The following is a 144179-nucleotide window of genomic DNA, read 5'->3' as shown; positions in this document are numbered from 1 at the left end:
AGGTCTATAGGAAGCATCACTACTCTTCTGGTCCGGAGAAAGCAATTAACAGAGACACATTTTAGACTGTTTGAAATGAATTTTTAAGATGATGTTCATACACACTCTAGACCTAAACAAAAAACCAAACCCATTGCCATTGAGTCAATTCTGACTCAGCTCTTTGGCCAGTAGTACCTGGAGAATTTATAGGCTGCTGAAGTGTTTTGATAGGTGCCAAGATAATGACTGTGATGATAGTATAATAATAAAATAATAGCTAATGTTTTTGAGCACTTACTGTTTTATCGGGCACTGTTCTAAACTTTTTCCGTGGATTATCATTTAATCCTCTCAAAAACACTGTTATGGATTACTAATCGTACAAAACATTCACTCACCGGGCAATGAGGGAGATACTGTTCATCTCTCCTATCTGCATTACCTTTCCGTAGAACAACAACAACGATTAGAGATTGGGTCTTTTGTCTTTGCAGAATTACCAACTTTCTGATGTTCTCACTGCAATTACTCTCTTCCATGGTGTCTTAGTTATCTAGTGCTGCTGTAAGAGAAATACCACAAGTGGAAATTTATTTTCTCACAAATTAGGAGGCTAGAATTCCGAATTCAGGGCACCAGTGTTAGGGGAAGGCTTTCTGTCTCTGTCAGCTCTGGAGGAAGGTCCTTGTCTCCTTTCAGCTTCTGCTCGGTTCCTTGGCAGACTTTCCGTCCATTTGTGTTTGCTTTCTTTGTGCCTCATCTGCTCTTTTTATAGCTCACAGGTGATTGGTTTAAGGCATACCTTACAGTGACATGGTCTCATTAACTTAACAAAGAAAGTCCTTTTCCCAAATGAGATTACATCCACGGGTATAGGATTTGGGATTTATAACACAAGTATTTGGGGATACGATTGATTCAGTCTTTAAAACATGCTCACTGTCCCATCTTCCACCACTTCTTGCTTCGCCTGGCCAGCTAGTACCCTGCCCTCTACTTCACATTCTCATAGCTAACTGGTTTTGTCAATTTGAGATGAGAAATTTAGTACAGAATTGAAAGACATTAGATTGCTTTGACCCCAAGGTCAGTCCAAGTACTTAGTGCGTTTGGAAGAGGGCTTGGGGATTGAAATAGAGGTCCTGTGAATATGTATTCATCTCAAGAATAGCCTGAGACATTAAAATTTCCCATTGGGTTAACCATGGAAGTACTGATCCGCTCTACCTTGGAGAAGATTGTGTCTGTTTTTACTGAGGACCTTTAAACTCGACTGATCTGCCCATGCTTCACACCCTGGCCAGTTTATATAAGTAAAACTATAAATCACCGACCAACCCAGACCTCTCCTTGTGATCCATGGATCAGTTATCTTCTGTTTCCCCAGTTTTTGCATTCCTCCTGGTTCATTACACTGGTTGTAACATATGTTTCTAGACCATTTAATTTGGGGTTCACTTTGGCTTCTCGAAGCTTAGTTCTCTGTTCTTTTGATTTTTTGGCATTTCTTGTGGTCTGTGAGCAATCCATTACTGCATCTTTGTGGGGAGAGAAGGATTCAGGAAACTGGAAAGTTAACTGGCTTTGAGGAGGGAGATGAGTTGACTTTTGGCTTTATTAAGTTGAAGATGAATTTTTGAATGCCTCGACTCCTTTGAGGCCTACCCTATACACTAGTCTCACCAAAGAAGATTTCTGCGGCAAACATTCAGCATTTAAAAATTTATATTCCTGAACTGCTTTGCTTTATCCAGTTGCAGCTTTCCCTTCTTGATTGTATTTGTTGATAATTTTCAGCTATTTTCTACTTTGTTCTGTAGCTATACCTTCTATGACTTTATCCAAGTTATTGAAAAAATATTGAATGAGATAGCACCAGGTACAAAGCCCTGTGGCACAATACTGAACACCTTTCATCAGGTGAACAGATCTGTGGGTATATGTGACTGTACTCTCTTACGGCCCATGTTTATCTATTTTGCCTACAAGAACATTATGAGATGCTTTTCCAGTTTATTTTCTGAAAATAAGAAACCAAGTCGAAAGTAATTCCCTCCTTTTTTTTTACTTTAGTAGTTTTCAGGCTATCTTCTTTGGAAAGTTGAGTTTTTTTGGAAGTGCCTCTGAGGAATGGAGGAAAGACAGACTGGCTTTTCCTTTCCTATTCCAAGAGCAGCTCTACTCTTACCAGTTTTATAAGTTGAAGTGTTGGTGACATTCCACTTGCAAACAGAACTCGTTGGCTTTAAAATTTTTGAAAACCTTTTTCAAGGTAATGACCACTACTAAAAATAGAGATTAAACACCCCTTATGCTACCAATTCCTTCTGTGTCTGAATCAGCCCAGCAGTCATTACAGTCCCATTATCTGTCTATAGTTCACAGTCTAGACATGTGCCCAGGCTTTTGTGAGCAACTCGTGACACTATCGTAGTTAAAATATGGTTCCAAAGGAAAATTCGTTCTGAATTGCATAATAGTTAAGAGTGTGGGTTCTTTTTTCTTTTTTAATAATTTATTTTATTTTTGCTGTTATTGTTGAGAATATATACAGCAGAATATACATCAATTCAACAATTTCTACATGTAAAATTAGTGACATTGATTACATTCTTTGAGTTGTGTGTGCAACCTTTTCCATCGTCCTTTCCTGAGATGTTCCTCTCCCATTAACATAAACTCACTGCCCTCTAAGGTTCCTATCTAATCTTTTGAGCTGCTGTTGTGCATCTGATCCCATAAAGATAGTTCTTAAAAAAGTACAATGCTCAAAGCAGACATTCTTTACTAGATAAGCTAAACTATTATTTGGTTTTAAGAAGACTTCGGGGAATATTTGTGGTTTAAGGTTTAAAGATTATGTCAGGGCAATAGTTTCAGGGGTTAAGAGTGTGAGTTATTGGGTCATATTGGCTGGTTTATAATTCTAGCTTGTCTAAACTTCTAGCTGTATAGCTTTGGGCAAGTTTCTTAACCTTCCTGTGCTTTAATGTTCTGTAAAATAGAGAAACCAGTTCTACCTACATTTTAGGATTTTGAGAGCATGAAATGAGATGATCATGTACTGTGTCTAGTAGAGTATATGGTAATTGCTCAGTCAATCATGGTTATTGTTATCACTGTGACTTGTTTAAAAGCGGCCCATGACTGCACACTAGCAGGTCATAACCTAGTGTTTACTTCTGAAAAATTATCTAACCCGTTGCTGCTGAGTAGACTGCGACCGACTCATGATGACTCCCTGTGTGTCAGTATAGAACTGAGCTCCGTACGGTTTCCAATGGCTAATATTTCAGAAATAGATTACCAGGCCTTTCTTCTGAGGCACCTTCTGGGTGGACTGGAACCTCCAACCTTTCTTTTTCTTTTTTTATTTATTATGCTTTAGGTGAAAATTTATAGCTCAGCCAACCTTTCAGTTAGCAACTGGGAGCACTAACCATTGGCACCATGCAGAGACTCTGAAAAATTATTTAGAGTGTCTTAATTTATGAGGGCTTTATAAAGTGGGTATTTCAATAAAACCTGAAGATTTAGCGGGAGCTTTTTTTGCCTTTCCTTTTATGAGGCACTTAGCTCTATTGTTGGGCCGTATATGTTAAATCAACTGTTAAATGATTTTTTATTTGTCTGCTTTAATCAAATAAAAGGGATATCAAAATATTTCATTAATAGAATTTTTTAAATTTTACCTTAAAATTAAATGTATTCTGGAAATTGTGGGACATAAAAATGATTATTCTTTTTGAAAGTGAGAAATTCTCAAAATAGTATACCTGAACAGAAACATTTAAAATTATTTAGCAAGAGTATGGACATAGTATGTAGGTTGTAATATTGCTGTGAAGGAGCCCTGATATTGCAACAGTTAAATGCTTGCCGCTAACTGAAAGGTTGATGGTTCAAACCCACCAGCTGCCTCTCTAGAGAAAGACCTAGAGATCTGCTCCTGTATAGATTGCAGCCTAGAAAATCCTATGGGGCAGTTCTACTGCCACATGGGGTTGCTATGAATAAAAATTGACTCAATGGCACCTAAAAACAGTATTGTTATAGAGCTTATATTTCTGACTCATAACAATAAAAAATAGGAGACAGATCAGCTTTGAAGGTTTACCTACAATTCTGCCTTCAAATGCCTGAAACACAGTGCTTGAATGTCCTACTGCTTAAAATAATGCTTTTTTGTTGTTGTTTTTAGTTTTTATTTTCTTTAAAATGTCTAAAGTGCTTGTGTTTTATTTGGTGTTTATTTGGGTACCTAGCAAAGAGGATTTAAAGCACTTACTGATGAAAATCAAAGATCAAAGACTACAGCCTTCAGTATGGATTATACCTTAACATAAAGAAAACAAAAATCCTCACAAGACCAATAAGCAAAATCATGATAAACGGAGAAAAGAGTGAAGTTGTCAAGTATTTCATTTTATTTGGATCCACACTCAGTGCCTTTGGAAGCAGCAGTCAAGAAGTCAAACGAAGTATTGCATTAGGCAAATCTGCAAAAGATCTCTTTAAAGTGTTGAAAAGCAAAGACTGGGCAGTGTTTTGTTCTATTGTAGGAATGAAACACTGCTATGAGTAGGAATCAACCGAATGGCACCTAAAAACAACAACGTGCTGAAAGAAGGAGCCCTGGTGATGCAGTGGTTAAAGTGCTCGGCTGCTCTGTGGGAGAAAGATATAGCGGTCTGCTTCCATAAAGATTCGTAGCCTTGGAAACTCTAGGGTGGCTCTACTCTATCCTATAGGGTCACTCTGAGTCATAAGTGACTCGATGGCAGTGGGTTAGACTGAAAGATGAAGTTATAAAAGCTATTTAAAAGTTTCATGAACTATTTAAGAATGTCTGACAGACTGTGTCAACAAAAGGCCTGAATCCTGTAGGATAAATACTCTGGTGGATGTTTCCTGGAGGAAACTATCTTTTGTTTTCATCTGATTTATAAAATTGACTCAAAAAATGATTAAAATGCTCATCTTATCAATGAAATCCCATGTCACCGCTAGCTTGTTTGTCATGGAAATAAACTGGAAAGTGATACGATGGCTTGTGGAAGAGGCTGATTTCATTCTTCCCAGTTTAAATGGATACTTTCTGGCTCATGATTCATCTGGATCTCCGATCCTCTTGGCTTCCTTGTCATGAACACCTTCCAAGTCTTGTAATGTTCTAATAGCATCTCTGGGTCTTTGATATTCTTGTCTTCCCAAATGCTTTGACAAAAAGCCATTAGAAAACTTACTTTAGGCAGTGCATACATTTGGAAAACAGTCTAAATAAACACAATGGAATATTTTGCATTAGGGTAGATCAACTAGAAAATCCTGGAAATAGATACCTGCTTGCTAAACCTGTGGCTTTAATAGCTCTTAAAAAAAAAAAAAAAAAAAATCCCATTTATTCTTCGTTTTTTCTCAAGTCAAGAAGCCAGCCCTACTTCTTTATGTTGATAAAATAGATTTTGTGATAGCTTTTATTCTAATCCTTAGCTTTTAAAAATGTTTTTTAAAAAACAATCTTGAGCTATTTGAGCATTATTGCTGGTAATTTGTATGCAAAATAAAGTATTACATATACAGAGATGGCACATCAATAGGAATGTGACCCTTATGCTTACCATATCAGAATTTGAGACATGAACTTCACTGTGTGATCCCCTGAATGGAGAACGCTATAACTTTATCCCTCATTTATTTAACCATGAAGTCCATTTGCTTGAATTGTAGTTTCTTCCTTTTCTTCTGTTCCTTTCTCTCTTAATCTTACTATTTTCATCCGTTGTATACTTGTTACTGCCTTTTAAAAAATTTTTGAATTTTTTTGGCTTTATTTTAATATTAGCGTTATTAAGACATGCCGTATTTTTAATGCAAATAACCTGCGCCTTCTGCGTTTGTTTGCTGGCCGCGCTGACCCTCTGAGAGGTATTTCTGTAAGAGTGCTATGCTAATTTTTTTTACACCAACATGTGGAAAGGATTGGTATGGCGGTGTTTGTGAGGGTGGCGCAGGCGGAGGGCGTGGCCAGCCAACAAACGGGGAGGATGCACGCAATTCACATACAATAAAATTCACTCTTAAAAGTGTGCAATGCAGTGGTTTCAGAATATCCACAGAGTTATGCAACCATCACCAATATCCAGTTTGAGAATATTTTCATCATCCTCCCAAATAAATTCCATACCTATTAGCAATAACTACCTCTTAGCTAGCCTCTGACAAGTGCTAATATATTTTTGGTTTCTAAGGATTTGCCTATTCTGGGCGTTTCATAGGAATGGAATCACACATTATGTGGCTTTTTATATCTGGTTTCTTTCACTCAGCATAATATCGTTGAGATTTATCCATGTCATAACATGTATCAGAACTTCATTTCTTTTTATTGCTGAATAATATTCCATCATATGGTGTGGTGCCATGGATCGATTTTAAATGGTCTTTCTTGCCATGGTCTTGTAATTCCCACTGAATGATTGGGTGTAACTATGCAAATGAGGTGCTTGTGGCTCACCAAGGGGTTTGGATAGCTTGTTAATCACATAAATAAGGTGAATGACACCCTTGTGGAGGTGGGACCATGCAAGTAAGGTGTAAGGAGCCCTAGTGAGGTGATTGGTCAGTTCTGCCATCCTGCTAGGGTTAAAATGAGCCATCTCAGAGGTGGAAAGGGGGACCAGACTACCATCGAGAAGAAGAGATGAAGTGGAACATGTCCTCTGGACCTGGGATCCCTGCACAGAGACCCTACTTGACCCAGGAGAGAGAGAGCTATAACACTGGAGATAGCAAGATGACAAGAAGCAGTGGCAGAGAAACAGTGGCAGCAAAGGGAGCAGAACCAAGAGACCAGTAGGAAAAAGCGTGATTGAGCGTCCCGGCCCGTGAAGTGAGAAAGCTGAGTGCCTTCAGGCAGAAGGTTTGTAGTGGAGTAGGGTGCCTCTGGACGTGGGGTGGAGCTAGGCTTGCTGAGCTATGGACAGAGAGAACTAAGCGCCTTTGGGACCAGGCTTACTGGTGGAGTGGGGTGCCCCTGGGCATTTATTGGTGAAGCTAAAGAGCATTGTAACACTTGCCTGAGTAGGGCAGAGGCCAAGCTGAGGGCCAGAGAGAGGCCCGCCTGTGGGCACGGCTAAGAAAAGGCTGTTCTGATCAAAGAAATGTATCCTGAGTTTTTCCTGATCTTGAATTGTTACCTGTTACTTCCCTAATAAACTCCATAACTGTGAGTATTGTCTGTGAGTCCTGTGTGGCCATTGCAGTGAATTCTCGAACCCAGCAGAGAAGTAGAGAGTGCCAGGGAGGGACAGATGGTGTCAGAATTGGTGAAAAGTCTGGAGGGTAGAGGCACGTCTAACCTCTGCCTTATTGGAATCAGACTTGGGCTGATGCTGATGGTGATTTCCCTTCTCCCCTGTGAAATTAGAGGAGGTCAGACACCTCCCCTATGCTACTATTACAGCTGGTGTCAGAAGTGAGACTCATTGCAATGGCTCCAGACTCACAGGAACATGGCAGTTTGTAAGAGAAAGAATAAAGGGGTGTAGGAAGTGAAAGTTTTGATTCTTAGATGGTTAGTTTGGTTGTCATTATCTGTAATGGCTGAAAGGAAAGTAAGAGATGTTATGCTGCAGCTGTGGCACAAAGCAGAAATTGGAACGACTTGGGGCAAAAGCCAGGCAATTAAACTAGATGATTGATAGGGGCCAGGGTCTTCTGATTCCATGCAGCCAGAGGCCCAAGGGCATATGCATTTGAATGGGAAGATTGTCAAGGTGTGGAGAAGAGAAGATGAAACTGGAATGTTTTAAAGAGTTATGTGTTTGTATGTACAATGGATATTGAGTGTTTTCCTGCCTAGTGTTGTAAAACAGACCTAAATGTATGAGAGAAATGAATATTGGGTATTATGGATAATGGAGAGCGTGTAACTCCACCTTTAGCCAATACTTGATTGGATATGCTAAAAGGGGAACTAAGATTTGTCAGAAAGAAACACAGGCTGTTGGTTTGGAAGCAGTAGCCCTATGTATAGAGTATTGGAGGCTTAGGTCAAAAACCTGAGCCCTTCCAAGGAAATGTGCATTTTAAAAGACATGCAGATTTACCCAGAACTGCTGGGAGAGGAGGAAATTTGCATTTGAATGAAGGATCTGCTAGGGGAGTGGGGGAATGACTGTTTTGCTTTTTGAATTTTGCGCAAGTAGTTTGCTATTGGATACATTGAGGCAGGAAAAGTCAGTGCCTATCAGAAGAACCCCCTTCTAGGACTGCAAGTTAAAGGGAGCCCAAGAGTAAACAGCCTGATACGCTCGCTTCTGGTGACCACCTGGGTCCACTTGATAAGTGGAAGTGTGGAAGCTACGGCAATGAAGAGATGGGCTTAGTTTGGACGTGTTCCATTGACACCAGCCCACAGAGGCAATGATGACAGAAAAAGAGAAAGGGCTGGTTGGTCTGAAGTGCAGGGAGTTGTGTGGATCCCTCAGCCTTTGGTGGTACCCATTGACCTAGCCCACAGGGCCTAGGAATGAAAGGGGAGGGGCTGGCTGATTTCAAGTTGAGGGAGGTATGAGGACTCCTGAGCCTATGGCTGGTACTCATTGACCTAGCTCAGATGGCTAGGGATGAGCTGACCAGAGCCTGACCAAATGAAAATAAAGATGTTTGACATTGTGAGGTGGTGCAGTTTGCTGAAATTCGGTGGCTTGCTCTGGAACGGACTTTCCTTATGGATGCAGATGTTCAAAGTTCCAACTTGAATAGAAGATTCTTCAAACCAAGGAACATGCCTGTCTCATCAGAGCATTGGGGTCTTAGTCATGTAGTGCTGCTATAACGGAAATATCACAAGTGGGTGGCTTTAACAAAGAGAAATTTATTCTCTCACAGTCTAGTAGGCTACAAGTCCAAATTCAGGGCGCCAGCTCCAGGACAAGTCTTTCTGTCTCTGTCTACTCTGAATGAAGGTCCTTGTCCTCAATCTTCCACTGGTGAAGGAGCTCCTCCATGCAGGGGTCCTGGGTCCAAAGGACACGCTCTGCTTCTGGCACAGTTTTCTTGGTGGCATGAGGTCCCCCAACTCTCTGCTTGCTTCCCTTTCCTTCTATCTCTTGTGAAATAAAAGGTGGTGCAGGACACACCCCAGGGAAACTCCCTTTACGTTGGATCAGGGATGTGACCTTAGTAAGGGTGTTACAATCCCACCTTAATCCTCTTTAACATAAAATTACAATCACAAAATGGAGGACAACCATACCATACTGGAAATCATGGCTCAGCCACATTGATACACGCATTTTTTGAGGGGACATGATTCAATCCATGACAACTGGTTTGATGAAAAACCAAACCAAACTTGTTGCCATCGAGTCGATTCTGATTCATGGTGACCCTATAGAACAGAGTAGAACTGCCCCACAGTTTCCAAGGAGAGGCTGGCGGATTGTAACTGCCAACCTTTTGTTTAGCAGCCATAGCTCTTGATCACTGTGCCACCACTTGTTTGATAGGGATGGGCAATTTAAACATTGGCTATCTAAAACGGGGAGAGATACCCCTGGACACCCTTTTAACTCAGTAGAGAAGTCACTTCTGAGGTTTACCCTTTATCCAAAGATTAGATGGGCCTATAAGACTAAATGGGCACACTAGCTGAGGGGCAAGGATGAAAAGGCAGGAGGGAACAGGAAAGCTGGTAATGGGGAACCCAAAGTCAAGAAGGGGAGAGTGTTGACAAGGTATGGGATTGGCAACCAGTGTGATAAAACAATGTGTATATTAATTGTTTAATGAGAAACTAATTTGCTCTGTAAACCTTCATCTAAAGTAGAATAAAAAAAATTAAAGAAAATAGGGGCTGGGGGTGGGGAGACAAAGACATGAAGTGGCTGGCTTACATGCTTTCATGGGTGCGTGCTTAGATTCAAAATGAAAGGACAAGGGAGGATCCCCACTGAATAATTTCCTCTCTTCCTGATGATTCTGGGGAATAGAGGGTGGGGGAAGATGCTGATAGGATTATATGATTCAGCTGTGAGTGTTGATTTTAAACAGGGTTTAATTGTGATTTAAACAGGGTTAATTGTGATTGTAAAAGCTGTAATTGTAGAAGCTGTAAATGTGAAAGGGTGGACTAAGGGAGAGGCGCTTCTGGATTGGAAAACATTGGCTCAGCCTAAGTCACTTAAAGGTTTTTTATGGTGATATTTCATGAAACTCAGAGCAAGGGAATAATCTTTCAGTTAAATTTTTTCATAAGCCAGAGAGGGTGAAGCTGAGATGACTTTTGGAGAACCTGACCAGATCAGATGGGTACATGCAACAGACTTGAATGGCTAGTACCTGAGTAACCTCACCCCAGGGTCTTCTTGCCCTACTGAAGGACTAATTGTTAGTGACTGCTTTGAACTGGCAAAATGATTGGGAAGGGGAAGTTACCCTTCAAATATGAAAGAAGCATGGCTGTAAAAGCCAGGGGGTGTCTGTGGTGTGATGGATAGCTTTTATATGGCTTTTCTCAGCATGGTCTTGTAACTCCCACCAAATGATTGGGTGGAATTTTGAAAATGAGGTGCTTGTGACCCACAAAGGGATTGGATAGATTGCTAATAAAGTAAATAAGATGCATGGCACCCTTGTGAGGATGGGACAATGTGAATAAGGTGTATGGAACCCTAGCAAGGGGATTGGTCAGTTTTGCCATCCTGCTAGGCTCAAAATGAGCCATATCAGAGGTGCAAAAGGGGACCCGACTACCACCAAGAAGAAGAGATGGGAGCGGAGTATGTCCTTTGGTCCTGGGATCCCTGCGCTGAGACCCTCCTAGACCCGGGAGATGGAGAGAGAACTGTAACACCAGAGATGGCAAAATGGCAAGAAACAGCAGTAGAGAAATGGTTGCAGCAGAGGCAGCATTACCAGGAGACTGGCAGGAGATGGCAAGATGAGCTTCCTGGCCCATGGAGCAAGAAAACGGAGCATTTCAGGCAGGAGGCTTACTGGTGGAGTAGGGTGCCTCTGGGCACGTGATGGAACTAGGCTTGCAGACCCACAGAGCGAGAGAGCTGAGTGCCTTTAGGCCAAGGCTTACTGGCAGAGTGGGGCGCCTCTGGGCACTTATTGGTGGAGCTGAGGAGTTTGTAACGCTTGCTCAATCAGGGTTGAGGTCAGGCCGAGGAGCCGAGGGACTGAGGGCCAGAGAGAGGCCTGCCTGTGGGCATGGTGAGAAGAGGCTGTCCTGATCAAAGAACTGTACCCTGAGTCGTTTCTGAATTGTAACCTGCTTTTTTTTTTTTTTTACTTCCCTAATAAACCCCATAATCTTGAGTATTGTCTGAGTTCTGTGTGACCACTGCAGTGAATTCTCGAACCCAGGAGAGAAGTAGAGAGTGCCGTGGAAGGGACAGCTGGTGTCAGAATTGCTAAAAAGGTTGGAGAGAGGAGGTATGTCTGACCTCCACCTCATAGGAATCAGCCTTGGGCTGACGCTTATAATAATTCTCCTCCTGCCTTATGAAGTAGACAAGAAGGTCAGATGCTGCCCCCATGTCATTTTTACATATGGGTATACCACGTTTTATTTATCCACTCATCAAGTTTTGAACATTTGGGTTGTTTCTTCTTTTTGATTATTATAAATAATGCTGCTATGAACATTTGTATACAGATTTTTGCATGGACATATATATATATATTTTTTCTCTGTTGGGATTTTATTACCAATGCATTGACCCAGAAGAGACCAATTTGGGGAAAGCCAGCATCTCTGCAATATTCTTTCTATCCAGGAACATAATATATTTCTTCATTTATTTAGGTCTTAAGGAAACTTTTCTTTTTCTTTAATGTCCTTCAAATAGGTTTTAAAATTGTCTCCGTAAGGAGCTTCTGTAACATTTTTTTTTATAATAATTTTTATTGAGCTTTAAGTGAACGTTTACAAATCAAGTCCGTCTGTCTCATATAAGCCTATATACACCTTACTCCATACTCCCACTTACTCTCCCTCTAATGAGTCAGCCCTTTCAGGCTCCCCTTTCGTGACAATTTTGCCAGTTTCTAACCCTCTCTACTCTCCTAACTCCCCTCCAGACAGGAGATGCCAACACAGTCTCAAGTGGACATATGTTTTTATTTCTCTTGGTTCTATACCTAGAAGTGTTCTCATTGGTTTTTTAAAATTTTCTTTAAAAAATTTATTGTGATAAAATATATAGAATAAAATATATGCCATTTTTACCATTTTAAGTGTATAACTCTGTAACATTAATTACATTCATATGTTTTGCAGCTGTCATCTCATTCCTTTTTAACTATTTTTAATTTAAATTTTACCAAATTTAGACATAGCTAGCTTAAAAATCAAATATTTCTATGAGTCTTTTCATGGAGTGGGGGAAGCACTGTTTCTTCTCCTGAGAGATTCACTTTCAGTTACTTCCATATTTCTAAACAACATGCCTACACTGTCATGTCTTAATATTTCAGTTTCATATCATATATAACCTATTAACCTTTGTTCTAGGGTTAAAACATCACAGAGTTTAGTAAAGCAAAAAGAAGTTTTATTCAGCATGTATTCAAAGAGGCAAAAGTTGGAAACACACAACCGTGCTGCCAGAGTTATGTCTGCCAGAATCCAAGTAAATATTATAGAATGTGCGAAAGTGGGAAAATGGACAAGAACGCTGCTAGAGCCATGTCTGCCTGAATTTGAGAATATTACAGAGTCATCAGTATATAGTAACATTACAAAACAGATAAAATCATGGAAAGCGTCACCTTTTCACAGATTGGCTAGAAACTGTGATCCTACATTTTGAATCGTCTTTCTTAACAATCATTGGTACAGGTTTCAGTAACCACAGTCAGGAGGGTCTTCATTGGCCCAACAAATTTTCTATTCACTAAATGCTAATAAAAAAAGATAAGAGTGGAAATTCTTTTGTGTTCTGTTTGTTTGGCTTATGTGAAAGGTTTCCTAAAAGATATTTTCCAAGATTATCCTAGCTATTGTCTTTATACCTCAGGGTCCAGTTGATGTGTCCTTGTGAGTCCAGCTCCAGCTGGGTCACATTTTTTATGCTCAAGGAGAGGGAATAATGATGCCAATATTATTTCCTAAGTCACCTTCTACTATAAAATATTTCTTATACCAATCTCCATGCTCATCCTCCACACTTCCGTTGCTCCCAGCCTATTAAAATACATTATAATTTTTATTAGATAATATTTTCATTATAAGGACTATGTAAATATGATTCTTAGCTGTTGTCATCTAGTATGTGCTGTAGAGCAACTTTACTGAGTCTGTTTAAAGTTAAAAGCAAAAGAGATTTATTGAGGAATAGAGCTATTCGAGAATCAGGGTAGCACAGAGTAACCAGGCAGTTACAAAGTACTCCCTTTCCCTGGAACTGAGAAGAGATATTTATAGTTGAAAAGCAGGAACTTTTCAGCATGACAGTCTAAAGTCCAGGTGGCCTAAGGCAGGAGACTTCCTGAATGACCAAAAGCAGAAGAAAAACATTCAGTTAAGTGTTGCAAAAGATACGTGATTAGCAAGATAATACAGGATGGACTCCTCTTGCTGGGGTTCTTCAGTTAATCTTTTTAAAATATCCTAAATTTTCAAGATCTATCCTGAAGTATAACACTGTCAGTGATAAGATAATATTCATAGGAAGACCAGTTAATAGGACTGTTATTCAAACTTACACACCAATCACTAATGCCGAAGATGAAGAAATTGAATATTTTTTTTACCAACTTCTGCATTCTCAAATTGATCAAACATGCAATCAAGATACATTGATAAGTGCTGGTGATTGGAATGTGAAAGTTGGACACAAAGAAGAAGGATGGGTAGCTGGAAAATATGGCCTTGGTGATAGATGCTGGAGAGCACATGATAGAATTTTGCAAGACCAAGGACTTCTTCATTGCAAATACTGTAAAAACAACATAAACAGCGAGGACCTTACCAGATGGAATACACAGGAATCAAATCAACTACATCTTTGGAAGGAGACCATGGAGCAGATCAATAGAACAAGGCCAGAGGCCAGCTGTGGAACAGACCATCAATTGCTCATATGCTAGTTCAAGTTGAAGCTGAAGAAATTTAAAACAAGTCCATGAGAGCCACAAGTACGATCTTGAGTATATCCCACCCGAATTTAGAGACCATCTCAAGAACAGATCTGAAGCATTGAATACTAATGACAGAAGACCAGACGAGTTGTGGGATGACTTCAAGCACATCATACATGAAGAAAGCGAGAGGTCATTAAAAAGACAGGAAAGGAAGAAAAAACCAAAATGGGTGTCAGAATAGACTCTAAAAATTGCTCTTGAACGTAGAGTAGCTAAAGCAAATGGAAGAAATGATGAAGTAAAAGAGGTGAACAGAAGATTTCAAAGGGTGGCTTAAAAAGACAAGGTAAAGTATTATAATGAAATGTGCAAACACCTGGAGTTAGAAATCCAAAAGGGAAGAACACACCCAGCATTTCTCAAGCTGAAAGAACTGAAGAAAAAATTCAGGGCCTTGAGTTGCAGTATTGAGGGATTCTATGGGCAAAATATTTAAAGATGCAGGAAATATTGAAAGAAGGTGGAGGGAATACACAGAGTCACTGTACAAAAAAATAATTGGTCAACGCTCAACCATTGCAGAAGGTAGCACATGATCAAGAGCTGATGGTAGTGAAAGAAGTCCAAGCTGCACTTGCAAAGGCGTTGGCAAAAAGCAAGTCTCCAGGAACTGATAGAATACCAATTGAGATGTTTTGACAAACAGATGCAACGTTGGACGTGCTCACTTGTCTATGCCAAGAAATTTGGAAGACAGCTACCTGGCTAACCAACTGGAAGAGATCCATATTGGTGCCCATTCCAAAGAAAGGGATCCAACGGAATGTGGAAATTATGGAATAATATCATTAATATCATGCACAAAATTTGGCTGAAGATAATTAAAAAACGATTGCAGCAGTACATTGACGTGAAACTGCCAGAAATTCAAGCCGGATTCAGAAGAGAACATGGAACCAGGGATATCATTGGTGATGTCAGGTGGATCTTGGCTGAAAGCAGAGAATATCAGAAAGATATTTACCTGTATTTTCTTGTCTATGCAAAGGCATTCAACTTTGTGGATCATAACAAATTATGGATAACATTATGAAGAGTAGGAATTCCAGAACACTTAAGTGTGCTCATGCGGAATCTGTACATAGACATAGAGACAGTTGTTTGAACAGAATAAGGGGATACTGTATGGTTTAAAATCAGGAAAGGTGTGCATCAGTGTTGTATCCTTTTGCCACACTCATTCAATCTGTATGCTGAGCAAATAATCCAAGAAGCTGGATTATATGAAGAAGACTGCAGCATCAGGATTGGAGGAAGACTTAATAACAGTCTGCAATATGCAGATGACACAACCTTGCTTGCTGAAAGTAAAGAGGACTTGAAGCACTTATTGATGACGATCAATACTACAGCCTTCAATATGGATTATACCTCAACATGAAGAAAAAAAAAAATCCTCAAAACTGGACCAATAAGCAACATCATGATAAACAGAGAAAAGATTGAAGTTCTCAAGGATTTCATTTTACTCGAATTCATTATCAATGCTGATGGAAGCAACATCAAGAGATCAAATGACGGATTGCATTGGGCAAATCTGCCACATAAAACCTCTTTAAAGTGATAAAAAATAAAGATGTCACTTTGAGAACTAAGATGCGCCTGACCCAAGCCATGGTATTTTCAGTTGCCTCATGTGTGTGCGAAAGCTGGACAAGGAATAAAGAATACTGAAGAATTACTGCATTTGAAGTGTGGTGTAGGTGAAAAATATTGAAGATACCATGGACTGCCAGGAGAGTGAACACATCTGTCTTGGAAGAAGTACAGCCAGAGTGCTCCTTGAAAGAGAGCATGGTGAGACTTTGTCTCATGTACTTTGGACATGTTATCAGGAGTGACCAGTACCTGGAGAAGAACATCATGTCTGGTAAAGTAGAGTGGCATCGAAAAAGAGGAAGACCTTCAACGAGATGGATTGCCACAGTGGATGCAACAGTGGGCTCAAGCATAACCATGATTTTGAGTATGGTGCAGGACCAAGCAGTGCTTCATTTTGTTGTACATAACGTCACTATAAGTGGGAACGACTCGACAACACCTAACAACAAGTGTTCTTCCTGAGGGTAAGCTGCCCCACCAACAGTCATGGGTCACTTTCTCAGAAATGGAAGTGGAAACTAAGACAAAATGGAGTTCAAGCCAGACCTTGTGTCAGCCATTTTAGTTAGGCCAAGTGCCTCAGTTTTAGCGTGCCCTCACACAAGATATGAATCTATTTTCTTTCTAGTTCAACCGTTTGTTTTGGCTATCATTAAAAATTATTATTTTTTTTTTTCTTAAGTTTTCTATGTAATTTGGTAACTGTGGTGGTGTAGTGGTTAAGAGTTAGAGCTGCTAACCAGAAGGTCGGCAGTTCAAATCCACCAGGTGCTCCTTGGAAACTCTGTTCTATAGGGTCGCTATGAGTTGGAATTGACTTGATCAGCAGTGGGTTTGGTTTTGGTTATAAAATTTATTCTTGCTCTGCCAGAGTACAAATATCAAATATCCCCTTAATAACATCCAAACATAGTAGATTTTCTGTCAGTTTTATATTCCTGTAGCCATCCTGTCTGCAGTTCAGTTTTGACTGGTTGTTTTGTAGTCTTGCTGCCTAAAATCTACCATCCTCCTGGGATGTATTTCCACCCCCGCCACCCCAAGTATTGGCTCCTGTGTTAGTCTGGGTTCTCCAAGAGCCAGATGCCAAGATGAGGTTGAACATACAAAGATTTTATTAAAATCCCTGTGAACAAAAAGGGGAGAGAGCTAGGAGAAGCTGATGCTTCTCCTAGGCCAGTTTGACCCTGAGTGAAGGAGAGAGGGAAGAATGCTGGATAGAAGCGTCCTAGACCTTTAAGAAGCCTAAGGAAAGTTAAGCATGTGAGGTAAGTCCCATGCCTCCCTGGAATGGGCTTGCCTTAGTGACTCTGGGATACTCAGATCTTCACTGGGAAGAGTGTGTGGGAAGTGTGGGCTGGGGTGGATTTCATAGGACAGCAGCTGGAGCCCGTGGTCAATTATGCGCCTGTAGTTGGAGGCTGGGAGGTGCATTCTAATGGCCACCACAGCCTCCTTGTATACATTTTAAAATACCTTCTAGTAATATTTTTCCAGGAAGAGCTTTCCCATCTTTTTAAGGATTCATCACTAGTACTTTTAATTTTGCCATTATTGTGAATGGTATTTTTTCTTTTAAAAATTACATTTTTGATTTCTTGCTGGTGTAGAGTCATGCCTTTCAGAATTGCTGTATCTTGAGGCTTTGCCTCTATATCCCACCTGAACCAGGCTTTGGATAAAAGGGTGCCCTCAGGTAAAGTTGTGTGAGGATTGTCTTTGGCTGAGGGCAATGCCTGGAGAGTGACTCAATTGAGGATTGTCAGCCACCAACATTCCCTCAGTCTTGAAGAGAAAATCTGGACAGCACACCACAGCAACCACTAAAATGCCCTTTAACAGGTTAAGGAAGTTCTCTTTTATTCTTAAAAAAAAACACAAAAACCCAGTGCCATCTTTTATTCTTAGATTTCTTGAATGTTTCTACTTTGGTAAAAGAAGTTGCCCACTGTATGGTTCAGAGGATTGGATCTGAGGTCTAAGTGCTTCTTAAATAGACTTTCAACTAATCCTGTTTCAGCCTTATCTTTATCTTCAGTTTCCAAAACTACCTGTTGTCTCTCAAGCCTGAGCCTTTCTGTGGTTCTATAGGAGAGACGGTCTTGCTTTTAGGTTTCCTACTGCTGGCATGGGTTTCGGCTTTCTCTGGTCATCTAAGTCAGTTACCATTGACCATCTGCTTTCTAACCTCCAAAGTTTTGGTATTGTCTTTTTTCCTATTTTCTTTGTCCTTATATTCCCTGTTTTTTTTATCCTTTAATTGTTGTTGTCTGGAAGTTCTCTCAATGCTCTTTTTTTTTTTTTGAACATTTTATTGTAGTTAGGTGATAGTTTACAGAGCAAATTAGTTTCCCATTCAACAATTTATACACAGCTTGTTCTGTGACATTGGTTGCTATCCCCTGAATGTGTCAGCACTCTCTCCGCTTCCTTCCTGAGGTTCCTCTTTCCGTTCACCCAGCTTTCCTGCTCCTTCCTGTATTCTGGACTTTGCTTTTGGGCAAATGCAGCCCTTTTGGTCTCATATGGTTGGTTGTTCTGGGGAGCACGTTCCTTACAGGTGTTATTGTTCACTTTATAGGTCTGTATATTGTTTGGCTGAAAGGTGATCTCTGGGAGTGGTTTCAATTTTAAGTTTGAAGGGTGTCCCAGGGCCATAGTCTAGAGGGTTCCACCAGTCTTTGTCAGGCCAGTTAGTCTGGTCTTTTTTTATGAATTTAATTTTGCTCTACATTTTTCTCCCACTTTGTCCAGGACCTTCTAGCATGATCCCAGTCTGAGCTGTTGGTAGTGGTAGCCGCACACCATCTAATTTTTCTGGCCTTAGGCTAGTGGAAGCTGTGGTTCATGTGGCCTGTTAGTCTTTTGGACTGATTATTTCATTGAGTTTTTGATTCTCTTCACTCCTTTTTGCTCTGGATGGAAAGAGACCAATAGTTGTACCTTAGGTGGCTGCTCGCAAGCTTTTAAGATCCCAGTCGCTACTTACCAAAGTAGGATGTAGAAAGAACAGTGTCTTTATGGACTATTATATGTCAGTTGAACTAGATGTCCCATGAGACTGTGGTCCTAAGATCTGAAGCTCAGTGACCAAGTCCGTCAAGGTGTTTGGCTATAGCTAAGAAGTTTTCATAACTTTGCCCCCTGTGTACTGTATTATATATATATGAATATATTTGTAGCACATACAAATACATATATAGAAATATACTCTGACAAACCTATATATGCTTGTGGGTGTATTCCCATATGCCCTCCCACACCTGTTCAGCTTACATATCTACCTATGTATCCACTCGTAAATTCCTGTTTGTTACTACTGTCATTGCAGTCATGTGTATGTAATAGTATTTACTGTTGTAGCCTCTTACTCTTGTGTACCTCTCAGCATCTTCCTTTGCTTGGTCATGTTGTGCTGACTTCTCCAATATTGTGTATTGTCTTTCCCTTCACCAAAAGTAATACACGTCTACTGTCTAGTTAGTGATTTCTTCTTCTTTCCCTCTCATTCCTGGTAACCATCAAAAAATGTTTCTTTCTGTGAGTAAACCTTTTCTTGAATTTTTATAATAGTGGTCTTATATAGTATTTGTCCTTTTGTGGTTAACTTATTTTCACTCAGCATGATGTCCTTCAGATTCAATCTTGCTGTGAGATGTTCCGCATATTCATTGTTATTCTTTATCATTGCATAGTATTCCATTGTGTGTATGTACCACAGCTTGTTTATCCATTCCTCCGTTGATGTGCACTTAGAGTGTTTCCATCTTTTTGCTATTGTGAATAATGCTGCAATGAACATGGGTATGCATATGTCTATTCTTGTCATGGCTCTTATTTCTCTAGGATATACACCTAGGAGTGGGATTGCTGGATCATATGGTGTTCCTATTTCTAGCTTTATAAGGAAGTGCCATAACATTTTCCACAGTGGTTGTACCATTTTACATTCCCACCAGTAGTGTGTGAGAGTCCCAACCTCTTCGCAACCTCACCAGCATTTCTTCTTCTTCTTTTTTTTTAATCTATGCCATTATCGTTGGGGTGACTTTGAGATATGCTGTTTCTGTTGCCTGAAGTTGCCCTTTTTCTTCCATCTTTGCTGTCTAACCCAATCTTGGTGTCTCAATTTAGTAGTTACAGTTTACAGTTTGCCCTTACAGCCAAGTCTGCATTAGATGCCCCTTCTATGTGACCCTTTTATAACCTGTGTTTACTCCTATCGTAACATTTATCATGCTTTCTGTAATTGCCTATTTACGACTCCTTTAAGAGCTCGTTGACTATATGTTTCTTGAGAGCAGAACTGAATTTTGCCTGTATTGCAGTCCCAGTCCCAAGCACAGAGCTGACTTAAGAGGCACTAAATAAAGTTGTATTGAATTAATACATGAATAAATGCTATAGCTTTGAATTTCCAATAAGTGCAGTACATTACAAGGCTCTCACATTTTTGTCTAGGTTGATGTATCTTTTTTTTTCTTTCTTTGCCTGACTGTTGAAATCCAGAAGACAAAATACTAGTTTTACTTTCATGAATGTTAGTTTCATAATGTTAACCAAACAAAGTTTTTGTTAGCTTTAACCAAAGCCATTTAAGAAGTATTTGGATTTTATCTCTAATATGAGGAATTTGGAGTAGTTGATGAGTAGTGTTCTTTCTTACTTTACAGTTCTTTGAAAGTTTACTACTTAAACTTTTTTTCCCTAATATTCAGGTACTATAAAAATCCCTGAAAGAAGGGTATTGGGAAAGCCAATTTTATATAAGCAATAAAATATGAGGATGAAATACTAAAAAATATAAAAAATTTAGGTGTTTCATAAATACTGTTTGGGTCATAACATAAATTTTAGGAAATAAAAATAATAATGATGATTAAGACAACCCTTTTATATTGATTTATGCTTAGATAGCTTACCATTTTAGTGTGATAGTGCTTCATTCTCAAAAGTGCCAACCAATTGGAACAAAAGTTAGACTGATGTAACCTTTCCAAGGGAAGTTCTTAGAGATTTTATTTTCACTGTTATTTATATCTAGGAGGAAATAAAGCAAGCTTGTGCTTAGTTGCTCATCTTCTGATTCTGAAGATGAGGGAGCCCCTTTCAGGAATATTTGTGTGTAAGGAATGCTCTGGAAGATGCTTGTATGACAAGCAAGGCATCATGAAAGACTACTACAATATGAAAAATCTGTTGTAGAGCCTGTAATTCAGTTCCATAGGAACCCTGGAAATGGGGACTTTGAGGAATATTCTTTCTCCTTTCATGTGTACACTTCATATCAAAGCAGACAATATTATTTACGCCTTAGAACTCTTTTTTTTTTTGCCTTCTCTAATTAAAAAAGTGTTATTTTATTTTATTTTATTTTTTTAATTAGAGAGGGCAAAAAGAAAAAGTGCTGCAACAATGAGCTCAAGCATGACAATGATTGTAAGGATGGCTCAGGACCAGGCAGTGTTCCGTTCTGCTGTGCGTAGGGTCACTATGAGTCGGAACCGACTTGATGGCACCTAACAACAACAACAACAATTAAAAAAGTAATACATGCTGAATGTAGACAGCATGAAAAGTATAGAAAATTTTATTATAAAAAAATTAAAATCACCTGAAATCCTAGTACCAAGAATCTACCACTGCTAATATTCTCTTGCATTAATTTCCTGGCTTTTCTTTTTTGATTTTTGTTTTCTCCCATAGTTGAGACACTGTTCCGTCTCTCTCTCTTTTTTTTTCAATTTTTATTGTGCTTTAAGTGAAAGTTTACAAATCAAGTCAGTCTCTCATACAAAAATTTATATACACCCAGCACTGGGTACTGAGTATATACTCCTAGTTGCTCTCTCCCAATGAGATAGCACACTCCTTCTCTCCACCCTGTATTCCCATGTCCATTTAGCCAGCTTCTGTCACCTCTGCCTTCTTATGTCCCCTCCAGACAGGAACTGCCCACATAGTCTCATGTGTCTACTTGAGCCAAGAAGCTCACTTCTCACCAGTCCGTCTAATCCCTGTCTGAAGAGTTGGCTTTGGGAATGGTTCCAGTCTTGGGCGAACAGAAGGTCTGGGGACCATGACCTCCAGGGTCATTGTGACCATTATGTCTGGACTTTTTACAAGAATTTGAGATCTGCATCCCACTGTTCTCATGCTCCATCAGGGATTCTCTGTTATGTTCCCTGTCAGGGCAGTCATCGGTTGTAACCGGGCATCTTCTAGTTCTTCGTCTCAGGCTGATGTGGTCTCTGATTTATGTGGCCCTTTCTGTCCCTTGGGCTCGTAATTACCTTGTGTCTTTTGTGTTCTTCATTCTCCTTTGCTCCAGGTAGGTTGAGACCAATTGATGCATCTTAGACGGCCGCTTGCTAGCGCTTAAGACCCCAGATGCTGCTCACCAAAGTGGGATGCAGCATGTTTTCTTAATAGATTTTATTATGCCACTTGACCTAGACCTCCCCTGAAACCATGGTCCTCAAACCCCCGCCCCTGCTACTATGGCCTTCGAAGCGTTTGCTTTATTCAGGAAACTGCTTTGCTTTTGTTTTAGTCCAGTGGTGCTGACCTCTCCTGTATTGCGTGTTGTTTTTCCCTTCACCTAAAATAGTTCTTATCTACTATCTAATTAGTGAATATCCCTCTCCCTCCCTCCCTCCCCCCTCTTGTAACCATCAAAGAATATTTTCTTCTCTGTTTAAACTGTTTCTCGAGTTCTTATAATAGTGGTCTCATACAATATTTGTCCTTTTGCAGCTAACTGATTTCACTCAGCATAATGCCTTCCAGATTCCTCCATGTTACAAAATGTTTCACGGATTCATCATTGTTCTTTATTGATGCGTAGTATTCCATTGTGTGGCTATACCATAATTTATTTATCCATTCATCCATTGATGGGCACCTTGGTTGCTTCCATCTTTTTGCTATTGTAAACAGTGCGGCATGGATGTGAACATGGGTGTGCATATATCTGTTCGTGTAAAGGCTCTTATTTCTGTAGGATAAATTCCAAGGAATGGGATTGCTGGATCGTATGGTAGTTCTATTTCTAACTTTTTAAGGAAGTGCCAAATCGATTTCCAAAGTGGTTGTACCATTTTACATTCCCACCAGCAGTGTCTAAGTGTTCCAGTCTCTCTACAACCTCTCCAACATTTATTATTTTGTGTTTTTTGTATTAATGCCAGCCTTGTCGGAGTGAGATGGAATCTCACTGTAGTTTTAATTTGCATTTCTCTAATGGCTAATGACTGTGAGCATTTCCTCATGTATCTGTTAGCTGCCTGAATGTCTTCTTTAGTGAAATGTCTGTTCATATCCTTTGTCCATTTTAAAACTGGATTATTTGTCTTTTTATTGTTGAGTTTTTGCAGTACCATGTAGATTTTAGAGATCAGGCGCTTATCGGAAATGTCATAGCTAAAAACTTTTTCCCAGTCTGTAGGTAGTCTTTTTACTCTTTTGGTGAAGTGTTTGGATGAGCATAGGTGTCAGCTCTCTCTTTTTTCACTTAGCACTGAATTGCTGCTACTTATTTCTAATTTAATGTTTTTCAAAAACATGATTTTAATGGGTGCATAATAGTCATCATATAAATGTACCACAATTTAAGTTTTCCTATTGTTTTTCATTTAGAACATCTTATTAAATTCTTTTTTTCTCTTATAGACAGTAAGCTTTATTATATCTTTAAGCCTTTGTTATCCTTGAGGAGATTTGGCCTTTAATTCTAAAGAACAGAAGTAAACAGAAATCTTTATTAGAAGCTTTTTTGAGATAAACCAAAAACCAAACCAAACCAAACCCAGTGCCGTCGAGTCAATTCCGACTCATAGCAACTTATAGGACAGAGTAGAACTGCCCCATAGAGTTTCCAAGGAGCACTTGGTGGATTCGAACTGCTGACCTTTTGGTTAACAGCTGTAGCACTTAACCACTATGCCACCAGGGTTTCCATTTTTTGAGATAATACATGTGAAATATGTAAAACCTAGAAAATGTAATATATTTGTTAGGAATAATTACTAATTTCTAGTGTATGGGGGAATTTCATTTATTATTATTAGTTTTGTTACGCTTTAAGCAACTTAGCATTTAAGAAAAAAGTTCTACTTTCAGAATAAGTTATGAACTGTAGTCTATGTAGCATGGTTATGAAACAGAATCTCTTATAACAGTGTATTAAAACGAGTTTTGTCAGAGACCACTGATTTACTAGTTGTGAAGATATCTCATTGAGTTGTAACCAGCACTGCTTTTAAAGTGAAATACAATAAAATAGAGAAGTATCAGGATGTATCCTTAGTTAAGCATTATTGTTAAAAAGTGTAAAAGCTACTGGCTTTTTTTTTTTTTTTGACAGTGATAAAAAGTTCATTGTTTTATGACCACCAGAGGGCGGTATACAATTAGTTATTTAAAATCTCAGACAAATTGCGGATTAATACAAATTGACCTAGTTTTACAACTAATTACGACAGATATAAAATTACACATAAAAACATCGCTGGAACGTTAATTTAATAACTGTAATTTGAGGATCTACTACGTGATATACACTGAGTGAGGGATACACTGATGAATGAGACACGGTATATAATTTAGTAAGAAAGGATAACTGATAATATAAGGTGGGCATTATCCCTGTCGTTTGGCTTCCGTCCGCCTTTCCATCTTCATATCCTGCCACGCTCGAACTCACAACCCGAGCTGCAGTCACACTGAGCTACTCCTAGTTGCCTTGCACATGTTGCTCTCTCTTCTTGGAATGTTGTCCGTGCCTGTCTCTGCCTGGTGAGCTCCGGTTTACACCTCCGTCCCCAATATCCTGACGTTTCCAGGCAACCTTAAGTGCAAGCCTGTGCTTCCTCCACCTTACTCCTTTGGGGCCAAGTTTCGCCCTATTACAGTTGATTATTTACACCTCTTTTCCCCAGGAAACTGTGATGCTGCTGGAGGCCAGGAGCTGTGTTATTCGTTTCTCTAGTTGTGGTAAGGTGCCTGGCACATACCTACCTACCGGTTGCTGTTGAATTGATTCCAACGCATGGTGACCCCATGTGTATCAGAGTAGAACTGTGCTCCATAGGGTTTTCAATGGCTGATTTTTGGAAGATCACCAGACCTTTCTTCTGAGGTGCCTCTGGGTGGACTCGAACCTTTCAGTTAGCAGCCAAGCGTGTTAACAGTTTGCACCACCCAGGGACTCCTGCCTGGCATGTCGGCAATGGTAAAAGTGCCTATTTAATAAATGGGCACATAAAAGAGCATGAACAGATGCTGTAACGAGGTAATTTCCTACCTAATCTCTCCACTGACCCACTTCCTCCTTCTGTACCTACAGTGTGACCGGTGAGAGCTGGAACAAGATGGGACTGCCTCATTTATCTGGGTCTCGAAAATTTTCCGCCTTTGACTGAGTGCAGCCTTACCACTTTTCTATTGCTCTTTTTAGTTGAAAATATTTCAGTTTTCTTTCTCTGACAGGTTTCTGCCTTACACAGGTTGGAATTTTGCAGGTTTTACTGTACCACTAAAAAGCAGCTATCTAACTTCCAAACCAAACCAAAGACAGGCTGTTTTGACTTACTGAGGGTGAGAGAGTTAAGCTCTGCAAAATATGAAAGGGAAAGGGAATTTTTAAAGATAACTTACGTTTCTTTAATATTCCCCCAAAACACCTTGGGACATGATATTTGCTTTAGAGTAGTCTTTAGAAATGTAATGGTTGAGACTACAAAACTCTGTTCTTCCATCCTTCGCTTAAAAACCAAACCAAACCAAACCTGTTGCTGTTGAGTCAATTCGGGTTCATAGCGACCCTAGAGGACAGAGTACAACTGCCCCATAGGGTTTCCAATAGGCGGCTGGTGGATTTGAACTGACCTTTTGGTTAGCACCCAAGCTCTTAACCACCGCACCACCAGGGCTCCATCCTACCTTTGCAGTAGCAGTGTTTACTTGGCCAAGTGGGTAAAGCGGTTTTGTTTGCCGTTTGACTAGCAGGTAACGACCCCTGATACCTTTTTTGTTAAGAAGACAGAGTGCCTAGTACATTCCACTTGTGGTCAACAAAAGATTAAAGAATTAGAGTCAAGTTTCAACATGTCTTAAGCACTGATGCAGCATATTAAATAATTCTGCATTGAAATGGTCTATGTATTTGTTTATAAAGGTTTTTGTTATATATTCACTTCAGTCATGTTTCCAAAATATTGTTTTATTTTCGTAGCTTGTTCTAAATCTTGTAAATATGTTCATTCTCATAATTATCTAGAAAACTCTGCTCTGAAAAGAGATCTGCTGGCATATTATAGGGGCTAAGTGAGCTCGAGAGTCGAACAGGCTTTGGTTTGATTCCTGGGTAGGCATCTTCCTAGTTTTGTGGCCTTGGGCATATTATTCAACCTCAGTACCTCTCAGTTCCCTCTTCTGAAATATGGTCACAACAATCTTACCTACCTCTTTGGGTTGCAAAGAGGATTAAATGAGATCTTGTATATAAAGAACTTTGTACAAGACTTGGCATACAAGAAGATTTCAATAAACGCTAGCTCTCATTACAGGATAAAGATCTTTATTAGAGGATAAAAATAATATATATATTTTTTGTGCATACCCTTTTTTTTTTCTCCTCTCAAATAACCACTACTATGGCTGTAAGGAGGAGGATTTTTGTCATTTTGATAAGACATATGCCATAAACAAAGGCTTGTGACCCTGAAAATCTTGAGCGTGAAGGCTCCCTGTCAGATGCTGTGGCCCAGTGAGGACTCTGTGGGCCTAAGAAAAGTCTCTCACGATCTTTCCTCATCCACAGAGTTCTTACCTTTGCTGTCACTACAGATACGGTGGGAGATGCTGCCTCTTTATCAAGCCCCTTGAGGCTCTTCCAACACTTTGGCAAGGGTGAGTGTTCTATTCTTCAGTATCACTGCTATTGAATTTGGGATATGGGTTTGAAACATATCATCTGACTTAATTATCAGTTCCTTGTGAGCAGCAATGTTATTCTGTATAATCCGTATTAAAATGGCGTGTATACATTAAGTGCTTAATATATTTTAAAATAAATTGTTAAATGTCTATTTTAATGTGTTCTATTTTTATAATTATAGTGACATTTGTTCTGAAAACTCTGCCCTCCCCCAAAATGGGGGATATGGTGCAACAAGCAGGGTTTTAAATATTTTGAGACTTTAAAAAATTTTAATTTTGGAATAATTTTATGCTTAAAGAAGAGTTGCCATAATACCACAGAGAGTTCCCATATACCCATTACCCTGCTTCCCTTAATGTCGACTTACATACCCATGGTTTGAATCTTGATTCTGTCACTGACGAACTTGGATATGTTCAACTTTTCTAAACCTCCAATTTCTCGTGTGTAAAATGAAGGTAAAAATACCATTGCTTTGGCTGGGTGGTTGGGTTAAATGAAAGTATGGGCACAGTATTTGGCCCATGGGTATTCAACACACATTTATTCACTTCCCACTACATCAAGCATTGCAAGTCTGATTATGGGAAAGAGCCAGCATTTAGCAGTGTCATTAACAAAAGGCCACAATAATTTGCTTTCTTAAAACTTTTAATTTCTAATTTTGACCCATCAACTTTTAATGAAAAATTTCACGTTTTTTCCTGTATGCCAAAGTGCCTCAAAGGAAATTTGGAAGAGCCAGTGCAGTCCTCGAATCAGAGAGGCCTCTGCTCACTGTACAGAAGTGTAGCCTCTGCTCTGTTGCTGGCACCATTTTGTGCCTCTGGTAACTTCAGGGATATTTGTTACACTGAAGCGACATTAAAAAAAAAAAATCCAAAATGCAATTCTTTGTAAAAATTTTATCACCAATTAGTGTAGGAGGTTTAATAAACAGAAATTTCTAAGTAGCATATATTTCAACCATTAAATGTGTAAACTGCAAAGGAGCACTGTGAATTTTGGGAACAGAATGCATATTTCCTACACTCATAAGCATCAACACTAGATTCTTATCCTGGTTAGTATTCAGAGCTATGTTGTGTCCTGCGTTTTCTTCAAGCAGTCACAGTGTCTTTCTCAGTAGTCTCAGAACTCTGCTAAACATCACCACTTTTCAAATCTGACTTAGGGCATGTATTCAGGGGGAGTGTTGATCATTTAGGAGTCCTAGTTCTGCAGGGGTCAGCAGTTCGAACCCACCTGCTGCACCATGGGCGAAAGATGTGGCATTCTATTTCCGTAAAGATCACAGCCTTGGAAACTGTATAGGGCAGTTCTACTCTGTCCTACAGGATCACTAGGAGTCAGGATCAACTCGATGGCAATGGATAATGGGTTGCTCACTTGCTTTTCTATGGTTGATTCCAGTAAACAGTATGTAACTAATCCTAGCAAAGCACAAGAAAAGTTGTCTAAGATTGATCCTGCTGGCACTATCTCTTGTCTCTGCAGTTGCTAGTCCTATATTCTTTCCCTTTCTACTCCTAGAAATGGAAAGGAAGAAACAAACATGTAAACCCATGCCAAAATCCTGCAGCTAGAAACCAGACTGGCATGTCAAACAATGACATATCCAGTGAATCCTGCCATAACTCTCCCAGGTAATGATTTTAAGGTTGGAGAGGGCTTTACAGATCATTTGCCTCAATCCTGGGTCATTTTCATCAGCATCTTTCTAATCTAAAAGAAAAAAATTTCCACTTTGGAAAAGCCCGGTTTATAATTTCATTTAAAATTCAGGTTTGAAAGTCATGTTATAACTTATTTCTTTGCATCTGCATTTAAAGCTCTTTATTTTAAAAAAATTCTTTTTATACATATATTATTATTATTTTTTTAATTACTGTCCATTAGGTGAAAGTTTACGGGGAAAATTGGTTTCTCATTCGATTGTCGTTAGGTGCCATCGAGTTGGTTCCGACTCATAACGACCCTATGCACAATAGAATGAAACACTGCCCGGTCCTGGGCCATCCTCATAATCGTTGTTATGCTTGAGCTCATTGTTGCAGCCACTGTGTCAATCCACCTCGTTGAGGGTCTTCCTCTTTCCCTCTGACCCTGTACTTTGCCAAGCATGATGTCCTTCTCCAGTGACTGATCCCTTCTGACAACATGTCCAAAGTATGTAAGACGCAGTCTCTGCATCCTTGCTTCTAAGGAGCATTCTGGTTGCACTTCTTCGAAGACAGATTTGCTTGTTCTTTGGGCAGTCCATGGTACATTCAATATTCTTCGCCAACACCACAACTCAAAGTTGTCAATTCTTCTCCGGTCTTCTTTATTCATTGTCCAGCTTTCACATGCGTATGATGCGATTGAACATACTATGGCTTGGGTCAGATGCACCTTAGTCTTCAAGGTGACATCTTGGCTTCTCAACACTTTCAAGAGGTCCTTTGCAGCAGATTTACCCAATGCAATGCGTTGTTTGATTTCTTGACTGTTGCTTCCATGGCTGTTGGTTGTGGATCCAAGTAAAATGAAATCCTTGACAACTTCAATCTTTTCTCCGTTTATCATGATGTTGCCTATTGGTTCAGTTGTGAGGATTTTTGTTTTCTTTATGTTGAGGTGCAATCCATACTGAAGGCTGTGGTCTTTGATCTTCATTAGTAAGTACTTCAAGTCTTCTTCACTTTCAGCAATCAAGGTTGTGTCATCTGCATAATGCAGGTTGTTAATGAGTCTTCCTCTAATCCTGATGCCCCGTTCTTCTGCATATAGTCCAGTTTCTAGGATTATTTGCTCAGCATACAGATTAAATAGGTATGGTGAAAGGATACAACCCTGACACACCTTTCCTGACTTTAAACCAATCAGTATCCCCTTGTTCTGTCCAGACAACTGCCTCTTGATCTATATACAGGTTCCTCATGGGCACAATTAAGTGTTCTGGGAGTCCCATTCTTCTCAATGTTATCCAAAATTTGTTATGATCCACACAGTCGAATGCCTTTGTATAGTCAATAAAACACAGGTAAACATCCTTCTGGTATTCTCTGCTTCCAGCCAGGATGCATCTGACATCAGCACTTATATCCCTGGTTCCACGTCCTCTTCTGAAACCAGCCTGAATTTCTAGCAGTTCCCTGTCAAAATACAGCTGTTTTTGAATGATCTTCAGCAAAATTTTGCTTGTGTGTGATATTAATGATATTGTTCTATAATTTCCACATTTGGTTGGATCACCTTTCTTGGGAATAGGCATAAATATAGATCTCTTCCAGTCAGTTGGCCAGGAAGCTGTCTTCCATATTTCTTGGCATAGATGAGTGAGCACCTGCAGCACTGCATCCGTTTGTTGAAACATCTCAGTTGATATTCTGTCAATTCCTGGAGCTTTGTTTTTCCCCAATGCCTTCAGAGCAGCTTGGACTTCTTCCTTTAGTACCATTGGTTCCTGATCATATGCTACCTCTTGAAATGGTTGAACATTGACTAATTCTTTTTGGTATAATGACTCTGTGTATTCCTTCCATCTTCTTTTGATGCTTCCTGCATCGTTTAATATTTTCCCCGTAGAACCCTTCACTATTGCAACTCGAGGCTTGAATTTTTTCCTCAATTCTTTCAGCTTGAGAAACGCCGAGCATGTTCTTTCCTTTTGGTCTTCTATCTCCAGCTCTTTGTGCATGTCATTACAATACTTTACTTTGTCTTCTCGAGAGGCCCTTTGAAATCTTCTGTTCAGCTCTTTTACTTCATCATTTCTTCCTTTTGCTTTAGCTGCTCAACATTTGTGAGCAAGTTTCAGAGTCTGACATCCATCTTGGTCTTTTCTTTCTTTCCTGTCTTTTCAATGACCTCTTGCCTTCTTCATGTGTGATGTCCTTGATGTCATTCCACAACTTGTCTGGTCTTCGGTCACTAGTGTTCAATGCATCAAATCTATTCTTGAGATGGTCTCTAAATTCAGGTGGGATATACTCAAGGTCGTATTTTGGCTCTCGTGGACTTGCTCTGATTTTCTTCAGTTTCAGCTTGAACTTGCATATGAGCAATTGATGGTCTGTTCCACAGTCAGCCCCTGGCCTTTTTGTGACTGATGATATTGAGCATTTCTATCATCTCTTTCCACGGATGTAGTCAGTTTGATTCCTGTGTGTTCCATCTGGCAAGGTCCACGTGTATACTTGCTGTTTATGTTGGTGAAAGAAGGTATTTGCAATGAAGAAGTCGTCGGTCTTCAAAATTCTATCGTTCAATCTCTGGCATTGTTTTTACCACCAAGGCCATATTTTCCAACTACTGATCCTTCTTTATTTCCAACTTTCGCGTTCCAATCACCAGTAATTATCAGTTCATCCTGATTGCACGTTCGATCGATTTCAGACTGTAGCAGCTGATAAAAGTCTTCTATTTCTTCATCTTTGGCCTTAGCGGTTGATGCGTAAATTTGAATAGTCATATTAACTGGTCTTCCTTGTAGGCGTATGGATATTATTAGCCTATAACTGACAGTGTTGTTCTTCAGGATAGATCTTGAAATGTTCTTTTTGATGATGAATGCAACACCATTTCTCTTCAAGTTGTGATTCCCAGCATAGTAGACTATATGATTGTCTGATTCAAAATGGCCAATACCAGTCCATTTCAGCTCACTAATGCCTAGGATATTGATGTTTATGCATTCCATTTCATTTTTGACGATTTCCAATTTTCCTAGATTCATACTTTGTACATTCCAGGTTCCAATTATTAATAGATATTTGCAGCTGTTTCTTCTCATTTTGAATCGTGCCATATCAGCAAATGAAGGTCCCGAAAGCTTGACTCCACCCATGTAATTAAGGTCGACTCTACTTTGAGGAGGCAGCTCTTCCCCAGTCATCTTTTGAGTGCCTTCCAACCTGGGGGGCTCATCTTTCAGCACTGTGTCAGACAATGTTCCGCTGCTATTCATAAGGTTTTTACTGGCTACTGCTTTTCAGAAGGAGACTGCTGGGTCCTTCTTCTTAGTCTGTCTTAGTCTGGAAGCTCAGCTGAAACCTGTCCTCCATGGGTGACCCTGCTGGTATCTGAATACCCGGTGGCATAGCTTCCAGCATCACAGCAACACACAAGCCCCCACATTACGACAAACTGTGGCAGCTCATCGATAGTTTGTACATAAAGCATTCCATGACATGGGTTTCACTCTCCGCGATGTGTCAGCACTCTCCGTATTTCCATCCTACGTTCTAAGTTTCTTTTCCTCCTGCCTTCTCATCTTTGCTTTTGAGCAAATGTTACTGTTTTGATCTCTAAGAAGCAGATTTGTCTCAAGTGTTATAGTTTATTTTATGGGCTTGTCTATGGTTTAGGGAGCTCTGCTGGCACAGTGGCCAAAGCTCTTGGCTGCTAACTGAAAAGTCGGTAGCTTGAGCCCACCAGCTGCTCTATGGGAGAAAGATGTGGCAATCTGCCTCTGCAAAGATTTACAGTCTTGAAAACCCTATGGGGCAGTTATATGCCATCCCACAGGGTGGCTATGAGTTGGAATAGACTTGACGGCAGTTGGCCTGGTCTTCTTAGTTGGTCTATGATTTGGCTGAGAAGTGGTGTTGTTGTTAGGTGCCCATTGAGTCTGTTCTGACTTATAGCGACCCTGTGTACGATAGAACCAAACAGTGCCCAATCTTGAGCCATCCTCACAATCGTTGCTATATTTGAGCCCATTGTTGCAGCCACTGTGTCAATCCATCTTGTTCATGGGCTTCTTCTTTTTCACTGACCCTCTACTTTACCAAGCATGATGTCCTTCACCAGGGAGTGGGGTCCCTCCTGATAACATGTCCAAAGTACGTGAGACAAAGTGTCATCATCCTTCCTTTTAGGGAGCATTCTGGCTGTACAGTTGGCCTGCAGTATCTGCAGGTTCCACACCTGAGGATTCAACCAACCACAGATTGAAAATATTTGGAGGCAAAAACAGTTCCGAAAAGGAAAACTTGAATTCACCTTGTGCTGAGAAAGATGTTGAATCCACACTAATGAAGCAATGTGTAGGTATCTTGTGCTGTAGCCTTCTGCCATTTCACAGATCCTCAGTCTCTCTCCAGCACTCGTTGTTTGAGTATTGTTCGCTTCATGTCTTGTTCGTTCCTACAAAGCGATTAAATGGTCAAAGCAGTTTTTCAAAGGCTAAGAGTGAGGGGATTGAGGAGAGTGGGAGGAAGGAGTTTAAGGCTATTAAGGGATGGCTGGCTAGTTATGTAAAGTACTACAGCCTCAAGAACTTCAACATCATGGGAGAATCTTGTGTCCTGCCACTTTGCTGAATCCTATTAGTTTCATTAGCTTTTTTTTGGTGAAATCTTTGGAGTTTTCTCTGTTTAGGATCTATCTTAGTGATCTACTGCTGCTACAACAGAAAAACCACAAGTGAGTGGCTTTAACAAAGATAAATTTGTTCTCTCACAGTCTAGGAGGCTAGAAGTCCGATTCATGGCGCCTGTTCCAGGGGAAGTCTTTCTCTCTCTGTTGGCTCTGGGGGAAGATCCTTGTCATCAATCTTCCCCGGTCTAGGAGCTTCTCAGCACAGGCACCCAGGGTCCAAGGACCCACTCTGCTCCTTGTGCTTTTTTGGTGGCATGAGGTCCACCTCCTCTCTGTTCACTTTCTGTCTTTTATATCTCAAAAGAGATTGATTCAAGAGACAACCTAATTCCGTAAATTGAGTTTTGCCTCTTTAACATAACTGCCTCTAATTCTCCCTCTTTAATGTCATAGAAATGGGGATTTATGACACATAAAATACTCACATCAGATCACAAAATGGTGAACAACCACTCAATACTGGGAATCATGGCCTAGCCAAGTTGGCACACATTTTGGGGGATACAGTTCATAATAGTCCATGCTTTGGTCCCCCCAAAATTCATGTTCTTGCCACATACAAAACACATTCACCCTATCATATCCCAAAATTCTTAAATCTACTCCAAGTCCCAAATCCAGAAATTTCTCTTCATCTGTGAAATCTAGAATATAAGTTATCTGCTTCCAAAGTACGATGGTGGAACAGGTACAAGTTAGGCATTTCCATTACAAATGGGATAAATTGGAGGGAAAGAAGAGATAACAGGCACCAAGCAAGTCAACAGAACACATTACCTAAGCTTTCAAGACCTGAAAATAATCCTCTGTTCTCTGAGACCATTTAGGCAATGGCCCTGCCCTCCAGATTCTGGGTGTTGGCCACACTCTCTGGATTCTGGGTGGAAGCCTCTCAGTCCTGGGGTTCAGCTCCACCTTCTAGGCCCACTGGAACAGCAACTCTGCTCCCTCGGCTTTGGGCAGCCCCATTCTCCTAGTCCATCTGAGTGGTGACCCTACCCCCTTGGCACTAGTAGGCCTTGTTTTTCTGCTCCATAGCATGGCATCCCTGCCCCCTCAGCTTTAGGCAGTGGGTCTGGCCCCATCCTACTGGCACTCATGAAAGGCAGCCCTGCACTCCGGAACTGCGTCAGTGAAAATCTGACTCTTTGAAACCTAGGAGGCTATGGCCCCATCCTTTGATACCCCAGAGGCCATGGCTCCACCCTTTGAGACTCCAAAGGTTGTGGCCCTACCTTTGAGACTGAGGGAGCTCTGCTTCCTATGTTCCTTGTCTCTTCAGCTTCTGCTTCCTGGTTCCTTGGCCTCTTGTCCACTTCAGCTTCTTGGGCTAGCCAGGTGTCTGCCCTGCTCAGGCAAGTGTTCCAGAGCTCTTTAGCTCTACCAGTAAGTGCCTGGAGGCACCCTACTTCACTAGTAAACCTCAGTCAGAAGGCACTCAGCTTTCTTGCTCTATGGATAAGCAAGCCTAGCTCTACCAATAAGTGCCCAGAGACAGCCCCCTCCACCAGGAAGCTCTCTCGCTCTGTAGGTTGGCTCCCACACCACTTTGTGCCAGTCTCCTGGTTATGCTGCTGCCATTTCTTTGTTGCTGCTTCTTGCTGTCTACACTGTTACAGTTCTACTCACTTCCTTCTGAGCCTTTACCAGAATTGTCTTTGATGTCTATAATTCTACCAACAGTCTCTTCAAGACAATCTAGAGGTTTACTATTAGGCACTTTAAAACTCTTCCAGCTTCTACTATTCACAATTTAAAAACCGCTTCCACATTTTAGGTATTTGTTAGAGGGGCACCCCACTCCTGATACCAAGTTTCCATCTTTCTTAGTGATCTAGTGCTGCTATAACAGAAATACTACAAGTGGATGGCTTTAACAAAAATAAATTTATTCTCTCACGGTCTAGAAGGGTAGGAGCCTGAATTCAGGGCACTAGATCCAGGAAAAGGCTTTCTCTCTCTGTTGGTTTAGGGGAAGGTCCTTGTCATCAATCTTCCCCTGGACTAGGAGCTTCTCAGCACAGGGACCCGGGGTCCAAGGACCCACTCCACTCCCAGCACTGCTTTCTTGGTGGCGTGAGGTCCCCTCCTCTCTGCTCGTTTCTCTCTTTTATATCTCAAAGAGATTGACTCAAGATACAACCTAATCCTATAATTTGTGTCCTGCCTCACTGACATAACTGCCTCTCATCCTGCCTCATTAACATCATAGAGGTTAAGATTTACAACACATAGGATAACCACATCAGATCACAAAATGGTGGGCAAACACACAATGCTGGGAATCATGGCCTAGCCAAGTTGACATGTATTTTTGGGGGACACAATACAATCCATAACAGGATCATATCATCTGCAAATAGGGATAGTTTTTACTTCTTCCTTACCATCTCGCATGCCCTTTATTTCTTTTTCTTACCTTACTGCTTTATTTAGGACTTCCAGTACAATATTAAATAAGAGTGGTGATAAAGGGCACCCTTGTTCTTTTTCTCAAGGGGAATGCTTTCAGTCTCTATCCTTTCAGAATAATGTTGGCTGTTGGTTTTGTATACCGAAAACCAAACCCATTGCCTTTGAGTGAATTCTCACTCACAGTGACCCTGTAGGACAGAGTAGAGCTACATCATAGGGTCTCCAAGGAGTGGCTGGTGGATTTGAACTCTTGACCTTTTGTTTACCACATTGAGGAATTTCCCTTCTATTCCTACTTTGTTGAGAGTTTTTATCAGGAATAGGTGTTGATGTTATCAAGCGCCTTTTCAGTGTTGAGTGAGATGATCATGTGATTCTTTTGTTTTGCTCTATTTATATGGTATATTACTTTGATTGATTTTCTAATGTTGAACCATCCTTGCGATATGTGGTATAAATCCCACTTGGTTGCGATGTATTATTTTTTTGTTATGGTGTTGCATTCTATTGACTAGAATTTTGTTGAGAATTTTTGCATTTGTATTCATGATGGAAACTGGTCTGTAATTTTCTTTTTTTGTAGTGTCTTTGCCTGGCTTTGGTGTCAGGATTATGCTGGCTTCATAGAATGATTCGGGATTATTTCTTCCTTTTCTATACTATTAAATAGTTTGAGTAATATTGGTGTGAGCTCTTCCCTGAATGTTTAGTAGAATTCTCCAGTGAAGCTGTCTAGGCCAGGGCTTTTTTTTGTTATTGTTGGACGTTTTTATTTTATTTTATTACTTCTTCAATCTCTTGTTTTATTATGGGTCTGTTCAGTTTTTCTACCTCAGTTTGTGTTAGTCTAGATAGGTAGTGTATTTCCAGAAATTTGTCCATATCCTCTAGGTTTTCCAGTTTGTTGGAGTAAGTTTTTCATAGTTTTCTGTTATGATCTTTTTTATTTCTGTTTGTTCTTTTGTAATGTAACCCATGTCATTTCTTTTTTTTTTTAATTTTTATTGTCCTTCAAGTGCAAGTTTACAATTCAAGTCAGTCTTTCATACAAAAACTTATATACACCTTGCTATATACTCCTAGTTGCTCTCCCCCTAATGAGACAGCACTCTCCTTCTCTCCACCCTGTGTTACCATGTCCATTCAGCCAGCTTCTGCCCCTCTCAGCCTTCACATCTCCCCTCCAGATAGGAGCTGCCCACATAGTCTCATGTGTCTACTTGACCGAAGAAGCTCACTCCTCACCAGTGTCATTTTCTATCTTATAGTTCTATCCAATCCCTGTCTGAAGAGTTGGCTTTGGAAATGGTTCCTATCTTGGGCTAACAGAAGGTCTGGGGACCATGACCTCCGGGGTCCTTCTAGTCTCGGGCATACCATTAAGTCTGGTCTTTTTACAAGAATTTGAGGTCTGCATCCCACTGCTTTCCTGCTGCTTCAGGGATTCTCTGCTGTGTTCCCTGTCATGGCAGCCATTTGTTGTAGCTGGGCACCATCTATTTCTTCTGGTCTCAGGCTGATGTAGTCTCTGATTTATATGGCCCTTTCTGTCTCTCAGGCTCGTAATTACCTTGTGTCTTTGGTGTTCTTCATTCTCCTTTGCTCCATGTGTGTTGAGGCCAATTGATGCATCTTAGATGGCCACTTGCTAGTGTTTAAGACCTCAGACGCCACTTTCCAAAATGGGATGCAGAATGTTTTCAAAATAGATTTTATTATGCCAATTGACCTAGATGTCCCTAGAAACCATGGTCCCCAAACTCCCACCCCTGCTATGCCGGGCTTCGAAGTGTTCGGTTTATTCAGGAAACTTCTTTGCTTTTGTTTTAGTCCAGTGGTGCTGACCTCTCCTGTATTGTGTGTTGTCTTTCCCTTCACCTAAATTAGTTCTATCTAATTAGTGAATCCCTCTCTCCCTCCCTCCCTACCACCCTCCCTTCCCTCTCTCGTAACAGTCAAAGAGTATTTTCTTCTCTGTTTAAACTATTTCTCAAGTTCTTATAATAGTGGTCTCATACAATATTTGCCCTTTTGCAACTAATTTCACTCAGCATAATGCCTTCCAGGTTCCTCCATGTTATGAAATGTTTCACAGATTCCTCACTGTTCTTTATCTGTGCGTAGTATTCCACTGTGTGAATATACCGTAATTTATCTATCCATTCATGCGTTGATGGGCACCTTGGTTGCTTCCATCTTTTTGCTATTGTAAACAGTGCGGCATGGATGTGAACATGGATGTGCCTATATCTGTTCGTGTAAAGGCTCTTATTTCTCTAAAATATATTCCAAGGAGTGGGATTGCTGGGCTGTGTGGTAGTTCTATTTCTAGCTTTTTAAGGAAGTGCCAAATTGGTTTCCAAAGTGATTGTACCATTTTACATTCCCACCAGCAGTGTCTAAGTGTTTCAGTCTCTCCATAACCTCTCCAACATTTATTATTTTGTGTTTTTTAGATTAATGCCCGCCTTGTTGGAGTGAGATGGAATCTCATTGTAGTTTGGATTTAAATATCTGTAATGGGTAATGATTGTGAGCATTTCTTCATATATCTGTTAGCTACCTGAATTGTCTTCTTTAGTGAAATGCCTGTTTATTTCCTTTGTGCATTTTTTAATTGGGGTATTTGTCTTTTTTTGTTGTTGAGTTTCTGCAGTAACGTATATTTTAGAGATCAGATGCTGATCAGAAATGTGATAGCTAAAAATTTTTCCCAGTCTGTAGGTAATCTTTTTACTCTTTTGGTGAAGTCATGAGCATAGGTGTTTGACTTTTAGGAACTCCCAGTTATCTAATTTCTCTTCTGGTGTTTATACATTGTTAGTAATGTTTTGTATACTGTTTATTCCATGTATTAGGGCTCCTAGTGTTGTCCCTGTTTTTTCTTCCATGACCTTTATTGTTTTAGATTTTATATTTAGGTCTTTGATCCATTTTGAGTTGGTTTTTGTGCATGGAGTGAGGTATGGGTCTTGTTTCATTTTTTTTGCAGATGGATACCCAGTTATGCCAGCACCATTTGTTAAAGAGGCTGACTTTTCCCCATCTAATGGACTTTGGGGCTTTGTCAAATATCAGCTTCTTGTATGTGGATGGATTTATGTCTGGATTCTCAATTCTGGTCCATTGGTCTATGTGTCTGTTTTACCAGTACCATGCTGTTTTGACTATGGTATAATATGTTCTAAAATCAGGTAGTGTGAGGCCTCCCACTTTATTCTTCTTTTTCAGTAATGCTTTACTTCTCCGAGGCCTCTTTCCCTTGCATATGATTTATTGGTGATTTGTTTCTCCATCTCATTAAAAAATGTCTGTGGTATTTGGATCAGGCTTGCATTGTATCTATAGATCACTTGGGAGAGAATACACATTTTTACAATGTTGAGTCTTCCTATCCATGAGCAGGGTATGTTTTTCCACTTATGTAGGTCTCTTCTGGTTTCTTGCAGTAGTGTTTTATAGTTTTATTTGTATAGGTCTTTTATGTCTCCGGTTAGATTTATTCCTGAGTATTTTATCTTCTTAGGGGCTATTGTAAATGGTATTGATTTGGTGATTTCCTCTTTGACACTGTTTTTGTTGGTGTAGAGGAATCCAACTGATTTATTATGTTTATCTTGTACCCTGATACTCTGCTAAACCCTTCTATTAGTATCAGTAGTTTTCTTGAGGATTCTTTAGGTTTTTCTGTGTCTAAGACCATGATATCTGCAAACAGATATGCTTTTACTTCTTTGCCAATTTGGTTGCCCTTTATTTCTTTATCTAGCCTAATAACTCTGGCTAGAACCTCCAGCAGACTGTTGAATAAGAGTGGTGATGAAGGGCATACTTGTCTGGTTCCTGTTCTGAAGGGGAATGTTTTCAGTCTCTCTTCATGTAGGGTGATGTTTGCTGTTGGCTTTGTATAAATGCCCTGTATAATGTTGAGGAATTTTCCTTCTATTCCTATTTTGATGAGAATTTTTATCATGAATGGGTGTTGGACTTTGTCAAATGCCTTTTCTGCATCAATTGATAAGATCATGTGGTTCTTGTCTTTTGTTTTATTTATACGGTGGATTCCACTGATTGCTTTTCTAATGTTGAACCATCCCTGCATACCTTGTATGAATCCCACTTGGTCATGGCGAATTACTTTTTTGGTATATTGTTGACTTCTATTGGTGAGAATTTTGTTGAGGACTTTTCCACCTAAGTCATGACAGATATTTGTCTGTAATTTTCTTTTTTTGTGGCGTCTTTATCTGGTTTTGGTATCAGCATTATGTTGGCTTCATAGAATGAGTTTGGGAGTATTACATCCTTTTCTATGCTCTGAAATACCTTTAGTAGTAGTGTTGTTAACTCTTCTCTGAAAGTTTGGTAGAAGTCTCCAGTGAAGCCTTCAGGGTTAGGGCTTTTCTTTGTTTGGAGTTTTTAAATTGCTTTTTCAATCTCTTCGTTTTTTATGGGTTTATTCAATTGTCCTGCCTCTGTTTGTGTTAGTTTAGGTAGGTTGTGTGTTTCTAGAAATTTGTCCATTTCCTCTAGGTTTTCAAATTTGTTAGAGTACAACTTTTCATAGTACTCTGTTATGATTCTTTTAATTTCAGTTGGGTCTGTTGTGATATCTCCCATCTCATTTCTTATTCGGGTTATTTGCTTCGTTTCCTGTTTTTCTTTTGTCAGTCTGACCAGTGGTTTATTGATTTTGTTAATCTTTTCAAAGAGTCAGCTTTTGGTCTTGTTAACTTAATTTGGCTCTAATTTTTATTATTTGTTTTCTTCTGGTGCTCGAAGGTTTCTTTTGTTGCTCTCTTTCTGTTTGTTAAAGTTGTAGGAATAATTCTTTGATTTGGACCCTTTCTTCTTTTTGTATGTGTGCATTTATTGATATAAATTGACCTCTGAGCACTGCTTTCACTGTGTCCCAAAGGTTCTGATAGGAAGTGTTTTCGTTCTCATTGAATTCTGTGAATTTCTGTATTCCGTCCTTAATTTGCTGTATAATCCAATTGTCTTTGAGCAAAGTGTTGTTCAGTTTCCATGTGTTTGATTTCTTTTCCCTGATTTTTCTGTTATTGACTTCTACTTTTATGGCTTTATGGTCAGAGAAGATGCTTTGTAATATTTTGATGTTTAGGATTGTGTTAAGGCTTGCTTTATGGCCTAATATGTGGTCTATGCTAGAGAATGTTCCATGTGCATCGGACAAGTAAGTGTACTTGGATGCTGTTGTGTATATGTCTGTGAGGTCAAATTGATTAATTGTGGCATTTAGCTCTTCTGTGTCTTTATTGGGCTTCTTTCTGGATGTTCTGCCCTTCACCGAAAGTGGTGTGTTGAAGTCTCCTACTACTATTGTGGAGCTATCTATCTCACTTTTCAATGCTGTTAGAGTTTGTTTTATGTAGCTTGAAGCCCTGTTGTTGGGTGCATGAATATTTAATATTTAATATTTAATATGAATATTTAGTATGGTAATATCCTCCTGTTATAATGTCCCTTTAATCATTATATAGTGTCCTTCCTTATCCTTTGTGGTAGATTTAAGTTTGAAGTCTGTTTTGTCTGAAATTAGGATAGCCACTCCTGCTCTTTTTTGATTGTTGTTTGCTTGATATATTTTTTTCCATCCTTTGAGTTTTAGTTTGTTTGTGTCTTTAAGTCTAAGGTGTGTCTCTTGTAGGCAGCATGTAGACGGATCATATTTTTATTATCCATTCTGCAACTCTGTCTTCATTGGTGCATTTAGTCCATTTACATTCAGCGTGATTATAGATAGTTATGAGTTTAGTGCTGTCATTTTGATGCCTTTTTTTGTGTGTTGTTGACAGTTTCATTTTTTCACTTGTTTTTTTTGTGCTGAGTAGTTTTTCTTTGTAAATTGTGTGTTCCTCTTTTTCATTGTAGTTGATTTTGTTTTTGCTGAGTCTGTATGTTTTTCTTGTTTTTTATTTTGCTGTGTAGGATTGTTAGTCTTCGTTGTATTTACCTTAATATTTACCCCTATTTTTCTAAGTTTAAACCTAACTTGTGTCTCCTTATATCACCTTGATTTCCTCTCTGTATGGAAGATTTATGCCTACTTTATTTAGTCCCTGTTTTTGGATTTAATGTTGTTATCTTTTACATAATGACATCACTCATTCCCTGTTTTGAGCATTTTTCTATCCTGATTTATTTTTGTGATTTCCCTGTCTGGATTTATATCTGGTTGCTCTGTCCTGTGTTCTAGTGTTTGGTTGATATCTGATATTATTGATTTTCTAACCAGAGAATTACCTTTAGTATTTCTTGTAGTTTTGGTTTGGTTTTTGGAAATTTTCTGAGCTTCTGTTTATCTGAAAACCCTGGTGGCATAGCGGTTAAGTGCTATGGCTGCTAACCAAAGGGTCAGCAGTTCGAATCTGCCAGGCACTCCTTGGAAACTCTATGGGGCAGTTCTATTCTGTCCTATAGGCTCGCTATGAGTCAGAATTGCCTTGGTGGCACTGGATTTTTGGTTTTCTGTTTATCTGGACATGTCTTAATTTCACCTTCATATTTGAGAGACAGTTTTGCTGGATATATAATTCTCAGCTGGCAGTTTTTCTTCTTAAATGCTTTATATATGTCATCCCATTGCCTTCTTGCCTGTAAGGTTTCTGCTGAGTAGTCCGAACTTATTCTTATTGATTCTTCTTTATGGGTGACTTTTTGTTTACCCCTAGCTGCTCTTAAAATTTTCTCTTTATCTATGGTTTTGGGAAATTTGATTATAATATGTCTTGGTGACTTTTTTTTGGGATCTGCCTGGTATGGGGTTTGATGAGCATCTTGGATCGCTATCCTTCCATCTTTCACGACATTGGGGAAGTTTTCTGCCAAAAAATCTTCAACAATTCTCTCTGTATTTTCTGTTATCCCTCCCTGTTCTGGTATTCCAATCACTCACAAGTTATTCTTCTTGATAGAGTCCCATGTGATTTTTAGGGTTTCTTCATTTTTTAAAAATTCTTTTATCTGATTTTTCTTCTAATACATTGTTGCCAAGTGTTTTATTTCAATCTCACTAATTCTTCCTTCCACTTCCTCAATTCTGTTCTACTGAGTTGTCTAATTCTGTAATTTTATTGTTGATCTTCTGAATTTCTGATTGCTGTCTCTCTATGGATTCTTGCAGCTTATTAAATATTTCATTATGTTCTTGCATAACCTTTTTTTATTTCTTCAACTGCTGTATCTGTGTGTTCTGTGGCTCATTCTGCATTTTGCCTGATCTTGTTCCTGATGTTGTTCCTGATGTCTTGAAGAGTACTGTATATTAATCTTTTGTATTCTACATCTGGTAATTCCAGGAATACATCTTCATCTGGGAGAGTTCTTGAGTCTTTGTTCTGAGAGTTTGTTGAAGCAGTCATGGTATGCTTCTTTATGTGATTTGATATTAACTGTTGTCTCCGAGCCATCTATAAGTTATTGTATTAATTTATTCTATGTTTGCTCACTGTGTCCTATTTTCTTGCTTTGTTTCATTTTGATATACCCACATAGGCTACTAGAGTGAGCTAACTTGATTATTGGAGCCTTGGAAGCACTAGTGTCCTGTTACCAGATGGCTAGAGCTGTTACCAGATATTTGAGCTTAGGAGTCCAGTCACTATTCTTGTATAGATTCAGGTCAGGTGTCCTGATAGTCGGTCACGTAGTTTGTGGTGTAGGCTCTCACGTACTATCCTAGAGGAGCAGTGGTGATTGGTGTATGTACAGGTTTCTGTTAGCACCAGGGGGTCACACTCTGAGGAAGGCAAGGGGCTGACAACCTCCCCCTGAGTGTCTGTGAGGAAGGCATGTCTCTCTTCTCTAGAGTGCTCTGGTGGGTGGGCTTTGCAGCCATACCACAGGCACCCAGTGCTTTTACCTGTAAGGAGTGGTAGGTACCACTTATCCTTGAACCTCTTTCGTGGGTGGCTAGGTGGAGTGGTTGGAACCTCTAGTCGTCAGGCCCTTGCTGTGGGTAGGTGAAGGCCCTGTTTAATAGGCAGAGCAGTATCAATCTTCCAAAAGTTGCCTCTCCGCCGCACAGCGAAATAGTTACAGTCAGGCCTCAAACAGATTCGCCCTTGCAATGTAGCAGCCTGATCCCATCTGGTGTAGTGGAGCCACATGCACCCATGCAGGGGTGAAAGACAAAGTCTGTGGATTGCTCATGTCTGGACTGGAGCCACTTCTGCTCTGATTTTCCAGATTAGGGGAGTCAGCAGAGTGTTTTTCCCTCATTTGTTAATTTGTTTCTTTTCCAAGGCCAGGGGAATGGCTCAGGGAGCAGAGCAGGACCTATCTGGGGCCCAGAGAAATCAACTGGTAATGACACCGGCTGGGGCATAGGGAGGAGGGTTCAGCTAGACAGGAGAGAATTCTTTCAAAAGAAGGAGCTATTACACCTGCATGGTAAATTAGACAAAATCACTTATCTTGTGTTGAGAGCACTGTTTTATTTCAGATTCCAGAGGCGTGTGTAGCCTGTATGCACTGGGTCCCCACCAAGATTGCCACAGGGGGTTAGGGCTTCGTCCTGCGCTTGCCTTGTTTTGCCAAAGCAGCCGTGTCCTAAACTCCACCACCAGTCCTGCCGCCATCACACCAGGGAGTTAGGGGTGCTGGTACTTCAGTTGCCTTCTTTCACTGGAGCATCCACATCCTGAACCCCACAGCCAACCCCACTGCAGTCATGCCACAGAGTCAGAGGTGCGCCACTTTGCTTGCCTTCTTTCACTGAAGCGGCCATGTCCTGAAAAACTACCATTGGCACTGCCGTAGTTGTGCCAAGGAATCAGGGCTAAGGCGCTGCTGAGGGCTTGGCAACTCCTTGCTGCTTCTGCACCATCTCTCCCTCCCCTGTCACTCGGTCCAATTTCTTAACTTTGCCTTCGATGCTCAGGGTTCCTAGCTTGTCATATATATAATTGATTCGCTTGTTTTTTCGGGTCTTTGTTGTAAGAGGGACCACAGGAAGCGTCTGACTACTCTGCCATCTTGGCCCCACCTCCCATTCCATCTCATTTCTTATTCGGGTTATTTGCTCCCTCTCCTGTTTTTTTCTTTTGTCAGTTTGGCCAATGGTTTGTCAATTTTGTTGAGGTTTTCAAAGAACCAACTTTTGGTCTTGTTGATTATTTCTATTGTTTTTGTGTTCTCTATTTCATTTATTTCTGTTCTAATCTTTATTATTTCCTTTCTGCTGGTGACTGTGGGCTTTTTTGCTGCTCTCTATTAGTTCAAGTTGTAGGGTTAATGTTTTGACTTCTGCCCATTCCTCTGTTTTGATGTGTCCATTTACTGCTATAAATTAACTCCTGAGAACTGCTTTTGCTGTGTCCTGATAATTTTGGTAAGATGTGTTTTCACTCTCATTTGATTCTAGACATTTTTGATTCCATCTTTGATTTCTTCTATGACCCAGTGATTTTTAAGCAAGGTGGTATTCAGTTTCCATGTCTTTGATTGTTTTTCCTTTCTGTTCTTGTTATTGATATCTACCTTTATGGTATTGTGATCAGAGAAAATGCTTTGTATTATTTTGATGTTTTGGATTTTGTTAAGGCTTGCTTTGTGGCCTAAAATGTGGCCTTTTCTGGAGGATGTTCCATGTGCATTGGAAAAGAATGTATACTTTGCTGCTGTTGGGTAGAGTGTTCTGTATGTGTCTACGAGGTGCAGTTGGTTGATTGTGGCATTTAGATCTTCTGTATCTTTGTTCGTTTTCTTTCTAGATATTCTGTCCTTTACCAAGAATGTGTTGAAGTCTCCTATTATTGTGAAATTGTCTATTTCTCTTTTCAGTGCCATTAGAGTTTGTTTTATGTATTTTGGAGCCCTGTTATTGGGTGTGTACATATTTATTATGGTTATGTTCTCCCGGTGGATTCACCCTTTAATCAGTATATAATATCCTTCCTTATCTTTTGTGGTAGATTTTGCCTTAAAGTCTATTTTATCAGAGACTAATACTGCCACTCGTGCTCTTTTTTGGTTATTGTTTGCTTGATATATTTTTTTCATCCTTTTGAGTTTAAGTTTGTTTATATCTTTGTGTCTCTTGTAGACAACATATTGATGGGTAATATTTTTTATCCATTTGCCACTCTTTGTCTCTTTACTGGTACATTTAAACCATTTACATTCAGTGTGATTATTGATAGGTATGAGTTTAATGCTGTCATTTTGCTGTACTTTTTTTTGGTGTTGATGGTTTCTTTTCTGCTTAATTTTCTGTGCTGAGTTCTTTTTGTTTGTTGATTTTCTTTTCATTTCTGTCACTGTTGCTGATTTTGTGTTTACTGAGTCTTCATGTTTTTCTTTTTTTATTTTGAGTAGTAGGTTTGTTAACTTTCTTTGTGGTTACTTTAAAATTTCCCTTTAACTTCCTAAGTTTTAAAAAAAACAGTCTTTTATTTCTTGATATCACCTTGACTTCCTCTCCATATGAGGGTTCTGTAACTACACTGTTTATTCCACTTAATTTTTGTTTTGTTGTTGTCGTCATTTACAGATTGATGTCTCTGGTTCCCTGTTTTCAGTTTTTTAGCTTTGTTTTATTTTCGAGAATTCTTTATCTGGATTGGTATCTGGCCGAATCTGTCCTGTCTCTCTCTCCCAGTCTCCTGCTTCTAGGAGCTTCTCAGCACAGGGATCCCGGGTCCAAATGACTCACTCTCCACTCTTGGCTGTTCTTCCTTGGTGGTGGTATGATCCTCCTCTCTGCTCTGGAATTGACTCTCTTTTAAGGCAAAACTGGCCAACCCCCTTGATGGGTCACAATTACCCTGTTGCCCAATCACCTGGATGGGAGTTACAAGACTATGGCTGGAAAGGCCACACAAAAGTAATTAATTGCACCACAAGGTGACTTTTTGTTTTTCTGGAGTTGCTTTCAGGATTTTTTCTTTGTCTTTGGTTTTCGCAATTTTGATTATGATATGTCTTGGTGAATTTCTTTTGGGGTCTATCCTCTATGGAGTTTGTTGACCTTGTTGGATAGATGTCTTCTCATCTTTCATGATTTTAGGGCAGTTTTCTGCCAGCAAATCTTCAACAATTCTCTCTGTGTTTTTCATTGTTTCCTCCTGTTCAGGAACTCTGATCATGTGCAAATTATTCCTCTTGATAGTATCGCACATAATTCTTAAGTTTTCTTCATTCTTTTTTCTGATTTTTCCTCAAATTGGTGTCAAGGGATTTGTCTGCAAATTCACTGATTCTCCCTTCCATTGTTTCAGCTATGCTCATATAGCCTTCTGTTGTCTATTCCTGAAATTTTATTGTTAATCTTTTGGATTTGTAGTTGCTGTTTTTTTATGGTTTCAAATTGTCTATTTTGTTCCTGTATCGTTTTCCTGAATTCGTCTATTGCTTTGTCTGTGTTTTCCTTGATTTTGTCTATGTTTCACTTGATCTCTTGGAGAACCCTGCATATTAGTCTTTTGAATTCCTTATTAGGAAGTTTAATTGCCATTTCTTCCTCCAGGAGGTTTTCTGGTTCTTTATCTTATTTGCTTGCTGGGTCCATACTTGTCCTGCTTCTTTATGTGATTTGATATTATCTGTTGTCTTCGAGGAATCAAGCAGTTGTTATATAATTTATTTATTTGTTGTATATTTGTTTGCTGCATCTTGAATTTTTGTTTCATTTTGATATATCTGTGTAGGCTGTCCATGTGTGCTACTCTGGTCATTAATCTGGCCACATTGAAGCTCTCACTTCCTGTCTCCGAGTGGGTGGGGCAGTGACTGGGTGTGTGAGCATGGGTCTCTGTTTGCTGGTCTTGGGGGGCTGCTGAGGATATACCCGGCATTTCTGGTGAGGTGTATCTGTCTGGCTGGTCACCTGGCTATGGGTGCAGGGGGCTTTCTCCCTGGTCACTGGGTTGGGTGTTGTGTGTGTGCTCTGCTGATTGCTGGATGGTTGGGGCAAGGGTGCCTGGGTTGTCATTCACTGGATGGATGGTGCAGAAACTCTCAGTGATGGTCCTGGGCCATCAGGGCTGCATGGGGGCATTTGGAGTGGGCACCATACTCTGGTTGAGGGGTGGGTGACATGAGGTGCAAGGCAGGGAGCCTGTCTTCTGTCCATGGTTGCCCAGTTGGAGGTCATGCCTCTGTCTGCTAAAGTGTGTCATGAGGGAGGTTGTGTAGCCAGTCCTTGGGCCCCTGGTGCAGGTGGCTGTAGGGAGTAGGAGGCACCATTGATCCTTAGGCCCCTGGTGCAGGTGGCTAGAGGAGGTACCCGTGGTCCTCAGGATGCCAGCACAGGTGGGTGGAGTGAGTGGGAGGCACCTCTGGCCTGTGGGAACATAGTGCAGGGGGATGGATGGAGAGGGAGGTACCTCCAGCTCTCAGGTCCCTGGTGTGGGTGGCTGGAGTGGGAGGCACTGCAGGTCTGTGGGCCCCTGGTGTGAGTGGCTGAGTGAAGGGCCGGGCGCCTCCAGTCCATGAACTCCTGGCTCAGACAGCAGGACAGTGGTGGGTAATGCCGGACTGTGATCATGTGCAGGGAGGGAGGATGGGTGAGGAAGATGCAGCAGCCCTACAGGCCCCTGGGCCTCTGGCATAGGGGGGCTGGGGTGGTTGTGGAGGGTGGGGTGTGTGTATTTAACTTTCACAGGGCAGGAAGCACTCCAGCGTGGCTCTGGATGTGAGTGCAAAGTCGCTGCTGCTTGGCTGTACCAGGTGATGGGGGTTCCGGCTGGGAACACTGCTTTCTTTGTCTTAATATGCCCACACTGTGCAGGTTTGGCTAGCAGGGCACCAGCAATCTGTAATTCTTCATGTCTGCTGTTTTTTGTACTATCTCTCCATCTGTTTAGCACTCGGTTGATTCTTCAGCCTTGCCTTTGATGCTCAAGGTTCCAAATTTGTCATCTGTATCTGATTCACTTGTTTTCTCTGGTCTTTGTTGTAAGAGGGATGTTATGAAGCATCTGACTACTCCACCATCTTAGACTGCCTCCTCTTTTTAGTTATATTCTGAATACCAAGAAATCTCTACTGTTTTGTATAGCTGAAAGGGAAGTTCTGAGGGTGAACTTGTGAAAACCATGGAAATGGACCTAGTGATGAAAGGGCCTGGATCCTAAGTAGTTAGCACACTTCAGAAGGAAGCCTACGGAATACCCTAGCCCCTGCTTCCTTCTCTAGCTTTCTGTCATTCTTTCCTGATGTCTCATCTAGGTCTTGGAGACTCTTTTTTTCATTTCATTCTCAAAACAATATTCATTCGGCTAACTCTGAAACTTTTCTTCAGTATTCAGAATTTCATTTATCTCTCATGTGTTCATATAGCTTGTGAATTTAGCACTTTTTACACTTCTTTATAATTGCCTGCTCATTTGTGTGTCTCCTCCATCAGAGAGGAAAACAAAGTCATTACAAGAATTATGAGGTTAAGGGATTTATTATAGGAATTAAATTTTACCAAATATAGAAGGAGCTGGGAAAATAAAGACCTGGAAAAGGGAATTGGAGTATTAGAGAAATAGTCACTAACCCGGCTGTTTGAAGCACTGGTGTGGGTAGACAAGTTGAAGCTTGCAGAGAAATCTTGAGAATCTAAGCACTCTCAGCTGCTAAAGTGGAACTATGTAGATGGAGCTTGATGGAGAAATCTAAGCAAACTGCTGCATGTGGGAAAACTGCGCTTCTGTGAAGTTGCTGACTCTGTGGATCTGCAGCCACCTGGAGGTGGGCCTGGGCCTCTGCTGGTCAGCAGGGCCCACAGTTGGGGAGATGTAGAGTAGAGAAGAGGGAGGACAAGTTGGGACCTGCTGGGTACATCTGTGTCTGTTCATCACTGAGACTGACCATGATGATCTTCCAGGACTAATAGCTTCTGTTTCACTTCTGCTTTCCTCTTTTGGCCATTCTAACCTGGAACCAGATAGGGAAGGAGTTCTGGGAAACATGGATCCCCATGATCCATGTGGTGAAGTTGTCAAAACAAGGGCTATTTCATGCTCATAATGTATCCTGAGAATGTAGCAAAATTTTTGGTACATAGACAGTACTTAATACATGCTTAATAAATGAAAGGAGGAATTGCAAGACCATTCATTTACTGTAAATGAGTAGAAGCAAAACAAAATTTGTTCCTGAGATACTAGAATATTTCATAAATCTTACAGTAATTTGACTATAAACCAAAAACCACTGCTGTCGAGTCAATTCAACTCATAGCGACCCTATAGGACAGAGTAGAACTGCCCCATAGAGTTTCCAAGGGGTGCCTGGCAGATTTGAACTGCTGACCTCTTGGTTAGCAGCCGTAGCACTTAACCACTACGCCACCAGGGTTTCCAACTTGACTGTAACTAATAGTTAATTAAACATTTATGTAGTACTGCTATTTTATTGACAGAATGGTGATTAAGGGAAGTCCAAACCATTAATTTCTCTTTGTTGTTGTTAGTTGCTGTCGAGTTGATTTAAAATATTGTAAAAGCACTTTAGTTTGTCACTCTACTTAAATACATGCCACCTCCCTCCATCCCCTAGGTGTATTGTCAGACACCAGACAGAGTGATCCTTTTTAAAAGAATCATGTCCCTCCCTTATTGTAAGCCCTGCAAAAGGGTTCTAGATCGAAATCCAAAGTCCCTCCTATGGCTTACAAGACCTACATGGTCTTACTCATGGATGCTTCTTCAACTTAATTTCCCATAATTTTGCTTTACTCACTGCTCCTTAGCCATGCCAGTCTTGCTATCCCTAAAACATGCCAAGCACGTTTCTGTATCAGGTCCTTTGCACTCACTGTTCCCTCTATGTAGGGTGGTTTTCTCCCATGTTATCACCAAGGTCAGCATCCTGACTTCACTCAGATCTCTCTGTTCAAGTGAGACCTTCTCTGACCATTCCACCTCTATCTAAAGTAGTATTCCTGTCACTCTCTATTCTCTTACCATGTGATAGTCTACTTATAACTGCTGTAGTACACTTATAACTGATGGACTATTAAAATTAAAAAAAAAAAACAACTTGTATTTCCCATTAAAATATACGTTCCATAAGGCCAAATACTTTGGTTTGTCTTCTATTGTATCCCAAACAATTAGAGCAGTATCTGGCACACAGTAAGGGCTTGATAAGTTGAATAATTGAATATTTTGTTCCTTTATTCATTATTTTGATACTCCATTATGTGCCCTATTTTAATGCCTAAGGGCGCAAAGATGACTGACAATCTCTATCTCTGTCTCCCAGGAGCTCTTGATTTAAAAGCCATATATATATATATATATTTTTATGAATACACAAATAATTACAATTCAGGGTACAAAGGCCTAAAATTTGTACAGATGAGGATTATTAGGAAAAACTGGAGAAATTTCAACTTGAGCAGGATTTAAAAGAATGAATACAGGTTTATCAGGCAGATGGTAAGCACAATGTGTAGGCATCCCATGTGTAAAGGCAGAGGCGTGAAATAGTTGTATTTGGGGAACTATAAATAGTTTGGTATATTGGAATAAGTGGTATGGTGGGAAAGATGACAAAGATTATGCTAGGTAAACTGGGAGGAACCAAAATATGAAGTATCTTATATGCTATACTATGGAGTGAAAATTTTCTCCAGTAGCTGAAGTGAAGATGATGAGACTTTGTCTCATGTACTTTGGACATGTTACCAGGAGGGACCAGTCCCTGGAGAAGGACATCATGCTTGGTAGAGAGTCAGCGAAAAAGGGGAAGACCCTCAATGAGATGGATTGACACAGTGGCTGCAACAATGGGCTCAAATGTAGCAACCATCGTGAGGATGATGCAGGACTGGGCAGTGTTTCGTTCTGTTGTGCACAGGGTCAGTATAAGCTGGAACTGACTCAACGGCACCTAACAATCACAAGCCAGAGGGAGAGCTCTGGAAACTTTTAAGAGGGGATTGCTATAGTAGATTTTCACTCTGGCCTTTTCACTCACATTTAAAATATGCCATTCTAATAGCCTTTTCCTTGCAGAGTCAAGTTCAGTTTGAAATAGTGCAGACGAGGGGTTATGAAAGCTTGGTGCAAGACTAGCTGGGGGAAACGAAAAGGCCATTGTAATTCTATAATTTTTTTTTTTTTTTAAGATCATACAACTTTTGGCTTTGCTTCCATATTTTAAGCAGCAAACTTGTAAATCTGGTTTACCAGTAGATATTCCTATTGGGAAAAGAACATACTCATCAGGCAATTTAAGTAATCCAGTTGGGATTGCAGTTTATTTTTCACATTTACCATTCAGTCCCTTGTGACTTTTACTAACGTAGCCAGAGTTTGAGAGATAATCACCCTTGGATAAACTGATAATAGTTTTTAAACATGCAGAGTTGATAACAAGATCCCTTGGTAACATTTCCAAAGTATACAGATCCTGCACGGTCGTAAACAAATAGATTTACTTTATATGAAATTTATTATTAATCTTAAACTTTGTAACCATTGTACAAAATTTACTAGAATTTATTAGGAATTTCAGAAAAACAAAGCTTCACAACTACAGCTAATACATAATTTGAATAACAAAATATGTTGTCCTTTATTTTCAAATATAATGAGTTTATATCCAGGAGCATGCTCATTAAAAACAATGAAGTATTCCCATTCGTTAAAAATGTATTTATCAATAAAATACATAATAAAGTATAATTTGTAGCATAAATGTAAATGAGGTGATTATATCTACTACCTATGTTATGATTTACCTTTATTTTATGGTTAAGTACAGTGCTTTAAATAATTAACAAATTTAGGAATATGTATTTACAGGAGATTCTCAAAAATAATGATTCCATTTAACAGTTAATATTATACTTCACAAGTATTTTCTCTGCGATCTGGATCCAGAAAGGCCGGCCTGTGGCTCACTGTTCTGTAACATAATTTAAAAATATTCTTTACTGCAGTGTTCATAGACTTAAACAGGTAGATCTCCTTATAGATTACAGATTTTAGTAAGACTGAACTTAACTCAAATTCTCAAGTGCTTCAACACAACTTAGTATCACTATGTGTAAGTCATCATACTAACTATAATAATGCATAACCTTCACTTTTAACAACTAGTAAGATGTGCTTAAAAGGTGCTTTCTATCACCTGCTGTATAAAAGGTCAAAATTAAAAAAAGATTATTTTCTACACTAGATGTTTGCAGCCTATGTAACAACCTATGGGTAATTTAAGAACATACATTGGTTTACCACGCAGTATCCCCTTGTTCTGTTCGAATGACTGCTTCTTGATCTATGTACACGTTCTGTAAGAGCACAGTTAAGCGCTTCCATTTGTCCCAATATTATCCATAATTTGTTATGATTCACACAGTAAAATGCCTTTGTATAGTCAAGAAAACACAGGTAAACATCTTTCTGATATTCTGTACTTTCAGCAAAGATCCATCTGACATCAGCAGTGAATTCCCTTGTTCCATGTCTTCTTCTGAATTCAGCTTGAATTTCCAGCAGTTCCCTGTCTAGGTACTGCTATAACCATTTCTGAATGATCTTCAGGAAAATTTTACTTGAGTGTGATATTAACGATATCAGGAAAAGTGTGCATCAGGGTTGTATCCTTTCACCATATTTATTCAATCTGTATGCTGAGCAAATAATCTGAGGAGCTGGACTATAGGAAGAAGAATGTGGCAGCAGGATTGAAGGAAGACTCATTAACAACCTGTAATACGCAAATGACACAACCTTGGTTGCTGAAAGTGAAGAGAACTTGAAGCACTTACTGATAAAGATCAATGATTACAGCCTTCAGTATGGATTACACCTCAACATAAAGAAAACAAAAATCCTCACGACTGGATCAATAAGCAACATCATGATAAACGGACAAAATATCGAAGCTGTCAAGGACTTCATTTTACTTGGATCCATGATCAACACTGATGGGCAAATCTGCTGCAAAAGACCTCTTTAAAATGTTAAAAAGCAAAGATGTCATTTTGAGGACTGGGGTGCACCTGACCCAAGCCATGATATTTTCAGTCACCTCATACGCATGAGAAAGCTGGACAATGAATAGGGAAGACCGAAGAACCTTTCAATTGTGGTGTTGGGAAGAGTACTGAATATACCATGGACTACCAGAAGAATGAATAAATCTGTCTTGGAAAAAGTACAGCCAGAATACTCCTTAGAAGCAAGGATGATGAGACGTCATCTCACTTTGGACACGCTATCAGGGGGCACCCTTCCCTGGTAAACTACATCACGCTTGGTAAAGTAGAAGGTCAGCAAAAAAGAGAAAGACCCTCAACAAGCTGGATTGACACAGTGGCTGCAACAATGGACTTAGACATAGCAACAATTGTGAGGATGGTACAGGACCCGGCAGTGTTTTGTTTTGTTGTACACGGGGTTACTAGGAGTGGGAATCGACTTGACAACACCTAACCACACAACAACAACATATTGGCCTAAAGAAGTAAGTTGCTTGGGAGGATGATTGTTAAAAATTCATTTTTTTTTTAATTTTAAAAACTAAATAAAATCCTCTAAAATGAAAACTTTGCTTCTGAGATTCATAGTTTTTATACTGAAAAGTCATAATCCTAGAAAATGGTAGGTGTTTTTTGTTTTTTAAAATTTTATTGTTGTTGAGAATATACACAGCAAAATGTACACCAATTCAACAGTTTCTATTTGTACAATTTAGTGACACTGATTACATTCTTTGAGTTATGCAACCATCATCACCCTTCTTTTGAGTTGTTCCTCCCCCATTATCATCAAGTCACTTCCCTCTAAAGGTTTCTGTCTAAGCTTTCAAGTTGTTATTGTCAATTTGATCCCATATAAACAGTTCTTAGAACATAATGCTCAAGGCAGATCTTTTTTTTTTTTTTTTTTTACTAGTTAAGCTAAACTACTGTTCAATTTTAGGATGACTTCAGGGGATATTTTTGGTTTAAGGTTTAAAGATTATCTCCAGGCAATAGTTTCAGAGGTTCACCCACCCTCCGTGGCTCCAGAAGGCTGGAGTCCATGAGAATTTGAAATTCTGTTCTACATTTTCCCCCTTTTGATCAGAATTCTATGGAATCTTTGATCGAAATGTTCAGTAATAGTAGCTGGGCACCGTCCAGTTCTTCTAGTCTGTTGTTCATGGAGGCATTTTAGCCACACATTCCATATCCTCCTCTTAGTACTAACTCTTCTTCTTCTTCTGTTGCTCCAGGTGAATAGAGTCCAATTGTTGAGCCTTGGATGGCCACTTGCAAGCTTTTAAGACCCCAGGCATTATGAAACAAACTAGGAAGTGGAACAGATGCACTAAACACAGTATCAGGCCAATTAACTGGGATGTCCGATGAAACCATGACCCTTGTATCTCTAGGGTATATTCTGAGGAGTGGGATTTCTGGGTTGTATGGTAGTTCAATATCTAACTGTTTAAGATAACGCCAGATAGATTTCCAAAGTGGTTGTACTATTTTACAATCCCACCAGCAGTGTATGAGAGTTCCAATCTCTCCGCAGCCTCTCCAACATTTATTATTTTGTGTTTTTTGGATTAATGCCAGCCTTGTTGGAGTGAGATGGAATCTCATCGTAGTTTTAATTTGCATTTCTCTAATGGCTAATGATCGAGAGCATTTTCTCATGTATCTGTTAGCTGCCTGAATATCTTCTTTAGTGAAATGTGTGTTCATATCCTTTGCCCACTTCTTGATTGGGTTGTTTGTCTTTTTGTGGTTGAGTTTTGACAGGATCATGCAGATTTTAGAGATCAGGCGCTGGTCTGAGATGTCATAGCTGAAAATTCTTTACCAGTCTGTAGGTGGTCTTTTTACTCTTTTGGTGAAGTCTTTAGATGAGCATAGGTGTTGGATTTTTAGGAGCTCCCAGTTATCTGGTTTCTCTTCATCATTTTTGTAATGTTTTGTATTCTGTTTATGCCTTGTATTAGGGCTCCTAAGGTTGTCCCTATTTTTTCTTCCATGATCTTTATCGTTTTAGTCTTTATGTTTAGGTCTTTGATCCACTTGGAGTTAGTTTTTGTGCATGGTGTGAGGTATGGGTCCTGTTTCATTCTTTTGCAAATGGATATCCAGTTATGCCAGCACCATTTGTTAAAAAGAGTATCTTTTCCCCAATTAACTGACACTGGGCCTTTGTCAAATATCAGCTGCTCATACGTGGATGGATTTATATCTGGGTTCTCAATTCTATTCCATTGGTCTATGTGCCTGTTGTTGTACCAATACCAGGCTGTTTTGACTACTGTGGCTGTATAATAGGTTCTGAAATCAGGTAGGGTGAGGCCTCCCACTTTCTTCTTCTTTTTCAGTAATGCTTTGCTTATCCGGGGCTTCTTTCCCTTCCATATGAAATTGGTGATTTGTTTCTCTATCCCCTTAAAATATGACATTGGAATTTGGATCGGAAGTGCGTTATATGTATAGATGGCTTTTGGTAGAATAGACATTTTTACTATGTTAAGTCTTCCTATCCATGAGCAAGGTATGTTTTTCCACTTAAGCAAATCGTTTTGAATTTCTTGTAGTAGAGCTTTGTAGTTTTCTTTGTATAGGTCTTTTACATCCTTGGTAAGATTTATTCCTAAGTATCTTATCTTCTTGGGGGCTACTGTGAATGGTATTGATTTGGTTATTTCCTCTTTGGTGTTCTTTTTGTTGATGTAGAGGAATCCAAGTGATTTTTGTATGTTTATTTTATAACCTGAGACTCTGCCAAACTCTTCTATTAGTTTCAGTAGTTTTCTGGAGGATTCCTTAGGGTTTTCTGTGTATAAGATCATGTCATCTGCAAATAGTGATAACTTTACTTCCTCCTTGCCAATCCGGATACCCTTTATTTCTTTGTCTAGCCTAATTGCCCTGGCTAGGACTTCAAGTACGATGTTGAATAAGAGCGGTGATAAAGGGCATCCTTGTCTGGTTCCCGTTCTCAAGGGAAATGCTTTCAGGTTCTCTCCATTTAGAGTGATATTGGCTGTTGGCTTTGCATAGATGCTCTTTATTATGTTGAGGAATTTTCCTTCAACTCCTATTTTGGTAAGAGTTTTTATCATAAATGGGTGTTGGACTTTGTCAAATGCCTTTTCTGCATCAATTGATAAGATCATGTGGTTTTTATCTTTTGTTTTATTTATGTGATGGATTACATTAATGGTTTTTCTGATATTAAACCAGCCTTGCATACCTGGTATAAATCCCACTTGATCATGGTGAATTATTTTTTTGATGTGTTGTTGGATTCTATTGGCTAGAATTTTGTTGAGGATTTTTGCATCTATGTTCATGAGGGATATAGGTCTATAATTTTCTTTTTTTGTAATGTCTTTACCTGGTTTTGGTATCAGGGAGATGGTGGCTTCATAGAATGAGTTGGGTAGTATTCCGTCATTTTTTATAAAGCTTTGAAATACCTTCAGTAGTAGTGGTGTTAAGTCTTCTCTGAAAGTTTGGTAGAACTCTGCAGTGAAGCCGTCTAGGCCAGGCCTTTTTTTTGTTGGAAGTTTTTTGATTACCGTTTCAATCTCTTTTTTTGTTATGGGTCTATTTAGTTGTTCTACTTCTGAATGTGTTAGTTTAGGTAGGTAGTGTTTTTCCAAGAATTCATCCATTTCTTCTAGGTTTTCAAATTTGTTAGAGTACAATTTTTCGTAGTAATCTGAAATGATTCTTTTAATTTCATTTGGTTCTGTTGTGATGTGGCCCTTCTCGTTTCTTATTCGGGTTATTTGTTTCCTTTCCTGTATTTCTTTAGTCAGTCTAGCCAATGGTTTATCAATTTTGTTAATTTTTTCAAAGAACCAGCTTTTGGTTTTGTTAATTCTTTCAATTGTTTTTCTGTTCTCTAATTCATTTAGTTCAGCTCTAATTTTTATTATTTGTTTTCTTCTGGTGCCTGATGGGTTCTTTTGTTGCTCACTTTCTATTTGTTCAAGCTGTCGGGACAGTTCTCTGATTTTGGCTCTTTCTTCTTTTTGTATGTGTGCATTTATTGATGTAAATTGGCCTCTGAGCACTGCTTTTGCTGTGTCCCAGAGGTTTTGATAGGAAGTATTTTCATTCTCGTTGCATTCTATGAATTTCCTTATTCCCTCCTTAATGTCTTCTATAACCCAGTCTTTTTTCAGGAGGGTATTGTTCATTTTCCAAGTATTTGATTTCTTTTCCCTAGTTTTTCTGTTATTGATTTCTAGTTTTATTGCCTTGAGGTCTGAGAAGATGCTTTGTAATATTTCAATGTTTTGGATTCTGCAAAGGTTTGTTTTATGACCTAATATGTGGTCTATTCTAGAGAATGTTCCATGTGTGCTAGAAAAAAAAAGTATATTTTGCAGCAGTTGGGTGGAGAGTTCTGTATAAGTCGATGAGGTCAGGTTGGTTGATTGTTGTAAGTAGGTCTTCCGTGTCTCTATTGAGCTTCTTACTGGATGTCCTGTCCTTCTCCGAAAGTGGTGTGTTGAAGTCTCCTACTCTAATTGTGGAGGTGTCTATCTCACTTTTCAATTCTGTTAAAATTTGATTTATGTATCTTGCAGCCCTGTCATTGGGTGCATAAATATTTAATATGGTTATGTCTTCCTGATCAATTGTCCCTTTTATCATTATATAGTGTCCTTCTTTATCCTTTGTGGTGGATTTAAGTCTAAAGTCTATTTTGTCAGAAATTAATATTGCTACTCCTCTTCTTTTTTGCTTATTGTTTGCTTGATATATTTTTTTCCATCCTTTGAGTTTTTGTTTGTGTCTCTAAGTCTAAGGTGTGTCTCTTGTAGGCAGCATATAGATGGATCGTGTTTCTTTATCCAGTCCGTGACTCTCTGTCTCTTTATTGGTGCATTTAGTCCATTTACATTCAGCGTAATTATAGATAAATAAGTTTTTAGTGCTGTCATTTTGATGCCTTTTTATGTGTGTTGTTGACAATTTCATTTTTCCACATACTTTTTTGTGCTGAGACGTTTTTCTTAGTACATTGTGAGATCCTCATTTTCATAGTGTTTGACTTTATGTTAGTTGAGTCGTTACGTTTTTCTTGGCTTTTATCTTGAGTTATGGAGTTGTTATACCTCTTTGTGGTTACCTTATTATTTACCCCTATTTTTCTAAGTAAAAACCTAACTTGTAACGTTCTATATCGCCTTGTATCACTCTCCATCTGGCAGTTCAATGCCTCCTGTATTTAGTCCCTGTTTTTGATTATTGTGATCTTTTACCTATTGACTTCCATGATTCCCTGTTATGTGTATTATTTTATTTATTTATTTATTTAATTAATCTTAATTTGTTTGTTTTTGTGATTTCCCTATTTGAGTTGATATCAGGATGTTCTGTTTTGTGACCTTGTATTGTGCTGGTACCTGATATTATTGGTTTTCAGACCAAACAATATCCTTTAGTGTTTCTTGTAGCTTTGGTTTGGTTTTTGCACATTCTTTAAACTTGTGTTTATCTGTAAATATCTTAATTTCTCCTTCATATTTCAGAGAGAGTTTTGCTGGATATATGATCCTTGGCTGGCAGTTTTTCTCCTTCAGTGCTCTGTATACGTTGTCCCATTCCCTTCTTGCCTGCATGGTTTCTGCTGAGTAGTCTGAACTTATTCTTATTGATTCTCCCTTGAAGGAAACCTTTCTTTTCTCCCTGGCTGCTTTTAAAATTTTCTGTTTATCTTTGGTTTTGGCGAGTTTGATGATAATATGTCTTGGTGTTTTTCTTTTTGGATCAATCTTAAATGGGGTTCGATGAGCATCTTGGACAGATATCCTTTTGTCTTTCATGATGTCAGGGAAGTTTTGTGTCAGGAGTTCTTCAACTATTTTCTCTGTGTTTTCTGTCCCCCCTCCCTGTTCTGGGACTCCAATCACTCGCAAGTTATCCTTCTTCATAGAGTCCCACATGATTCTTAGGGTTTCTCCATTTTTTTAAATTCTTTTATCTGATTTTTTTTCAGCTATGTTGATGTTGATTCCCTGGTCCTCCAGATGTCCCAGTCTGCATTCTAATTGCTTGAGTCTGCTCCTCTGACTTCCTATTGCATTGTCTAATCCTGTAATTTTATTGTTAATCTTTTGGATTTCTACATGCTGTCTCTCTATGGATTCTTGCAACTTATTAATTTTTCCACTATGTTCTTGAATAATCTTTTTGAGTTCTTCAACAGTTTTATCAGTGTGTTCCTTGGCTTTTTCTGCAGTTTGCCTTATTTCGTTTGTGATGTCTTTAAGCATTCTGTAAATTAGTTTTTTATATTCTGTATCTGATAATTCCAGGATTGTATCTTCATTTGGGAAAGATTTTGATTCTTTGGTTTGGGGGGTTGGAGAAGCTGTCATGGTCTGCTTCTTTATGTGGTTTGATATGGACTGCTGTCTCTGAGCCATCACTGGGAAACTAGTTTTTCCAGAAAATCCGCTAAAAAAAATGCAGTCAGATCCCTATCAGAGTTCTCCCTCTGGCTCAGGCTATTTGGATGTTAATGAAGTCGCCTGGGGAGGGTGGGGGAGGGATCAGCGAGATAGGAGAGTAGCACCTCAGAATATAGCCAGAGTTGCTTGTCTTGCTTGGAATGACTATTATATCTGAGATTTCCGTGGGGCGCGTCGCCTATGTATGCTGGCTGTGTGGAGATTGCCCCCGGGAGGTCTGGCCCGCTGGAGTCACTGTCAGATCCTCCGCTGTCAGCCCCACACCGAAGGTTAAGGCTCCCCTACTGGGACGGTGCACTCCTGACTCCAAAATCAGTCGCTGCCTCCCGGGGACTCCCCGTCCTGCCAGCCGCGTTGCTGTGCCGCCTCCGCGAACCAGCTGGGCCCCTCCCGGGTCGGCTCAGGAGAGCGGAGCAGCTCCCCGCGCCTGCGCCGCGACCGCGCGTCCCAGCTGGGACGCTGCTCTCCCCGCTCCAAGACCAGTCACTGCCTCCCGAGGACTTCTCCCACTGGCTGCGCCGCCACGCCGCCTATGAGAACCTGCTGGGCCCCCCCCCGGGGTCAGTTCACAGGGATGGAGCTGCTCCCCGCGCTCATGCCGCGCCCGCACTGCCAAAATCCCGGCAGGATGGCTCCCCGGCTGGGACGCCGCTCTCCCCGCTCCAAGACCAGTCACTGCCTCCTGGGGACTTCTCCCACCGGCTGCGCCGCCACGCCGCTCGCGCGAACTGGCTGGGCCCCCTCCCGGAATGAGTTCGGGCGCTAGGGCTGGGCCCCTTGTTTGTGCCGTCTGCCCCCCGGGCTCTGCCCCAAATCGGGCGCCGAAGGTCACCTGACTGGTACGCTGGCTCCAGGCTCTGAAAACAATTGCTGCCTCCCCGTATTTGTTCGTTTTCCGTCTCTAAATCTGTGTTTGTTGTTCAGAGTTCGTAGATTGTTATGTATGTGATCGATTCACTTGTTTTTCCGAGTCTTTGTTGCAAGAGGGATCCGCGGTAGCGTCCACCTAGTCCGCCATCTTGGCCCCGCCTCTATTTTCACTTTTTATAAACCTTAGCTATCCTAGTCAGAGTGAAATGGTACCCCATTGTGGTTTTGATTTGCAGTTCTCTGATGGTTAGTGGCACTGAGCATCTTTTCATGAGTTTGGTGGCCATCTGAGTGTCCTCTTTGGTGAAATGTCTATTCAAGTCCTTTGCCCATTTTATGACTCGGTTGTCTTTTTGCTGTTAAATTGTCTGAGTTTTATATATATTTTGCTTATTAGATTCTTGTCTGATATATGGTTTCCAAAGATATGTTCCAAGTCACTAGCTTATCTTTTTTGGTAAAGTCTTTTGATTAAATATTTTGAATTTGTAAGAAGTCCCATTTATTTATTTTGCCTTTTGCTGTTTGTGCTTTTGTTATTATATTAGATAATCTATTGTTGCAATTATAGGCCTGACAGTGTTGCCCCTGCTTGTTTTTCTAAGAATTTTACCATTTTAGTTTGCACACTTAGGTCCTTAATCTATTATGGATTTGTTTTTGTTTACGGTGTTAGGCATGGATACTGTTTGATTTTTCTGCATGTGGAAATCCAATTTTCTCAGCACCAGTTATTGAAGAGACTCTTCTTTCCCCATCAAACGGACTTGGCACGCTTGTCAAAAATCAGTTGACCATAGATGTGGGTTTATTTCTGGACTCTCAGTTTGATTCCATTGGTCTTTGTGTCTATTGTTACACTAGTACCAGGCTGTTTTGATTACTATAGCTATTTGGTATGTTTTAAAATCAGGAAGTGTGAGTCCTCCTAATTTGTTCTTCTTTCAGAATTGTTTTAGCTATTCAGGGCCTCTTGTCATTCCATGTAAAGTTGAAGATTGGTTTTTCTATTTCTGTAAAGAAGGCCATTGGCGTTTTCATTGAATCCATAGATCATTTTGGGTAGTATTGACATCTTAACAATATTAAGTCTTTCAATCCATGAATATGGAACATTTTTCCATTTATTTAAGTCTTCATACTGCCCAAAATTTAGAATTTACCTCCTTTCAGCAACCACAGCAGCCTGTTTTTTTCTTTTTACCGAAGTTTTCATATTGTTCTCTTTTTATTCATTGAATAGACATTGCTTGGGTTCCTACCATGTATCAGCACTCTGTTAGGGGCTGACTACAAAGAGGAAAACACTTTCTAATAATATTTATAATGACATCTTAATAGAGGCAACATGAAAACAATAGAGTATAACAGGGTTGCTGCAATGCAAACCCAAAATACCTACCATTTCTTATCAATAAAACAAAGGAAAAGAACCACATGATCACCTCTATGGATGCAGAAAAAGCATTTGATGAAATTCAGTGCCCTTTCTTGATGATAACCCTAAAGAAGACTGGAATAAAAGGGAAATTCCTCAATATGATTCAGGTTATATATGAAAGCCAACAGCCAACATTATACTTAATGTAGAAAGACTGAGTTTCCCCTTCAAATCAGGAACAAGACAAGGATGCCCGCTCTCACCACTTCTATTCAATATTGTATTGGAAGTCCTAACCAGAGCACTAAGACAAGAAAAAGAAATAAAAGGTATCCAGATTGGAAAAGAGGAAGTAAAATTATCTCTATTTGTGGATGATATGACCCTATATATAGGAAATCCCAGAGTACACAAGAAAACTTGTAGAGTTAATAGAGGAATTTAGCAAAATTGCAGGGCACAAGGTCAGCAAACAAAAATCACTTGGGTTTCTATACACCAGTGATGGAAAATATGAAAGGGAAATTGGGGAAACAATTCCATTTACAGTATCATCTAAGAGAATAAAATACCTAGGAATAAATCTAACCAGGGATGCAAAGGACTTATACAATGAAAACTATAAAACACTGCTGAAAGAGATTAAAGGAGACTTAAATAAATGGAAAGCTATTCCACGTTCATGGATTGGCAGACTTACTGTTGTTAAGATGTCAATACTACCCAAAGTAATCTATAGATTCAATGAAATCCCTATGAAAATTCCAATGGCCTTCTTTACAGAAAAAGAACAAACCAATCCTCAACTTTATATGGAATGGCAAAGAGGCCCTGAACAGCTAAAACAATGTTGAAAGAAGAAACAAAGTAGAAGGACTCACACTTCCTGATTTTAAAACATACCCAATAGCTATAATAATCAAAACAGCCTGGTACTAGTGTAACAACAGACACAAAGACCAATGGAATCAAACTGAGAGTCCAGAAATAAACCCACATCTATGGTCAACTGATTTTTGACAAGGGGTCAAGTCCATTTGATGGGGAAAGAAGAGTCTCTTCAACACATGGTGTGGGGAAATTTGGATTTCCACATGCAGAAAAATGATGATGGAGTGGTACAGCAGCTCGAAAAGTTAGACATTTGGGAATCTTTAACCTCTGCCTCATAGGAACCAGCTTTGTGCTGGTCCTTATAAAATAAATTATTCATTTACCACATGTATGTCTTTCTTCCTAATTAAAAAAAGACTGTACAAAATCCTAAATGCACTGATTCTTTCTCATTTATACGTGTATCTTTACCAGAGCCCAGTGCCAAGGCAAAAAACATTTTTCAAAATAATAATGTCTAGTTTTGACTCTGAAAATATGGAAGAGATATGATCAAAGACAGGGATCATTACCAACATAACCTTCTTCGGAAATTTCCCATTAGACTAAATATTTAAAAATATTTGTAGATTGGTACATTGATACCTCCCACGACTACTCCCATGATTGATGAAATATTCTGGATCTAAAAATCTATACATCCTGATCTTTTTTTTTTAGAGAGGATATTTGCTTCATTCTAATGAAATACCTTATATATGAAAGGTTATTGGGGGAGGAAACCCCTTTTAAAGATAGTTTCACTAATACTAATATCAACACAGGACCCTTACACATAAAATCAGGAAGTTTCCTAAAGCAAGGAAAAAAAAAAAGCTTTAAATACTTACCAGAAGTGGTATTATTTGTAAAATATTTTTGATGGATGGATTTTTGCAAGCAGTTTCTTGCACATCTGAAATAATTGTACCATAATATAAAAATATTTAGTTATGTATATTGAAAGAGAAACAGTGACTAAACAATAAAATGTTAAATTCTAATGTGCCAAAGTACTCAAAATTGAATAAGAGATTTTTTTTCTATTCACCCCAGACATAATCTTTATATTAGGTTAGAAAATAGGGGTAATTTGATGAAAAACAAATACACAAAACTTATGTTGACAGAAAAGAATTCCTAGTACTTGAATTTCATATAACAATCCTTACTCAAATGTTAGGTCTTTTTTTCTTTCTTTCTTTTTCCTTTCTTCCTTCCTTCCCTCCCCCCCTCCTTTTCTTTCCTCTTTTCTCTTCTTTTTTTCTTAAATCTTCCTTCCTTCGTCTTTTCTTCTTTAAATAGAAAAGGAATTTCCTCCTTGTAGTCTCTCCAGAAAGAAGAGGAATTGTTGATTTATTATTGGGGAAAAAAAGTTGAGTGATTTGGCCAACCCTTACCCTCTCAATTTTTAGGCTTTTGTCCACAGGATAGCAAGCATCTGGGCAGAAGAATAAAAAGGTAGGCACAACCTTTTTCATGAAACATTTAAATATGTAGACCCATCTAATAGAAAACAAAACAAAAACTCCAAATGACTAACCTGAGTTTTTAATTGTTCATCCACATAATTTTAATCTTAAATTTATAGCCTTAGTTCTGTGTTGTTTTTGTGGTTGTAGTTCCTCACCTTTTATTAATATACTAAATTTTAATGTTGCAATTAACATACAGGCATAAGTTTATATAAAATATATATGAATATTTAAAATAACAATGAAGCTAACATCTGTGTAATCACCTGGATTAAGAAATCTGAACAGTATCAGTACATTGGAAGCTTCCTGGAGCTTCTGGCCTCCAAACTGTCTTAGTGATTGCATCCCCTTCCCTTAACCACAGAGGTAACTCAGTATACTGACTTTTGCTTCTTTGTAGTTTTAACACATACCAGTATATCCCCAAAATAATACTGCTTACCTTTGCCTGTTTTTGAACTTCACATTCATGGATTTATACTGTCTTTATTTGCCTGTGATTTGCCTTTTTTTGCTCAAAGTTATATATTTTAGATTACTCCATAATGATGTGTGTAGCTACAGTTTGTTCATTTTTCTTGTGCAATAGTATTCCATTACATGAATATACCAAATTTAGATGCTTTTGATGTTTGGTTTTTATAAACAATGACGACTGTATCGGCTTTTATACATCTCCTGATACACATGTGTAAGATTTTCTCTGGGGTATGCATCTAGATGTGAAATTGCTGAGTTGTAGTATATGCTCATGTTCAATTTATTGTTGTTGTTAGGTGCCGTTCAATCGGTTCCAACTCATGGTGACCCTGTGTACAACAGAACGAAACACCACCTGGTCCTGCGCCATTCTCAAAATTCTTGTTATGCTTGAGCCCATTGTTGCAGCCACTGTGTCATTCCATCTTGTTTAGGGTCTTTCTCTTTTTTGCTGGCCCTCTATTTACGAAGCATGATGGCCTTCTCCAGGGACTGGTCCCTCCTGAGAACATGTCCAAAGTATGTGAGACGTAGTCTGGACATTCTTGCTTCTAAGGAGCTTTCTAGTTGTACTTCTTCCAAGACAGATGTGTTTGTTCTTTTGGTGGTCCATGGTATATTCAATATTCTTCACCAACACCACAACTCAAAGGTGTCAGTTCTTCGGTCTTCCTTATTCATTGTCCAGCTTTTGCACACATATGAGGCAATTGAAAACACCATGGTTTGGGTCAGGCGCACCTCAGTCTTCAAGTTGACATCTTTGCTTTTCAACACTTTAAAGAGGTCTTTTGCAGCAGATTTGCCCAATGCAATGCACCATTTGATTTCTGGACTGCTGCTTCCATAGAAGTTGATTGTGGATCCAAGTAAAATGAAATCCTTGACAACTTCAGTCTATTCTCCATTTATCATGATGTTCCTTATTGGTTCAGTGGTGAGGATTTTTGTTTTATGTTGAGGTGTAATCCATACTGACGGCTGTGGTCTTTGATCTTCATTAGTAAGTGCTTCAAGTCCTCTTCACTTACAAGCAAAGTTGTGCCATCTACATATCCCAGGTTATTAATGAGTCTTCCTTGAATCCTGATGCCCTGCTTTTCTTCTTATAGTCCAGCCTCTCAAATTATTTGTTCAGCATACAGATTGACTAAGTATGATGAAAGGATACAACTGAGACGTACGCCTTTCCTGACTTTAAACCAGGCATTGTCCCCTTGTTCTGCCTCTTGATCTATGTACAGGTTCCTCATGAGCACAGTTAAGTGTCCTGGAATTCCCATTCTTTGCAATGTTATCCATAATTTGTTATGATCCACAGACAAATGCCTTTGCATAGTCAATAAAACACAGGTAAACATCCTTCTGGTATTCTCTGCTTTCAGCCAGGATCCATCTGACATCAGCAATGATATCCCTGGTTCCATGTCCTCTTCTGAATCTGGCTTCAATTTCTGGCAGTTCCCTGTTGATATACTGCTGCAGCTGCTTTTGAATGATCATCAGCAAAATTTTGCTTGAGTGATATTAATGATTAAAAAAAAATTTAATGATATTGTTCGATAATTTGCCCATTCAGTTGGATCACTTTTCTTGGGAATAGGCATAAATACACATCTCTTCCAGTCAGTTGGCCAGGTAGCTGTCCTCTAGATTTCTTGGCATAGATGAGTTAGCACTTCCAGTGCTGCATCCGTTTGTTGAAACATCTCAGTTGGTATTCCATCAATTCCTGGAGCCTTGTTTTTTGCCAGTGCCTTCAGTGGGCTTAGATTTCTTCCTTCAGGACCGTTGGTTCCTGATCATATGCTACCTCCTGAAATGGCTGAACGTTGACCAATTCTTTTTGGTATAGTGACGGTGTATTCCTTTCATCTTCTTTTTATGTTTCCTGTGTCATTTAATATTTTCCCCATAGAATCCTTCAATATTGTAACTTGAGGCTTGAATTCTTTCTTCAGGTCTTTCAACTTGAGAAATGCCAAGTGTGTTCTTCCCTTTTAGTTTTCTACCTCCAGGTCTTTGCACATGCCATTATAATACTTTACTTTGTCTTCTCCAGCCACCCTTTGAAATCTTCTATTCGGCTCTTTTACTTCATCATTTCTTCCTTTCGTTTTAGCTACTCGATGTTCAAGAGCAAGTTGCAGAGTCTCTTCTGACATCCATTTTGGTCTTTTCTTTCTTTCCTGTCTTTTTAATGACCTCTTGCTTTCTTCATGTATGATGTCCTTGATGTTATTCCATGACTTGTCTGGTCTTTGATCATTAGCATTCAACTCGTCAAATCTGTTCTTGAGATGGTCTCTAAATTCAGGTTGGATATGCCCAAGGTCCTACTTTGGCACTCGTGGACTTATTTTAATTTTCTTCAGTTTCAACTTGAAGATGCATATGAGCAATTGATGGTCTGTTCCACTGCAGCCCCTGGCCTTGTTCCGACTGATGATATTGAGCTTTTCCATTGTCTTTTTCCACAGAGGTAGTTGATTTGATACCTGTGTGTTCCATCTGGTGAAATCCATGTGTATAGTCCTGTTTATGTTGGTGAAAAAAGATATTTGCAATGAAGAAGTCGTTTGTCTTGCAAAATTCTATCATGCAATCTCCAGCATCGTTTCTACCACCAAGGCCGTATTTTCCAACTACCAATCCTTCTTATGCCAATCACCGGTAATTATGAATGCATCCTGATTGCATGTTTGATCAATTTGAGACTGCAGAAGTTGGTAAAAATCTTCAATTTCCTCATCTTTGGCCTTAGTGTTTGGTGTGTAAATTTGAATAATGGTCATATTAATTGGTCTTCCTTGTAGGCATATAATATTATTCTATCACTGACAGCACTGTACTTCAGGATTGATCTTGAAATGTTCTTTTTGACGATAAGTGCAATGCCATTCTTCTCCAATCTGTCATTCCTGGCATAGTAAACCATATGACTGTCTGATTCAAAATGGCCAATGGCAGTCCATTTCAGCTCACTAATGTCTAGGATATCGATGTTTATGGGTTCCCTTTCATTTTTGATGATTCAAATTGAAATTAAATATTCAATTTATTAGGTGCTATTTTATCAAAACATTTCTCAAAGAGATTACAGCAACTTACACTCCTACCGGTATTACATGAGAGTTCCTATTGCTACACATCTTTTCCAACAGTTAGGCTTTTAAACTTACGTCAGCCTATTAAATATATACTGCATCTCAATGTTTTAATTTGCATTTCCCTATTATCAATGAAGTTCAGCATATATCAATGTTTACTGGCCATTTGCTTTTCCTTTGTTGTGAAGTGCCTGATCAAGTCTTTAATTTTCCAATTTTTCTACTGGGTTGTCTTTTTAAATTATTGATCTATAGGAGTTCTTTACATATTTTGAACAAGTCCTTTATTATATGTGTCATATTCTCTCACATTGTGGATTGTCTTCTCATTCTTTTAATGGTATTTTGATATGAAGTTTGCAATTCTGATGTAGTCAAATATGTTAATTTTCCCTCTACAGATTATGTTCCTTATACTCTATTTATGAACTCCTTCCTTATACTGAGGTTGGAAGATATTTTTCCTATATTATGTCCTAAAAGCTTTATATGTCTTCTTAATCTGTAATGCCCCTGAAATTGATTTTTATGTATGGTATTTAGTAGGAGTCCAATTTTATTTCTTTTACTTGGGTACCCATTTATTCCAATACGGAATTACAAGCAGCTTTTCTGAAAATGATCCCAGGCATTCTTTACAGGTTGTCTGACAATATGCTAGTTGGGATCCAAGAAAAGTACTTAACCCCAAGTAAGAGGAGCTGTGTCTAAAACTAACTTCCTATGGGATCCATAGCTTCTTCCTCCTAGCAAAAAAGGCTAAAAATTCCCACACTGGGATTCTAATTACAATATGTGCTTGTTAGATTACTTGATATTGTCCAAGAGATTTATGTATTTATTATTTATTTTTTCCCCACTCTTTTTCTTCTCTTTGTGTTTCAGTTTGGATAATTTCTATTGACCTAATCTTCAAATTCACTGGTTCTTTTCTCAGTTGTAACAAGTCTACTGTTGAGCCCTTAGAAATATTCTTCATTCTTGTTATAGTGTTTTTACTTGGCAAATTTCCTTCAGACTCTTTCTTACAGTTTCCATCTCTGCTAAAATTCCCCATCTGTTTATGCATGTTGTCTGTCTTTCCCGTTATAACCTTTAACATAGTTAAACATAGTCATAATTATCTTAAATTATCTGATAGTTCCAGCATTTCAGTTATTTCTGTGTCTCATTCTGTTGATTGTTTTGTTTCATGATATTGGCTTTTTTTTCCCTTCTGTGTTTTTTATGTCTTGTAATATTTGACTGGATGCTGGACATCATGTTAAAGTAGTAGAGACTGAGGTAAAATAGTGTCTAAAAATGGGCATGTCTCTTTTTCTGCTAGGGAAGTCTCACCTAGGGGTGAATTTTGTCACCCAGGGGACATCTGGCAATGTCTGGAGACATTTTTTAATTGTCCCAGCTGTGGAATGCTATGACATCTATAAGGTAGAGACCAGGAATGCTGCTAAACATCTTACAATGCACAGGACAGCCTCTCTACCACAAAGAATTATCTAGTTCAAAATGTCAGCAGTGCTGAGGTTGAGAAACCCTGATGAATGTTTTTATTATTGTTCAAGTCAAAATATTTTGTAATTTACTTTATTATACATATTTAGGAAACCCTGGTGGCGTAGCAGTTAAGTGCTACGGCTGCTAACCAAAGGGCCAGCAGTTCGAATCCTCCTTAGAAACTCTATGGGGCAGTTCTACTCTGTCCTATAGGGTCGATATGAGTTGGAATTGACTCGATGGGCACTGGGTTTTATACATATTTAAGACTCATGGTTTATTTATAAGTGTGTTTCTTAATGGTTATCTTTTTTTTTGTTATTCATTTCTAGCTAAATTTCACTGTGGTCAGAGGATGTAGCTTGCAAAACTCCAATCCTTTGAATGTGTTAGACTTTTTTTTATGGTCCCATATATGGTCTATTTTTATAAATGTTCTATGTGTGCTTGCAAAGAATGTGTCCCTTTGATGAAGTTTGTTAACATGTTTGATTCTTATATATCTATATTGATTTTTTGGTCTATTTGTTCTATCAATTATTGACAATGGTATGTTAAAATCACCTACAATGATTAAAAAAATATTTTACATATTTTGAAGCTATGTTCTTAAGTTCACATGACTTTAAAATGTTCTACATCTTTCTTCTGAATTAAAATTTTGATCACCATGTAGTGATTCTTTTTGTGTCTAGTAATGGTTTTGGCTTTAAAGTCAATTTTGTCTGATAATAACATATCTAAACCAGCTTTCCTTTGGTTAGAATTTGCTTGCCACATTATTTTCCATTTTTTTACTTTCAGCTTTTCTATATCCTCATGTTTTAAATACATTGCTTCTAAATAGAATTAGATTAAAAATTCATCTGACAACCTCTGTCTTTTTACTTATCATTTAATTCATTTACATTTATTATAAATGCATACCATTTATTTGTACATTTTATCTTATAGTAGAGTATTTCTATTTTGTTCTCTCTCTTCTATGCTTATTTTTCTCTCTCTGCCTATTTTGGATTGATCTTGTATTTCTGTATGCCATTTTTCCTCTTCTATCAGTTTGGAAGTTCTAAATTTTATTTCTATTCACTTAGTTGTGACTGTAGTAATCACTACAGGCATACTTCAATTATCAACGTTTTTTTAAAGTTAATCTATATCTTTACTCAATTCCCTAACAATGCAAGGATCCTTGTATACTTTTGCTCCGTTTATATCCTCCCTTCTTATATACTTTGTTGACAGGTATTTTAAAACTCACACACTTCATTACTTTTATTTTTTTATACAATGTTTGTTCAAATTTCCCCTCTTGAAATGTCCATCTGAGATTACTTTCAGTTTGCTTAAGTGCATCCTTAGAATTTCCTTTAGTAAGAGTTGCCTGTTCACAAAGTGTCTTAGTTTTAGTCTGAACATATCTTTAATTCACCCTTATTCATGAGAGACATTTTCACTTTGAAAAGATTTTAGATGTCTTCTGCCTTTTTTTGCTAGTGAGAGTTTACTGGGATGCATCTTGGTGTGGATTTCTTTTTATTTACACTGTTTTAACTGTGTTGAATCTGTGGGTTGGTACTGTCTGTCAGATTGGGAAAAGTCTCAGTCATTATGTTTTTAGATATTGTCTCTGCCCCATTTCAGATCTTTTAACTCATTCCTTCATGTTTTTAAACTCTATCTCATATTTTCCATCTCTTTGTCTCTCTGTACTTTATTCTAGGCAAGTTTCTCTGACTGATATTCTGGTTTACTAATTCTCTCTTTAGATGTCTCTAATCTGCTGTTCAAACCATCTGCTGAATTTTAAATTACAGTGATTATATTTTCCATTTTTAGGAGCTCTGTTCAGTTCTTTTTTGAAATCTACTTGGTCATTCTTTATAACCTTATTCCCTAGCATATTTTAAAGCTTACTTCTAAAATCCTTGTGGGTCTCTTTATACTGTCTTATGGTTTCCTCTCCTTTTTTCATGGTGCCTTTTTAAAATGTGTTTAGTTATTATTTATTTTTAGTGTGGGATGCTCATTTTCCTCGGATTTTATTTATCCTAATTCTTTGAGACCTGGAATATAGGTAGGCTTCCCCAGACAGATATAAATTTACTTTTGCCAGGTGTTTTGGGGTATTACCAGTTCAGGATCATTCTAGATTAAATTCTTGGCTTGAGGTTTTAAGGACCACTCAGATAGTGTGAATGAACCAAACCAAACTCATTGCCATCAAGCTGATTCTGACTCATAGCAACCCTATAAGGACAGAATAGAACTGCCCCATATGGCTTCCAAGGCTGTAATCTTTAAGGAACCAGACTACCACATCTTTCTCCCATGGAGCAGCTAATGGGTTTGAACGGCTGACCTTTTGGTTAGCAGATAAGCACTTAACCACTGTATCACCAGAGCTCCTTAATGTGAAAATGAGCTATAAAAATTAATGTGATAATTAGACTGTAGTTCCAAATTCTCACAGGTGACTTTTTCTCCCTCATCTGCTCAGAACTGAAGTTCAAGATAGGCAATGTTTTTAATTCTTGTGTTTGTGTGGTGTGTGTGTGTGTTGCTCTTTGGGGGGGCAGCTTTATGGTGGGAGGATCTTCTATGAGGCTACTCACCCTGATTTTGTTCCGTTTCTCTTTTTCTTCTGTGATGCCACAAAAAACAAAGCTCAATTTCACTCTGTGGGTTAAATGTCCTCAGGATAAAAACTAGATGTAGTGCTCTCCTTAACTTTCTGGGTTCCTAGCTATATTCAGTTCTTAGTTTAGTAATTCTTTGTATTCATAATAGCTCATTGCTATATTTAATATTTAAAAAAAAACTTTATTCAGAATTTTTAGTTGTTTTTGATGGATAGTCAATCTAGATACCTATTCTGCCATATTGCTGAAATGGAAGTCTATTTGTATATTCCTAAAAGATAGTTAAGCCTGCTAAAGAAATTGTCTTTAAATAAATGAGACAAATATGGTATACTTGAAATAGTATGGTATATTCAAATATATTCTGAATCATTATTTACTTAAGTAGATGATAATCTGGATACATTTTCTAATTTTAGATTATAAATTAAAACTGCCAAATACAAAACATTTCTTTCAAAAGGTGTTCTTCCATACTTACAATATAATCTTTCATTGAGAAGACTAAGGGACTGTAGGATCTTCTGTTCTTCAGCTGATAATGTGCAGATGTTGAATCTCTGGGTCTTATTTAAAGCCAGATTTGGTTTCTGTAGCAGCTTGCTATTCAGGACAGTTAGAACTTCATCCTCAGGTACTGAAGCTTTCACTAGGTTTTCAGCCATCAAAAACTCAGAAGTGCTATCTGAAACTGCAGAAACTTTACATTAATTATTCGTTGATCCGTTTCTTTCTGGGATCAGCCCTTATACACACTTAACTGCTTTATGTATGTATTTATTCATTGCACAAAGGGAAACTCAGCAAACATTCTGTTATTTTACATTTTATTTATCAGGATCCTCTATATCTAGCTCTTTCTCATCCCTAATTTAAAAAAAAAAAAAGTTTTCAAAATGATGGCACTGAGGTAATAAAACTTCTGAGTGTTACCCAAACTAAAGGAAAAGTAGATTATGTTTAGATTATTTTTATGTTGTATTTTTGTTATTCATTCATGGAACAAAGAGAAGATGAAGTAGATTGTCTTTATAATAAAAATTAAAATGAGTTATAAATAAAAGGATAAGAAATAAGGAACCTAAGGAAAGATTAGAAAATTAGATGATCAACTGAACAGAACCTACCCTAAAGACAGAACCAAGTAGATATAAAAATTTAACTTATGATCAAAGAAACATCAAAGAGTTGGGAGAAGGGAAACATGACTCAATAGATTAGTTAATTGTTTATAAAATAATCAATTTGGAGGTTCACTTTGCATCATCCAATTCAGAAAATTTCAATTAAATAATTAAATTTCAGGAACTGAACTATTAAGGTGAAGTAGAGGAAAAAGGAATAAACATTTATCAAATTTCTGGATTGGGAAGGGTCTTTTAAGCTTAAAAGTAGTGGAGACACCACAAAGAAAAGAATAAAAACATATTTATTTAAGGCCAGTCTTCCCGTATAAATTTTAAACTTATGAAGGGCAAGACTTTTATATGTTTTGTTCATTATTGTATAGCCAGTACCTAGGTCTAGGCAGAAAATTAGCTCTCAATAGTCATTTATTGAATGAACAAATAAAAATTCAGACTTTTATATGTACAAATACAACATAAGTAGAATAAAATGCAAATAACAAAGTATTAAAAATACTTGAAACTAAAGTAAGGTTTAGAATCCTTGATATTTAAAGAAATCACAAAAATAAGAACATACTGAAACTCCAAGATCTAACAAAAAAAGAATGTGAACAATATACCAAAAATAAATATATGAAAAATAAACACATTTTTAATAAAAGAAAAATAAAATGTAACTAACAAAACCCTGGTGGTGTAGTGGTTAAGTGCTACGGCTGCTAACCAAAAGATCAGCAGTTCGAATCCACCAGGCGCTTCTTGGAAACTCTATGGGACAGTTCTACTCTGTCCTATAGGGTCACCATGTGTCAGAATCGACCCGATGGCAACGGATTTGGTTTTGGTTTTTAATAAAACATCATTTCTTTGCCTTTCATAAAGCAAATATTAGAAATGATTTTACCTCAAGTTGGTATGCACCACAAGAAGAATTTGAATGGTAATATTTTTTTGGAAAATACTTTAGCAATATGTATGAAAAACCTTAACAATGCTTAATGCACAGAATTTCATTCAACAAATATTTACAAAACAACAACAAAACCAAATCGTTGCTGTTGAGCTGATTTCAACTCAGAGTGACCCTACAGGACAGAGCTGAACTGTAAATCTTTACAGAAGCAGACTGCCACATCTTTCTCCTGCAGAGCAGCTGGTGGGTTTGAACTGCCAACCTTTCCATTAGCAGCTAAGCACTTAACCACTTCGCCACTGGGCCTCCTAACAAATATTTATTGGTTGCCAATTACACGGCGGTACTGTAATTTTAATTCTCAGAATCTATTCTAAGGAAAGAATTGAAAAGTCAGAAAAAGCTTTATGTAGAAAGATGTTAAATTTATTACTATTTAGAACACAGGAAAACTGGCAACAACCTCAATGTGCCAGGGTGAGGAGAGTGTAGGTCCTCAAAGGTGGTTTAACAACTATGTAATATATAAGTACTTAGGAAAATACATACAAGAAAAATAAGGAAACCACTGCGAATAAAGCTCAAAAGGAAAGTTAAAACTAAAACCTACCTTCTTCAATATTAGACATACCCCTTGTAGCTTGTTTTGGCTCACTTGAACTTATCTGGACATTTTGCTCAAAATTCTACAAAAATAGAATATTTAATCAGAACATATTTAAAATTCATGGTACATGCATTCCCTTTTAAAAAATTTTAATTGAGAAATATATATCTCAATTATATATATATATTTGGCTATTATTGTTCATGTAACTTGTACATTTTCTTTTTTGGAGCATAAATCAAGAATTACTAGAATAAGGCCTTTCTATGGTACCTGAATATTTTAAAAAATTTTTATAAAAATTTTCAAGTTGTGGTGTTGTCTTGGATATTTGGAAGTGGGAAATTAAGCTGGGTGGCAATCAAAAGTGCTAATTAAAGGAAAGGCCAAAAATTACCTTAAGGTTTATAATCTACTTGGTTTGTAATTATAAGAGTGAATCACAACTACTAGCCATTGTGGCTAATGACAAGGATAGGTAAATATCATAAATAACAAGGACTTAAAACAGAAATAGTTGCCTCAATGCTGCATAAAACAAAAACAAAAACAAAAACAAAAAAACCCAAACTCGTTGCTGTTAACCCTACAGGACAGAGCAGAACTGGCCCATGGGGTTTCCAAGGAGTGGCTGGTGGATTTGAGTGGACAACATTTTGGTTAGCAGCTAAGCTCTTAACCACTGCTCCACCACGGCTCCCAATGCTGCACAGAACAGGGAAGAGGCGAATCTCAGGGTGCTGGCAATAAGTGCACCCATTCGGCACTCTCTGGGGGATACTAACATTCCTTCCCTGTACATGATCTATTTTCCTTCTTTACTCCCATTCTGCCCCACTTTAAGAAATGACTGTTTTCTCAGAGAAAATTGCCTATGTCTACACTCAGCCTTTGTTCAGTCTGACCTGACAAGTAACTGATGCAGGTCTTTGAAACTGCCCTCCTTCCATAGCTCTCATAGCCCTGTCTAATCTCCACTATAGCTTTGAGACAACTTGGACTGAAACTCTGGCACAAAGTGGCAACTGTGTGTTCTTTTTATACCTTTCATTTATCTCTATTAAGTTCTCTCCACATAGAAGTGGTGGGCTAGGAAAAATCCAGCATCATAAAATACTTTTTCCGGTAGAATATGGCAAGACCCACTGCTGTAGTAACTGAACTTAAGCTCTGGAATAATAATAATAATAATAATAATAATAATAATAATAATAATAATAAAAAAAAAAAACAAAAACATAAAACAAAACAATAGGGATGTAAGTCTAAAATACAAAACTTGATTTAGGAACACTGACCCATTCTAAGGTCAACAAGACTTTGGAAGATGTATAAGCGGAAGGTGGGTATGTAAAAGTGGAAGTGGGGCTTCTGGAAAGAAGGACAAAAATGGACTCTAAAGACAGTAAGATAGAATGCAAAGGAGCAAGAAACAGACCTAGAAAAATGAAGACGGATTAGAAAGGGAACTCTAACAGGCATTTAAATTTTAGTTTGTTCATTTTCTTTGTTATAATACTACATAGTACTTTTAAAATTTAAAATATATTAATATAAATAATGGAAAAATAAAGGTTGAAAATATTTAATGGGAACAACAGGGAAATAAAAAGGAAGGACTTATTAGGCATTATTGTACTTGTAACCAAGAAATTATGTTGGTAATTAAGTATTATATCTGTTATTAAGTAATAAGAATATATTGGTAATGGGACTAATTTTATTTTCAAAGTATATAACTAAATGACTTTTGTTTTGCTGATCATGATCATTAGGTCGATTGATGAGACAACCTAATCAACATTAGGTTGGTTTTTCTCCATATTAATAATCTTATCCATATAAAAAGCAATAGCTCCTATGTATGTAAATAATATAACCCTAGAACTTGGAATACCAAATTCTACATCAGGCACCCTACTCCAGTTCTATTTTAAAAAATCAGAAGAAGTGATATTTAAAGTGGAAACCCCAAGTGAAATGCTATTCACTCATCCATCTAGATTTTCTAATATTCTAGAATCAATCTTGGCTCAAGTTAGACTTCTCCAAAATAAATATATTACAATTAGCTTATAGCATAGAGGTTCCAGGACTTCTTCACAAATGGCTTTGACTACATCTATGGTTATGCTGTGTGTATATATTTACATAGAGAATTACCTCCACTGATTTTTCTTGTTAATATTACTATGCTTCTGGCTTTTACTGAAGATCTCTTATTTCACTTAGCCAGGTCAAACTCCTTGTTCACCTGTTGTTGTGCTGTTATTAGATTCATTGTCCACTATGTATTTCAAAATCCCCTATGTAAGGTCTAAATGGGAAATTTAAAACAATGTACCTAAAGCAATATCATCATTATCAATATTCCTTGAAAATTATATAATTCATTCTATTTTTCTTTATGCCATGTTCCAGGAAGCTTTAAATCCAAATAGGATATTCAACCACATGGGACCATATTAGTCTTTATGATTAGCATACTTGCTTCCTCTATCCATGGTTCTAATCTACTTTTTTTTTTTTTTTAAAGTGTATTTAAATAACCTTGTTGAATTTTGTTGTGAATGTCCTCAAATTTTTTCAGAAAGAGTTGATTATAAATAATAACAAAATATAACAATGGTGGCTCCTTAAAGTTGGTTTAAAATCTTCATTAGTAACTGATCATATAGGCTAATAAGTAGAATACAGCAAATGAGTATAGTACAATAAGCTTGTAGCATAGAGATTCCAGATCTGTTTCACAAATGCCTTTGACTACATTTATGTTTATGTTGTGGTATACAGTGTACAGCAAGAGCACAGTCCGTCCTTTAAGAACATTCTGCTTTCCAAACAATTTTTCACTATTGAATAGAGATGTCTACTAACACTGTACTTACATGGTATTGCTCACTGTGCTTCTGTCCTAGATATCCGGGATTTTGTCTTTTCTGCTCTAAAAGGCCTCTCCGCTTATTTTCAACAATTCGTTTTCTTCTTGTAACAGTAGAATCTTAAACAAATGCCAGCACAATGTCAAAAATTACACAAGTAGATCATATATATTCACTGTAACATTCTAAGTTATCTTGAAAATCACGGAAAATTCTCTAAGTTTCATTCATTCAGTCAGCAAATATTGAGGTACTACTCTTATATGCACTGTGCTTGGCACATTACAACGGTGTGTGAAATAAAGTCCTCGCTTCTGAGGCGTTCATAGTTTAGAGCAGTAACCTCCAAAGTGTGGTGCTGGAGCACCAGGGAGATATGCAAGATAACCCACTGGTGTGCACGAAGAGGAGCCCTGGTGGTGCAGTAGTTAAGAGCTCAGCTGCTAATCAAAAGGCTGGCAGTTCGAATCTACCAGCTGCTCCTTTGAAACCCTTTGGGGCAGTTCTGCTCTGTCCTATAGGGTCTCTATGAGTTGGAATTGACTTGACAGCAGTGGGTTTGGTTTTGGGTTGGTGCAGGAAGAACATGTTAGAGTTCTAATTTATATTTATTCCATAAAAATTAGAAAGAAATACTTTATTCATGTAATATATGGTTGTCAGTATGTGAGGTAGATGGCAATATATTAAATGCAGTAAACCAAGTTATCTTGAAGGAAGAGTAGAAGTTCCACAGTGTGAGAGGTTGGCAGTGGAATCATTCATTAGTGCTCTTTAGCTCCCTGCGATGTACTAAAATTTATGTGTGCCCAGGTAAGTGGATTTATGGGTATCCTGGAGTATCTGAATGAGTCCTCAGAATGGGAAAGTAGCTGGAAAAGACTTTTGTAGGGCTTCAGGTGCATGTTTTATTATTTAAGGTGAGTGGTGGGTACAAGAATGCTTATTATATTTTTCTATGCTTTTTGTATGACTGTTTAATTAAAAATATATTTTTCTAAAGTTATAGAGCAAAGATAATACTAATATTGCAAACACAGGTGAACAAGAAAATGGCACAGCTAACACATCTCTTATTCTCACTGAAAACTCTTTGCCCACCAGGTATTGAACTACTAAAAGGAAGCTTGGATGAGGTGGAAAGGTAGATAGATGGTCACTGTAGGAGAAGATAGGTTCAAGGAAAGTATTTGTTGGAGTTGCGTTGCTGCTATTGCAGTTTATGTTAGCAACTGGACACAATTATAGAGGAACAGAGGTTGTAAGAACACTAGTAGAGAACAACTGATAGAGCAGAGTTGCCTAAGGATGTGGGAGGGGATGGGTTCTAGACACAAATAGAGCAATCGGCCAGGAACAGAAGGAAGAATAATACTTCATTCATGGAGTCTTAATGGAGAAGTTTGAGAATAGACATGTTTCTCTACAGAAATATTTGTATGGGGAAAACAAATGAGAAGGAAGAAAGAAAATTGATTTTAATTTGTTATTGTCTCTGCTGAGCCCAAAACTCACTGAAAACTATCATAATCTTATCATACTGAGTGAACAAGTTGTTTATAAGGACTTGAGACTGACAAATCTTTGCATAACTTTTGAAATTGTTTGCAAGTCTCCCCCCACTTTGACTTTCTGCCTTGAAAAATATTTTTAATAGGCTGTTTTTTATAGCAGTTTAATGTCTATAGAAAAATTTTAGAGAAAGTATAGTTTCTATATACCCATTCTCCCTGGCAAACTGTTTCTATTAACATCTTGCATTCCTTGCCACATTTGTTACAATTGACAAAACAATATTGATACGCTATTATTAACTAAAGTCCATAGTTTACATTAGGGCTCACAATTATATTGTACAATCCTATGGGTTTTGTCAAATGCATAATGGTATATATCTACCATTATAGTATCATACAAAATAGTTTTATCCCTTCCCCCTCAGCCCCTGATCTCTTCAACTGTCTCTATAGTTTTGCCTTTGCCAGAATGTTATATATTTGGAGCCATACAGTATGTAGCTTTTTCAGACTGGCTTCTTTCACTTAGTAACATGCATTTAAGGTCCCTCCATGTCTCTTCGTGACTTGACAGCGCATTTCTTTCTATCACTGAATAATAATCCATTGTATGGATAAACCACAGTTTGTGTATCCATTCACCTATTCAAGGACTTCTTGGTTGCTTCCAGTTTTTGGCAGTTATGAGTAAAGCTGCTATAAACATTGGCATGTAGGTTTTTATGTAGACATAAACTTCATCTCATTTGAGTAAATACCTAGGAGAAAATTATTGGATCGTACGGTAAGCCTATGTTTAGCTTTATAAGAAACTGCCAGCCGTCTTCCAAAGTGGCTGTACCATTCTACAGGCACACCTTGTTTTACTGTGATTTGCAGATACTGGATTCTTTACATATCGAAGGTTTGTGGCAACCCTGCAGTGAGCAAGTCTATTGGCACCATTTTTCCAACAGCATGTGCTCATCTCATGTCTCTGTGTCACATTTTGGTAATTCTCGTATTAATTTCAAACTTTTTCATTATTATTATATCTGTTATGGTTGATGTGTGATCAGTGATCTTTGATGTTACTATTGTAATTGTTTTGGGGCGCCATGAATGGCATCCACATAAGATCGAGAACTTAATTGGTAAGTGTTGTGTGTGCTCTGACTGCTCCACTGACTGGCTGTTCCCCATTTCTCCCTCTTCTTGGGCCTCCCTATTCCCTGAGACAGGACAATATTGAAATTAGGCCAATTAATAACCCTACAATGGCCTCTAAAGTGTTCAAGTGAAAGGAAGAGTTGCATATCTCTCACTTTAAATCAAAAGCTAGAAATGATTAAGCTTAGTGAGGTCAGCATGTGGAAAGGTGAGTTAGGCCGAAAGCTAGGCCTCTTGTGGCCAACAGCCAAGTTGTGAGTGCAAAGGAAAAGTTTTTGAAGGAAATTAAAAGCGCTACTCCAGTGAACACACGAATGATAAGAAAGTAAAACAGCCTTATTGCTGATATGGAACCAGTTTTAGTGGATAGAAGATCAAACCAGCCACAACATTCCCCTACATTAAAGCCTAATCTAGAGGAAGGCCCTAACTCTCTTCAATTCCGTGAATGCTGAGAGAGGTAAGGAAGCTGTGGAAGAAAAATTTGAAGCTAGGAGAAGTTAGTTCACGAAGTTTAAGGAAAGAAGCCATCTCCATAAGTACAAGGTGAAACAGAAAATGATGATGTAGAAGCTGCCGCAAGTTATCCAGAAGATCTAGCTAAGATAATTGATGAAGGTGGCTGCACTAAACAATAGATTTTCAATGTAGACAAAACAGCCTTGTACGAGAAGAAGATGTCACCTTGGACTTTCACAGCTAGGGAGGAAAAGTCAATACCTGGCCTCAGAGTTTCAAAGCACAGGCTGACTCTCTTGTTAGGGGCTAATGCAGCTGATTGACTTTAAGTTGAAGCCAATGTGCATTTACCGTTCTGAAAATTCTAGGGTCCTTAAGAATTATGCTAAATCTACTCTGCCTGTGCTCTATAAATGGAACAACAAAGCCTGGATGACAGTACATCTGTTTACAACACGGTTTACTGAGTATTTGAAGCCCACTCTTGAGACCTAATGCTCAGAAAAAAGATCCCTTTCAAAATATTACTGCTCGCTGACAATGCATCTGGTCACCCAAGAGCTCTGATGGAGATGTACAAGGAGATTGATGTTTTCTTACCTGCTTAATACAACATCCATTCTGCAGCCCATGGATCAAGGAGTAATTTCGACTTTCAAATCTTATTATTTAAGAAATGCAATTTGTAAGGGTATAGCTGCCATAGTGATTCCTCTGATGGATCTGGGCAAAATCGAAAACCTAGAAAGGATTCATCATCCTAGATGCCATTAAGAACATTCGCGATTCATGGGAGGAGGACAAAATATCAACATTAGTGGGAGTTTGGGAGAAGTTGATTCCAACTCTCAGGGATGACTTTGAAGGGTTCAAGACCCAGTGGAAGAGGTAACGGCAGATGTGGCAGAAATAGCAAGAGAACTAGCATTAGAAGTGGAGCCTGAAGATCTGATTGAATCACTGCGATCTCATGATAAAACTTTAATGGATGAGGAGTTGCTTCTTATGGATGAGCAAAGAAAGTGGCTTCTTGAGATGGAATCTACTCCTGGTGGAGATGCTGTGACATTGTTAAAATGACAACATAGGATTGAGAATATTACATAAACTTAGTTGATAAAGCAGTGGCTGGGTTTGAGAGAACTGGCTCCAATTTTGAAAGAAGTTCTACTGTGGGTAAAATGCTATCAAACAGCATCACATGCTACAGAGAAATCTTTTGTGAAAGGAAGTCAATCGATGCAGCAAACTTCATTGTTGTCTTATTTTAAGAAATTGCCACAGCCACCCTAACCTTCAGCAACCACCATTCTGACCTGTCAGCAGCCGTCAACATTGAGGCAAGACCCTCCACCAGGAAAAAGATTACGACTTGCTGAAGGCTCAGATAATGGTTAGGGTTTTCTATCAATATTTTTTAAGGTATATACATTTTTTAGACATAATGCTATTGCACACTTATTAGACGATAGTATAGTATACACATAGCTTTTATATGCACTAGAAACCAAAAAATTTGTGACTCACTTTATTGTGATATTTGCTTTATTGTGGTGATCTAGAACTGAACCCACAATGTCTCTGAGGTATGCCTATACATTCCCAATAGTAATAAATGAGATTTCCTGTTGCTCCACATTCTGGTCAGCATTTCGTGTTGTCAATGTCTTTAACTTTAACTATTCTAATAGATGTATAGAGTCCCTGGGTGGTGCAAACAGTCAATGCATTCAGCTACTAACCAAAAGGCCGGGGTTTGAGTCTACCCAGAGGTGTGGAGGAAGAAAGGTTTGGTGATTTACTTCTGGAATATCAGCCACTGAAAATATTATGCAGGACAGTTCTACTCTGACACACACGGGTTCACTATGAGTTGAAATCAATTGGCTCAAGGGCAACTGACTAACAGATGTATAGTGGTATCTCACTGTTGTCTGGTTGGCTTTTTTTTTTTTGAGTTATATTTTCCTTTGAGTGTACTAGGCACAAATGACCAGTATTTTCTAAGCGTTTGGCTGCTAACCAAAAGGCTGGCAGGTTAAATCCACCAGCCGCTCCTTGGAAACCCTATGGGGCAGTTCTCTGTCCTATGGGGTCACGATGAGTCAGAATTGACTTGATAGCAATGGGTTTTTTTGTTTTTATTCCTTATCTGTAGTTTAGGTATGGGGTAAAGGACCTAGCTTTACTCGAAGTAAGGTGGTCTTTGTCCTTTGTTTATATGAAATAACCCTTGGAGTAACTGGGGTGCCTTGATCTGGGATTTCCAGGCCACATCAGATAGTTTGTGTTGGTAAGCAGCAGATGGCCAGACCAGAAAAGGCTCATCTGGGAGGCCAAAGCCAACTAACCCTCAGGAGGCATGATTAGCCTATCACACAGGACTGGCTGATAAAAGCCTGGTACCCCAAGGCTTAGAGAGCTTCCTGGTCAATGGAGGGTGAGGTGCCCTCTCTGAGACATGGCGGCTCTACATCAGGAAACTTTCTTGCCTGTGTATCTCTTCCTTATGATGATTCTGATTTATATCCTTTTACTATAATAAAGTATAATATGTCTTGCAAATTATGTGAGTTCTTCCAGCAAATTAACAAACCCAAGGATGGTGTCCTTTTAGCTTGTGAGCACTGACCTAGCTCCAGGTAGCTAGGGGCTAAGAAAGAAAGTGCCATGTGGGCAGCTGGTGTCAGAAATGATGGAGAAGAGAGTAAGTGGGGATATACTTGATCTCAGTCTTATGGGATTTAGCTTTATGATGACTCTCATCCATGAAGTTATCATTTTAGTAGCCTGCTCTTGGAAAGTCTGTCACTAATGCTGCAGCAGTAGTTTTTATCAGACTAGGGGACGATGTGATCAGATCTTGAAATACCTTGGCTTTGGATCTCTTTAGACATTATCTGCATTTTTTAATATAAGTGAACACTTCAAAAAGACAATGTGAGTGAACTACTCTAAATATTTTAAATCCCAAAGATTAATCTTGTATGTAAATAGCATCACTAGTCACTCATTTATTCACCAACATTTATTTATTTTTTTCCTCTACTCTCCTGTTTGCCAGGTCATTTTTATTCTCACATTCTAGGAATCCAGGGTTACTGGTTCTGGAGGGTGTTCTTGCTCTCTATTAGCATTTCCAGAACCCTCTAGCAACACTCTGTAGCAAAAACTCTATTCATGAGTCCCAAATCATTCAACTGTACTAACTCCTGACCTCTCAAGTCATTTCCTTCCATTCACTGGTGACTTTGGCACCCGGTAAACAGCCTTCCTTTCCATGTAAAGTCTTTGCTATCCTACTGGGAAATCCAACATTCATGTGATGACCAATCCAACACCCTGATCTCTCTAAATCTTTTCTCATTTTGCATGACTTTCTGCACCATTCTGCCTCAACTACTGTTCCCTCTGTCATACTCTAGACCTTGTCAACATGTATAATTACTTCTGAAACAAGTAATTCAATTTGCTTCCTGCTCTCGGACCACACTATGCTATTCTTCCTGCTTATTTGTTCAACTACTCTCACTACTATCATTTTTCTACCTCACTGGGATCTTTAGTCCATTATTTTCTCTTCTTATCTCCGTTCATCAGCTTTCTATTTCCTACACCTGATCCAGCTTAGGTTTAATGGCTCATCATTTCGATAACTCTTTGCCAATATCCTAAACTATACTCCTCTTGGTCTTTTTGTCACAGTCATTAGGCAATCTTCCCACCCCCTGGGGGGAAAAATTATCCACTTTCTCGGCTTCTCAATAGCAGAAAGAATTCACACAATGTGTCGAGTATATTGTTTACAGTATAAATTCATAATCACCAGTCTTTGATGATTAACATTACCTATTAATGTTGCCTTTTCCAGCTTAAACATCATTTCTTTAGGGAGGTCCTTTCCAAAAATCCCTGACTGCATTAGCATCCTTTTCTATATGTTCTTACTATACCTGGTATTCTTCTTTTTGAAATGCTTATCAGACTTGTAATCATTTGTTTCAAGTCTGTCTTCTTTGCTAGATTAAGGGGCCTGTTTGCTTTATTTAACCCTCTATCTCCATCTCCTAGCATATAGTAATAATAAATACTTGTTGAACGTATGATCTAATTATCAACATTACCTTTCCTATCTGGCATCTACAGAATACAGACCCTTTTTTAAAGAGGAAATATATCTAAATTTCAGCACCTAATGAGAAATTCAGGAAACCCTTGTGGCATAGTGGTTAAGAGTTTGGCTGCTATCTAGAAGGTTGGCAGTTCAAATCTACCAGGCGTTCCTTGGAAACTCTATGGGACAGTTCTACTCTGTCCTCTAGGGTCCCTATGAGTCGGAATGGACTTGAGGGCAATGGGTTTGGTTTTTGGTTTAATGAGAAATATAACAATGAATCAACTATAATCCAGTGTTAGCAAACATTCACTTGGAATGTTTGGTATTTTAGTTTTGAAAAGAAAAGTTTGCATGACTGAACATACAGTGCACATAGTACTATTAGATTTTCTAAATCATCACTATATTGAGTTATTCCCCATTCCCAGTGGAGTTGATTCCAACTCATAGCAACTATAAGGACAGTACAACTGCCCCATAGGGTTTCCAAGGCTGTAAATCTTTACAAAAGCAAACTGCCACATCTTGGAGTGGCTGGTGGGTTCAAACCACCCACCTTTTGGTTAGCAGCCAAGTACTTTAACCATTGTGCCACCAGGGCTCCTTATTAAGAGGTACAGATACATACATTAGTTTGACAATTTCTCTTTAAAAACATGACTAAAAATGTTAAAATTCATTACATTTTCCTATATCTCTGTAAAAAGACCCCTGTAAGAACCACCTCCTTTGATTAAATGCCAGGAAAATAGTGGCTTCTCCAGATAAATGTATATTTTCCATTCGTTTATCAGAGAATGAAAACATAATTTTAATATTCTTCCTGGAAATCTACTCAATGGTAACTTGTTTGGTTTTTGGTTTGGTTATGCTTAAACTATTAGTTTCCTAATATTTTCCTGATCAGCTCTGAGTATGTGTACAGATTCCTCATGAGCACAATTAAGTGTCCTGGAATTGCCATTCTCCACAATGTCATCCATAATTTGTTATGATCAACACAGTGAAATGTCTTAGCATAGTCAATAAAACACAGGTTTCGGGTATTCTCGGCAGGATCCATCTGATATCAGCAGTGATATCCCTGGTTCCATGTCCTCTTCTAAATCTGGCTTGAATTTCTGGCACTTGTCTGTCAGATACTCCCTGCAGCTGCAGAATCTAGTTGATTCTGCAGCCTTCAGTATGGATTACACCTCAACGTGAAGGAAACGAAAATTCTCACAACTGGATCAATTAGCAACATCATGATAAATGAAGAAAAGATTGAGGCTATCAGGGATTTCATTTTACTTGGATACACAGTCAATGCCCATGATATTTGGTATGATATTTGCTTAATAACTATGTTTATTATATGATTTTAGTAGAAAAAGAACAGGTCTTGTAGTCATAAAGATTCAAAATAAAATATCAACTCTGCTATTTATTAGTTCTGGATCTATTTCTTCTTTATCAAATGGATTTTAAAAAATCTTTCTCAGACTTGTGAGGTTTAAATGAGTCAAAAAGTATAAAGCAATTAGCACTGTGCCTGGCACAAAGTAGGTGCTCAAAAAAGGTAAACATCATTATTTATATTAAAACATCTAATCTGTATGATCTACCCAGGGGTGCATCGGAAGGTAGGCCTGGGAATCTGCTTCCAAAAGGTCACAGACTTGAAAACTCTATGGAGCAGTTAGTTCTACTCTGCACACATGGGGCTACCATGAGTCAGAATTTACTCTATGGCAACTAAGAAGAAAAAAAAACAACAATCCATATGACACCTTTATTTTATGGAAAATATATGAAAATTAAAGTTATTATGCAAAATGGCTACATAAAAAGAAAATGAAATTCTTAGTGAGAGAAACAATTTTTTAAATTACAGGTTTTTGTAGACAAATAATGATAAAGTACCTAAGATTTTTAAGTTAGAGTCTTGCATTTAGTTTCCCATCTACTAATGTGGTTTGTGTCTATTCAATTCAAGAAAAATTTGGGTACCTATTAAGTGCCAGGCACTATTAGGCCCTGGGGATACAGTGATGAATTACAAAAAAAGTCCTTTGTCCTTAAGGGCTCATGGTCTAATCAAAGAAGACTTTGACAATAAAAATTTAAACTAAGTCTCTCTTTATATTTTCTTAATACTTATTCGTTTCTTTGGGAAAATAAAACAGTTGCTTTCTGATTTTTCTCCCCCAACCCTATTTCTAGCTTATGGAACAGCTTTTTTCTACTGGCAGGAAAATTTATGGGCTTCTAGTCCATTCCCTCTGAACAGAAGATTTCAAAGGGCGACTCAAGAAGAAAGTAAAGTATTATGATGACGTGCAAAGACCTGCAGATAGAAAACCAAAAGGGAAGAGCACGCAGCATTTCTCAAGCTGAAAGAACGGAATTAAAAATTCAAGCCTCGAGTTGCAATACTGAAGGATTCCACAGGGAAAATATTAAATGATGCAGGAAGCATAAAAAGAAGATGGAAGGAATACACAGAGTCACTATACCAAAAAGAACTGGTTAACTTTCAGCCATTTCAGGAGGCAACATATGATCAGGAACTGTTGGTACTGAAGGAAGAAGTCTAAGCTGCACTGAAGGCACTGGTGAAAACAAGGCCCCGGGAATCGGCGGAATATCAACTGAAATGTTTCAACAAAGGGATGAAGCACTGAAAGTGCTTACTTGTCTATGCCAAGAAATTTCGAAGACAGCTACCTGGCCAACTGACTGGAAGAGATCCATATTTATGCCTATTCCCAAGAAAGGTGATCCAACCGAATACAGAAATTATCCAACGATATCATTAATAACACATGCAAGCAAAATTTTGCTGAAGATCATTCAAAAGCAGCTGCAGCGTGTATCGACAGACAAGTGCCAGAAATTCAAGCTGGGTTTAGAAGAGGACGTGGGACCAGGGATATCACTGCTGATGTCAGATGGATCCTGCCTGAAAGCAGAGAATACCAGAAGGATGTTTACCTGTGTTTTATTGACTATGCTAAGGCATTTCACTGTGTTGATCATAACAAGTTATGGATAACGTTGTGGAGAATGGGAATTCCAGAACACTTTATTGTGCTTATGAGGAAACTGTACCTGGATCAAGAGGCAGTTCTTTGAACAGAACAAGGTGATTTTGCATGGTTTAAAGTTAGGAAAGATGTGTGTCAGGTTGTATACTTTCACCATACCTATTCAATTTGTATGCTGAGCAAATAATCCAAGAAGCTGGACTATATGAAGAAGAACAGGGCATGAGGATTGGAGGACTTATTAACAACCTGCGTTCTGCAGATGACACAACCTTGCTTGTTGAAAGTGAAGAGGACTTGAAGCACTTACTAATGAAGGTAAAAAACCACAGCCTTCAGTATAGATTACATCTCAACATGAAGAAAACAAAAATTTTCACAACTGGATCAATTAGCAACATCATGATAAACAGAAAAGATTGAGGTTATCAGGGATTTTATTTTACTTGGATACACAATCGACACCCATAGAAGCAGTGGTCAGGAAATCAAAAGATGCACTGCATTGAGCAAATCGGCTTTAAGAAAAAAAAAAAAAGAGATCTCTTTAAAGTGTTAAAAAGCAAAGGTGTCACCTTGAGGACTAAGGTGTGCCTGACCCAAGCCATGGTGTTTTCAATTGCCCTGTATGCATGTGAAAGCTGGACGATGAATAAAGAAGATCGAAGAACTGATGTCTTAGAATTGTGGTGTTTGCGAAGAATACCGAATATATCATGGACTGCCAAAAGAACGAACAAATCTGTCTTGGGAGAAGTACAACCAGAATGCGCCTTAGAAGCAAGGACGGTGAGACTGCGTCTCACATACTTTGGACGTGTATCAGGAGGGATCAGTCCCTGGAGAAGGACATCATGCTTAGTAAGGTAGAGGGTCATCAAAAAATAGGAAGACCCTCAACGAGATGGATTGCCACAGTGGCTGCAACAATGGGTTTAAGCACAGCAACAATTGTGAGGATGGCGCAGGACCAGGCAGTGTTTTGTTCTGTTGTGCATAGGGTTGCAGTGAGTCGGAACTGACTCAACGTGTCGACACCTAACAACAACAACAACAGTCCATTCCCTCAGCAGAAGAAAGCGGCTTCATGAGGAGTCAGCCAGCTACTAAGCACAATGGCACACTACAGAGAATTAGTTTTCAGAAAATTTAAAGCCATGATATTTTTTCTTCTCTCCACTTGCTAACCAACATGCATAACAGATAAAAGCATAGCTGCCACTCTTTTGGAAAGAGAATGGCAGGATCAGGCACACCTCTTATTGGCTTACAATTCAACAAACATTTTAAAGAAAAATAATGGAATGTACTATAACCACATTTATCCACCTATTTAGAAAATACAAACCATATTTTTCTCTGCAATTATCCTGACAGAAATTTTGATAATAATAGTGGGGTAAAGCAAAAATAATAATATGGGACAAGAATCAGACCCTATTCCTTGTCTTCCTTCATTTAAACAAATAAGAAAAGTCTTGGGACATTCTCTTTAAAACTTTAGCTACTAGACAGAATAAATTACAATATTAAGGGAGGTAAATTATTTCTATATGGTTAAGGTACACATTGCTATAATTCTATAAGGTGTACATTGCCATACCTCAATAGGAAAAATTTCACATGAATTTTAAAAGTTGTCCCTTTTAGCTATTAAATTTATTCTTACCAGCAGCCCTCGCATTTTGACCCAGAACATTATGCCCTCTTTTCCATAAGGGAATAGATTCTTCTCCAGTAGTTTTAAGAGTAACACCGTGATGGCTTTCTTCATAAACAGGGCCTCTTTGGGTGCAATATAATGTCCCATCTTGTTGAGCAACCATTTGAGTGCCATCTGAGTGATTTATTTTTGTTAAGGTTTGGCCCTCAGAAGTACAATAAGAAGGTAGAGATGGTATCACAGTGACCAAGTCAGAAGAAGCATCTGGGAGTGGAGAGCTACTTTCTTGAGTCCACTGATTGCAGTGATATTCCATTGGAAGTACATATTTTGAATTAAAACAGTTATGTGTAATAATGTTTTCAGGATTTTCAGGCATTACTGGTTGACACTGAGACACTTTTATATTTTTACCACTCATATTTGATGTGGATTTAGGAGGAGGATGAGGTACAATGAGTTTACCCTGAGTTTGTATGCATGTTTTGGCTTTGCTTGCAGAGTGTGGTGTAATGATAGTGCCTTTTCTGTTCGTATGTATAGAGGCTGATGGGGCTTTAGCAGGTTTTGCTCTTCTAATTACATTTGTGCCATCTCTTTGTGGATTAGCTTTCTGAGTTTGAGAATCACCATTATGTGCAGGGGATTTAATCCCCTCTTTTTTTGAGGCTAGCCAGGCTTGTTTAGCAAAGTTATAACCTGAAGGCACAAAAAAACAGTTCAAAGGCACAGGGTCTCTTTCAGATCCTCCTACAGCAACACTTTCAGAGACAGAATCGTCCTTGGGCTTTTCAGCGTCAGCAGAATTTACGGCAGAAGCAGGAACGCTAATTATGTTGCTGGCAGCACTGCTTTGAGTTTGGGTGTGAAATTGTTGAGACCATTGCTCAGCTATTCTTGTTCTATTTTTCAGTGAATGATTCTCATCAGCATTGTTTTCTATATTGCCAGTTTCATCAAGCCACCTCAGCTTTTTAATCGTTTTTGGAATTTCTGCACCTTTTCCTTTTTCTTTTGTTAATTCAATACTATCTCTGATAGCTGCTGCTTTTTTATTTCCAAACTTACAGTCTTGATTCATGATTAGTGCCTTAAAATAATGATGGTCATATTTAGATTCTTTCTTTAAAATACTTTTAAGAAACCTCACCCCATTTCTCTCATGAATGTTATATTTCATTTTCTTGTGATGACCAACTACGTCATAATTAGAAATTACATTAGACGATGTTTCAGCTATTTTCTGTGTTTTATCTTTTGAATCAGGGTTGTGAGGCATACAGGCAGCTTGAGGATCATCTGAAAATAAAGGCAATTCTTTCTTATTATTGTTAAAATAGTGCATCTTTTCATCTTTAACATCTTTCAGTTCATCTAACTTATCAGAACACTGCACTGGGTCAATTTCTTTTATGTGTATACTGTCCAATAAAGGTCTAGCTGACTGTGCATTAGACACCAAAACTAAAGGTGTTGCCACTGGTACAAGTGGAGTATGAATTGAAGTAGCTGCATTTTGTTGAGTTAATTCGGAATATTCCTCTTGGTCTAAAAATGTAGCAACTTCTCGGGTTAGAGGATCTGGAGTGGTCCAGGCTTTACTGAATTGAAATGCTGGACTTTCAGTAACAAATGGTCTCTCCATTTTGAATGCTTCAGAAGAGTCTTCAGTTGCCCCAACAGTACTAGTTGCAGAAGTCTTTTCGTTTTTTGTATTTTGTACAAATACGTGTGGACTATGTACAAAGGCTACCGAATTATTAGCAGTATTTGTAGTTCTTTCCATAGTTGTACTCAGAATAGGTGAATTTTGTTCTTTACTATTAAGACGTTCACATGAAGGTAGAACATTAGGTTTACTTAAAATATCTGAGAACGGCGTGGCTGTCTGAGTGTTTGGATCATCTAAATTTATAAGCCAATTATTTATGTGTTGAGTTTTAGAGAAGGACAGTTTATCTTCATCGAAGCAGTTTAGGTTAGTCGATTGCAGATTTGCTGATTTGAGGGAAATGGAATTCTGCTGGGTTGATGTGGAATGGTCCTTAGTAAGTGTTAAATATATCTCTTCACACTCCCCAGCTTCAAGACTGTCTATACTTGAAAGAGTTTCGGAATTGGTTATCTGATTAACTTCATCACGAAATTTCTGGGGGGAAAAAGAAAAGAAAGAACATTGTTTTATAGCTTAGATATTTTTAAATGCCAAAATTAATGGTTCAACATACCATGTTACTGAGCTCAGTTCTCCTTGGTATATAAAACACAGTAATATGACTATAAACTTGTAGAATATTTTCAGTTAGGACAATAGGCATGTAAACAATCTATATCCCTAGAGCAGTGCGCAGGATGAAAAATGAGGAGTTAACAGACTTAAATGTATTTGCCTTAATTTCAACTCTTAAAGTACCCAGTTATTCTAACCACAGTTATAGTTTAGAAAATAATTTTATTATTGTTATTTGGAAGCCCTGGTGGCACAGTGGTTAAGTGCTACGGCTGGTAACCAAAGGGTCAGCAGTTTGAATCCGCCAGGTGCTCCTTGGAAACTATGGGGCAGTTGTACTCTGTCCTACGGGATGGCTGTGAGTTGGAACTGACTCGATGACAACAGGCTTGGTTTTGGGGTTTATTTCATTTATGGTAAACTTCTTCTGGATTGGGAATACATCTTTTTACAAAAGTTAAATTCACTGTCTATAGTAGAGGGTCTCAACTCTGGCCGTATATTAGAATCACATAAGGAACTTTGTAAAAATATCAGTGCTTAGGTCCCACTGACTTAATTTTTCTTAGATGGGGTCCATGTGTTGGTATTATTATTATTTTTCAATTCCTCCAGGTGATTCTAGTGTGGATTTAGAGTTGATTAACTAGATATAGGGTTGGTACCTATTGATTTTAATGTATGCTTTATAGAGATTTAGCAGAGTAATAATTTTCACAAATTCTATAGGCATTCTCATTACTATCTCACCAAAATTTCCATGGAACTCATCAGTCTTTAATGAAATTTCATCACTTCAAAATATGATAAAGACTTTAAAATATTTCTACTTCCTCACATGTATCTAGGATGAATTAATCTATGACATATATAAAAATAAATTTCAATATGATTTAAATTATAAATCTAGTCAGAAAGTTGAATGGACTTGAAGAAAGTTAGTGGCCCTTAAGATTTATCACAAATTTTAAGAAAATTTAAATATTCTAGTATTAAATAAAAATATTTTTCTAGCCCAGAAAGTGAACCAAGAAGGTTAAGAAAATACATTCCCAAATAAAAATAGTTTGCATAGTTAATGCTTATTGACATATTATTATGAAAAAAGTTTTAAAAATGACTCATGAGAGTTTGGCATTACCAGCATTTATTCCCTGCTTATCACATCATTGGTCAGTGTGTCTCTTCTTAAAGTGATGGTCACTCATCCCAATCAAGAGAACAAAATGAAGCTCAGCTACTTCAATGCTTGTTCGTGGAACTGAGATGTTTCCATCAATAATATTAAATAAGTCCTGGAGGGCTTTCTTTGAGGTTATATCACCTGAGATATAGCAATTCTGGTTAAATGGTCCTTCTAGATGTAAGTTTACCAACAATCATGAGGATGGTGCAGGACTAGACAATGTTTCGTTCTGTTATAAGTGAGAGCTGACTCAATGGCAACTAACAACAGATACAAGTAATGATATCCACGGCTCTAACATTTTTGTTTGCATAGGTTCTATAATGGCCCCATCTCCCAAAGTACCTCAAAAGGACTTCAGCTACTTCTAATTTCACTATACTATTTTTTTCAGAATTTTTCCTACTGGTAAACAATGAAACACTATATGATCTGCTTAAGTTTTACTCTGTTACTTATATAAACTGTACTAGACTTAACATACTTTGTTTTTCATTTTTTACTTTTTAAATAAACTTTATTGAGATATATTTTATATACAATAAAATGCACCCATATTAAGTGTATAGTTCATCGAGATTTCACAAATTATTGGCTTATAACCACTATTAAAAAAAAAAAACCTGTTGCTGTCGACGGCACTGAGTTTTTTGAGTTGCTGTCGAGTTGACTCCGACTCATAGGGACCCTATAGGACAGAGCAGAACTGTCCCATAGGGTTTCCAAGGAGCAGCCAGTGGATTTGAACTGCCAACCTTTTGGTTAGCAGCCTAGCTCTTACCCACTGCACCACCAGGGCTTCCGTAATTACTATATAAAACAATATACAGAAGCTTTCCACGTGCCAAAAGCTCTTTCATGCCTCTTTGTATACAGTTAGTCTCTATCCAACACCAAAAACCACTAATCTGCTGTTGCTGTAGATAGCTTTGATGGTTCCTAACCTTAGAGATAAACTGCTCAATAGTTTACTATTAGGTATGATGTTTTGCAGCTGAACTTCAATTCTGAGTTGGCTGAGCATTTTAAAACATGAATGTGTACTGAGTATTGGAAATGCTTTTTCTGTTTTATCTATTGAGATAATCATGTGATTTTTCTCTTTTTTTCTATTAATATGGTTAATTATACTGATTATATTTCAAATGTTAAACCAACCTTGCATTCCTGAGATAAATCCCATGTGGTCATGATGTATTAACCTTTTTATATATCACTGGATTCTATTTGCTAATGCTTTCTTAAAGATTTTTTCATTTTTTCATGTGAAGGATATTGGTCTGTAATTTTCTTTACTGGTCATCTTTGTCTGGTATTGGTATCAGCGTAATGCTGATCTCATAAAATGAGTTGGGAAGTAATTTCTTCTCTGTTTTCAGAAAAAGTTTGTGTAAGATTGGTATTTCTTTCTAAATGTTTGATAGAATTCTATACTGATGCCATCCTGTCCTAAGATTTTTCTTTGTAAAAAAAGCTCTAAATTACAAATTCAGTTTATTTAATACCTATGGGTTATTCAGGATTTTTATTTCTTCTATAGTAAAATTTGGTAGTTCACATCTTTCAAGGAATTTGCCCACTTCAGTTAAGTTGTCCAATTTACTGGCCTCATTTTTTCATAATATTCTCTTACTACTCTTCTAATATTGGTAGGAACAGCAGTGCTTTTCCCTTTTTTGGTACTGTGTCTTTTTTCTAATTGGCCTTGCTAGATGTTTATCAATTTTATTAATCATTTTCAAAAACTAGCTTTTGATTTCATTGATCTTTTTTCCAATTATTTGTCCTTTATTCCATTTCATGTTTTATACTTGCAATTTTTTTTATTAGTTCCTTCTTTCTACTTATTTTGTGTTTAACTGGCTCATTTCTAATTTCTTAACGGGGAACCTTAGATTATTAATATTTAAATTATTTTAAATTTTCAAATAAACATACTTCCCACAAATGTTGATGTTTTGTTTTCTTTATAATTTGATTTAATATATTTTTCAAATCCCCCTGCCATTTCCTTTTTGTTCCATGCTTTTGTAAGTGTGTTGTTTAAACTCCAAATATTTGGTGATTTTTAAGGTATTGTTCTGTTAATAATTTCTAATGTAATTCTGTTGCCATCAGAGGGCATTCTCTCATTTCAGTGATTTTAAATTTATTGATTCTTATTTTATGTTCCAGCATATGATTTTCCTTGGTGAATTCTTTGTGCATTTAAAAAGAATGAGTATTCTGTAGTTTTGAGGAATTGCTCCACAAATTTCAGTTTGGTCTAGTTGGATACTTTTCAGTTTGGTAGACTTGTATAAATCTTGTTTATCCTTATTTAATATATCAATTAACTGACAGAAGAGTGTGAAATTTTCAACCATCTTTGTACATTTGTCTATTTCTCCTTTCGGTGCTGTTAGTTTTTGCTTCACGTATTTTGAAGCTCTCAAAAAAAAAATTTTTTTTTTTTTTTCTTAACAGGTTCATATATATTTAGGATTTTTATATCTTCTTGATCCTTTTATCATTAAGAAATGCTGATCTTTATCTGAAAGTCAGGTGCTGTTTTTTCCTCTGGCTTAATTTGATTTTGATGAATACTGGTATTTTATGTGTATGTATGTGTGCACGCACATATGCGTGTACTTGCTTGGAGTTTGTTGAGCTTCTTAAATCTGTGGCTTTATAGTTTTCATCAAATGTGATACATTTTCATCTGCTGTTTCTTTGAATACTTCTTCCCTCCTTTGTGGTATTTTAATTAAATATATGTTAGACTATTTGACATTCTTTCACTGGTAGTGAAGGCTCTGTTCATTATTTTTTCCAGTCTTTTTTCTCCCAGCACTTTGGTATGGTAATTTCTATTTTATGTTTTCAAGTCCACTGCTCTTTTCTTTTTATCTTACTTTGGATGAAGGGTGAACCTCAGGAGTGACTTCATTACTGAACTAAAAGGGTGTCAGGGGGCCATACTCTTGGGGTTTCTCCAGTCTCTGTCAGGCCAGTAAGTCTGGTCTTTTTTTGTAAGTCAGAATTTTGTTCTATATTTTTCTCCAGCTCTGTCCAGGAGATCTTTTCTTTTTAAATGACTGTACTATTAAGCCTATTTAGTAAAATTTCAGATATTATATTTTCCATATCTGGAAGGTCCATTTGGTTCTTTTTAATGTTTTTCCTCATTATATTCATTTTTCATTTAATTCCTTGAAAATATTTATAAAAACAGTTTTAAATTCTTTGTTAATTCCATCATCTCCATCATTTCTGTGTCTGATTCTATTGACTAATTTTTTTTCCTGATTATAGGTCATATTTTCTTGCTTCTTTACATGTCTACTAAGTTTTGATTGGATACTGAACATTGTGAACATTTTGTTATTGAGCATCTAAGTTTTGTAGTTTCCTTTGAGAGAGTGGTTTTTTTTTTTTGATAGGCAGTTGGATTATTTGTAGATTTTTTTGTCCAGAAAGTACCTCCATATAAGGAAGCATAGGTGATCACAGGACTCACCTCACTAGTTTCTCTTTCTTCAAGGTCATACCCTGTACTGCTTGTTGTCTAATGTCTAAAACGTTATTTCATTTATAGCTGTTTATGGTAGGAAGGCACTTCATCACTGTCAGCAGCTCTGCTGCTTTGCTTTCTTAGCCTTGGCACTATTGCTTAGTTGTATGAATCATGCCAAAGTTATGAATTTAATCTTGATATTGGCCTATTAAGAGTCTCATAAATGTGTGCAATTATTCGTGAAAAATAAGATGCATGAGCATGTAGGAGAATCAGCTGGAATCCATATTCATTTGTGAGAAAATAACAAAGTAAATGTCCTAGTAGGGGCAGACTGGAAACACTATCTCCAGCTATTTGTGCCATATCTCCATAAAGAATCTAATACCATGCATTATAATTTCCAGGCTGTTCTTATAATCCAGTTTTGAACAAGGGTATTTATATTACATTGTATTTTCAAATAGATTTCATCTTTTTCAGAAAATGACATTCATAGAAGAGAGAGAGAAAAAGAAAAAGAGAGGAAACAGAGGGAAAAATGGATAAAAGGTAAGGAAAAAGAAATTATTTTTCCAGTATCTGTGATGAATTTGTGCTGATTCATCCACACTCTCTCTTTCCTAGTCTCAGTTAATAACATACATTTCCTTAGCAGAGAATACTGCAAAAAAGAGACAATTATTACTAGAAATTAAAAGATTAACAACACATTTATAGTCTCATACTTGTAAACTGCTTAAATGCTGGTCTTCTAGGAGTTTCTGAGTTTCTTCCAGTTTAAGCCGGAATGCGTCTTTGTTAGTGGCCAAGTTTGCCCTGCTGTTTTCCTTCATTTCTTTATCACAACCGACTTTGGATGAGAGTTGTGTCTGATGCTTCTGATCACGGTTTGACAATGCTGAAGGCAGGGCAGAGTCTATAGCTCTGTGAACCAGAAATAAAATACATTTAGTACATTTAAATAAAACTGACTTCTTTATATAAGTATATAAATGGCACATATGTGTTACATGTGTCAGTGTGTGTGTGTCCAGATAATCACATATAAGGATATTGGAGAAATGTATAAACATATTAGAATGGGAATTACATGCAGTCAATAGTAGAAAAATATGGTTGTGGGACTACAGTGTCAATAAAGAACTCCGCCTTCATGTAGGAATGCCCAATTATTCCTGGCTTTGATTATTAAATCCTATTCTCCTACAATTTGGGATAGGATAGAAGTTATTCCTATAGGTATGCGGAATCAGTCTTCAGTTCTTTAAAAGCATTCCTATCTGGATAATAATATGCTGTATTACTCTTAATTCTGTGTTGATGTCACGCCCGTCAGGTATTCCTAGAACCCTAAGTTGGTTAAAGTTTCAAGTGAATGGAAAACATGAAAATTGTTTGTAAGGATAGGCAGGATTTTCCATTCTACTTAACTAGGTTTGGAAACTTTGATCTTACTCCATGTAGGAGAGTATACATATTTGTTTTCAGTTGTTTCAGGAATATAATCATGGTTTTCATGTTATTGAACAGGTACCTTTAATATAGACTCTACTTTTCATGTGTGAAAGTGTCCTCCCAAAATGTATCAGTGCATGACATCATTATCTGCTAGAGTTTTGTATCTTCTGGAAATATACAACATATCAAATTTCAGCACAAGAATAGGTTTCAAAGTAAAAAGCAACGAGCAAGGGGAGACTTTTTTGCGGGGTGAGGTGGGGATGAGGTATATCATATAGCTAACTGCCTCTTGCAATAGGGCTATTATTGTAAATCCCAAGGGACTTTATTCCAGTTCAACAAGGATGAACACGTTTTGAAGGTGACACATGGTCATATGTGACATGTACCTATCTCCAATATCCATATATATCTTTATATGGACAGACTGGAATAGTTAAGGTCAATAATTACTAGATTCCTGACTATCCCTTTGTGGCCACAAGGAGATTATGGAAAGCAAGAAGGTATTTAACACAAGCTCCTGAACATTGAGAGTATGTTTCTCTCTCTTCCTTTTATACTTTACTACTCTTACATATTTAGTCAATCACCCTTCCCAAATAAAATATTGCTAAATCTACAAAATATCTAATAAACTCAATTTATTTACCTTTAAAGTTGTCGTCTCTCAACTTTTTCTTCTCTATTCCTTTCTTCTCTACTCCACTTTCTTCTCTTCTCTTCTCTAATTTCTTCCCCCAGTGAGGAGGATTGAAGGGATGGATAGGAATAAAAGAAGATGGGGAGGTAGAAATAGAAGGAGAATGAAGCATGGGGGGAAAGGAGGAGGAAATCATAAAGGAAGAAGAAACAGGGGAAATTGGAGAGGGAAAATCTAAATAAGTTGGAGGCAAATGTGGAGAAGGGGAATGCACAGGAGAGGAAAGAAGAGGGATAGATGACGGAGGTAAGGATGGAGATGTAGAAGAGGAAGATGAGGGAGAGGAAAGAATGGATGATAAAGAAAAAAGTATAGATGGGGAAGATGTGGAAGTGGAAGGAGAACGACAGTGAGGTGAATGGGAAAGGACTGAGCCAGGTGGATGGTCTACAAGGGCCTGGGGTAGATTTGACAATGTTGTAGCTTGTGAAATAGATTGCTGGACTGACTGGAAGGGATCCAAGCTAGCAGAAGGATGTTCATGCCACGGAGTGATATAAGAAAGAGTGGGGACCGGTTGATGAGGGGGATGACTGGATAAACAGGAAGGTTTCAAAACAGGGAGCGTTTCCAAAGGGGTTGGGGAAAGAACCAGTTGAGCTGGAAGGGAACGACGAACAAGGGCAGGCATTAGAGTGGCTGGGGTAGAACTCTGGGCTGGAAGGAAATGTTTGGGTCTGAAAGTTTTATAAAATAACTTGTTCTGTGAGTCAAGATCAGGAATGACTGGAGAACTTTGGGGTGGGGTAGGTAGGTGGCCAGGTGGGCCAGAAGAAATTGGGGCTGGTAGACGAGGAAAGCTGCTAGAAAAGCTGGAAGTGACTGGTGCTGGAGGACGAGGAAGATACTTGATTGGATAGGACAGTAATGGGGCTGGTAAAAAGGTCTTTGGAAGAGTAGAGGGGACAGATGGGTGGATAGGCAGGGTATGTTGCTGGTGGGTGGGAGAAACAGTTGGGTAGCTAGGAAGAATTTGGGAATGGTGGGATAGCAGTGGGGCCCATGAAGGAGACAGCTGATCAGGTAAATAGGGATCAGGTAAGTAGGGATCAGGTGTGGAGATAGCTGGACAGGCAGGAATGGATCTGCACAGGTGGAAAAGCATTTGGACAGGCAGGTAGAGAGACAGCCTTATTAAGATGTTTGTTTTTTGGCTTGTTGTGCTGCCTCTAGACTTTTGATTCATGTTATTTTCTGTCCTTAGGATCCATGCATGATCCTCCTCTGATCAACCAGTGTCCTCTCACATAGGCTGAGAAATGTACATAGCTTATTCAAGTTCTCCTTTTCTCATTCATTATACTTAGAATATTTTCACCTCTCAGAAAGTTGGTTAGTCACAAAGATACATGAATATGGGCTGGAAAATCTAGTTTAAAGCACTTACACAAAGGGCAAATAGCGGTCAAACAGACCACTGCTAAGCTCTAGCCAGATTTCTCGGGGTAGCATGTGGCTCAGGATCAACTGTCTGACCACAAATACATGGATATTGGAGATAGATATCTAACAATATCATTTTAGAGATTAAGAATTTAATATGGGAGAGAATTCAGCCTCTTTCATCCTGCAGCTATCGGAAGGGTCAAGTATATCATCTTTGTGATAAGGGTTTGGTTGTGATAGAAGCCTAATTAGTTCTTATGTTTTTACTTTTAGTCCCTTATTAATATTCTTATAATCTCACTATTTCCTGAAGCAGTTTCTATTCTCATAAGGACATATTCTCTGATTTTTCTTGAGACTTAAGTATTGAATGTGCTCTGCTTTTTTTATTCAGCATTTGCTCCTTTAGCTTACTGTATTACCACCATCTTAAATTATTTTTATCTACCACTAATATTTTCCACATTAGAGCAAGCTTTCCTGAGTAGTCATATACCTCCATTTTCTTGGAAATTCCTGTTTCTTGGCATTACTTTATTTCTTAACATGTCTCAGGTTTTTATTCCACTGAAAATATATTTTTAATGTGATAATAGCTTATCTCTATTTGTAGCTGAATTATATTTGCAATAAATAATACACATAAATTGTTCCACCAATCTAACACGTGATACTTAATATTCCTGTAGCTCATATTTGTGTAGCATTTTATAGTTTACAAAGCACTTTCACATATATTCTGTGACACTGTAAGTTACCTGTGGAGAGAAGTCCAACTTTTTAATAAGTAAACTGTAGTGTTCTCTCTACAAATTGTATAAATATGTTATTTTCCAGATACATAACATTTATATGTGTATATACATATATATACCCATATGTATATATATATATAAAGTCATCATAGTCATAATAGTATATTACAATAACATAAGAACCATGTTCTAATGCAGAATGAAAACCATTTCTTATCAAACAAAAATGATATATCTTACTTAATAATCCTAGCACAGATTTTCTGTAACTATATGTGTTTGCTATTAGGAAATCAAAGTTGTTCTGACACTATCTCCCCTAAGACATTGTGACTGCACGCTGTTGAATATGAAAAGTGAAGATGTTTTCATTCATAGTTCAAAGGCATTTTATCGTTGAAAATATCTGATAACATAAAGAATAACAACTGATAACAGAAAAAGAAAGCTGAACGTGAAGAAAACCTGTATACAAAAATGTACATTACTGCTATACTAAAATGGTTTGGATTTTTTTTTTTTTAATTGGCCTAAATTTCTTCTGGACCTGAAGATCCCCTCTAATTATCTGTCCCCTTCCCTTTTAGTTCAGTCTTTTCCATACAGTACTCTAAAATTACATTGCCTTCACTGCTCCAACTTCTATTTGTTCCTTAGCTCACTGCTATCTGGCTTCCACATCTACTACTTTAATACGCTGCTTTTGCTAATGATTAAGTAATAGACTTAAAAATTGCAAAATTAGACCCTTCTCGACCATCCTTCCTGATTTATGTCCCTTGGTTTCCACATCATCCACATTGCTATCCCACCATTCCCAAATTTTTCCTAGCTACCCAACTGCTTCTCCCACCTGCCATCACCATCCCCTGCCTATCTGTCCATCTGTCTCCTCTACTCTTCCAAAGGTGTAGCTGTTGTCCTGCTTCTCTGATTATTCCTTCTTAGGCTCTTTCAATGAACTCCTCTTTCATTGTCTTTCCTTTATATGCCAGATTTTTTTTTTTAATTTATTGTGCTTTAGGTGAAAGTTTACAGCTCTAGTTTCTCATTAAAAAATTTATACACATATTGTTTTGTGACATTGGTTGCAAGCTCCGCAATGTGATAGCACTCTCCCCCTTTCTACCCCAGATTCCCCATGTCATTTGTCCGGTTTTCCTGTCTCTTCCTGCCCTCTTGTCTTGCTTTTGGGCAGGAACTGCCCATTTGGTCGTGTACATTTGATCGAACTAGCAAGCATGTTCCTCACACGCTGTCTAATCTTTGTCTGAAAAGTGGGCTTAGGGAGTGGCTTCGGTTCTGAATTAGCAGCATGTCTGGGGGCCACAGTCTCAGGAGCTCCTCCAGTCTCTGTCAGACCAGTAAGTCTGGTCTTTTTTTGTGAGTCTGAATTTTGTTCTACAATTTTCTCCCGCTTTGTCCGAGACTCTGTATCGTGATCCCTGTCAGAGTGATTGGTGGCGGTAGTCGGGCACCAACTAATTCCCTTGGGCTCATGTGGAGTCTATGCCAGAATTTTTGAGAGTTTATTATGTGGCCTTTTTCTTTTCTTACTTTACCCATACACTCTGTACTCATTTATATTCTCTGAATGATCTTATCTATATCTGCGTGTGAGACAGATATGGACAAATTTGACTTTGAGTTAATTTTCTAGAGCTGTTCTAGATTATTAGTAGGATGTGTTACAGGCACATTGATAATGGTAAAAATGATGCTTGATTGGTAAACTGAGAGAACCTGAATAAACTACAGATACATGGCAGGAAGCCCTAGCTGTGGATTTCTCTGAGTGTGTGATTCTTGTAACTGGGCATGTCTCTTGCATGGACCTGGAAGCTATTCATATGAAACCATTACAAACCGTTTTTCCTGTTTGAAACATGGGGTTTCTAATCCAAGGTGGCTATATACCCACCCATGTAATCTGGTTTATTTACACCTGAGTTGAGACTTGTGGGGTGTTGGGTGGAGGGGAGGGATGGCAAAGATGACCAGCTATTGAACTGTTTTGTGGCCTGCCGTGAAGATTCCTCCTATTGAAGAATGTTGCTTTACATGTGGTGTTTTCTGTCCTGTATCCTTCTAAATGAAACCAAACATGGCCTTTTGTAGTCATGGGAGCTTGTTTAGCTGAACCCAAGACCACCACTGGTGGTCACTGTGCCATGGCTTTAACCTCATGCATTCACTGCTGATTGTCATATCTATATTTATGACCCAGAATTCTCACCACAAGAAATTTGCTTCTGAATATTCCCAAAGTGTCTGAAACTCACAATTTATCATCTCATTTCAAGTATTCACTCTACTAATCCTACCCCTGCCCCATTTTGATAAATGGTTTCAACCATTCATTCATTGGACAAACCCAATCTTTGAAGTCATCCTTGACTCCTCCTTCTAATCACTGTCAGTCACCAAATCATGTGGATTCTACTTCCTTTGTAGATCTCAAGAACTCATCATTTTCATTAAGCACTATAGTACAACCTTACCTGGTTTTCCTACCTTTACTCTTACCCTACTCTTTCTAATTCTGGTAATGATACTTCTTTCTTTCTTTTTGTTGTTGTTAGTTGTTGAGTTGATTTCGTCTCTTAGCGACCCATGTGGGTCAAAGGAGAACTGTCCTCCATAAGGCCTTTCAAGGCTTTGACCTTTCAGAAGCAGATCGCCAGGTCTTTTGAGGGACCTCTGGATGAGTTTGAACCGCCAACCTTTCTGCTTAATTATTTGTGCCAGAGATCCTTTTTTATTTTTGTCATATATATAACACAAGGAGCCCTGGTGGCACACTGGACAAGAGCTTGGCTGCTAACCAAAAGGTTGGCAGTTCGAATCCACCAGCTGCTCCTTGGAAACCTTGTGGGGCAGTTCTAATCTGTCCTATCGGGTCTCTATGGGTCGGAACTGACTTGACAGCAATGAGTTTGATCTGGTTTTGGTTATATAACATTTGCCAATTCAACATTTTCCTTGTGTAAAATCAGTGACACCAATTACATCAATCATGTTGTATAACCATTACCAATATTTGTTGCCAAAATTTTCATCACCATATGGCAATGATATTTCTAAAATATTCAAATCTTTCAATAATTGTTTTCAGGATAAACTACTTAACAGTGGTCTTCATGATTCAACTCCCAGCTTCCTTTCCAACCTATCTACCCACAACTCCGTTTTTTTTTTACTGTATATTCAAGCCAAATTGAACTACTTGCAGCCTTCTTAACATACCATGCCTCCATGGCTATTTAAAAAAAAAATAAAAAAATTTTTTTTTTTTTTTACACACTACTTATTCCCTCTATCTGTAATTCCTTCCTGATGTTTGTCTCTAATGAGTATCTCCCTCAACTGTTAAGCTTCAGAAGGTCAAGTTTATATCCTCTGAGGAGCATTCACTTATGTCAGTGGCATTTCTCCACACAAAGTATTTACTGAGTGCCTCCAGCATGCATAGCACTGAGCTAAGCACTATTAGGAATATGTGTATATATAAGATCTATCTATCTATCTATATCTTATCTATATCTGTATATATAAGACTGTTCTTGAGGATATTATAATCTAGCTGGAAAGACAGAAGTACACATAAAATTAAGCAACAATATACATAATCATCACTTTCAAATCTCTTTCTATAACCTTGACTTCTCACCTCATCTTTGGTCAAATTGTTTTTATATATTTCTGCTTGGATATTTATCACCTGAACTTGGAATCCCCAGTTAAAGTTAGCAATATCTTGCCAACCTGTACCCTTTCATTATGTTCCTTTTTTTCTTTTTAAGTCACCACAATTGCCTTAATCATCAAAACTCAAATGTCAACTTTTGATTTTTTGCTTTTTTCATTTTCTTTATCTATTTCTCTACGAAATACCTTTATTTTCCACTTTTCTACCACCTTTCTAACATAAGTCCTTTTTAACTCATGGCAGGACACCATCTCATTTTCCTGCTACTGTTCTTTCCAACTTGACTTCTTATACTTCTGTTTGATCAACATTATTACACCTTACTTCTTCATGCCATTTCTCTGCATTGTGAAAAGACATTACCTTTTATTCTTTCTTCTTTCTCATCCTCCTAATCTGGTCACTCAAAAATCTCATCATTCTTCCTCACTATACAAAGTAGTACTGCTCTAGTTTAGGCAGTAGTAATCTATCCCTGGGATTATCCCCCAGATTTCCTCTTTGGTCTCCTTGCCTCCAAGTTCTCTTCGTCCATCCCATTCTCCAACACTCACACCACTTATCTTTCTAAAATAATAAAGAGGATTATGTCACTCCTTGCTTAAAAAGCTCCATTAGCTCTTCACTAATTATATGATAAAGTATAAACTCTCAACTACTTATAGAAGTCTTTCACATCAGATCTCATCTACACGTTTAGATCATCTCCTGTCCTTCCAGCAACACATCCAGGGTCCTGCCACTCTTAACAGCAAGTTCTATTTCCTTACAGGCCTGCACCTTTTACAACTCTCTAACCCTATGCGTGCCTGAAACCCAACCATGTGTCTTTATTAGGCAATTCTTTAAGACTTTCTTCTATCTTCCTTTCTTTTGTGAAACTTTTCCAAAAATCCCCCAAGAATTTTATCTCCAAATTTTGTGCTTCTTTATCACTTTGCTACTATTTTGTAATAGCCCCCATTACATGTTATTATAATGTAATTGGCAAACAATTCTTGGGCAGAAAATCATACTTCAGTCATATGTATAACCCAGCTATCAATGTCTAGGACAGAATAGAGACTTAAGACATTTCATGTTTTTACCCTACTTTTCTCTAGATGGAGTTCCTGGGTGGTGCAAATGGTTAAGTGATGGGCTAATACCCGAAGGATGGCAGTTTGAACCTACCCAGAAGTGTTTCAGAAGAAAGGCCTGGTGATCTGCTTCTACAGGCCACAGCTATGAAAACCCCAGGAAGCAAAGTTCTTCTTAGACACATATGAGGTTGCCATGAGTCAGAATCAACGGATGACAGCTGGTACTGGCACCTTTCTAGACTGCAGTTGTGCTAGTCATCAGCTTGACACCCACATTTAAACATGATCAGGTCTCTCCCATCTTAAAGGAAAAACCTTATGATGGCCCTCTGGCTGTTGTCCTGTAGGCCCACCCATTTCCTTACACCTTAGCTGTCACTTGAAGAAAGAAGAGGGATGGCAACGAAGATGAGCCCCGGCACCTACTTGTGGCCTGCCCTGAGGGTTCCTTCCATCGGGAATGGGAGAAATCATTCGTTTCCTTTCACAGCCAACCACTACACTTGTCTTTACTATCTCCCTGTCCACTTCTCTTTACCTCATTGTGATGTTTTCTGCCCCCCCGACTCCACTAATATTGCTCTGACAAAAGCTGCCAATGACCTCTTTGTTGTGAAAAATAGACATATTGCTGGGTGTTCTCTCCTTGTACTTCCAGGTTCACTTTTCGTACCTATTGGTTCTGTGCTCCACAGCAATGGAACGATCCCTTGTCCTCTGATTTCTGGCTGAGTTCAGACAATGGAAGGCACTAACTAGCAGGAGGTGGGAGGGTGGCAGGAGAACAAGATTTTTGATAATCACTCCTCCAGCTCTCTTCCCAGTGGGCTTGGTTTGGCAGTACCTATATTCTTCTGGGTTGTGCAAACAGTTAATGAATGCACTTAGCTACTAACTGAAAATTTGGCAGTTCGTGTCAACCCAAAGATGCCTTGGAAGAAAGGTCTGGCGATCTATTTCCAAAAAAATTGGCCATTGAAAATCCTGTGGAACACAATTCTATTCTGACACACATGGGATCGATCACCATGAGTTGGATCTAGTGCTATGCCTGTAGTAGCTTTAGTAAACATTTAGAATAAATAAATAAATACAGAACTTGAGAAGGTGTCCAGTGGTTAGCTGGTTCATTCTATTGCATCTAGATGACTCACTTAAGCCACCCTGGAGAGGAACTAGGAGATGCCGTAGCCCTTTCATGACATTCACGAAAGACTTTCAGTGAGGAAAACCCCACTTCTACCATAATATTTCTCCTTTTACCTAAACATCCATTGCTACAATTCAACATTCTTTTCTCAGAAAAGATGAATAATAACCAGTTTCAATATTTTTAAGTAGTAATTTTGATGATAATTTCCATAGGAAAATTATGCAATATATGCAGCATTTGTAATACCAAAGACTTCAAGACAATACATCAGAATTTTGCCTTACTCTTGGAGCAATTCACATTCTACTGTATTTCAGTTTAAACTGAAAATAAAACAGCAAACTGTAAAACAGAGGTGAGGAGCAACTAATGAAAAGGCCTACATGCTTAGCAAATAGAAAGCTATAAAATCATTATGTTAATAATTATGCATATTAATTATAAATTACTTACCTCCAGTTAATTATTGGTCTGTGGGACGTAGGAAGATTTAATTCTGATTTTAAGTTGGATCCCTGAATTTGTTTTAGGGCCTCTTCTAATGGAGGAACTGTTTTTTTAAAAACTAAGGGATAATAAGGAGAAAAGATAAAATATTATAAAATGAACTCATCCTCAATGGTACCTTTATATTGAACCTATAATTTAATTGGTCAATGACAAAATATTACTATAAAATTTTTATAACAAGAAAATATATTTTAGAATAGTATACATATTTTAAATTTAGAGATTCAATTCCCAAAAGAGAAATTAGTTACCTCAAAATTCTCATCACTAATTTTAAGAATATAAATCTGGAAAACAGAAACTAAGAAATGTTTAGGCTCTTCATTCTGGCATATGAATCCTTTTGTAATTTGATTTCATAATCCCATACATTTCTGACAAAATTTAAAAAGATTCCTATGAAGAAAAGGGGAAGATATAAAGGCATAAACTAACATTTATGGAGTACCCACTATGTTATAGGCATTATTTTTAAGCATTTCACAAGTATTAATTAATTTAATCCTCATTTTGGCCTATGAGGTAGATGCTATTTGAGCCTACTTTTTTTTTTTTTTTTTTTTGAGCATTTACTGTGTACTAGAAGAAGCCCTGGTGGAGTAATGATTAAAGTGCTTGGATGCTAACCGAAAGGTCAGCGGTTCGAACCCACCAGCTGCGGTGTGGGACAAAGATGTTGCAGTTTGTATCCATAAAGATTACAGCCTTGGAAACCCTAAGGGGCAGTTCTACTCTGTCCTATAGGGTTGCTATGAGTCAGAATCCCTCGAATGGATGGCAATGAGTTAGGTTTTGGTGTGGTTACTGTGTGTACTAGGGGTTTATTATTTCCCTCCCTCTGGTCTTTTTGATAAACTAATGGGTTTATGTGGTCCATTAGCTCCAATCCTTTCTTTTATTCTAATATTCTCACTCCAACAATTTTCTGAACTCACTGAGACCCAATCCACTGCCATTCTTTATAAAAAAAAAAAAAATTATAGCAAGGGAAAATGTCAGCTATTATGCATACCTGGTGATCCTTTGGTTTAATGCCCTTTATTTGGGAGTAAACCTGACTAATAGACAACTAAATAAATAGTTGCCTTGCATAGTTTTACATAGCATTGGATTTTCTTAAAACATTAATTTAATATTTTTTACAGGTAGTATATCGATGGCATTGTGTTTGGGTTGGTTTTTTTGTTATATATTCATATGGTTCAGAAATCAAAACTATATAAAAGATATACAATTGGAAGTCTTGCTTTTACTGGTCATTTTGTGTTCTTTTACTGTTTCTTTATGCAAATATGAGAAAAATGAATATATAATAGTCTAATTTTTTCCCTTTCTTATAGAGAAGGCAGAGTATTTTTTACACTGTTCTGGACCTTGTTTTTACATTTAACAACACATCCTGGAGATCAGGGGCAGATCCATTTTTTATGAGGTACAAAGCTTATATATGGGGGGCTCATAAGAAAAAAATGCAAAATTAGAAGTATAAAATTAAATAGAGGGGCTAAGAGAGTGAGAGATCCTAAAACTTAAGCCTTATTAAAAAAGCCTTATTAGTTTCATGTTAAATCTACTTCTGCTGAGAGCCTTCTGTATCAGTCCATGTAGAGTTTCCCCATCACTATTTTTTTAAAATAGTTTCATAGTATTCCATTTTATGAATATGCATGTAATTTTTTTTGTGAAAACTCTTTACTTTTTGTATCTAAACAGTGCTCATGAGTGGCAACTCCCTTTCTGAGGGATTTAATGTAACTGACTATATTCTTTTTCTTAAAACTATCATATCTTTTGCCTTCTTATACATTATTTGTTTGCTGCCCCTCTCCTGCCTTCTTGATGACCACTTCTCAAAATATAACTTTAGTTTTCCTAGCTCTACCTATAATAAATGCTAGTGTGCATTAAGGTTCCATCTTAGGTTGTATTCTTAATCTGTGGTCTATACCCTTTTGTTTATTTAGCTTATGTTTCCCATGGCTTCATTTATCAACTATATGTCTACTCATTCGCTTTTTAAAATAGACTTTATTTTTTTTACAGCAGTTTTAGGTTTAGAGAAAAATTATGCAGAAGTACAGAGTTTTCATATATACTTCTCTCTCCCCTGCAGTTTCTCCTATTATTAGCATCTTCCATTCCTTGGTACATCTGTTACAATTGAACCGATATTTATACATTAACTGGAGTCCATAGTTTACATTAGGGATCACAATTTTTGTTGTACATTCCTATGGGTTTTGACAGTGTATAATGTCACATGTGTACTTACCATTTTGGTTTGATATAGAATAGTTTCACTGCCCTAAAAAAGTCCTGTGCTTCCCCTCTCCGTGACCCTGATCTTTTTACTCTCTGTAGTTTTGCCTTTCCAGAATGTCATTATAGCTAGAATTATACAGTATTTAGCTTTTTGGGCTGGTTTCTTTCACTTAGCAGTATACATTTAAAATTCCTAGGTGGCATATCTTCAAGATAGCTGATTCTTTTCCTGGCCTTGTCCAGTCTACTAATGAGCCATCAAAGGGCATTCTTCATTTATGTTAGTGTTTTTGATTTCCTACATTTTCTTTTTTTAAATTTTTTTATTGTGGTAAATATATATATAATAAAACATTTGACATTTCAACAATATTCATGTGCACAGTTCAGTAACATTAATTATGTTCATCACAGTGTTCAACAATCACTTTCATCCTTTCCCAAATTATACCATTACTTTTAATGGAAACTCAGTGTCCTGTAAGAATTGAGTCCTCTTTTTTCTCTCTTATATTTCCTTTTGAATGTTTCTTAGAGTTTCAATCTGCTTGCTTAAAAGAACCCATCTATCTGTTCTTGCATGGTGACCACTTTTTCCAGTAGCATTCTTAGCATACTAATCATAAAACCAAGACCCATTGCTGTCGGGGTCAATGCCTACTCATAGCAACCCTATAAGACAGAATAGAACTACCCCATAGGGTTTCCAAGGAGCAGCTGGTGGATTCAAACTAAGTATAGTCATTTTAAACTCCTGGTCTGATAATTCCAACATTTCTGCCATATTTAAGTATGGTGCTGATGTTTGCCCTGTTTCTGTCTTTTCACACTGTATTTTTTTTTTTTTTTGCCTTATAACACGCCTTGTAATTTTTTGTTGAAAGCCAAACATGATGTATTGGATAAGAGTAATCAAGGTTCTTTCAGTTGCAAAGTTCTGTTGATGCTGATATGGTGGTAAAGGGTGTGTTAGGGAAGCATTCTATGGTCCTATGATTAGGTCTCAGTTTTGTAGTTAGCCTGTGACCTTCACAAATGCTTCTCAGCTCCCTGACTCCCCACTCCGTAGGTGAAACAGGAAGGCTAGAGGGTCCTGGAGTTGGGTGTTTCTTTTCCCCATATCCAACTCTAGAGGGGGATGTAGTTGGGTATTTCTCCTTTCTCACACCGAAGGCTAGAAGGGGACTGGAGTTTGGCAATTCTCCTCCTCACATGGAAGGTTAGATGGGCTGAAGCTGGGTATTTCCCCTTGCCCAAGTTGGTCAGGCTCTGATAAAGCCCACATTGGCTAGGCACTGGTAAAGTAGTTTTCCCTGAGGACAGGCTTTGGTCAAGGAGAACAGAGCACTATATCAAGATGGTTACTGTATTTTTATGCAAATATCATGCTTTATATGTTTTTTTTTTGCCAACCTCACCCTCCCTCAGTGAGGCATTTTCATAAGTGTGCAATGCTAATTTTTTTTACATGTTGCAGTAAAAAAATACACGTGTTACTTGCATATAAAAATATGGTACTTTTCCTCTCCCCTTCCCAGAAGCACCAAGGGATTTTTTCCCTGAGAATCACAGTGGGGCTTCTGGAGGTGAAACTCATGAAAGTGTGGGAGCCCCTCCCAAGGCTGGGCCTCCAGTTTTATCTCTTAAACTAGTTATTCATTGACATTTCATATCAATAAATCCACATTTCTATTCCATATCTTTCTTTTGAGTTTCAGACCAGTACTTCCAATTGCTGATTGGATTTCTCCTTTTAGATGGGCCATGGGGAACAATTAAAACTTAATGGAGAAAAGAAAAAAAAAAAAAAACTTAGTGTTTTTTCTCCCTTATTTGTAACCTTGATTAATATTTCCACCATACACCAAAATAATTTATTTAAAAATAAGTGCTTACAATGTGTGAAGCTCACTGCTAAGTCCTATAGGCAACTGTTCTCTTCCTAGCCTGTCTTTCACCACTCTCAATTAGTAACTGATTATATCTGTTGATTATATCTCTTGAACTGATTACTTCTTATCTTCATATCCAATACACTTCTTTAATTCAGAACCTTAACAACTCTAAAGGTGCCTACCCTTTTTCTATATGAACTTTGACATCTTTTTGTTAATTGTCTTATTATTTAAGGTATTAAAAAGAGTAGATTTGAAGCCAATGAATCAATCATCAGTATATTTAAATTCTTAATTAATTCTTGGTCCTAGATGGCTGGATTGTATCACTTTGTAGGCTTTCTTTTTGTTTTGTCAGTATCTCAAATTTTAATTTAAACCAAATAGTAAAAAAATTCAGAATAAGTGTGATGCTGTTACTGAAATGAAATGTTAAATTTTCTTTTTTAGTAAACTATTTACTAAATCAATTTTAAAAAGACAAAATATAAACAGTTCCAAAATTTACTAATAGAAGCAACAAAATATTCCCCAAATTAAAGCTAAATCAAATTATTTTTTTCATTTGGTTAAATTCCTATTACTCGAAAGACATACATGCCTATTTAGTTTGAGTTTCTACTTTCTTAATTTATCGTTTTATTATCTACTCAAATCAAATGTGATAACTTTCATTTTTGTTCTCACAGTGTTCTAGAAATTAAGGCACCTGCTCTCTTGCGCTGTGAAAGAGGAATGTGGGCACGTTGGAATCTTTCAGTAACTTCTTCAAACTTCTGTTTTCTTTGCTGAAGTATTTGTTCTCTGAGTTGGTGTTCTCTTTCTTCTTGTTCTTTTCGTTTTTCTTCAAAGGCTCTATATTTAAAATGTAAAGTACATAACAGAATTAGGCAATAAGTTTTAAAAACTTCAACATAGAAATTCTCTTGAAAATCTGGAGATTTAACAATCCCAGACTCTTATTCATACTTGGGTACAATACTGGCCATAGTCCCTACAACTCCCTCTTTTTCTTATACCTGTTTATTTCATTTATTTCTGATTATACCTAGGCACTTGGGTTTACGTTCTGTACTTTAAACTGTGCTGTCTCAAAAATTAATTTGTCCTTGGGAAATGTGTGAGTGTGTGTGCCTGTGATTCGATAATTACTGGCTGTACATGAAAAAAATTAAAGGGTATGTGTGGTGGAGAAACCTCCAAGGGAACCTATCTAATGGATAACGTTGGGGGCAGGGAGCAAAAACTCTTTGAGGTTTGGAGTGTCACAGGTTACTACACACCATCCTTCTGGAGACCTCCACTCCCTAGAGCATTATTTAAATCTAAATAACATGGATTTAGGGAACTATACTTCTAGGGTATAGGGCTGAGATCTGATGGTCCAACCTGAAGGATGCAGGCGTGTTATGGATTGATTGTGTCCCCCCAAAACGTGTGTCAACTTGGCTAGGCCATGATTCTGAGTATTGTGTTATTGTCCATCATTTTGTGATCTGATGTGATTTTCCTATGTGTTGTAAACCCTACCTCTATGATATTAATGAGGTGGGATTAGCTGTTAATGAGGCAGAACTCAATCTACAAGATTAGGTTGTGTCTTAAATCAATCTCTTTTGAGATATAAAAGGGAGAAGCAAGTGAGAGACATAAAGACCTCATACCATCAAGAAAGTAGTGCCGGAAGCAGAGCATGTCTTTTGGACCCACAGTCTCTGTGCAGAGAAGCTCCTAGACCAAGGGAAGACTGATGACAAGGACCGTCCTCCATCGCTGACAGAGATAGAAAGACTTCCCCTGGAGCTGGCTCCCTTAATTCGGACTCCCGGCCCACTAGACTGTGAGAGAATACGCTTCTGCTTGTTTAAGCCATCCACCTGTGGCGGTTCTTTTATAACAGCACTAGGTCACTAAGACAGAATTTGGTACTGAAGAGTGAGGTGCTGTTCTAACAGATACATAAAATGTGGAAGTGGTTTTAAAACTGAATAGATAGAGGCTGGAAGAGTTTTAAAGTGCCTAGTAGTAAAAGCCTAGATTGCCCTGAAAAGACTGTTGGTGGGATTATGAACATCAAAGACAATTCTGGTGAGAATTCAGAAGGAGATGAGGAAAGCTGTTATGCTGGAGACGGTGCAGACGGCGAGACGCAGCAGCAGCTGACCCATGGAGTGGGAGAGCTGAGTGCCTTCTGGCTGAAGTTTACTGGTGGAGTGGGGTGCCTCCAGGCACTGATTGGTGGAGCTAAAGAACTTTGGAACACTTGCCCCAGCAGGGCAGATGCAGGGGGAGAGGCCTGAAGGCTTAGAGGCCAAGGAACCAGGAAGCAGAAGTTGAAGAGACAAGGAACACAGGAAGCAGAGCTACCCCACTCTCAAAGGATAGGGCCATGACTTCTGGAGTCTCAAAGGGTGGAGGTGCCACTCAGATGGTCAAAAGAATGTTATAGCAGCACTAGATAACTAATACACAGGAGGTAGTGGTGGTGCCACAGGCGGGGAAGAAATTTTTTACTTCCCAAAGTAATCTCCTTTAAGAATCTCACAAGGTCTTTGATATCAAGCATGTGTCCTCAATATTAAGTAATATACAATGCAAATGCAGCTTTAATTTTCTTCTTTCAAACTAATTTCTCCCTCTAAGCCCCTCCTTACAGAGACATTGCAGCGGCACTGTCCGTTAGAAATAAAATGTGAGCTATGTAATTTTAAATTTTCTAATAGTCATATTAAAAGAAGGTAAAAATAATTTAATAATACATTTTATTTAACTGGATATATCAAAAATATCCTTTCAACATGTAATCAGTATAAAACTTATTGATGTATTTTATATATATATTTTTTGTACTAAGTGTCTCAATTTGTCTCTGACTGAGGGTCTTATGCTTTCTTTTAGTCTGTCATGATGTATATGAAGTTGTGGTAGGTTAAGTTGTTAGACTGAAAGTAAGGTAATGCTCCCTGTCTTAAGGTCTACTTTGGCTGATATTAATATAGCCAAACAAGTTTCTTATGCTTATGCTCTACAACCTAACCTAACCCATTGCCGTTGAGTCGATACCAACTCATAGCGACCCTATAGGACAGAATAGAACTGCCCCCTAGGGTTTCCAAGGAGCACCTAGTAGATTTGAACTGCCAACTTTTAGTTAGCAGCCAAGCTCTTAACCACTGTGCCACCAGGGTTTCCTATGCTTTATAATGCTTTATAGTAAGTTTTAAAATAAGGTAGTGTGCATCCTCCAATTTTGTTTTTCTTCAAGATTGTTTTACCTATTCTATGTAACTGTTTTTCCATATAAATAAACCTAACTGAGATTTGAGTAGAACTGAAAGGTCAATTCATCTGGAAGATATAAAAATCATATATGTATCTAATAAAAGTTTATTAAAGGGAAAAATTGACAAATCTGCAATCATAGTTGTAGATTTTAACACCTCTCTCTTCGTAATTTATAGAACAGCCAGACCAAAAAAATTAATAAGAATACAGAAGATTGGAAAAACACTATCATCATTGACATAATTGATATTTATAGAACAATTATTTATACCCAATGACTGTAATGAACATTCTTTTCAAGTATACCATAATAAGTCTTACGTTTGGTCATTAAATAAATGTCAATGAATTTCATAAGATTAAAATTTACAGAATATGTGCTGTGAAATACACCATTTTACAAATACAATTAAATTAGAAATCTGTTTAGATATCTTAAAAAAGCTCCAAGTGGCTGGTAATTGAAGAAACATATTTCGAAATAAGCCATGGGTCAAAGAAGAAATCAAAAAGGAAATAAGAAAACATTTGAACTACATAAAAATGAAAAATACAGCCTATCAAAATTTGTTAAATGCAATTAAAAGAGTGTTTAGAGGAAAAATTATAATCTTAAATGCTTGTATCAGAAAAGGAAAAAGGTTTAAAGTCAATTATTTTGGTTTCCACTTTAAGAAGCTAGGGAAGAGCAAATTCATCCTAAAAGAAGAAGAAAAAAAAAAAAAAACCGACAAGAGAAGAAACCAATGAAATAGTAAATTAAAAGTAGAGATAATTTACAGACAAGAAGATATTAATAAAACTGATAAACTCTTAGCAAGAATGATGGGAAAAAGACGGCAAACACAAATTATCAATGTTATGAGTGAAAGAGAAGATATCATTAGGAATACCACAGACATTAAAAGAATAATAGGAATAGGAGACTTTTATAAAACAGAAGGAACCCTGGTAGCACAGTGGTTAAGTGCTCAGCTGCTAACCTAAAAGTTAGTACTTTGAACCTACCAGCTGCTCTGAGGGAGAGAGATGTGGCAGGTAGTCTGCTTCCTCAAAGATTACAGCCTTGGAAACCCTACGGGGCAGTTCTACTCCGTCCTGTAGGGTTGCTATGAGTTGGAATTGACTCAGTGGCAACAGGATTATAAACAACTTTATGTCAATAAATTAAACAATTTAGATAAAATGGACCATTTCTTGAAAGACAAAATTTACCAAAACTGACAGAGAAGAAAAAAAAATTATAAGGAACTCTATATTTACTAATACAATTTAATTTGTAATTAAAAAGCTTGACACAAAGAAAATCAAGGTCCAGATATTTTACTAGTATTTTCTGTCAAACATTTCAAGGAGAGACAATAATCATATACAAACTTTTTCAGAATACAGAAGTGGCATTTACAATAGCATCACAAAATACAAAACACTTAGGAGTAAATTTATAAAAGACATTCAGGACCTCTACATTGAAAACAAGAAAATGATGCTGGGAAAAATTAAAGAAGTTTAAAAAAAGGAGAGGTATGCCATGTTCATGAATTTCATAAATTGCAAGACTCAATATTGTTATGATATCAGTTCTTCCCATACTGATCTATAGATTCATGACAATTCTACTCAAAACCCAATTAGGTTTATTTATATGGAAAAATAAGTACTTAGAATAGACAAAACAATCTTGAAGATAAACAAAATTGGAGGACAGTCACTACCTTATTTCCAAGCTTACTATAAAGCAGTGGTTCTCAGCTGAGGGCAAGTCTCCCCCCCTTTCCCTCAGTGGACATCTAGTAATGTCTAGAGACTTTTTTTCTTTCAAGTCCCTTCTATCATCTTACTGCCTTTTTTTTTTTTTAAATTGTACTTTAGATGAAGGTTTACAGAACAAACTAGTTTCTCATCAAACAGTTAATACACACATTGTTCTATGACAGTGGTTAACAATCCCATGACATGTCAACACTCTCCCTTCTCAACCCTGGGTTCCCTAATACCAGTTTTCTTGTTCCCTCCTGCCTTCCAGTCCCTGTCCCAGGGCTGATGAGCCCCTGTAGTCTTGTTTTGTTCCATGGGCCTGTTCAATCTTTGGCTGAAGGGTGAACCTCAGGAGTGACCTCATTACTAAGCTGAAAGGGTGTCCGGGGGCCGCTCTCTCAGGGTTTCTCCAGTCTCTGTCAGGACAGCAAGTCTGGTCTTTATTTCTGAGTTAGAATTTTGTTCTACATTTTTCTCCGGCTCTGTCCAGGACCCTCTATTGTGATCCCTGTCAGAGCAGTCAGTGGTGGTAGCTGGGTACCATCTTGTTGTACTGGACTCAGTCTGGTGGAGGCTGTGGTAGTTGTGGTCCATTAGTCCTTTGGACTAATCCTTCCCTTGTATCTTTAGTTTTCTTCATTTCTGGAGACATTTTTGATTGCCACGACTGGGAGGTGCTACTGGCATCTAGTGGGTAGAGGCTAGGGATGCTGCTAAACATCCTACAATGTTCAGGATAGAGCCCCCCGTCCCTCAACAAAGAATTACTCACCCAAAAAGTTAATAGTATCGCTGTTTAGAATTACTGCCATAATGCTACAATAATCAAGACAATGTAGTATTGGTATAAGGTTAGACAAACAGACCAATAGAAAAGAAAATGGAGTCCAGATCAGAGATTGAGATGCCTGAAACTGGAATTTGGAGATGGAGGAGTAACTGATAAAAAAAAAAAAAGTCCAGGAAATATCTAAGGGAGTGAGTAGGTGAGATAAGGCACCACTGAATGAAGTTCAAGAAAGTGACAGGACAGTAGGTTGGATGGATGGTGTATGTAGGTATTGAAATTACCAAGAATGATCACTGAAGTAGTGGTAGGGAGACAAACAGTGAGGTAGGTGCTAAAACTTTAAAGGAATGACACAGAGAATCTGTGAGAACTGCAATAAGGAGAGGTAGTGATGAGCAGTATAGTCTGGTAGCAAGTGCTTTAGAAGAACTGGGGGACTTTTAGGGAGAAGGGGGAGCTTTGTGAGAAGCTCTAATGGGACCAGGGATGACTCCTTATTTCTTATTCTATTTATCAAATATTTACTAGTCTTTTCACACTTTCCACAATATCATCTTCTACCTCACTCTCACATCTTTTATCATAGAGACAATAGAAATCATAAGCAAAGAACTTGTTACATACCTAAAAAATTACTTGCATCTGTATTTACCTCATTTTGAGGTTCTAGGGACAGTTTCTAATACAACAGCATATTTTCAATTGCTTAAGTCTTAATATTTTTATGTGTAAGTTTTCCATGTTTACTTTATTCACAAAGGCGTTGTATATGTGGGTAAGTGTTTATAGATAGACTTTTGTATGTTGGTTTGGGGAATATCATCAGTATGTTGGTTTGGGGAATGAAATAGAAAGGAACTTTGGGGAAAGGCCACTGGCAAAGGAAAATTCATGTCACTACATACAAAGTTTAAAATCAGGAAAGGTGTGTGTCAGGGTTGTATCCTTTCAACATACTTATTCAATCTGTACGCTGAGCAAATAACTCGAGAAGGTGGACTATATGAAAAAGAACACAGCATCAGGATTGGAGGAAGACGCATTAACAACCTGTGATATGCAGATGACACAACCTTGCTTGCTCAAAGGGAAGAGAACGTTGAAGCACTTACTTGAAGATCAAAGACCACAGCCTTCAGTATGGATTACACCTCAACATAAAACAAAAATCCTTACAACTGGACCAATAAGCAACATAATGAATAATGGACAAAATATAGAAGTTGTCAAGGGTTTCATTTTACCTGGAGCTACAGTCAATGCCCATGGAAGCAGCAGTCAAGAAATCAAAGGATGTACTGCATTGGGCAAATCTGCTATAAAAGATCTCTTTAAAGTGTTGAAAAGCAAAGATGTCACTTTGAGGATTAAGGTGTGCCTGACCCAAGCCATGGTATTTTCAGTCACCTCATAAGCATGTAAAAGCTGAACAATGAATATGGAAGACTGAAGAATTGATGCCTTTGAATTATTATGTTGGTGAAGAATATTCAATATACCACGGACTGCCAGAAGAATGAACAAATCTGTCTTGGAAAAAGTACAGCCAGAATGCTCATAAGAAGCAAGGATGGCAACACTTCATCTCACATACTTTGGATATATTATCAGGCGGGACCAGTTCCTGGAGAAGGACATTATGCTTGGTGGAGAGTCAGCAAAAAAGAGGAAGACCCTTAATGAGATGGATTGACACAGTGGCTGCAACAATGTGCTCAAACATAGCAAAGACTGTTGAGGATGGCGCAGGACCGGGCAGTGTCTCATTCTGTGTACCAAGGATTGCTATGAGTCAGAACCGACTTGATAGCACCTAACAACAACAACAACAAGAACAACATCTAAGGTGACCTGTGAAAAATGGAAAAATAATAATAAACATTCATTAACTGCTAACTATGGGCAGGCATTGTATATGCTAAGAATTACCTCATTTTATGCCATAACAGCTCTCTGACGTATTTTACAGATAAAAAAAACTGAATCTTAAAAAGGCTAAGTAATTCATTCAGTGTCACATAACCACAAAGTGAAAGAACTGGAATTCTAAACTAGGCAGTCTGCCCTTGCCTGGTTTGTAACCACCCTATTATATGATGTTGTTGTCAGGTGCCTGTATCTATACCTATACACTAGATAACAGCATTTTTGTAATTTTTCTCTTTTCCGTCAAAGCACCCCCACCCCCAACACCCACACATAACACAAATTTGTCCTCTCATGGAACAATAAGCCTAACTTTATCATAGTATTCATCTCATTAAATTGTAATTATTTATGTATTGTTTATTAGTTTCTAAGTGCCATAAGGACAGTGTCTGTGTCAGCACACAGCATAGTGCTTGGAAAATGGCAGGCACTCGGTAGACTTGTTGAGTAAGAGAATGAATTACATTTGGTCAGTCTTCCCCCATCAGACTCTAAGTTCATAGAGTGTAAGAATTGAAATTTTAACTTCTGAAATTCCTTGGCTTAACACAAAGCTTTGTACCTGGAAGATGCTTAATAATTGCTGAATGAATGCTTGATCATATTTCAACTTCAAATATGATCAGAACACTTTTGAAAGCATTTATCTATTATTTTGATGGAATGATTTATCTGCTGGGGACATAACAGTAGGTAAAATAAACATGGTCCATATAGTTATTTATAATCTAGTGGGACAAACTAACAAAAACCAAGTAAACAAAGAATTGTTAATTGTCATAAGATGCTATGAAGTAAAGAAACTCTAATATGAGCCAGGGGAACCTAGTTTAGATAAGGTAAACAGGGAATATTTCTCAGGAGACATGGCATTTAAGCCAACATGTTCAGAATAGAGACCAGTCATACAAAGAATGGTGAAAAGAATGCTGCAGGCACAAGAAATAGCATGCAAAGGCCTGGAGGGGTGTGCGCGTGTGTGTGTGTGTGTGTATGGGGGTGTGTGTGTGTGCGCGCGCGTGCGTGGGTGGGGGACCAGAGAAGGGACTTAGCATGTTTGAGAAATTGAGAGGATATCACCAGTTTAACAACGTTTGCCAACGGGGAATGACAGATGTATTTCTAAACCTAAGAGGTGGTATCCTCCTTGTTATAATCAGGAAGTCATTTTGATAGCAAATTATCATCACTGATATTTCATACTGTTCCACATTGGCCCCATTCTCAGGGCTAAAATGCACAGAGAAAGTACTCATAGTTTCATACAGCACTTGCCAGGACCACAGGAAATAAAGCCTATGTTAGTCTGAATCAAATTGAACCAGGGATGGAATAGAACCAACAAGCAGAAGTTTTCACTCCTGAATTCAATAATAGGCCCCATAAGTCTTAGTAAGCCATTTTAGCAATGGTTAATATGATTTTTCCTTTACTCGTTTAATGACTAGTTACTGAGTTCCTTTTATGCTAGCTACTATGTACCAGGCACTCTGGTAAGTCCTGTGGGAACAGAAGGAACTGGTGGTCAAAACTGGTAAGTTCCTCTACCATTGCAGAACTTGGAGTTGGAAAAGTGTGTTGCTGCTTTCCATTAACTCTGGAATTAGCCCTTTTTACAGAGGAAACATAGTCTGCCTGAGCCACTTTGGAAGGGTCTACTTACATGTGCAATTCTGCCCCATGGAACATGGAGAACACCTTGGTTCAAAGTGTGCCACCTCATCAATTGATGGCCATATGCCAAACTGTTTGTGCTGGTTTCCCAGAACTCAACAGCTATGGGATATCATGTTCTTCCGTTGAAATACTCTTAAATAGTGAACAAATAATCATCATGGCAACAACTTTCTTTAACAATGACACCTAAGCAGTGGTATTGAGAGTACTTGAGGTCATGGAAGACATAGACAGCACTGGAGCACTTGCCTTTTGTGATGCATTTCTTTTTTTCTGGATGGAATCATATTTCAGATTTAGGTAGCTACAACTTTCTATAGATATGATCAAACTTAAGTTTGAAACACAACCACAGCTCAAGATAATTAGAAATTTAAAAAATTGAAAAATAGCCAACAAAGTATCACTTTCAAATAAAAAATACAAGGGAGAAGAAATAGTTTTTAGGAATAGAACATATAACATTTTTAACAAACAATAATCCCAACAGCCTATAAGAAATAAACAAGACTATACTGTGAGTTTTCATTGCTTGGCAAAGAAACATATGTGTGTCTAAAGTTACTAATCTCACACTTGCCAGGACTGAAAATTAATTGAAATCCCTAAAATCTAGACCTGAATATTTTCCAACTGATTGTTTTTCACTTGACTGAAAAAGAAAACAAATGAAAAGTAAAAAATGACCCATAAAACATTATATGAGGGGAAAATACCCAATCAACAAAGATCTATATTCTGAGTTACCAGAAAGAATTAGCAATATTCACAATACAAAGAAAAAATATAGTAGTACCTCACTTTTCCAAAGGCTGAGGTGTCAGCCAAATAAACATGCCAATAACAATTAACTAAAGTTCATAAATTTTAATCATAAAAGTCTCATAAGTCCTTATGCACAGTCCATATATTATTATTTTTCATTGTTGTTGAAAGTATATCCAAAAAAACATACACCAATCCAAGAATTTCGACATGTACAATTCTGTGGCCCTGATTACATTCTGAGTTGTGTAACCATCCACACCCTCCTTTTCTGAATTATTCCTCCCCCAGTAACAAACTCACTGTCCCCCAAGCTTCCTATCTGACCTTTTGAGTTGCTGCTGTTGATTTGGTCCCCTATAGACAGTTCTTCAAAAGAGCATGATGCTCAAGGCAAACATTCTTTACTAATTAAGCTAACCTATTGTTTTTTTATTGTTTGGTTTAAAGAAGACATCAAAGGATATTTTTGGTTTAAGGTTTAAAGATTATCTCAGGACAACAGTTTGAGGGGATTCATCTAACTTCAGTGGCTTCAGAATGTCTCAACTCCATGAGAATCTGGAATTCTTTTCTGCATTTTTTCCCTTTTGATCAGGATTATATAGAATCTTTGATCAAAACGTTCAAAAATGGTAGCTGGAACAGCCCATTTATTCTCAGATTTAGTTCTAATATAATTCTCTGTAGAAATCTCAAAAAAGAAAGGTTAGGTTCCACAGACAAGGTCATTATGTAAAAATTGGTATTATGTGAAAATGGAGGATGGCCACATTGGATCCCAAAATGGAGGATGACTACATCATTATATAACTGCCAAATTATGTTATTATGTAACTGCCAAATTACCTTATTACATAACTGCCAAAGCACCGAGAATCATGGCCCAGCCATGTTGACACATAACCTTAACCACTATAGCCAGCGTTACTATCGCCTCGCACGCACCACAGCATACACCGCCAGGTGTACGTCATTAATGTGCAAAATAGTAGGATAGCAGATTTTTACTACTGTTGTAAATGTGAATTGTCAGATAACAAGATAGTCGATAATTGAGGAGTAGGTGCACTAACATCAAAAAGAAACAACTTCTGCTTCCGAGATGTCGGAGTAGACACTTTTTGCTATTCCTCCCACTAAGTACAACTAAAAACTCTGGATATTATATATAACACAAACACAAGAAGACTCTAAAAGGTGGAGAGAAGGAGGCAGGCTGGCTAGGGACCTCTGGACCTGAGGAATGACATGGTAAGTTCCCTGGGCTTTCTTTTTGCTTCATATATCCCCAAATGTGGAGCAGAAGAAGCTGGCGACTTGAAAATGTTAACATGCTCAGGTCATACACTAAAACTTATGAAAGCCAGAACCTGTATAAGGTGGAAACCTATCAGAGAAGGAAAAGTAAAATATTTTCCACTAAAACAAACGATAGAAAAGTGGTAAGACCACACACTTGTCAAAGCTGGAAAACTTGCGAGACCTAGAAAAATAAGGCAGTCCCATCAAGTATCGGCTCTCACAGGTTTCACTGTAGCTTAGTTTACATTATACTGTTTCAAACTATCTAAAGACTCTCTTTGAACTCTTAAAAACTTACTTAAATTTCTTTTCCTCATGAATTTATGTTAAATTATATTATTCCCATTTTCTAAATGTTAATTGTAGAATGGATTAAACAAATAAATTCTTCTGACATAATGCTGAATCAGTGGTATTCAATAAGCTACGCTTGTTGCGAGAATAACTGTCTGCTTGCGTATTTACCAAATATAGTTTTGAGCAGTAGACTGAAGGGCATATAAGAATTAAGGCCATTTATTTCCTTTATGTTTGTGTGTATACTAAAACTGGAAGAAAGGCCTGGTGATCTACTTCCAAAAACTCAGCCACTGAAAACCACACGGAGCACATCTATTCTGCACACAAGAGGTTGCCCTGGGTTGGAACTGGCTTGACAATAGCTAATGACAACAACACAAAGCAGCATATTAGGAAGTTACCTGAGGATGTGCTCTGGAAAACTAATGGGGTCAAACAGAAGAAGGGACAACATGGGAGGCAAGAAACTGTAGCTCTAAAAAGACACAGTGCCACTTGTGCCTGTTGGAGTAGGAGGATAAAGGGAGGCCTTTGGAGGGAAAGAGGAGGCTTATTGAATAGCTACTGAGAAAGTGGAAAACTTGAGAATATAATAAAAGCACAGAATGCAAGAAAAAAAAAAAAACCTCAACCAAAAATAAATGCAATAAAGTAGTAAATAAGAAGAAAATGAAAACATGCATGATTTTAAGCAATTAATGGAAATAAGAGCACATAGAAGCATTTTACTTTGAGAAGTACTGGGGACACAATACTAAAAATGTCAAAGTATATATGCAAGCCTTCTATTTCACAAAGCAATTCAATTACTGGAAAATATTGACAAACATTAATTTATTAATCAATAAAATAAACTTAATAAGCAAGAATAACTTGTGCCAAACACTGTGATATTTTTACGTATGTTCTCAAATATTCCTCTTCATTACCTTTGCTCTATATAACAACCTCTTGAACTAGATGTTATTAATTCCAATCATAATTGAGAAAAACTGAAGCTGAAAGAGACTATGTAACTTGCTGTAATTCACAAAAACCAAGCTAGGATTTAAACCTAGATCTCTGACTCCAAAGCCCTTCAACATATAATTATTCACCTTTATTTACTGAACACCTATTTTGTGCCTTTCATAGTTCCCTTCAGGAGATAAAAGGTAAGAGTAAAACAAAAACAAATACATGAAAAACAAAAACTAAAAAATAAGTTTCATTAAAGAATTTCAACTACATGAAAACAATGAAAGGGTAATATAAAGAAACATATAACACCAGAAAAAAACACAGGGAAACAATTTTATATTTGCCAAATGGGATTTGTTTGCAACATATGCCAATGATGTAGTTAGTAAACTCTAGGGGTTTTCTGTTCTTCATGTACTGAAGAAATGACAAGGCAGAAAAACCAACAGTAAAAAATGCCAAAATCACTCTGTCTCAAAATAAAAAAATCTAATAATTAAAAAAATCTTTAAAAATGATAAGCAGTGATTGCGTGGTTTGTATTTCTATTTTATTTTGGGTTCCAGTTTCCATGGAAAGCTTTTTTTCTTTTTCTCACATTTACTCTATTATTAATATTCCTCCCCATTTTTCTGATTGGATGAATGAAGGTAGCACATACAGACAAATAATATTGAAGTGAATAATAAATCAAAATCACAGTGCATTCCATTTGTCATGGATTGAATTGTGTCCCTCCAAAATATGTGTCGACTTGGTTAGACCACGATTCCCAGGATTCTGTGATTGTCCTTCATTATGTGGTTGTAATTAGGGAGGATTAGGGTGGGATTGTAATAGCACCGTTACCCAGGTCACATCCCTAAAGGGAGTCTCCCTGGGGTGTGGCCTGCACCATCTTTTATCTCTCACGAGATAGAAGGAAAGGGAAGCAAGCAGAGAATGGGGACCTCACACCACCAAGAAAACAGTGCAGGGAGCAGAGAGTGTCCTTTGGACCTGAGGTTTCTGCGCTGGGATACTGCTCCCAGACCAAGGGAAGATTGATGACAAGGACCTTCCTCTAGAGCCAACAGAGAGAGAAAGCTTTCCCCTGGAGCTGACGACCTGAATTTGGACTTGTAGCCTACTAGACTGTTAAAGAATAAACTTCTCTTTGTTAAAGCCATCCACTTGTGGTATTTCGGTTACAGCAGCACTGGATGATTAAGATACCATTAGAAGCTAAATATCAACTAGCGAGCTTTTAATTCATCATAAAATGCTACAGAAAAAAGATAACACATTTTATATTCATTTTAGGAAGCATATAGACCAAACGTCAATTCCGACTCATAGCGACCCTAAAGGTCAGAGTAGAACTGCCCCATAGAGTTTCCAAGGAGTGTCTGGTGGATCTGAACTGCCGACCTTTTGGTTAGCAGCCATGGCACTTAACCACTATGCCACCAGGGTTTCCAGAAGTATATACGACCTTATAAAAACAGTTCTATGACGCGAAAAGACATTATGGTCACAGTCAGTGAACTAGACAATACACCACCATCCTTGTGCTTTAGGTAAAAAAACAATAATAAAATTTAGAAAGCCACAAGGATCTTAATCAGTATTTTATACATAAAGCATTGTCATTATTTAAGTTCATAAAATGCTACCAAGCAGAGAAATTATTAATTTACAATGTTTTTGAAAATTCTACACTTCTGAACAGAATATGGTTACTTACTTTTTTCTTCGGTTTGACTCCACAAAATATTTACGTGCACGATTTCGACATATTTTTTGTTGCTGCAGTAATATTTGGCGCTCTTCTTCTAAATTTTTCTCTAGATGGATTTTCATATCTCTGATAGTAGCATTAAGGACAATGGTTTATGTCTTTAGTGGATGAGTGTCAGTGCTGATGAATTTAACAGCCGGATACTAATGACGTAATGATGTTTTGTGGAATAATTATTTATATGTTCGCACATGATTGGCAGAGGCTTTATGTAAAAAATTGTGATTTGATATTAGAGCTCCAGACATATCTCACCTTTCCCTAGAAAAAAACTACTTTTCATAAGCCATGAGCTCAGATAAAGAGACTGCATATCTTTTCATTCATCATATAGATACTTGAATACTTAACTAGCAAGATACCATCTTAGGCATGTACATAGGAAAAGGAAAGGTTATATATTACTAGTAGAAAGTAGATGAATTAAACACTTCAATGGATTCTGTGAATCAACATTATGAAAGCTATATTCAATAAATAGCAATATAACTGGAACGATTGGGAAAATAGTTATTTACAAAGTTAATGATTTATTTATCGGTTCCAAAAAGAACAACAGGAAAACCATGCATAGTAATCTGTTTATCCAGAAAGCTGCCAAAGAAAATGAACATTTTGGTTATCCTAGTCATCCATTTGTTTGAAATTATATAAAATTTAGCTTTCTTTAAATACAATATATGGATGTGCTTAATTGATTTTCCAGTTTCATGTAGTTAAGTTTCAACTGTCATTACTAAATAACTATCAATTTTATCACAATATTTGTTTTTAATTAAAAAAAATGGTCATCTTGCATATCAGTTATCACTTTATCAGTATTCAGAGCCTCATCATTAGGCGTAGACATATAAGATATTGCACTGAAGTTACAGACTGTAGGACACACCTAGTTCCCTTTTGAGAACAAACAGCCTATTTTTTTTTTTAAATTTTTTTCCATAAAGTAGAGGCTCAAAATCCTCTTTAAGAGACTGAATCAAGCTTTTTTTTATATGCCATAAATTGATTAATCGTGGTAATACAGGATACAAGCAATACACTGACCAATAAATTATGCTGTACATAATTTGTTAATTCAAAATGTGTTCATTTCAGGATTCTACAACGCTTCTGAAGGAGCCCTGGTGACACAATGATTAAGTGCTCAGCTGCTAACCGAAGGCTGGCAAGAAGGTTGGCCATTAGAACCCATGAGCCGCTCCAGGATAAAAGACCTGGCAATTTGCTCCCATTAAGATTACAGCCTAGAAAACCCTATGGGACAGTTCTACTCTGTCACATGGGGTCACTGTGAGTCAGAATCTCCTCAACAGCACACACCACCACCACCACCACAGTGGTTCAGTGTAAATATTATATGTGTTAAAACATACAATTGACTGTATTGTATGTTTTAATACAATCAATTTACTTAAACTTTATGGTTGTTAGAACCTTTGCTAAGGGGGGATATTCTTTTTCAGTTACATTGCTATTTAACCACCTTTATGCCATTAGCCATAATTCATTTCACCTTGGATTTATTATGTAATTTGGCACCACCTCAACACAAACGTACCCACACATATTCAAACACATGATATTTTTACTTAGAGGTTTTTATTTTTTTTTCCTTTTGGAGGATTTATAAAAATTAAGCAAAAAGGGAAGGAAACCTGATTCTTTGCCAGCACAGAAACAGCTCAAGATTTATCTTGTTCTTCCTTAACAGAGGACTTTATTAGTAGAAGCCAGACTTGAAAAAGATGGCCAGCAACTGAAAGTCATAACACGGCAGTGGAGGAAAGGGAAGCTTTTTCCAGGGTACACAGGGGCAGCATTGTGTGTGTGTGTGTGTGCGTGCGTGTAGGGAAGGTGAGGGCAAGAAGGCGAGTCGCTTCACCTCAGGTGCGAAGCATGCAGGACAAAAAGTGCCTTAGGGAGATATAATTCTGTTCAACGCATCTGAAAAATCACAAATGTAACGTTTGTAATGTTTTGTCAACTATATGTTCTCGAATTTAATCAAAGTTACCTGTAAAAAAAAATATATGTATATATAATTTTTACCAGCTGAGTTATAAAGAATGCTGCATATTTTCGAAATATGTATTCAAGTTAAAATATTAAATGGCTGCTTAAATTTTTGTTTTTTTATACAGCTATACTGTAAAAGGAAGGTATTTCCATAAGAATCACTGTAAAAGACTTATTCAAAGGAAGGTAATTTTTATACACTTAACATCCTAAACTCCCCAAAATACTGTGGGTTGTAGGATTGGGTAAGTATCACATAATAACTAAAACCACAGCCCAAGCTACCCCACCTCCTCTGCACCTCTCCTTCTCCCAATTTAGTCCTGCAATTGGTTGTACATTTATGTTGTTTTAAATATGTTATCATCACAAATAACTATGTATCATACAGCCTATTTTCTTGTCTAATCTACTTTTTAAAAACTTTTTAAAGCATACCTTAATTCTATTCCTCCTCTATAACGTCTGCTACTGCCTTGTTTCAAACCTCTCACTTTCTTTCCTGGACTACCTCAGTAGTCTTCCAGCTCTTCTCCGAACTCAAACTTGCTGTCCTCCATTTGAACCTCCACAAATCCAGACAACCTTTCTTAAATGTAAATCTGATTGTTTCCCACTCTTCTCCTCCAAAAACTCCCTTCACCTTCATGATCAATTCCAAATTTCTTGGCCTAGTACATAAAGCATTCTATAATCCGGTTTGTTTTTCAGCTTCATTTCTCAATATTCCCCTAGATAAATTCTAACCTCCAACCACATGACTTGATAACATCTTCATGAGTATATCTATGTGTCTCCTCTACATTTCTGTAACTCCAATGCTTAGCATGATGTTTACAATGTAGAAATGGCTTAAAAGTTTGCTGAATGATATCCTTGGAGAAAATTCTCGGAAGTACATATATTAAAGGTATATGCATTTTTATGGCTTCGAGTGCATTAGAGACAAATTGATTTCTAAAGTGGTTATACAAATTTACATGCCATTGAAAATGTATGTATTCCTTGCTTATGGACTGGAAGACTTAATGGTGTGAAAATGTCAATACTACCCAAAGTGATCTATAGATACCATGCAATCCCAATCCAAATTCCAAAAACATTCTTTACTGAAATGGAAAAACTAATCACCAACTTTATATGGAAAGCCAAAGCATTACGGAAGAGAACAAACTAGGTTTCATGCTCCCTGATCTCACAACATACCATACAGCCACAGTATCAAAACAGCCTGGTACTGGTTCAATGACAGACACACAGACCAGTAGAACAGAATAAAGAACCCAGAAAAAAATCCATCAATCTATGGGCAACTGATTTTTGATACGGGGTCAAAGTTCACTCAATGGGGAAGAAACTGTCGCTTTAATAAATAGTGCTGGCAAAATTGGATATCCACATAGAGAAAAATTAAACAGGACCCATACCTCACATCAGACTCAAAAACTAACTCAAAATGAATCAAAAACCTAAATGTTAAAGCTAAAACTATAAAGTTCTTGGAAGAAAACACAGGGACAAAACTACAGGGCCTAATTTAAAACAAAACATAACTTAATGCATGAACAGCAGAAGTCAAATTAGATAACTGGGCCTCCTAAAAATTAAATATTTGTGCTCATCAAAAGAGTGAAAAAGACAACTTACTTTTTTTTTTTTTACAGACTGGGGAAAAAAACCTTTGAGAATGACATATCTGATAAGGGTCTAATCTCTAAAAAATATAGAAAACTTTAACAATTCAAAGACAAAAACACAAAGAATCCAATTTAAAAATGGGCAGAGGACATAAATGGACATTTCACAGGAGGACATTCAAGTGGCCAACAGATACATGAGAAAATGCTCACGATCATTAGCCATAAGAGAGATGCAAATCAAAACTACAATGAGATACCATCTCACCCCTGCAAAAATGGCACTGATTAAACAAAACAAAACAAAACAAAAGCTGATAAGGTTGCAGGGATATTCAAACCCTTATCCACTGCTGGTGGGATTGTAAAATGGTACAACCACTATGGAAAATGGTATGGCAGTTTCTTAAAAAAATAGAAATAGAACTAGAACTACCTTATGATACAGCACTCCCACTGCTAGGTAAATACTAAAGTCACAATCAGACATATGCACACTTACGTTCATTGCAGCACTATTCACAGTAGCAAAAAGATGGAAACAACCTAAGTGCCTGTCAACGGATGAATGAATAAACGAAATGTGGTACATACATACAATGGAATACTATGCAGCCATAAAGAATAATGATGAGTTCTGAAAATATAACATGGATGAAACTGGAGGAAATTATGCTGAGTGAAATAAGTTAATCACAAAAGGACAAATATTGTATGATCTCACTATTATAACAAGACAAGAGTAGGTATACATACTGAAACCAATGCTCACTGGTAGTACCAGGGATAGGAGTAGGGAGAAGCATTCACTCTCTAGATAGGAGACACTTGTTATTTTTGGGTACAGGAAATATAACACCAAATGTGGGTGAAGTATACACAGTTTGACCAAAGTAAATGATGTCACTAAGAAGTATGCCAGAAAAAAGGACATTTTTTGATAAATGCTAGGATATATACAACTTTGCAACAACAGCTAAATAATAGGAGTATGGATACATGTGTATGTATGTATGCATACAAGTGTATAGGTATGTATATATGTGTATATAGGTGGGGTATGTAGATGTATCTATATGCAGGTGTATATATAAGGGTATGCATCCCTATATATTCATATATACAATAAAGCACATAGGGGACACAAATACTGTCTTAGTCATCTAGGGCTGCTATAACAGAAATACCGTAAGTGGATGGCTTTAACATAGAGAAATTTATTCTCTCACAGTCTAGGAGGCTAGAAGTCCGAAATCAGGGCACCAACTCCAGAGGAAAGCCCTCTCTGTTGGTTCTGGAGGAAGGTCCTTGTGAACAATCTTCCCCTGGTCTAAGAGCTTCTCTGTGCAGGAATTCTGGGTCCAAAGGAAGTGCTCTGCTCCTGGTGCTACTTTCTTGGTGGTATGAGGTCCCCGTTTCTCTGCTAGCTTCTGTTTTATCTCTTGTAAGATAAAAAGTGATGCAAGTCACGCTCCAGGAAAATTCCCTTTACATTGGATCAAGGTTGTGACCTAATCCTCTTTAACATAACCTCATCTTGCCTCGCTAACCACAGGCAGAGATTAGGATTCACAACACATAGGAAAATTACAATCACAAAATGGAGGACAACCACTCAATACTGGGAATCATGGCCTAATTAAGTTTACACATATATTTTTGAGACACAATTCAGCCCATGACACATGGATATTTATTAAACATCTCGTGGGATTGGTTCACAGGGTCTGAAGGCTTAGGACCATAGTCTTGTGGGACAACCTAGTCAACTGACATGTTTTACATCCTAGTTTGATGAGTAGCATCTGGGGTCTTAAAAGCTTGGGAGCAGCCATCTAATATATAACTGTTTGTCTCTACGCATCCGGTGTAAAAGAGAATGATGGAAACCAAAGACTCAGAGATGAAACTAGTTCATGGGACTAATTACATGAACCACGACCTCCTCTACCCTGAGACCAGAAGAACTAGGTGGTGCCTGGCTACCACTACAGCCCATTCTGACCAGGAACACAATAGACGGATCCTGATAGACTGGGAGCAAAATGTGGAACAGTACTCAGATTCTTAAAAAGTCCAGACTTACTGGACCGGCCGAGACTGGAAGACTCCCCAAGACAACTGCCTTGAGATATTTTTTAAACCTTGAACCAAAACTATTCCCTGAGGTCATCTTTTAGTTAAATAACAGACTGGCTCACAAAATAAATAATATCACCCTTGCTCCTTAAAAAAAATCATCTGTATGAGACCAAACGGTCTAAAAAAATATGTATATCAATTTCAAAACCTCAGAAGAATAGGGTAATGTCAATTTTTTTTAGAAAGAGAGGTAGAAAACCATTATTATACATTAGCAAAATAGAATATGTCCCATGTTTGATTATTAATTTTTATTTTCTTCATTGGTGAATTGTCAGTTCAGACGCACTGGTCATCTACAGAAAACTTGATTTTTAAAAATCACTTTCAATAAATTCAATACAGATAGGATAGATATTAACCCTCTATTACAGTCAGTTCAAGTATTTTCTCCAGACATTCCCACTTTTATTTAATTATGCAGTTTCTCCTTACACTGGTTTTAATTTTTAAAATTACCTTTAAACACGTACAAAACATGGAATTCTATTTTCTGTTGGATTTCTTTAATAACTCTGCATTTATATTATATTTACCCTTTTTATTCAGTCCAAGTTAACTTTGGGATGTAGTATAAGGTGTGACACAAAGGTAGAGACAGTGAATATATATTAATGTTTTTAGAAGACTGAATCAGACAGATATTAAAACATAGCCAATAGGGTTCTTGTGATCAAAGAGTCTGTTAATTCTAAGTATAGGCAATCTCAGCATGTTTACAGGCTGTAGGGAAAGAAGGCCACTAGAAAGAAATTGAAAGTAAATTATGTGAGGTGGGGATAACTTATGATGCAGGGTTACTAAGAAGAGAAACCCAGTGCCATCGATTTGATTTCGACTCCTAGTGACCCTATAGGACAGAGTAGAACTGCCCTAAAGAGTTTCCAAAGGGATGGAAATAAGGGCACAAGTGAATGGATTCACCTTCTTAAAGTGAGTCTAGAGGGAAGGTGGGGAGGAAAAAAAAGACGTGGTAGAGTGGAGGGAGGGTGTAGGTGTGTGTTGTATGTTGGGAGGGACCTGAGGAAGTTCATGTCATCAATTAATTTTCTTACAAAGAAGTGGTAAGATAGTCTACTTCGAGTGGTGGAAGATGATAAAGATCCAGCATAGGCATTAAGATGAATAAGACAGGACCCTGCTCAGGTGAAGCTGGAAACCATGAATCTTCAATACTGCCACATTACACTGTTTTGTGACTTTTCTCAGGCAGTATTTTATTTTTCAAGTGAAGGAGTAGAGACGTAGGATTTTAGTAGTCTGGGTGGTTGAGGAAACTCTGGTGGCATAGTGGTTAAGTGCTACAGCTGCTAACCAAATGGTTGGCAGTTCAAATCCACCAGATGCTCCTTGGAAACTCTATGGGGTGGTTCTACTCTGTCCTGTAGGGTCACTACAAGTCGGAATCGACTTGACAGCAATGGGTCTGGTTTTGGTTTGGATGGCTGAAGTATGAGTGGTGCAGAGAATCAAGGATGTTAGTGAGAGCATAGTTCAGCTCAAGAATAGGATATAAACTGGGTAGGGAAGAAAGTATCAAGGTGGGTGCTATGATCAAATGGAGTTATTTGTGAAAAAAACAGGCATGGTATGAAGGGGGATATGAAACAATTTTCTTTAAATTCACTTTTTTAAAAAACAATTTGTATTTCTATTTAAATTTTTATAAAGGAGTGAAATGACAGAAAATTAGCAAATTTTAATCAGATGAATTTCTTAAGATTTTGCTTTTTTTATAGCTTTGAGAATCACAATATTCTGACTCAATGAGAAAACATCTTTGGCAGGAAACTGGATGGCCTCTGAATATTAAATTCTTATTCAGAAATCACGTGTAGAAGTTTTAGGAGTATGATTTCTTTTGTCCTATGATTTATGGTTTCCTTTTTTTTTTTTTTTAATTTAGTCACTCATTTAATGAATTTGAGTACATACTCTGTACCGGGTATTCAACGGGAAACATTACAGCCCCTAAGAACCTCCAAAATAATACTTACGAAGTTGTTTTAGTGTTTCTCCAACTAGTAAACATAATGATAGCTCTTGATTTAGTATCCTTAAAAAAAAGTGTTTATTATATTAAAAAAGTAATTCTTCTAGTCCCATTTAAAATCTTTATTACTAGCAAAAAAGTTGTTGAATTTTATCAAAGCCTCTTGGGCAGCTATTGAAATGATCTTTTACTACTTGCTTAATTTTAACTATATTTTTAGTAATATTTCTTTACAGAAAACCACCATTGCAGTCTGGAATAAAGTCTATTTAGTTGTGTTCATTCAATGTATTGTTGAATTCTATTTTCAAACGTTTTCTTTGATGTTTGTAATCAATGTTCATACCACATAAAGTTTAAAAAATTAAGTCTACGATTGTTTCATTAGTGGGAATAATGGAAAGATACTTTGTTAACGAGTCATTTGCAATGCTTTTCTATTTTCAATTTAGAAATAAATCAGGATCAGTGTAATAGGAATTCAGTGTCCAAGAAAATATAATGCCAAGGTGGCAGAGCAAAATTCATATAGGAATGATCCTATTTATTTCAGAGAACATCTTTGAGAGAATAGTTCTGAGGTCTAGCAGGGGCAAAAGCCAAAATGAATGGGGTTAACAATTAACAGAAAAAAAAGAACTAGAGGCTGCTATTGCTGGCTACCATTTTGAGAACGTGGGCACAGAAAGAAAAGACAAAGAAGGAATGGAAGCTTGAGGAAAACATCATCTGAGAAGGGATATTTTCCCATTAGTGAAGATCTCTACATACCTGTCTTCCTCACTAGATTTGCATTCCTAGCACCTAGCACAGAGTCTGCCGTAGAACAGACACTCAGAGAATAAAGCAACCTCCCAGAAGAAATGGGAAACAACAGATTTAGGAAGATGGGTTAATTTGGAAAGAGAAGACACTCCATTCTCTGACAAGAATGAAGGTGATTATACAGCACCATCACTGCCAACCAAATCCTTTGAGAGTACAAAGGTTAAATTCTAATTATCATAATATTCTCTAAAGGAATTAACATGGCTTACATATTTTAGAAAAACCAAAAAAATTCACATTAAAAAAACAAGTTTCTACAATGCAACCAACAGGAACATCAAAGACGAGCTAGGCCAATTTCTTAGGAGAAGAGTCAGAGATAATCCAGTTTGTGAAGCGTACAGGTCCTCTGCGTCCCATTTCCTCTCTGCTTTCTGACAACAGACGTGGCAGAGGATGGAAACAAAACAAATTATTCTGGTAAATGGATTAGGGGTGTGTTGGGCTAACGGTTAAAACGGACTCTTTCAGGACAACAAAATATTTTACTTATTTGTGCAATTCCCCTCTCTAAGTAGCATGATAAGGGGTGGATAATATGCAAGTAAAGAACATAACGGCATAATTCTAGAAGGCAAAAAGAATCTCTACATAATACCTGGTTCATGTATTTCAAAATTCGCAAAAATTTTACACCGAAGTTAAGGAATGGGGGTGGGATAAATAGGTGGTGGGGAAGCGGTCACAGAATTAGATAAGATGTTATAAATATCCGCACTAAGATGACTTTCTAGTTTCCATCACCTTGCGTCGGTGGCAATGATCTCACGGAAAAAAGGATCGGCCCTGTTTCCAACAGCGTTACCCCGGCAGCCCCCGGCTGGGAAGGATACAGGTTAGCGCCAAGTCTGTGACGCCCGCTGCTGTCCCGAGGGCAGAGGGGGGCTCTGGTGCGGGTGTCCGAGGATTCGGCGCCCAGGTCTGCCACCGCGCTCTGGGCCCCGGGCCTCCCGGCCAGCATCCTTCACCTCCGCGCCGCCGCCCCGCTCGCCCCTAGCGCCTCCTTCATGGCAGCTCCGGGTTCCTCCTCCTCCTCGGCCCCTCCCTGCACTCCGTCTCTCGAGCCCCTGGTCACGGGCGCGGAAGGGTCGGCTGCGGCGGTCCTGGCTCCCGCGCAGGGGCACTGGTAGCTGGGGCGGCGACGGCAGCTGCGGCGGTGGAGCTCTTGCCCGCTGACGCCGCCGCCATGTTGACAACCAGCCGACGCCGCGTCCTTCGCGACGGAAACCAGGGAGCCGGGCGAGGCGGCGTGGGGCAGGGCGTCCGAGGCAGCCAATAGGAGGCCCCAGCGGCTCTCCCAACCCACTCAGCTCAGAGCTCAGGAGCACGCGTTTGTGAGGGAAGGGAAAGCTGGATTTTGCTTTAGGGGTTGGGTGACTCAGTTCTATCTACCTTTTTTTTGTAGATGTTTTTGTTGGATATTGAGAGCGATGAAAGACAGTGAGATGCAGAATTCCCAGATACAGACAAATGTCACCCTTGAGGATAATTTGGGGTTGGGTTTGTTTAACTACCGAATCCCGTTGTGTTGTGAGTTGTCTTTTCTTGAGGCATCACTATCCCCAAACGCTCTCTTTAAAAAACTATAAAGTGGAAAATATCCTTCCCTACATTCTCTCACCCAGTCTATATTGCTTTTGCTATTCTCTTTTGTCTTCTTGCCATTGCCCCACTCATACAGTTTGCATTTCCCGGACCCCTAATGCCAGCTTATTGCTGCCAGATTCTGGAAATGGACCATCAACAACAACGTCAGCCTGGAAAGATGCCCAGATTTAATTTAACTTTGTTGGGTATCAGCTGGTCTCTCCTCTCTCGGCACCTCATTGGTTTGCCACACAGTATATTAACATTAAGAAGCCTGACTTGGTTTCTCAATTGCCACAATTGTCTGCTCCTATGTATCTGAATCTAAATATCCTGGGAAAATATGCCAAAGGAGACCATCATATTGAAACTGTTTGGCACCATTTTCAGGAGCTAGGAAAAATTATATTTTGAGTCATCAGTTTAATGGCTATGCAAGTGGAAATTTTGAAGAGTCAGACTTTTTGTTGGAGCACATAGAAATTCTGACTGTATTCCAGCCACTTTTTCGTGAAAACAGAATGTGCAGACCAAATAAAGATCACTCACCCACCATTCAAATGTCTCTGTGAATCAACTTGTTCATTTTTAGCGTTTAAATAATAAACTTTTCCATCTGAAACTATTTAAAAAGGAGCTTTTGCAAACCAGGATGCAATGACTCAACTTGCAATGTGGTTTGGGACTGAGATTTTAAAGTGCCTCAGCAAATCTAGTATTGATTTAAAATACAAAACACAGAAGCCCCCTTCAGGACAACACAAAGAGGGATAGAATATATGATCCTGCCAAAGAAAGGCTAAATGTGTACACATTGACAATTAGCTAGCACAGCAAGTTTTTAGCTGGTCCAGCTAAAAACTGCTGTCCCCACCGCTATCATCACAACCCTGCTTCTCTAGGGCTGGTTTGAGAGAATAAGCAAAGTAGGACAGTGCAAAATACACATAAAACTGAGAAGGTTGCAGTTGTTATTTGGAGTAGTTAGGCATGTTTAGCCTCCCTGAGAACCTGGCATTTGCCATATTATCACTTTGGTGTCTCATAACTCCTAGGTACTTCATTGCTTTGTCATATGGTATGTTAGCAGTAAAAACATGACTTGGTTTCCGAAATGCCTACAATTGTTTGCCTACTTAAGCATTTTTGATTCAAATGTTGCTTAAAAATGACCCTTATCAAGAAGAAAATAAATTTTAAACACAATATTGCCAGGCTTTTTTTTTTCTTTAAATTATTTATTTCTTTTTTTCAAAAAATTAAGCCAGCTTTTCACTCTTTTAGGTTGTACAGACCTAGATTCTTTAAAAAAAAAAAAAAAAACCCTTTAAGATTAGATATTTGGATAACAAAGACAATTTGAGCCTTTTATAAATTTTATTTCTTGATGAGAAAGGCAAGTATTACTCAAGCAATAAAAAAGAATATACTAAAATCCTTAAATTTTGAAGGCTAACCAATGGCTAACACTTGTTGTCAGCATGTCTTCCAGGACTATTTATTAAATTAAACATTTTTCTAGATTTTGGAAAATTTTAATGGTAGTACTGGGGCTGGAGAATGGTTTTGCCCATGTCACTAATATCAAGATTAATAATAGTCAACAGATGAATGGATAAATAAATTACGGTATATTCACACAAAGGAATACTACACATCAATAAACAACAGTGACGAATCTATGAAACATTTCATAACAGGGAGGAACCTGGAAGGCATTATGCTGAGTGAAATTAGTCAGTTGCAAAAGGACAAATATTGTATAAGACCACTATTATAAGAACTTGAGAAATAGTTTAAACTGAGAAGAAAACATTCTTTTGGGGTTACGAGAGGGCAGAGGGAGGGAGGGTGGGAGAGGGGCATTCACTAATTAGATAGTAGATAAGAACTACTTTAGGTGAAGGGAAAGACAGCACAAAATACAGGGGAGGTCAGCACAACTGGACTAAACCAAAAGCAAAGAAGTTTCCTGAATAAACTGAATGCTTTGAAGGCCAGCGTAGCAGGGGCAGGGGTCTGGAGACCATGGTTTCAGGGGACATCTAAGTCAATTGGCATAATAAAATCTATTAAGAAAACATTCCACATCCCACTTTGAAGAGTGGTGTCTGGGGTCTTAAATGCTAGCAAGCAACTGTCTAAGATGCATCAATTGGTCTGAACCCACCTGGATCAAAGAAGAATGAAGAACACCAAGGATACAAGGTGATTACGAGCCCAAGAGACAGAAAGAGCCACATGAACCAGAGACTACATCATCCTGAGATCAGAAGAATTAGATGGTGCCTGGCTACAACCTATGACAGCCCTGACAGGGAACACAACAGAGAACCCATGAGGGAGCAGGAGAGCAGTGGGATGCAGACCCCAAATTCTTATAAGACCAGGCTTAATGATCTGACTGAGACTAGAAGGACCCTGGTGGTCATGGCCCCCAGACCTTCTGTCGGCCCAGGACAGGAACCATTCCCGAAGCCAACTCTTCAGACATGGATTGGACTGGACAATGAGTTGGAGAGGGATTTTGGTGAGGAGTGAGCTTCTTGGATCAGGTGGACACTTGAGACTGTGTTGGCATCTCCTGCCTGGAGGGGAGATGAGAGGGTGGAGGGGGTTAGAAGCTGGTGAAATGGACACGAAAAGAGAGAGTGGAGGGAGAGAGAGGGCTGTCTCATTAGGGGGAGAGTAATTGGGAGTGTAGCAAGGTGTATATGGGTTTTTGTGTGAGAGACTGACTTGATTTGTAAACTTTTACTTAAAGCACAATAAAAATTATTTAAAAAAAGATTAATGATATTTATGCTGAAATATAAGAATTTTAGAAACAACAAATTTTTACCTTTTAGCTTTTATTCATTCCATTGTATTTTAATGGATTTAGGAGCTAGACAGACTTTATGCCAGTACTTAAAAGAGTTTATACTTCCAAGGTTACATTTGAGAAGATAAACACCTGCAATCTGGGTAGCTGCTAAATAGTGGTTTGATTTGGTTGAAACTGAGGTATTGATAACTATAAATATACTAGAAATAACTATAGATTATATAGTTATTTATTGTATATTTATATTATATAATTATAACTATAGATAAAACTATAAAACTAACCCTGAGCCTAGGGTTTACTCACTGCTTCCTCTGCTCCACCAGAGAGGGAAGAAGTGAAAAGATGTAGAAACAGACTAATTCCATAATTGTTTATAAAAAAAGTCAATTGATGGTCTAAAGCAGGGATCAGCACTTTTTTGGTAGAGGACCAGAGAGTAAGTATTTTAGACTTTGCAGGACCTACAGTCTCTGTCACAGTTACACATTCCTACTGTTGTAGCAAGAAAGAAGCCACAGACAATACATAAATGAACGACGGGGCTATGTTCCAGTGAAATTTATTTATGAAAACAGGCAGCAGGACAGGTTTGGCCCTTAGGCTATTGTTTGCTGACCCATGGTCTAAATAAATAGAGGTTTAAGTACATTATGTAGCATTTTAGAAAAAATGATAGCCATTGGAAAAATAATATAAGCCTTCTAATCTATCAAAAGAAATATACAGAAAAGCAACAACAAAAAATATTCTATATGAAAATATGTTTTTAAGGCAGAAAAACCAAAATTACAAAAATATAAGAAAAACTAACACTGATATTATCTATAACCCATTGCTGTAGAGTCGATTCCGACTCCTAGTGATCCTGTAGGACAGAGTTGAACTACCCCATAGAGTTTCCGTTTCCAAGGCTGTAGATCTTTACAGAAGCAGACTGCCACATCTTTCTTCTGGAGCAGCTGGTGGGTTCGAGCCGATGACCTTTCCGTTAGCAGCTGAGTGCTTAACCATTGTGCCACCATAGACTAAACTCATCACTTAAAGGAAAGAGACCCTCACCTTGTATCACAAACCAAAACTCAAATATATGTTACATACAAGAGACACATGTAAAGCAAAATGATTTAGATATACTGAAAATAAAACGATGGGAATGGTACACCAGAAAATTGTATCAAATAGGAAAATAAGGCCAAGATCTTAATATCAGACAAGGTTGGATTCAGGGGTAAGAGAGTGAAGATGATAATGCATGTCTCAGGAGAGAAGATGTGACAATTACATGAGAATGTGCACGAAAGAGCTTAACACAGTTCTTGACACATAAGAAGGAAACATGAGAATCTCCTACTAATACTGTTAGAATACTACAAAACCCAAGTGATAATGTGGCAAGCAGAGAATGCAAGTTAGCATTTAATCCCTTTGTTAAGCCTGTTGACTACATCACAAAGTACCACCGGAAAAACCTGTTGTTGGAGCTAAGCTGTTTGTTAGATTTACTGCAGCAAAATTCTTAGCAAATCTTGAGAGGCAACTCATTAAAAAAAAACATTAGTCTTGATAAATAAACTGTTTAGCTTTTCACAGTCTTACCTTTCAGAGGTATTTTCTGGAGCATGCAGAGAAGTTATTTTTGCATGGTACCAGTATTATTTAACATAAAAAAAAATTAGGGGCAAAGAATTGTGTGGGCTTCAGTTATTACACCTCACATAGATTTTAAAAACAGAGAGAAAAACAAGAAAGATAGTATCATTTTTTATTTTTCTTGCCTACTTGCATTAATTGAGGAGCCCTGGTGGCGCAGTGGTTAAGCTCTCGGCTGCTAACCGAAAAGTGGATGGTTTGAACCCACCAGCTGCTCTGGGAGAAAGATGTAGCAGTCTGCTTCTGTAAAGATTTACAGCCTTGGAAACCCTATGAGACAGTTCTACTCTGTCCTATAAGGTCGTTATGTGTCGAAATTCTACTCAATGGCAATGGGGCTTTTTTTGGACTTGTGCCTTTCCCCTCGACCCTCAGAGCCTAGTCCATATCCCAAGGATCATGAGGTGTGATCCTTGAATTTGTGGGTCAAGATGTGAGGAAGATTAGAAGGCACTGTTCTTCTAGTCCCTGCCCCACCTCCACTGACTCTGCCCTGGTTGCCAGGTACTGGGCAGGTTCTATACAGAATGCTTAACAAGGGGCTATGTTGTCTGTTGTGGCAACAGGGTCCTAGCAACCTGAGGTGACACAGCAGTGGCATTAGGAGCCATAGAGTGTCCACTGATGGCCTTGATGCTCTGTTTAATGCCAATCCTGGAGGCCCTGTACCAAGAGGCGCTGTACGAAGTGGTGGCAGCATTGCCAGGGATTAAGATCAGGCCCAGATCTCCAAGGATTGCTGTGAGATATGTTGACTTTTATAGTAATAATGGGAATTTTTATGCTTAAATCTTTTTTTTTACAATGCAAGGAGAGACAAATAACTGAGTACTGGGGTTTCTGCCCTTCTGGGGGTAACAGATGACATTACTGATAAGTTTCACAGCTTTGAAAGAGAATTTGAAGACCTTAAATCAACTATACTAAAGCCAAACTCGAGAATGAACTATCAGAAATAGTAAATGTGGAAGCCATGAATAAAGAAGTATAAAAATTACAACTCTTTACTTGAGCTTAAAATAGATATTTATAGAAAAGCATGGAAAGAAGAAGAATCTAAATGTTTACAAGTCTGCCTGGTGGCTGATATTACAAACAAGAGAAAGTCCTTAGAAGATGCATCAAAGCAAAACCAACATCAAGGAGCTGCAACCAAAACATCTTTGAGAGCCCATGAGAAGAATGAAGAACAGCTTAAGACAGCATTAACAGAGGCTTTGGAGGAAAATTTCCATCTTCAGAGAGGCAAAAAACTCCTTCCACAAAAATCTCAAATATGGAAAGAAAGAATGGGACATTTATTAAAGACAAAAATATCTCAGAAAACTGAAAACTACCTATGGAGCAAGTTCTTAACAACGACAACAAAAAAGTCAGATAAAGCCCCTATATGAACATTTACTAAACATGAGTAATTGGGCTACAGTTCTCGAGGAAGACAGTATGGAAAGGAACACAGAATTGGATATATCAGAGGCATCTGAAAATGGGAGGCTTCTTAGAAAGTGACACCAAAGGAGTGTTGAATTATGCTGGGTTAAATACTAATGCACAAACTCTCCAAGAAAAAAGAAAACAAATGTACCTAAAATTAACTGAGGAAGCTACAAAAAAATCAAGACACTTCGAAATCATAGAAAAAGTCTGAAAACCAAGAAAGCTCCCCTGCAACCAGAAAACAACCATTTAGAAAGTGAGAAGCAAAGGCTCCAGCAAGCACATCAAATCCTTCCTGAACTTCATTGAGAAGGAGAAACATTTTTATCCATATCTCATTTAGAGAGAATTTACTCTGCAAAGACAAGAGGGGAATCTTCCCGTAGCAAATGAAAATGTCAGCCATGCATCTAAAGAGCTGCACATTTATAAAACTGAAGAAGAAATTATTTCAGAAAAAAGTCACTGAGATTATCACAGCCTTTTTATTTCCCAGAAAAGAGTGGTATAAGAGCTCTGTTGGCGGAGAGAAACCTTGACAACTTAAGAAAAGGAAATGCATACCTGGCACAAAAATCAGTTGAGAAGGAGTGTTAAGTTTCTGAAACCTATCTTTCCTGTTCCTGACATTTCAAATGAGGCATTTGGCAGAGGCCACAGAGCGCAACCGGGAATCCTTCTGAGGTGCCTCTGGGTGGACTTGAACCTCCAACTTTTAGGTTAGTAGCCAAGCTCATTAACTGTTTGCAACACCCAAAGACTCATAGACAAGTAATTCCTTAAAAGAACACTTTATGGTTACAAAGCAGGTTCACATAACTTACCTGATTTGAATACTGCTATAACCACGTGGCACCTTGGGGAAGGGCCTGGTGACCTATTTCCAAAAATCCGCCATTGAAAACCCTAGGAAGCGCAGTTCTGCTCTGATGCATATGGTGTCACCATGAGTCAGAAACAACTTGACTGAAACTGGTTTTTTATAACATTGTGAGTCATTTGAGGCAGCCTGCAATAGAAAATTTCTTAAGTTTTCATTTTCATCTTGGCTGAAGCTATTTTTTCCATCTTCTGCTGAAGTGTTTTCATGCTCAAGTTAGAGATTTCCTGAATGTGTCTCTGGGAAAGCTATAAAAGAACAAAGACTTTTAATGTCTGACAGATTTAAAATTGCTAAAGTTCTGCCATCTTCATTTCAATTTCATATGAAAGTTCAACTACAAATTTAAGATTAAATATGTATACTAATCTGCTCCTAACATCGATTATAAAGGTCATCAAATATTGTCAAAAAACAAAACAAACAAACCTATTGCTCTGGAGTCGATTCCAACTCCTATCAACCCTGTAGGACGAGTAGAACCGCCCCATTGGTTTTCCAAGGAGCGGCTGGTGGATTTGAACTGGTAACCTTTTGGTTAGTAGCCTTAGCTCTTAACTACTGCACCACCAGGGCTCCAAGTATTGTCAACAATGATAGAATTGCATAGTTGCTGTCCAGTTGGCTTGGGCTCATGGAGACCCCCACGTACCACATAATGAACTGTTGCCCAGTCCTGTGTTATCGTCGTGATCGTTGGTATGTCTGAGTCCATTGTTATGGCCACTGTGTATTTTGAATGCCTTTGAATTTAGTAGGCTCATCTTCCAAGGCAAGGCTACATTGGACAACATTCTGTTGTGATCTGTAGGGTATTCACTGGCTAATTTTCAAAAGTCAATTACCAGGCCTTTTAGTCTGAAAGCTCCGCCGAAACCTGTCTACTGTAAGTGACCCTGCTAATATTTGAAATACTGTGGCATAGCTTCCAGTGTCGTAATAACACGTAAGCTATCCCAATATAACAAACAGCTCGGTGGTGGAGAACTGCATATAGATCAAGTCAAAAAAATAATGATAGTGATAATAATAATAATACAAGTAATAATGATACCACCTAACAGTGGCGTGCTTAATGTTTCCTACATACTGTGCTAAGTCCTGGAAACCCTGGAGGT

General features: G+C 38.0%; 1 protein-coding gene across 1 annotated transcript; it reads right to left on the bottom strand.

The window, feature by feature from the left end:
- Nucleotides 1-63680: 63680 nt before the first annotated feature.
- Nucleotides 63681-135812, bottom strand: CEP126 (centrosomal protein 126). The gene is made up of 10 exons (XM_023554738.2): nt 135511-135812; nt 126005-126124; nt 112219-112364; nt 107296-107407; nt 97319-97517; nt 89685-91827; nt 77751-77863; nt 74866-74941; nt 72694-72903; nt 63681-63921 (listed from the first exon to the last, which is right to left on the bottom strand). The coding sequence occupies exons 1-10, from the start codon at nt 135636-135638 to the stop codon at nt 63845-63847; spliced, it is 3324 nt and encodes a 1107-aa protein (XP_023410506.2). The 5' UTR covers nt 135639-135812; the 3' UTR covers nt 63681-63844.
- Nucleotides 135813-144179: the final 8367 nt, after the last annotated feature.

The sequence above is a fragment of the Loxodonta africana genome, chromosome 7 (genome assembly GCF_030014295.1).
Source record: "Loxodonta africana isolate mLoxAfr1 chromosome 7, mLoxAfr1.hap2, whole genome shotgun sequence".
NCBI classification, from domain to species: Eukaryota; Metazoa; Chordata; class Mammalia; order Proboscidea; family Elephantidae; genus Loxodonta; species Loxodonta africana.
Note: the sequence above shows the minus strand (reverse complement) of the source record. Positions and strands in the feature narration are given on the sequence as shown.

Coding starts and splice junctions, on each gene's coding strand:
- CEP126 (XM_023554738.2), bottom strand. CDS start 135,638: ATGCTGGCCGGGAGGCCCGGGGCCCAGAGCGCGGTGGCAGACCTGGGC. Junction 107,408..112,218: donor TTCACAGCGCAAGAGAGCAG/GTGCCTTAATTT, acceptor ATTATCCCTTAG/TTTTTAAAAAAACAGTTCCT. Junction 72,904..74,865: donor TATGTCTAATATTGAAGAAG/GTAGGTTTTAGT, acceptor AAGTTTCTGCAG/TTTCAGATAGCACTTCTGAG.